General features: G+C 45.0%; 1 protein-coding gene across 3 annotated transcripts; it reads left to right on the forward strand.

The window, feature by feature from the left end:
• The first annotated feature begins 39,562 nt into the window (after positions 1-39,562).
• On the forward strand, positions 39,563-115,470 carry LOC121008186 (ras-related protein Rab-5B-like). 3 transcript variants are annotated; one of them, XM_040440587.1, is made up of 6 exons: positions 39,563-39,629; positions 57,552-57,810; positions 77,814-77,965; positions 103,912-104,034; positions 105,527-105,620; positions 114,460-115,470. In XM_040440587.1, exons 2-6 carry the CDS (start codon positions 57,651-57,653, stop codon positions 114,570-114,572), a joined length of 642 nt encoding a protein of 213 aa, XP_040296521.1. In that variant the 5' UTR covers positions 39,563-39,629; positions 57,552-57,650; the 3' UTR covers positions 114,573-115,470. The 3 variants fall into 3 exon arrangements, with proteins under 3 accessions (XP_040296521.1, XP_040296520.1, XP_040296522.1); XM_040440586.1 differs by having other exon boundaries at positions 39,623-39,747; XM_040440588.1 differs by lacking the exon at positions 39,563-39,629 and adding an exon at positions 56,139-56,251.
• Positions 115,471-127,916: the final 12,446 nt, after the last annotated feature.

Consider the following 127,916-nt stretch of genomic DNA (forward strand, 5'->3'; position numbering starts at 1 on the left):
ATTAGCCCTTGACAAGACTTGGCCATTCGTTGCATTTAAAAGGTAATTTTTTTTGGAATTGCACTATTCCACAAAAAGAGGACGGTCATTGTGTTCCGTCAAATATCTGATGTATGATGCTACTCTCTCTACATTATTCTAAGAACACGCCTGGTTACACCTAATATAAATTATGTACTTTAGAAATGTTGAAAGCAAATGATCTAATTATTACTTTTGGTTATTTAAAATACAGTACTGTGGACAGTCTGGATCCTACGGAAGATTCCGAAACAGGTGGGAGTGAAAGCCCAGCCGTCTTTTCACCTCAAACAAGTCCAGCACCTACGCCGGCGGAGGACCTGGACGACTCCACACTGGCCCAGGCCCCCCTACCACTAGCCAGTCCATCGCGGAATCCACAGCCGCAGCCAAGACGTCGCCGCCAAGTCCCTCCTGCCACCTCTGAGCAAGAGAGTCGTGCGGCAATTGATGCACGCCTCATTGAATTTCTTGCCCAGAGGCGGAGTGATGGTGTGGAGGACAAGATGCTTAGGGGACTTGGGCCCCTATTGAAGCTTGTTTCGCCAAATGACCAACACCAGTGCCTGGCTTCTTTGATCGTGGTCCTCAAAATGTTCACCCTTCCTAATCATGGTGACATTCTAGAGAAGTTAAATAACATGAGGAGGGAATTAGAGGATGCCGCACAGCCCCCACCTCCTGACCCCTTTCAATTTGCTCCACAACACACCCAGCCACCTTCTTTCCACCCACACCACCAGTATGGCCTACCCCAGGGCCAAAGGCAAGGTGTGGCTCAGCCCCTTTACCCGGGCAGTTTGCCACCTGGACCACCACAGCAGGCCCATGGAAGGCCACGGTCCTCTTATCCAGTGGGTTCCTTCACGCAGGACCTGCTGGATATGTGATTTGTTTTTTTTAGAATTTTGTTTATGTTTGTAAAATGTTTGGCCCTTAATTTGGGCAACTTAGTATATCATTCTTGAACGTGAAGGCCATTTTTTTTATAAATCAGTGTTTTTGGCCCAAAATTGTGTTCTGTTTTGTTTTATTGCACAATACACCAAACAGTTTCCATGAACAAATATATTATTTTGAAAAATTACACGCACAGGAGCTCCCAAAACAACACTTTATTTGTATTGACAAAAACTTTATTTAGGGCAACTTTGACGTTGAGGTATTAGAAGATTTTTCGGACAATATACTACACAAAAAATGATGTTTTAATCAATTTGACCAAAGCATCGTTTCCAAATAGTTATATGCAGAATTCAATATGATCTGTCCAAAAAATCTCAGCCCGCAAGCCCACGTCAAGGGTCCTCTTTATCTTGCGAGTCCCTACACTCAACTATCACAATATTTTTAAGTAATCTATCTATACAAAAAAAAAAAAACTAAAGAGCCCAGAAGATTTCAAATACTGCCACGAATAGCGTCCCTCTGCCATGGCACGGACCCCTCTGGGCTGAAAAAGTAGTCTGCATAGAGTTCCCGAACTGCAATGCCAGCAGTCCCAGGTCGTCTATGCAGGGTCCTTTCCAAACCCAAATCTGATGACGTAGGAAGATCTTCCATGTCAACAGAAGAGGAAGCCTCGTGAATCCTGGTGAAGTTGTGGAGAACAATACAAGCTTGAATCACCAGGGTAACATTCTCCGGATCCATCTGTATGGATGACAAAAACACCCTCCACTTGCTAGAGAGAATTCCAAAAGCGCACTCCACATACCGACGGGCACGAGTCAACCGGTAGTTGAATATACGCCTCCTGACATCCAAACCACGCTTTGGAAAGGGCCGCATAACATGGGGAGTCAATGCAAACCCTTCATCCGCCACGATGACAAATGGAGCCGGCGGACCTGCATATCCGGGCAGTCTTCTGGACTCGGGCAGGGCAAGCTGGTTGTCACGAAGCCGCTCACCCATTCTAGAAGCACTAAAGATGCGAGCATCCGCAGTGCTTCTATAGGCCCCGATATCAACCATTATAAACCGGTAATGACTGTCAGCAACAGCCATCAGCACTACCAAAAAATATTGCTTATAATTGAAGTAACGGCTCCCTGAGTGAGGCGGCTTCTTCACACGGATGTGCTTGCCATCCATTGCCCCGATGCAGTTTGGAAACTGCGCTGAAATTTGGAAGCCCTCAGCGATCCGAACCCAATCGTCCGCCTTGGGCTGCGGCATCACCGTCTCTCGGAGTTGCTGCCAGATGACATGGCAAGTGTGACGTACAATCCGCGAGATCGTCGAGGTTCCTAACAGAAACTCAAAAGGCAGTGATGCAAAAGAGTTTCCAGAGGCAAGGAATCTGTGGACAAAGGAAAAAGGCATTAGTAAATGCAAGGAAACCACAGATTCATGATTGTAGTCGAATGTTGTATACACTACATGATTGTAAACACCCTATGTGTAGAGAAGCGGAAACCTATGGGACAGGTTCCAGAGGCCCTCTGTGTGGGCACCCACAACCATTGGAAAGTCTAGGGTTTTCCCAAAAACTCCATAGACTTTCCAAAGCATTCATCAGCACAGGGCACACTATGAAAACGACAGGCAGCCTGGAATTTCACTAGGCATGTAGGGCACAATGCGAAAAGGCTTAATCGCTAAACTATATTGGACTACAGTATTCATGCAAATTGGCCGTGTGTACATTTTGCATTAAACTGGAAGGATCGGGATTGATATTTCGCATCCCGGTCTCAAAACGGCTCGCCATCACTGCCCCTTGACCATGGTTGCTTAAACTCCCGTTACGGTTTAAAATGCAAAGTGCAAACCCAAATCAGCAAATGGGGTGTGGCCAGGACTACCACAAGTAAGTTCCAACAACTGTGTTTAGCCCCTTTGAAATGCAGATAGTCATGCGCAAGTCCAAAAAGATGAAAACATTAGGCATAAAGAGTACAATAGCAGACAATCGCAGGTGTTGACAGCAGCACAATCCTCCAAAATATGGAACAGACTGGTATCTAGACTTCAAATAGGGTGGTGCACGCAGTTACAGATCCTGACCGAGGAACCCAATTCTTATAGACATTACAAAAATCCAAGGCACCCAACAGCATTTGCAAAAAAAAAAAAGCCAGGTTACAGCATGCTGGAACATGGCTGACTGACTGACTAAAGCAACCTTTTACAAAACCTACTGGCGAGTGCAGAGGATTCATGGAGTGTCTGGAGGCCGTTAGCTGAACACACGTTTTAAACTTGCACAAAATAAAATAAAAACTTCAATAATGGATTCTTATGTGGCAGGGAATAAAGGGGTAAAGCAAAAAACTGCTCGAAAAAGTTTGAAACAACAATTAGAAACGTTAAAAAAGCAGTAGCACATGTTTCACAGCAGCCATTTTCAAGCACATGTTACTCCTGACCCAAGCACTGCACATTACTGGGTAAAGTTAAAATGTTCAATATTGCTTACCTCAACGTGACAATGAGCCTTTCAGTAGGAGAAATGCTGCGCCTCATATTGGTGTCCATAAAGGTAAGGACAGTACGTAGAGACGACAGCAAGCGATCAAATGTACCCACTGACATCCGACAGAAGGAATAGAACTTCTCAGGATGCTGCCGCAGATCATTGTAGAGGGTATGGAAGTGTCCTTTCCGGTAGCGTTGGGAAACAATCGGATGGACCCAAAATCGTCGCCGTCTAACAGGTTGCTCATTCAACAAAGGAGTGCGCGGTCCCCATTGCCGACAAACAACCCAATGCAGTAAGAACTCTTCCTCTGAATCCGACATGGTGATACAGCAAAGAGAAGCAGCCAAAATAACCTCTGTACTCTGGAAAGACTACAGAAAATGGCCACAAAACCAAACTCAGGTGACCTTCATTTATACCAGTAGCCAGGGTGGAGCTATTAAAATCACATTCTTTAAACCATCCCATGTTTTATGACGGGCCGCAAAAAAAACGGGAACACGGACACACAGAAGCACAACGGTTGCAAAAACGGTCACGGATCACGGACCAACGGAACCCCGTTTTGCGGCCCGCAAAAAAATACTGTCGTGTGCATGAGGCCTTAAAGGGATTCTGTCACCTGGATTTTGCCTATAGAGCTGCGGACATGCGCTGCTAGATCGCCACTAGCACGTCCGAAATATACATTCCCCATAGCACTCAGTGCTTTTATTGTGTAAAAAAAACAACAACGATTTTATAGATATATATGTAAATGAGGCAAGTAAGGAGCCCAACGGGCTGTTACTAAGGCCCCTTTCACACGGGTGAGTTTTCTGCGCAGGTGCAATGCGTGAGATGAACGCATTGCACCCGCACTGAATCCGGACCCATTTACTCCAATAGGGCTGTGCATATGAGCGGTGATTTTCATGCATCACTTGTGCGTTGCGTGAAAATCGCAGCATGCTCTATGTTGTGCGTTTTTCATGCAACGCAGGCCCCATAGAAAAAATGGGGCTGCGTGAAAATCGCAAGCATCCGCAAACAAGTGCGGATGCGGTGCGATTTTCACGCATGGTTGCAAGGAGACAATCCGGATGGGGACCCGATCTTTATTATTTTCCCTTATAACATGGTTATAAGGGAAAATAATAGCATTCTTAATACAGAATGCTAAGTAAATTAGGGATGGAGGGGTTAAAAAATTTTTTTTAATAATTAAACTCACCTTATCCACTTGTACCATGGTGATGGATCATGTGATGGACCATGTGATGAGCGCAGTGACGTCACCAAAGGTCCTTTTCCTCCCAGGTCATCAAAGAAGAAGACAGAAGAGAAGCCGGTCAGTGCGAACAAGTGGATGAGGGGAGTTAAATTATTTTTTATTAACCCCTCCATCCCTATTTTACTAAGCATTCTGTATTAAGAATGCTTTTATTTTCCCTTATAACCATGTTATTCTTCTGTGAAGAAGTCCGGGTTTGGGCCTGGGTACTAAACATGCCGATTTTTCTCACACGCATGCAAAACGCATTAAAACATTTTGGCACGATTTTTCCCGCAACGCACCCGTATCCTATCCGGCCCTCACACGCGAAGTCCATGTGAAAGAGGGCTAACGTTTCTGGAGCACGACCACGCCCACTGTGAAGGAGCCCAGCACCGCGCGCATCCTCCGAATCTCCTCCTTGCTCCTTGACATCACAAAGTTATAGCACCGTAATCTCGCAGCTAGCGCATGTGCTGTTCGATCCCTGAGGCTGATGTCAGCACAGGGAAAGAACACTATGCCGACACTGACATGCAGCGTACTTGCACATGCGTGAGATTATGGCGCTCTAAGGCCCCTTTCACACGGGTGAGTATTCCGCGCGGATGTGATGTGTGAGTTGAACGCATTGCACCCGCACTGAATACCAACCCATTAATTTCTATGGGGCTGTTCAGATGAGCGGTGATTTTCACGCATCACTTGTGCGTTGCGTGAAAATCGCAGCATGCTCTATATTCTGCATTTTTCATGCAACGCAGGCCCTATAGAAGTGAATGGGGTTGCGTGAAAATCGCAAGCATCCGCAAGCAAGTGCGGATGCGGTGCGATTTTCACGCACGGTTGCTAGGAGATGATTGGGATGGAGACCCGATCATTATTATTATTTTCCCTTATAACATAGTTATAAGGGAAAATAATAGCATTCTGAATACAGAATGCATAGTAAACTAGCGCTGGAGGGGTTAAAAAAAATAAAAAATTATTTAACTCACCGTAGTCCACTTGATAGCGCACCCGGCATCTCCTTCTGTATTCTTTTTTTAGGACCTGGGTAAAGGACCTTTGATGACGTCACTCCGGTCATCACATGGTACGTCACATGATCTTTTACAATGGTGATGGATCATGTGATGACCGGAGTGACGTCATCAAAGGTCCTTTACCCAGGTCCTAAAGAAAGAATACAGAAGGAGATGCCGGCTGCGCTATCAAGTGGACTAAGGTGAGTTAAATTTATTTTTATTTTTTTAACCCCTCCAGCGCTATTTTACCTTGCATTCTGTATTCAGAATGCTATTATTTTCCCTTATAACCATGTTATAAGGGGAAATAATACAATCTACAGAACACCGATCCCAAGCCTGAACTTCTGTGAAGAAGTTCGGGTTTGGGTACCAAACATGCGCGATTTTTCTCACGCGCGTGCAAAACGCATTACAATGTTTTGCACTCGCGCGGAAAAATCGCGGGTGTTCCCGCAACGCTCGTGTGAAAGAGGCCTAACTTTGTGATGTCGGGGAGCAAGGAGGAGATTCGGAGGATGCGGGCGGTGCTGGGCTCCTTTACAGTGGGCGTGGCTGGGCTCCAGAAACATTATTAACAGCCCCTTGGGCTCCATATTTGCCTAATTTACATATACAGTGCTGCCCATAATTATTCATACCCCAGGCAAATTTTGACTTAAAGTTACTTTTATTCAAACAGCAAGTAATTTTTTGACGGGAAATGACATAGGTGTCTCTCAAAAGATAATAAGACCATGTACAAGAGGCATTATTGTGGGGGGAAAAAAACATTTCTCAGCTTTTATTTACATTTGAGCAAAAAGTGTCCAGTCCAAAATTATTCATACCCTTCACAAACTCTCACAGTCTGTGGGAAAATCAAAAGTTCTATACCATTCCAAATAGTCCAAGCTGTTCTAAAGCATCCTAATAACCCTGATTAATTGGGAACAGCTGTTTTAATCAACTCAACAGGTGAAAAACAGCAGCTCTCTGCAGTTGGTTTGTGGACAGTCATGGCTAAGACAAAGGAGCTCTGTGAGGAACTGCGGCTGCGCATTGTGGCTGCTCACAAATCAGGAAAGGGCTACAAGACCATTTCTAAATGTTTTCAAGTTCCAGTGGCTACAGTGCAAAGTATTATAAAAAAAATACAAGATGTTCCGCACTGTGGAAAATCTCAGAGGACGTGGTCGGAAGCCAAAAGTGACACCTGTGCTGGCCAGGATCACCACCAAGGCCATCCTGGTGAATCTGGGCTCTGCTGGTGGCAATGTCTCAAGGCAGACAATCCAACGGACACTGCACACTGCTGGGTTCCATGGATGCAGACCAAGGAGGACGCTACTTCTCCAGATAAGGCACACAAAAGCTCGTTTGGTCTTTGCAAAAGCTCATCTGGACAAAGAAGAAGACTTCTGGTCTTCTGTGTTATGGTCAGATGAAACAAAAATTGAATTGTTGGGTCACAATGATGTTTCCTTCATTTGGCATAAAAAAAGAGAAGCCTTCAACCCAAAGAACACCATCCCCACTGTCAAACATGGTGGTAGGAACCTAATGCTTTGGGGGGTTTTTCAGCCAATGGACCAGGGAACCTAATCACAGTAAACGGCACCATGAAAAAAGAGCAATACATGAGAATTCTCAACGACAACATCAGGCAGTCAGCAGAAAAACTTGGCCTTGACATTTCAGCATGACAATGACCCAAAACACACAGCAAAAGTGAAGAAATGGTTAGCAGACAACAACATTAACGTTTTGGAGTGGCCCAGCCAGAGTCCAGACTTGAATCCAATTGAGAATCTGTGGAGGGAGCTAAAGATCAGGGTGATGGCAAGAAGACCTTCCAACCTGAAAGATTTGGAGCTCATTGCTAAAGATGAATGTGCAAAAATACCTGTGGACACATGCAAAAAGCTGGTCTGTAATTATAGGAAGCGTTGTATTGCTGTAATAGCCAATAAAGGCTTTTCTATTGATTATTGAGAAGGGTATGAATAGTTTTGGACTGGACATTTTTTGCTCAAATGTAAATAAAAGCTGAGAAATGTTTATTTTTTTCCACAATAATGCCTCTTGTACATCGTCTTATTATCTTTTGCGAGACACCTATGTCATTTCCCGTCAAAAAATTACTTGCTGGTTGAATAAAAGTAACTTTAAGTCCAAATTTGCCAGGGGTATGAATAATTATGGGCAGCACTGCTTAAATAAAAGCACTGAGAGCTACGGGGAATGTACACTGCTCAAAAAAATAAAGGGAACACTTAAACAACACAATGTAACTCCAAGTCAATCACACTTCTGTGAAATCAAACTGTCCACTTAGGAAGCAACACTGAGTGACAATCAATTTCAGATGCTGTTGTGCAAATGGGATCGACAACAGGTGGAAATTATAGGCAATTAGCAAGACACCCCCAATAAAGGAGTCGTTCTGCAGGTGGTGACCTGACCACTTCTCAGTTCCTATGCTTCCTGGCTGATGTTTTGATCACTTTTGAATGCTGCCGGTGCTTTCACTCTAGTGGTAGCATGAGACAGAGTCTACAACCCACACAAGTGGCTCAGGTAGTGCAGCTTATCCAGGATGGCACATCAATGCGAGCTGTGGCAAGAAGGTTTGCTGTGTCTGTCAGCGTAGTGTCCAGAGCATGGAGGCGCTACCAGGAGACAGGCCAGTACATCAGGAGACGTGGAGGAGGCCGTAGGAGGGCAACAACCCAGCAGCAGGACCGCTACCTCCGCCTTTGTGCAAGGAGGAACAGGAGGAGCACTGCCAGAGCCCTGCAAAATGACCTCCAGCAGGCCACAAATGTGCATGTGTCTGCTCAAACGGTCAGAAACAGACTCCATGAGGGTGATATGAGGGCCCGACGTCCACAGGTGGGGGTTGTGCTTACAGCCCAACACCATGCAGGACGTTTGACATTTGCCAGAAAACACCAAGATTGGCAAATTCGCCACTGGCGCCCTGTGCTCTTCACAGATGAAAGCAGGTTCACACTGAGCACATGTGACAGACGTGACAGAGTCTTGAGACGCCGTGGAGAACGTTCTGCTAGCTGCAACATCCTCCAGCATGACCGGTTTGGCATTGGGTCAGTAATGGTGTGGGGTGGCATTTCTTTGGAAGGCCGCACAGCCCTCCATGTGCTCGCCAGAGGTAGCCTGACTGCCATTAGGTACCGAGATGAGATCCTCAGACCCCTTGTGAGACCATATGCTGGTGCGGTTGGCCCTGGGTTCCTCCTAATGCAAGACAATGCTAGACCTCATGTGGCTGGAGTGTGTCAGCAGTTCCTGCAAGACGAAGGCATTGATGCTATGGACTGGCCCACCCGTTCCCCAGACCTGAATCCAATTGAGCACATCTGGGACATCACGTCTCGCTCTATCCACCAACGTCACGTTGCACCACAGACTGTCCAGGAGTTGGCAGATGCTTTAGTCCAGGTCTGGGAGGAGATCCCTCAGGAGACCGTCCGCCACCTCATTAGGAGCATGCACAGGTGTTGTAGGGAGGTCATACAGGCACGTGGAGGCCACACACACTACTGAGCCTTATTTTGACTTGTTTTAAGGACATTACATCAAAGTTGGATCAGCCTGTAGTGTGTTTTTCCACTTTAATTTTGAGGGTGACTACAAATCCAGACCTCCATGGGTTAAAAAATTTGATTTCCATATTTTTTTGTTGTGTGATTTTGTTGTCAGCACATTCAACTATGTAAAGAACAAAGTATTTCCGAAGAATATTTAATTAATTCAGATCTAGGATGTGTTATTTTTGTGTTCCCTTTATTTTTTTGAGCAGTGTATATTGTGGACGTGCTAGCAGCGATCTAGCAGCGCATGTCTGCAGCTCTATAGGCAAAATCCAGGTAACAGAATCCCTTTAAGGCCCGCAATGCACGAACACCAACCATAGGGCAGCCGCAGCAGATTGCGGACCAATTCACTTTAATGGGTACGCGATCCACCCGTTCAGCAAAAAGATAGGATATGTTCTATCTTTTTGCGGAACAGAAGTACGGGACGAAACCCCATGGAAGCACTCCGTAGGGTTTCGTTCCGTGCTTCCGTTCCGCATCTCCGGAATGCCCACGGAACGGGGCCCGTGTATTGCGGATCCGCAAATGCGGTCCGCAATACGGCCACAGAGCACACACGTTTGTGTGAAAGAGGCCTAACTGACATGTTAGGTTTATTGCGCAGGACAGTGTAAGTATGGAGATAGCAAATTTGCATAATTTTATTATTAGTGTTGAGCGAATCAAAGTTTATAAAGTGGACTTGGATCCAAATTTCAGGAAAAATTTGATCAAGCAAGATGGCTGCGGTGGCCTCTTCGCGATCAAATGAATGAGGTAAGTACAATGTTTTTTTTTTCATTTGCAAAAACTAAAATACTTTAATATGGATCTCAGATGCCACGATCAGTGATGAACACAGCATCTGAGGGGTTAAATGATGGGGGGGAGGGGGTGCAATCGCCGTTCCCTGTCATTGCACTGGCTATTTACAAAGAAATGTGCTTCGTAGTGAAGTAATTTGCCCCAAAGCGATTGTTTTTGTAAAATTCGGAGAAGCAGCCGAATCAAATTTAAGAGAACTTTGCTCATCTATATTTTTTATATTTTATCGCTTGCATGAAAAAAACATATTCTAAGGCTACATGCACACGACCGTGCTGTTTTTGCGGTCCGCAAAATAACGGAAGCCGCCCGTGTTCCTTCCATAATTTGCAGAACGGAACGGGCAGCCCATTGTAGACATGCCTATTCTTGTCCGCAAAATGGACAAGAATAGGACATGCTATATTTTTTTTGCGGGGCCTCGGAACGGAGCAATGGATGCGGACAGCACATGGAGTGCTGTCCACATCTTTTGCGGCCCCATTGAAATTAATGGGTCTGCACCCGAGCCGTAAAAACTGCGGCTCGGATGCGGCCCCGAAAAACGGTCGTGAGCATGAGGCCTAAGAGTCATAATTGTGTAGGGATGATTTTTGTGGAACTGTAGCTTTTATCTGCATCATTTTGGGGTAAATCCAACTTTCTGATCGGTTTTTATTATCTTTCATGGGACATAGGAGGAATTATGGCACTTTTATATACATTTTTTATACCAATCCCTGAATAGGCCAAATGACATAACATTATAGGTCAGGCCATTACACATGTGGCAATAACAAATTGTGTAAAGTTTTTTTGTTTCATTTTCTACAAGAAAGACTTTAACCACCTCAGCCCCCAGTGCTTAAACACCCTGAAAGACCAGGCCACTTTTTACACTTCTGACCTACACTACTTTCACCGTTTATTGCTCGGTCATGCAACTTACCACCCAAATGAATTTTACCTCCTTTTCTTCTCACTAATAGAGCTTTCATTTGGTGGTATTTCATTGCTGCTGACATTTTTACTTTTTTTGTTATTAATCGAAATTTAACGATTTTTTTGCAAAAAAATGAAATTTTTCACTTTCAGTAGTAAAATTTTGCAAAAAAAACGACATCCATATAGAAATTTTGCTCTAAATTTATAGTTCTACATGTCTTTGATAAAAAAAAAATGTTTGGGTAAAAAAAAAATGGTTTGGGTAAAAGTTATAGCGTTTACAAACTATGGTACAAAAATGTGAATTTCCGCTTTTTGAAGCAGCTCTGACTTTCTGAGCACCTGTCATGTTTCCTGAGGTTCTACAATGCCCAGACAGTACAAACACCCCACAAATGACCCCATTTCTGAAAGTACACACCCTAAGGTATTCGCTGATGGGCATAGTGAGTTCATAGAACTTTTTATTTTTTGTCACAAGTTAGCGGAAAATTATGATTTTTTTTTTTTTTTTTTTTTTCTTACAAATTCTCATATTCCACTAACTTGTGACAAAAAATAAAAAGTTCTATGAACTCACTATGCCCATCAGCGAATACCTTGGGGTCTCTTCTTTCCAAAATGGGGTCACTTGTGGGGTAGTTATACTGCCCTGGCATTCTAGGGGCCCAAATGTGTGGTAAGGAGTTTGAAATCAAATTCTGTAAAAAATGACCTGTGAAATCCGAAAGGTGCTCTTTGGAATATGGGCCCCTTTGCCCACCTAGGCTGCAAAAAAGTGTCACACATCTGGTATCTCCGTACTCAGGAGAAGGTGGGGAATGTGTTTTGGGGTGTCATTTTATATATACCCATGCTGGGTGAGAGAAATATCTTGGCAAAAGACAACTTTTCCCATTTTTTTATACAAAGTTGTCATTTGACCAAGATATTTATCTCACCCAGCATGGGTATATGTAAAAAGACACCCCAAAACACATTCCTCAACTTCTCCTGAGTACGGGGATACCAGATGTGTGACACTTTTTTGCAGCCTAGGTGGGCAAAGGGGCCCATATTCCAAAGAGCACCTTTCGGATTTCACTCCTCATTTTTTCCTGAATTTGATTTCAAACTCCTTACCACACATTTGGGCCCCTAGAATACCAGGGCAGTATAACTACCCCACAAGTGACCCCATTTTGGAAAGAAGACACCCCAAGGTATTCCGTGAGGGGCATGGCGAGTTCCTAGAATTTTTTATTTTTTGTCACAAGTTAGTGGAAAATGATGATTTTTTTTTTTTTTTTTTTTTTTCATACAAAGTCTCATATTCCACAAACTTGTGACAAAAAATAAAAACTTCCATGAACTCACTATGCCCATCAGCGAATACCTTGGGGTCTCTTCTTTCCAAAATGGGGTCACTTGTGGGGTAGTTATACTGCCCTGGCATTCTAGGGGCCCAAATGTGTGGTAAGTAGGTAAATGACCTGTGAAATCCGAAAGGTGCTCTTTGGAATGTGGGCCCCTTTGCCCACCTAGGCTGCAAAAAAGTGTCACACATCTGGTATCTCTGTATTCAGGAGAAGTTGAGGAATGTGTTTTGGGGTGTCTTTTTACATATACCCATGCTGGGTGAGATAAATATCTTGGTCAAATGCCAACTTTGTATAGAAAAATGGGAAAAGTTGTCTTTTGCCAAGATATTTCTCTCACCCAGCATGGGTATATGTAAAATGACACCCCAAAACACATTCCCCAACTTCTCCCGATTACGGAGATACCAGATGTGTGACACTTTTTTGCAGCCTAGGTGGGCAAAGGGGCCCATATTCAAAAGAGCACCTTTCGGATTTCACAGGTCATTTTTTACAGAATTTGATTTCAAACTCCTTACCACACATTTGGGCCCCTAGAATGCCAGGGCAGTATAACTACCCCACAAGTGACCCCATTTTGGAAAGAAGAGACCCCAAGGTATTCGCTGATGGGCATAGTGAGTTCATGGAACTTTTTATTTTTTGTCACAAGTTAGTGGAATATGAGACTTTGTATGAAAAAAAAAATAAAAAAAAAAATAAGCATTTTCCACTAACTTGTGACAAAAAATAAAAAATTCTAGGAACTCGCCATGCCCCTCACGGAATACCTTGGGGTGTCTTCTTTCCAAAATGGGGTCACTTGTGGGGTAGTTATACTGCCCTGGCATTTTCCAGGGGCCCTAATGTGTGGTAAGTAGGTAAATGACCTGTGAAATCCTAAAGGTGCTCTTTGGAATATGGGCCCCTTTGCCCACCTAGGCTGCAAAAAAGTGTCACACATGTGGTATCGCCGTATTCAGGAGAAGTTGGGGAATGTGTTTTGGGGTGTCATTTTACATATACCCATGCTGGGTGAGAGAAATATCTTGGCAAAAGACAACTTTTCCCATTTTTTTATACAAAGTTGGCATTTGACCAAGATATTTCTCTCACCCAGCATGGGTATATGTAAAATGACACCCCAAAACACATTCCCCAACTTCTCCTGAGTACGGCGATACCAGATGTGTGACACTTTTTTGCAGCCTAGATGCGCAAAGGTGCCCAAATTCCTTTTAGGAGGGCATTTTTAGACATTTGGATACCAGACTTCTTCTCACGCTTTGGGGCCCCTAGAATGCCAGAGCAGTATAAATACCCCACATGTGACCCCATTTTGGAAAGAAGACACCCCAAGGTATTCAATGAGGGGCATGGCGAGTTCATAGAAATTTTTTTTTTTTGGCACAAGTTAGCGGAAATTGATATTTTTAATTTTTTTCTCACAAAGTCTCCCGTTCCGCTAACTTGGGACAAAAAATTCAATCTTTCATGGACTCAATATGCCCCTCACGGAATACCTGGGGGTGTCTTCTTTCCGAAATGGGGTCACATGTGGGGTATTTATACTGCCCTGGCATTCTAGGGGCCCTAAAGCGTGAGAAGAAGTCTGGAATATAAATGTCTAAAAAATTTTACGCATTTGGATTCCGTGAGGGGTATGGTGAGTTCATGTGAGATTTTATTTTTTGACACAAGTTAGTGGAATATGAGACTTTGTAAGAAAAAAAAAAAAAAAATTCTGCTAACTTGGGCCAAAAAAATATCTGAATGGAGCCTTACAGAGGGGTAATCAATGACAGGGGGGGTGATCAATGACAGGGGGGTTGATCAATGACAGGGGGGTTGATCAATGACAGGGGGGGTGATCAATGACAGGGGGGTTGATCAATGACAGGGGGGTTGATCAATGACAGGGGGGTTGATCAATGACAGGGGGGTTGATCAATGACAGGGGGGTTGATCAATGACAGGGGGGTTGATCAATGACAGGGGGGTGATCAGGGAGTCTATATGGGGTGATCACCACAGTCATTGATCACGCCCCTGTAAGGCTTCATTCAGACGTCCGGATGCGTTTTGCGGATCCGATCCATCTATCAGTGCATCCGTAAAAATCATGCGGACATCTGAATGGAGCTTTACAGGGGGGTAATCAATGACAGGGGGGTGATCAGGGAGTCTATATGGGGTGATCACCACAGTCATTGATCATGCCCCTGTAAGGCTTCATTCAGACGTCCGGATGCGTTTTGCGGATCGGATCCATCTATCAGTGCATCCGTAAAAATCATGCGGACATCTGAATGGAGCTTTACAGGGGGGTGATCAGGGAGTCTATATGGGGTGATCACCACAGTCATTGATCATGCCCCTGTAAGGCTTCATTCAGACGTCCGGATGCGTTTTGAGGATCGGATCCATCTATCAGTGCATCCGTAAAAATCATGAGGACATCTGAATGGAGCTTTACAGGGGGGTGATCAGGGAGTCTATATGGGGTGATCACCACAGTCATTGATCATGCCCCTGTAAGGCTTCATTCAGACGTCCGGATGCGTTTTGAGGATCGGATCCATCTATCAGTGCATCCGTAAAAATCATGCGGACGTCTGAATGGAGCTTTACAGGGGGTTGATCAATGACAGGGGTGTAATCAATGACAGGGGGGGTGATCAATGACAGGGGGGTTGATCAATGACAGGGGGGTTGATCAATGACAGGGGGGTGATCAGGGAGTCTATATGGGGTGATCACCACAGTCATTGATCACGCCCCTGTAAGGCTTCATTCAGACGTCCGGATGCGTTTTGCGGATCCGATCCATCTATCAGTGCATCCGTAAAAATCATGCGGACATCTGAATGGAGCTTTACAGGGGGGTGATCAGGGAGTCTATATGGGGTGATCACCACAGTCATTGATCATGCCCCTGTAAGGCTTCATTCAGACGTCCGGATGCGTTTTGAGGATCGGATCCATCTATCAGTGCATCCGTAAAAATCATGAGGACATCTGAATGGAGCTTTACAGGGGGGTGATCAGGGAGTCTATATGGGGTGATCACCACAGTCATTGATCATGCCCCTGTAAGGCTTCATTCAGACGTCCGGATGCGTTTTGAGGATCGGATCCATCTATCAGTGCATCCGTAAAAATCATGAGGACATCTGAATGGAGCTTTACAGGGGGGTGATCAGGGAGTCTATATGGGGTGATCACCACAGTCATTGATCATGCCCCTGTAAGGCTTCATTCAGACGTCCGGATGCGTTTTGAGGATCGGATCCATCTATCAGTGCATCCGTAAAAATCATGCGGACGTCTGAATGGAGCTTTACAGGGGGTTGATCAATGACAGGGGTGTAATCAATGACAGGGGGGGTGATCAGGGAGTCTATATGGGGTGATAACCACAGTCATTGATCACGCCCCTGTAAGGCTTCATTCAGACGTCCGGATGCGTTTTGCGGATCTGATCCATCTATCAGTGGATCCGTAAAAATCATGCGGACATCTGAATGGAACTTTACAGGGGGGTAATCAATGACAGGGGGGTGATCAATGACAGGGGGGTGATCAGGGAGTCTATATGGGGTGATCAGGGGTGATCAGGGGCTAATAAGGGGTTAATAAGTGACGGGGGGGGGGGGGTGTAGTGTAGTGTAGTGGTGCTTGGTGGGACTTTACTGAGCTACCTGTGTCCTCTGGTGGTCGATCCAAACAAATGGGACCACCAGAGGACCAGGTAGCAGGTATATTAGACGCTGTTATCAAAACAGCGTCTAATATACCTGTTAGGGGTTAAAAAAAACACATCTCCAGCCTGCCAGCGAACGATCGCCGCTGGCAGGCTGGAGATCAACTCTCTTACCTTCCGTTCCTGTGAGCGCGCGCGCCTGTGTGCGCGCGTTCACAGGAAATCTCGCCCATCGCGAGATGACGCATATATGCGTGACTCTGCGCAGGGCTGCCACCTCCGGAACGCGATCCTGCGTTAGGCGGTCCGGAGGTGGTTAAAGGGTTTCTGTCACCTGAGAAATAGGTATTAAGCTGGCTGACATTAGCTGCCTGAAGCCTTTATTGAGAAAAGCGAACTGCCGTGTCTGCAGAGTAAATCTCGCGCCGTTCAGTATTTGGCGCAGGCACAGTGAGGAAGCCAGCAGCCGCCGAGCGTCCTTTCCTAACTGCGCCTGTGCCGAATACTGAACGGCGCGAGATTTACACTGTAGACACAGCCGGCGGGAGGAGAACAGCGCTGCCTGGCCCTGTCAATCAAGAGAAGAAGGGCGTGAAAAGAGGTGGGCGAACGGAGCTCCTAGGAGCAGGTGCAACGCCCCCCCCCCCCAGGCTAATTAGCATATTATAAAAGTTTGTTTTTCTCAATAACGGCTTTAGGCAGTGAGATGGCACTAATATAGTTATGTCCAGCTGACATAAGCACATCGCTAATGTCATTTAGCCTAATACCCATTTTTCAGGTGACAGAAACCCTTTATGGCTGCGTTCATAAGTGACTGATAATTCAGCTGTGGTTTTTGCTGGGTTTGTGCTGCAGCAAAAAACGCACAAAAACCCATGTATTCCATTGGAAAGGGTGAAATCTTCAAGCGGAGAAGAGTATAAATTGACATGCCACAGTTTTTCTGTTGAGTTTTTTTTTTACTCCGCATGTAGATGAGAATTCAGAAATTCTCATCCACTTTGCTGGTACTGTACAACGCTGCGGATTTGCCGCACGAAAATATGTGACGGCAAATCTGCAGCTAATCAATCACGTGTGACCCCTGCCTTATGGTGCCTTCACAAATAGGTTGTTATTGGCGGTTTTCTGAACTTTCATGTTTTTTTTTTGCACCAGTGTTTTTCTGCAGTAAAGAACCTTTCTGTATAAGAACCTTTACCGATAAAGGTATTTTTTTTTACTATATCACAGGGCAGGGTATAATAGGCTTCTTTACTTGGCGGACCCAGAAGCCAAAGCCCGCTTCCTCTGTTCTAATCACTTATATGTTGTGGTCGCTATTGACCGCAGCATATAAGGGGTTTAAAAAAAAGTTTCAATATAGCCAGGTCTGCTGCCAATGGCGTGGGCTCAACTGTACGTCGAGTTGCAGGACGTTGGTCTTCATCTTGATGCACAGTTATGTTGTGGTGCGTGAAGGGGTTAAAAAGACAATATTCTTGTGAGGTATAATGGAAATCCATTCTCCATGCACAGACTGAGTGGACAGTGTAGTTGTCAATTTATTCACACTTTGCCAGGAGAAATAAAAGAGGAACAGCGCAGTGTAACGTTCTAAGGAAAGATGCTCAAAAATGGTCACATGGAAAATTTCCTAATACAGACAAGCAATAGAGCTGACAGGTCTCTTTAAGGGGAGTCTGTCAGGAGTTTTGGCAGTGCTATGTGGGGGCCAGGAAGCACATGACAAACATACCATTTGCAGAGCTTTTATTATCAGGAGTAGTGAGAATATAAACTTTAAGGGTCCATTCACACGTCCGTTTTTTCTTTCCTGATCTGTTCCGTTTTTTGCTGAACAGATCTGGACCAGATCTGGACCCATTCATTTTCAATGGGTCCTGAAAAAAAACGGACAGCTCAATGTCTGATTTTTTTTCAGGACCCATTGAAAATGAATGGATCCAGATCTGGTCCAGATCTGTTCAGCAAAAAACGGAACAGATCAGGAAAGAAACAACGGACGTGTGAATAAGGCCTTATTCTGCTAGGCACTGCTCCTTCAAGTGTCATGGAAGTGTTTCACAATGAAGTGCTCTCCTGAGGAGATGTAGTAGCTGCCACTCAGAACAGAGGGGAGGGGATGCAAAGAGCACAGCACAGTAAGCTCCGCCTCCTTGACTCTTTCAGGAGCAGTACTTGGCAGAATAAAAGTCATATTCACACTCCTGATTATAAAAGCTCCAGAAAAGATATCTGTTCTGCTTTCCCCAGCCTCTAGCAGGGTAGATAAAAATCAATGATTTTAAAAAATAAATAAATAAATAAAAAAATGGATTTATTTGATTTAAATCAGATTTTTTTTTATTTAAATCAGATTTTTTTATATAAAATGCTTTTTTTAATCAACTGTGTTTTTATTATTTTGGAATCCATAAAAACATCCATTATGAACATGTCCAATTACAATTAAACCCCTCCATGGGGCGCTAAACATCATTGAATGGAACATGACATGCCAGCAAGTAACATGAAACCAGCATTACGTCATACTGGTAGTTACAATCTTTTGACAATATATTCATCAGCATATTTAAATGGAATAAAAGGCTAATAATTCTGAAAACTTTGGTGCACATAAGTCATCTAGTGAGAGCAGTGGAAAAATAAGAAAAGAACAAAATAAGGTAGAAGAAGAGATAATGGAAAAGGGAAGGGGGGGGGGGGGATATTTCCAGGAGTGGCTCATGAGTCTAATCTACTCATAGTTCAGGTAGAGAGATTGGCTTGTGAGTTCTTACAATATGATGAGCCCAACCATGGAGTCCAAGTATTGAGAAACTTATGATGTGAGCGACATGATCTACTGGACATCTCCTCGAACCTACAGATTTGATGCAGTTTCTCAAACCATTCTACAGTAGTGGGGGGATCATTACTAAGCCACCTCAGGGGAATTAGTAACTTAGCTGCGGCTAGGAGGTGAGTGATCAAGGATGAGGAAGACTGATGTACATCCAACGGAGAACAGCCCAATAAAACCAAAGTCGGTGTTAAAGTAATCTGTGTGCTCAAGATATCTCTTGTTATCTTCTCTATTTCAGACCAATAGGGACGGATAACCGAGCAGTTCCACCAAATATGGGTATGCGTACCTATTTGCGAGTTGCATCTCCAGCACATGTTAGTAGTAGAGAGACCATGCGTGTAAAGAAACTCAGGGGTTTTATACCAACGAGCAAGAATTTTGTAGTGAGATTCTTGCAAACGTATACATCTTGAGTAGCCATGGGAATTTTGAAGGATTTGGTTAATTTCCAGGTTAGTGAAGGAAAGGTCCAACTCCTTTTCCCAGGAAGCAATGAACCCAGGGCTACTCAAATGTTTCACACTTCTCACTATAGCTAACACTTTAGAGAGTTTATTGGACCTGGGGGTCGGGGATGATAACTCTAGTTCAAACTCGGTGAGCTCTCTAAAGGGATATTTACCTCTTATAAAATCCATGCAGCATCTGTTGAAGTGCGAGATGTGTAGAAACGTGAGAGTGAAGTTCGGAAGCAGTGCTTGCAGTTCTGAACGGCTGGGAATCCCTCCGCCCGGGAATAGATTTGAAACTGAAATGTGTGATAATTGGTCCCATATGGGTTTAAAGGTCAATGATTCCCTACCAACAACCACAGGTATTAGGCTGGAGGGCAGTAATGGTGAAGTCTCAGGTGCCAAAAAAGATGACATTGAGGTCCAAATGTTAGCAGCACCTTTAAAAAGCAAGTTAATGTCAGACGGATTATATGTAATACGCGTTCTGGGGGGAATCCACAAATCCCGAATTAAATCACCTTTGTATGCCTTAGTCGACCATCTAGATATAATATGTGGATCAGAAAGGGCAGTTAAGTTGATCCATCTTCTCAGCTGGATCGCTTTGTATAATGTTTGTACATCTGGTAGACCAATACCTCCCTTACTCACAGGTCTGGTCAGTAGTTCATGCGCCAGTCGAGGACGCTTCTGCTTCCATAAGTAACGCAAGAAAATTGACCTTATCCTAGTAAAGAAGGTTTGTGGTAGAGCTATTGGTAGCATTTGTAACTTGTATAGGATGACATTTTTCCTACCAATCCATGAAATCAGAGGAATATCATAATCTTTGAGGATTTTTTGAGTCTCTAAAAGAAGTGGGCGGAAGTTCAAGTCATATATTTTATGTATGGAAGAGGGAATATGTACGCCTAGATATTTGAGGGAGGAATGGGCCCAGATAAAAGGCGAAGCTTTCTTAGCTCTCAATAGGCTTTGTTTTGTAAGGGAGATATTTAGTAATTCCGACTTTGTGACATTCACTTTGAAATTGGACACTTCCCCAAAACTTCCAAACAATTTTACCAGACAGGGCAGCCCCACCCCCGGATCAGATAATAGAAACAAGAGGTCATCTGCAAAAGCTAGCATTTTCAAATCTCCCTCTGGTGTAGAAAAACCTTTAATGTGCGGGTGCTGTCTTACTTTTTGTAATAAAGTTTCCATCACCAGGACAAAAATCGTCGGGGAGAGAGGGCAACCCTGTCTGGTGCCGTTCGTTATCCCAAAGGGGAGTGACAAGTAATCATTAACCAAGAGAGAGGCCGATGGCTGGGAATAGAGCGAAAAGATCGCTTCTATGAAAGCAGGTGGGACACCAAACTTTAAGAGGGTAGAATGCATGAAGAGCCAGTTAACTCTGTCAAAGGCCTTCTCAACGTCTACTCCGAGAAGGACCAGTGACCTAGCTTCAGCATGTGCCTGATGTATTGCTGTGAGTAGTTTGGTTGTATTGGTCCTCCCCTCCCTCCCCGGGACAAAACCCGATTGCTCCTCACCAACCAGGTGGGGTAGAAGCTTTTTTATTCTTAAGGACAAAAGCTTAGCCCATATTTTCAAATCTAGATTTAGAAGTGATATGGGTCTGTAGCTGCCACACTCTTCAGGATTTTTCCCTTCTTTAGCTATAAGGGTAATGTGTGCCTCTTGTGACTGCTTAGGTAGGGGATCTCCTCTAAAAAGCGAGGAACAGCATTCTAAGAGATGGGGTGTGAGCACGTCTTGGAACTTTTTTGTAGTAAAGCAAGGGAAGCCCATCTGGACCCAGACTTTTTCCTGGGGGGAAGGAGGCGAGGACCATAGACACTTCCTTCTGTGTGATAGGGGTAAGCAGGGAATTAATCATTGCTTGATCCAACTGTGGTAGGGATATATCTCTTAAGAAGCTATCAATTAAATCTTGTTTTTGATCTTTACCTTGCGTAGTATCTGTTTTGTCTATGTTGTATAGTGCTGAGTAAAACTTGTGAAACGCCTTAGCCATTTCTGGGATGGATGATGTTATTTTTCCTGTGTGATCTCTAATCCCATGAATATGTTGCTTGGCTCTTTCTTTTTTAAGCAGTGTGGACATGAGTTTCCCTCCCTTATTGCCATGGGCATATAACTTATGTCTAAAATGTAAGTAAGCTTTGGCGGATTTATTCTGTAAATAAGTGAGGAGTCTTTCTCTCAAAATTCTGAGTTTCCCTTGTGTTTCAAGTAAGCTAGAGCTTTTATGCTCTTTTTCTAAGATGGTGATTTGTTCTAACAAGTCATCTATAACTTTTTGCCTTTCCTTCTTTAGTTTGGATCCCCATGAGATGAAGAATCCCCTGACAAAAGCCTTGTGTGTTTCCCACACCACTGGAGGCTTTGGGCCTGAATGTTTGTTTTGATCAAAGAAGACGGAGATTTGCGCTTGTATGTCTGAAAATGCTTCAGTGTTTTCTAAGATCTGCTCATTAAGTCGCCGTCTCCATGTTGTGGGAGTGGCATTGGTTAGCGTAAGGGAAAAGTATACCGGCGCGTGGTCCGATATTGTGATAACCGAAATACCTGTGGTTGTTACACGTGATAGCAGAGAAGCATGAACCATTAGATAATCTAACTTTTTTTTTTTTTTTTTGTAAATTCTTTATTTTCAGAGTTTTTCAAAACAAACAATGACCATTTGGCCATATATAGTAGTATACAAAGTTGATATCACAGGTCATATACATTACTTATATTAACTATTTGACGTATCTTTATAGATCCATAAGTAATATCATGCGGTATAGCAATGATCTCAGTCCCCTATATGACTCCTAGAGGTGTTAAGTAAAGACCTAATAATTGCATAGCAAAGTATATCAAAGTATCAAGGGGGACCATGGTTGTCTGGACCATATGCCATTTATACATAAAAAAGATAAGATAGAAAAAGAAAGAAAGGGGGAGAGAGGAGATAGAAGGAGAAGAAAGATGAAGAAGAGGAGGGGGGGGTGGAGGGGGGGATAGATAGTAAGCGAGGTTTAAGCTATTTCAGTGCTCAGTAGAACTGTGTATGAGTTGAGGAACTAAGGAACTAAGCTCAAGATCTAGATCAGGGTGTCGGTTAGATAGCTCATCAGTGGTTTGTTATGATATGGGGTTATCAGCTAATTTCACATCACTGCCCATCATTCCATGACCTCCAAGGGTGCCAGGTTTTCAGAAATTTCTCGTGGTTTCTGTTGATCCAACTTGTCATTTCTTCGAAACTACAAATTTGATTTACCTTGGTAATCCATTCCTTTATTGAGGGGGCGTTTGCGTCTCTCCAGTGGAGAGGTATGATAGATTTGGCAGCCGCTATAAGGTGGGTTACTAAATTGCGTCTGGATGGTCTGTAAAGGTCAGTTGGAAGTGAGAAGAACACCATTTCAAGTGTGATCTTTAGTTCTATAGCCGAGACTGTATTTATTATCTTATTAACGCCTTCCCAGAATGGGGTGATTAGAGGGCATGACCACCATACAGGGAGTGCAGAATTATTAGGCAAGTTGTATTTTTGAGGATTAATTTTATTATTGAACAACAACCATGTTCTCAATGAACCCAAAAAACTCATTAATATCAAAGCTGAATATTTTTGGAAGTAGTTTTTAGTTTGTTTTTAGTTTTAGCTATTTTAGGGGGATATCTGTGTGTGCAGGTGACTATTACTGTGCATAATTATTAGGCAACTTAACAAAAAACAAATATATACCCATTTCAATTATTTATTTTTACCAGTGAAACCAATATAACATCTCAACATTCACAAATATACATTTCTGACATTCAAAAACAAAACAAAAACAAATCAGTGACCAATATAGCCACCTTTCTTTGCAAGGACACTCAAAAGCCTGCCATCCATGGATTCTGTCAGTGTTTTGATCTGTTCACCATCAACATTGCGTGCAGCAGCAACCACAGCCTCCCAGACACTGTTCAGAGAGGTGTACTGTTTTCCCTCCTTGTAAATCTCACATTTGATGATGGACCACAGGTTCTCAATGGGGTTCAGATCAGGTGAACAAGGAGGCCATGTCATTAGATTTTCTTCTTTTATACCCTTTCTTGCCAGCCACGCTGTGGAGTACTTGGACGCGTGTGATGGAGCATTGTCCTGCATGAAAATCATGTTTTTCTTGAAGGATGCAGACTTCTTCCTGTACCACTGCTTGAAGAAGGTGTCTTCCAGAAACTGGCAGTAGGACTGGGAGTTGAGCTTGACTCCATCCTCAACCCGAAAAGGCCCCACAAGCTCATCTTTGATGATACCAGCCCAAACCAGTACTCCACCTCCACCTTGCTGGCGTCTGAGTCGGACTGGAGCTCTCTGCCCTTTACCAATCCAGCCACGGGCCCATCCATCTGGCTCATCAAGACTCACTCTCATTTCATCAGTCCATAAAACCTTAGAAAAATCAGTCTTGAGATATTTCTTGGCCCAGTCTTGACGTTTCAGCTTGTGTGTCTTGTTCAGTGGTGGTCGTCTTTCAGCCTTTCTTACCTTGGCCATGTCTCTGAGTATTGCACACCTTGTGCTTTTGGGCACTCCAGTGATGTTGCAGCTCTGAAATATGGCCAAACTGGTGGCAAGTGGCATCTTGGCAGCTGCACGCTTGACTTTTCTCAGTTCATGGGCAGTTATTTTGCGCCTTGGTTTTTCCACACGCTTCTTGCGACCCTGTTGACTATTTTGAATGAAACGCTTGATTGTTCGATGATCACGCTTCAGAAGCTTTGCAATTTTAAGAGTGCTGAATCCCTCTGCAAGATATCTCACTATTTTTGACTTTTCTGAGCCTGTCAAGTCCTTCTTTTGACCCATTTTGCCAAAGGAAAGGAAGTTGCCTAATAATTATGCACACCTAATATAGGGTGTTGATGTCATTAGACCACACCCCTTCTCATTACAGAGATGCACATCACCTAATATGCTTAATTGGTAGTAGGCTTTCGAGCCTATACAGCTTGGAGTAAGACAACATGCATAAAGAGGATGATGTGGTCAAAATACTCATTTGCCTAATAATTCTGCACGCAGTGTATATGGGATAAAGATCCCTCTCCAATGCCGCATCTCCAGCAAATCCGGTCACCTGACAAACCACATTTGTGTAAGAACTCTGGAGTTCTGTACCATCTGGTAAGAAGCTTGAAATGATTTTCTTGTAGTCGTATACATGGCGATGATCCATGCAAGAAAGCTAGAAGCTTTTTGAGTTCCTGGTCTGAGAAATTGATGTCAAGCTCTCTCTCCCAGTCTCTAATATATAATGTTGTTTTTTTTTTCAATCTCTGTTCCTAATAAAGCGTATAATGCTGTAATTTTCCTCTGCTTGCGATGTGGGGACAAAAGAGTTTTTTCAAATTCTGTCAGTTGTCTCACTGAGTCAGATCTCTCCCTCAACCCTCCGCACACAGCTCCTATATATGCTCTAGTGAGAAAAAAACTAGCGGAGTTTTTTATTCGTTCTGGTAACTTGCTTATTATAGATGATTCTATGTCAGGCGTTAGCTCCCCCAGTCTGACTTGCTTTAATGACGACCAAACTTCCTGGTGGATATCTCTATTATTTCCTAGAAGGTCAGGTATGAGGTTTGCCGGTAATAAGGGCGACGGGTCGGGTGCTAACTTTTTGCTTAGTTCTTTCCATGTCTCTCTTATCCCTTTCAATAAGGGGTCTATATCTTTATTCTTAGTTTGACTTTTGTCAGTTAACCAGAGAAGTTGTTGTAGTGTGGGCCCTACACTATGTCACATTAGTTCTAATACGTCTGGTTGTCTTTGAGGGTCTACTAGCTCCAGCCATCTATTTAGTTGTGTTGCTTGATAATACCTCGAGACGTCTGGGAGTCCCAGACCACCGTCTTTTCTACTCCTTGTCAGAAGATCATGAGCTAACCTGGGTTTCTTCCCATTCCATAGGAATCTCAGAAAAAGTCTCCTAATCTCCAGGAAGAATGTTTTTGGTAGGTGTATCGGGACCTAAAAAGGAATAAAAGATCGTCTGCAAAAGCAGTGCATTTTAGTTCTCCCTTGTTATGTTTGACTCCTTCAATTTCTTGGGTCTGTCTGATCAGCTGGATTAATGTCTCTATCACTAGTATGAATAAAGAGGGTGACAATGGACACCCTTGTCTTGTTCCATTTGATATTTCGAAGACTGGGGATAGTGTTCCGTTGACTTTTAGTCTGGCATGCGGCTGTTGGTATAGTGTGAGAATTGAGTGTATGAAGGGCTCAGGAAAGGAAAATTTTTCTAAAGTTAGCTTCATGAAGTTCCAGTTGACCCTGTCAAACGCCTTCTCGGCATCTATGCTCAACAGGGCCAACGGGAACCTCTTTGTTTTGGCTGCTTGAATAGCATGGAAGATCCTGTGTGTGTTATCTTTTCCCTCTCTGCCCTTAATAAACCCTGATTGTTCCGGGCCTATCAGATAAGGGAGTATTTTATTTAATCTTGTTGCAAGTATTTTGGCCCAGATTTTCAAATCTAAGTTCAAGAGGGAAATTGGCCTATAACTTCCACAGTTCTGGGGGTCCTTGCCATCTTTATGGATAAGAGTTACGTACGATTCCTGTGTCTGTCTAGGCAATGACCCTCCCTGTAGCAGTGCGTTACAAACATCTGTAAGTCGTGGAATTAGGATGTCCTAAAAGTTTGTCCTGGAAGTTTGAGGTAGCTTAGAAATTCTCTAATATGTGTCTGTCTGGTATCAGATTGATTTGGGGACATTGATTTGTTAAGGTTATATAGACACTCATAAAATTGTTGAAAGGCTCTTGCTATCTCCGGCGTATCTTGAGTAACCCTATCGTCGGGTAGTTTTATCTTGGGTATATATGTTACATTTTTCGTCTTTTTTAACAAAGAGGTCATCAACTTGCCCCCCTTGTCTCCATGCGCGTATACTTTATGTTGAAAATTTAATATCTGTTTCTTTATTTTCTGAGCTAAGAGATTTTTGAGTTGGAGTCTAAGTTCTGCTAATTCCCCTTGTTTTTGTTTACATGCGGATAGTTTGTCTAATTTCTCTAACAACATTATCTGGGATAGTATGGAGTCTACCTTTTTCTGATATTCCTTTTTTACTAATAATATAATCTGACCTTTGATGCGAGTTATGCACTTGGGAGAAGTATGAATAGTCCCGAGCGGAGGGGTTCTGCAGCCGCCAGATGTCTGAAAGGGAAAGTTCAGAGAGTTTAGATCTCAATTTAGCTAAGGCACGTTGGGAAACACTGGATCTAGAGGTTGAGGAGTCAAGTGTAGGATTCAATGTGACGTTCAGATCACCTCCTAATATGATCGGACCATCAGCAAACAGCTTGAGTTTGTCTAAGGCTTCTAAAAGCCAGGGCACCTGAGCGTGATTGGGCGCATACAGATTCGCCAAGGTAATCTTGGTAGTATATATTTGAGCTCTCAAAAATAATATCCTCCCCTCTAGGTCTGTGTATTGTTGCAGTATCTTAATAGGGATAGATTTGTGTACTGCTATAGAGACTCCCTTAGAAGCTGAGGAAGCATGACATGAGTGGTACCAATTGGGGAATTGTTTAGAGGGTAATTTGGGAATTTTGTTCTCCTTAAAATGGGTCTCTTGTATGAAGAGAATAGAGGCTTTGAGTTTCCTGAGGATGTCCAATACATGATGTCTCTTGTTTGGGGTATTTAAGCCCCTCACATTGAAGGTTGCACATCTAATTTCGCACATACTCCTGGGGATCTCTTCTTGGACAGGAAGAGTAAGAACTTAGGATAAAGAAAAAGAAAGAAAAGAAAAGAAAGAAAAGAAAAAAGAAGAAAGAGAAAGTAAAGGTAATATAAGTAAAGAGAGAAAAAAAAAAGAGCTTTAAGGCTATGAAGCCAATTAAGTGATGAGTTGGTAACTCAAGGGCGGGGGGTGAGAAAAGTGTTCAATATATGAACAAGTCTTGACCTGTGGTGTACATACACATAACATTATGCATAACATAAGTAGCAGATCGCCAATGATTTTGAACCTTGACCAAATTATCAACTTTGCTACTGGGAGGGGGGGGGGGGGGGGTGAATATAGGGAATATAAAGGGGAGGGGGGGTAAAATGGTTACTTATTATAGTTATGGTTTAGGATGCTTTAACTTTCGCAATATTATCATCCTATTGAGTTGACCCTATATCTGTAAATCTTATACATTCTAGTCTACTCAAATCCTGTCAGATTGATGTTAAGTAAGACATCTTAGATGGAAAAGGGGAGAACAGGGAGAGGAGGAGGGGGGGAGGGGGGTGGGATGCAAGAAGCAAAAGTTGCCATGGTTTTCAATACGTGAGACAAAAAAAAGAAGATACCATATTATTCAACTAGAGATATGATGTTTCACCCTCTCCATCTGGAGCAGTAACCATCAGCTTAGTTCAAAGATCATTTCCAACCAGCCCATAATCTACTCCGATACTCTTCCACCCCAAAGCACACAATATAAGGACTAGGGGATGGGGAAAATGAAACATTGCATCACATGTATACTGTATATTCGACACAGATATAAGATCCCTTCACCAACACAGTTATATCGCTAAGTAAGTTACTCAGAACTTTTCTCTTGCAATCCTATGTGTGGGGAAGTCCAACATTGTTAGTAGACATCTTGAGGCTTTATATGACCTAAAAAGAAAAGAAAAGAAAAAAAAGAAAAAGGAAGAGAGGGAAAGGAGAGGAAAGGAGAGGAGGGAGGGAAAGGGGAGAGAAAAGGTCAAGATGAACAATGAGGAAGAAAACAAGCTAAAAGACAAAACTTAAGGCAAAAGAATGAGTTGAAAAAGGAGCTTCATCGTCGTCACTGGGCATGTGCCGAGCCCAGTGACGTCCGATGCTCGCTCTTCCCTCAGTCTCCAGCAAATCGCACTGGCGCAGCCCTCAGTGGGTACTGCGTCTGCGCGAGACTTCGCTCGGCCGTCAGGGAGGGGGAGGAGAGGGATGAGACGCTGTGGGCGGTTAGGGATTCTGGAGGAAGGCGTTTTGGGCACTGTAAGAGGGGCGTTACTGGGCACACAAAGGGGAACATAACGCCCCTCTGGGCACCTTCAGGGTTAATTTGCATAATTATAAAAGTCGTTTTTCTGCGAAACTGCTGGACGGATTACAATATAGAACAGCACAGCCGATTCAAGGTAAGCTGTGGAGCATGACTGCTTTAAAATCTGAATTTGTGTTATGAGAGGTGACAGAATCCCTTTAAGGCTACTTTCACACTAGCGTTCAGGTGTCCGCTCGTGCGCTCCGTTTGAAGGGGCTCACAAGCGGCCCCGAACGCATCCGTCTGGCCCTAATGCATTCTCAGTGGAGGCGGATCCACTGAGAATGCATCCGCCTGCCAGCGCTCAGCCTCCGCTCCGCTCAGTGAGCGGACACCTGAACGCTGCTTGCAGCGTTCGGGTGTCCGTCTGGCCGTGCGGAGGCGAGCGGATCCGTCCAGACTTATAATGGAAGTCAATGGGGACGGATCCGCTTGAAGATGACACTATATGGCTCAATCTTCAAGCGGATCCGTTCCCCATTGACTTTCAATGTAAAGTCTGGACGGATCCGCTCAGGCTACTTTCACACTTAGAAATTTTTCTAAGTTATAATGCAGACGGATCCGTTCTGAACGGATGCGAACGTCTGCATTATAGGAGCGGATCCGTCTGATGAAACATCAGACGGACCCGCTCCGAACGCTAGTGTGAAAGTAGCCTAAATCAAGCCTTACTGACTAGTGATTTAAATCCAATCCACCCTGCTACCTAGCGCTGTCCGCAGTTTTGCATTGGTTTCTGAGTCACTGAGCTCTATTCTTGCCATTTTTTTCATATTTTAAGCCCATGAAATAGTCTGTATTTTATCTGGACAAAAGATTTTGGTATAGCAGGTCTAACGCTCTTTAATTCAGCACTACTTCTGACAGGTTTCTAACCCACTAAAGGGACTACAAGTCTCATCATACCTCACTACCAGGACAAGTGCAGCTGCAGAGTCACGGTTACATAAGAACACATGATATAAGCAATCATCTCATGCTGAGTGCATTCAGCCAGTACATCGTGACAGAGTACTGGATCAGGAGAAGAAGGCAGCATCCATTAGAAACTTCTTAATCATTCATAAGAACAGTGTTTACCTCTCCCTCTGCCAGCAAAGTCCCTGTACTAGTATGGCAAGTCACACAGTCCACACCTATGTGCTACCACAGCGCCACCTTGTGTCAGCAAAGCAGATTTTTTTCACAGCCCATAAACCCATTGTATAAATAACTGAAAATGTCTTCCGTAGCTGTTATTCCTAAAAGTTTTGCAAAACTTTTGACATCATTAATTTTGATTCGGTGCTGAGAATTCCACTAGTTACTGTAGAGGCAGTCGTACCTTTGGTGCAGCTGTACAGTGGCACTGTAGGCAAAAGGGATCCATACCATTATAAAAAGGGTACCAAGGTTCTCTTTTCTCAAAATGACTAATGGATTCTGATCCATCAGATAGGGGATTGACTAAGAGAGATTTTTGAAGCGGAGACAAAAGTCCTGCATTCACAACTTTTGTCTCGGCTCCAAATCATCTTCTGAGCGGAAACCTAACGGACCCCATTATAGTCTATGGGTTCCGTAGGCTCCGTTATGTGCCATTCTCCTGTTCCTATAACAGAGCAGGAGAACGAATAGGCTGAACGCTGATGTGAACGAAGCCTAATCTTTAACATAGCCAAGACGGATCAGTCATTAACTCCTTTGAAAGTCAATGGGGGACGGATCAGTTTTCTATTGTGTCAGAGAAAACAGATCCGTCCCTATTGACTTGCATTGGGGGTAATGCCGGATCCGTCTTGCTCCGTATCCCAGGACGAAAAGCAAAATAGAACATGTTGCGGTTTGCTCTCCGGTCTGGGAACGCAACTAAACGGAACGGAATGAATTTTGGAGCACTCTGTTCAGTCCCTATTGACAATGAATGGAGACAAAACTGAAGCGTTTTTTTTCCGGTATTGAGCCCCTATGACGGAACTCAATACCGGAAAACTAAAACGCTAGTGTGAAAGTAGCCTTAGGCTGGGTTCACATGGGTGTGCGGGAAAAGATGCGGGTGCGTTGCAGGAAAATGCGCAATTTTTCTGCGTGAGTGCAAAGCGTTTTAATGCATTTTGCACGAGCATGAGAACAATCAGCATGTTTGACACCCAGACCCGAACCCGGACTTCTTCACAGAAGTTCGGGTTTGGGATCGGTGTTGTGTAGATTTTATTAATTTCCCCTATAACATGGTTATAAGGGAAAATAATAGCATTCTGAATACAGAATGCTAAGTAAATTAGGGATGGAGGGGTTAAAAAAATAAATTAATATAAACTCACCTCATCCACGCAGCCCGGCTTGTCTTCTTTCTTCTTCTTCTTTGATGACCTGGGAGGAAAAGGACCTTTGGTGACGTCACTGCGCTCATCACATGTTCCATCACATGATCCATCCCCATGGTGATGGATCATGTGATGGACCATGTGATATGCGCAGTGATGTCACCAAATGTCCTTTTCTCCCAGGTCATCAAAGAAGAAAGAGAAGCCGGGCAGCGCAAACAAGTGGATAAGGTGAGTTTAATTTATTTTATTTTTTTAACCCCTCCATCCCTAATTTACTAAGCATTCTGTATTAAGAATGCTATTATTCTCCCTTATAACCATGTTATAAGGGAAAATAATAATGATCAGGTCCCCATCCCGATCGTCTCCTAGCAACCTTGCGTGAAAATCGCACCGCATCCGCACTTGCTTGCAATTTTCACGCAGTCCCATTCACTTCTATGCGTTGCGTGAAAAACGCACAATATAGAGCATGCTGCGATTTTCACGCAACGCACAAGTGATGCGTGAAAATCACCGCTCATGTGCACAGCCCCATAGAAATGAATGGGTCCGGATTCAGTGCGGGTGCAATGCGTTCACCTTGCGCATTGCACCCGCGCAGAATTCTCACCCATGTGAAAGAGGCCTAAGAGTTGCTGAAAGTGGTTGTGGTGGAACAGGACTCCATTCCAAGTTTTGCTATTGGACCCATGGTTAATAGCTACTCCCCTGCCTGCACATAGATTAGCTGCTGTATCGGGGGCCCTCTACTGTCCGAGATAGTGAAGTGCAGCGGCAGTCAGCTGAGCGCTGTACCTCTTTGGCTTTCATTGGTACACCGGCTCCAAACTCTCCATTCTGCTGGGATCTCAGCTGGAAATGGCCCCTGTTCTCAGCATCTATACTCCCCCCCCCCCCCCCCCCCCCTCCCCCCCAAATTCAATCCAGTGATGTTTATGCAAATGTTTAGTCTCTTGGTCAAAGGTTACATTGAAAGGCAGGCACACCTAAGTGTCATGGTATATAACTTTAAAGACTTCTTAAAGGGGTATTCCAGTTATGGGTAGTTATTCCGCATCCACACAATAGGGTATAACTAACAGATCAGTTGGGGGGCCTGTCGTTGGGACACCCACCGATCACGAGAACAGGGACCTTGTACAGCTCCAGGAAATGATCGGAGCAGCTAGTCAAGCACATGTGCAGCCACTCCATTCATTTCAGGGGGCTCCACAGAGTACGGCATCCCCCTTCTCAGTTGAAGTCCCAGTAGTAGGACTCCCCCGATCTAATAATAAACCAATACTCAGCATTTCATCCCCTGCTGTTTCGGTCCTCACAGGCTGCAGTAGTGATGTAGCAGTAAGGGTCCATTCACATATCCGTAAGTGTTTTGCGGACACCGGCAATGTGCATTCCGCAATTTGTGGACCACACATTGCCAGCACTATAATAGAAAATGCCTAATCTTGTCTGCAATTGCGGACAAGAATAGGACATGTTCTATTTTTTGCGGAAACGGAAGCACGGATGCGGAAGTGCAGATCCGCAAATGCGGACAGCACATTCCGGCCCCATTGAAAATGAATGGGTCTGCACCCGTTCCGCAAAAAAATTGCGGAACGGATCCGGACCCATTTTGCGGACATGTGAATGGACCCTAAATGGCACAGGGCCACTGCAGCTTGGAAACAGAAATCAGGACCAGCGCTGGAAACGGTGGGCGACTAAGTGGCAATTATACATTCTTATATTATTACCTTTGGGGGCACGGTGGGAATTTTTTTTTGTTTTTATAACTCAGGCAACCCCTTTGACCTCCTGGTTACTTTGACAGGCAGCACGGTGGCTCGGTGGTTAGCACTCGTGCCTGGCAGCGCTGGGGTCTTAGTTTCAAGTCCAACCAAGAACAACTGCATGGAGTTTGTATGTTCGCCTCGTGTTCGGGACATACTGATGGGGAACACAGATTGTGAGCTCCGCGGCAGACAAGCAATGAGAATGTCTGTAAAGCGCTGCGGAATATGTCAGCGCTATATCAGCGAGTAGCATAAATACATATTACCATATGATGGTGCACTGAGTGTGTGTGTGTGTGAAAGAGGCCTCACAGTAGTAGTACAGCAGACCGCCACACCGTTCACCTGTACCATGGATTCCACAAGAAGGATGTTGTACTCTCCCCTTCAGTACAAGGCGGTATGTCCAATTTTGAAACAGACTTCAATTAAGGCCTCATGCACACGTCCGTTGTTTGGGTCCGCATCCGAGCCGCCGTTTTGGCGGCTCGGATGCGGACCCATTCACTTCAATGGGGCCGCAAAAGATGCGGACAGCACTCCGTGTGCTGTCCGCATCCATGGCTCCGTTAAAAAATATAACATCCTATTCTTGTCCGCGCTTTGCGGACAAGAATAGGCATTTATATTGCCGGCGCCCGTTCTGCAAATTGCGGAAGTCAACACGGGCGGCTTCCCTTTTTTGCTGACCGCAAAAAACAACACGGTCGTGTGCATGAGGCCTAAGGGGAACCTGTCACAATGAATATGGTGTCTGGTCTGCGGGCAGTAGCTGAGCTGATTGATATATAGTTTTGTAGAAAAAAGATGTAATGTTATACTGATTGAAATCTGAGCTCATTCTGGGCTCAGGAGTCCAGGGGGAGGTCTTACATACAGAGACAGGTGTCAATGACTCCTAAGCCCAGGACGCTCTTATCCATGTCAGATGTTGCAGCTCATTGTCAGCAGCAAGACCCTGAGAGGTAAATTGGAGCCCTATGAATGATGAGATGGACGCCTTATGTCCACCATCATCTTGGACATGGATACAGCAGAATGCTCCACTGCAGACATGAACCTAGCCCAGAGGTGGGCAAACTTTTTGACTCGTGGGCCACAATGGGTTCATATATTGGACCCGGGGGCCGGACCAAGAGTAGATGGATGGGGCGTTTGTGTGAATTAATATAAATTAAATTTAAATTTTGTAACATTAAAGGTTTAGTTTAATTCAAGGTAGAAAAGCATAAAAAGAGTTATTGTACAAAACTTTTCTGCATTGTATTTCTTTCATAACATAGTATGTATAACTCACCTTCAATTTTAGTGGGAACAGTGTTGTTGGTCTCCCTTTTTTGCTAAGGCATCAAAGTCTGGAGTTAGCTTTGTTGCAATTCGCAAAACAGATACTGTGCCAGTATATAGGACCCCCATAGTGCTTCCCTCTCTTTTCCACAGTGCCAATCCATACTGTGCTAGTATATAGGGCCCCCATATTGTGCCAGTATATAGGGCCCCCATAGTGCTTCCCTCTCTTTTCCACAGTGCCAATCCATACTGTGCTAGTATATAGGGCCCCCATATTGTGCCAGTATATAGGGCCCCCATAGTGCTTCCCTCTCTTTTCCACAGTGCCAATCCATCCTGTGCCAGTATATAGGGCCCCCATAGTGCCCCCCCCCATATTTTGGCAGTATATAGGGCCCCCATAGTGCTTCCCCTATTCTCCATAGTGGCCCCCATAGTGCTTCCCCTCTTATCCATAATGCCAATCCATATTGTGCCAGTATATAGGGCCCCCATAGTGCCCCCCCCCCCATATTTTGGCAGTATATAGGGCCCCCATAGTGCTTCCCCTATTCTCCATAGTGGCCCCCATAGTGCTTCCCCTCTTATCCATAGTGCCAATCCATATTGTGCCAGTATATAGGGCCCCCACCCCCTTCTTGCCACAGCATACTATAAATAATAAAAACAACAAACACATATACTTACCTTATGCTGCTGTCAGTGATGTGAAGCAGGCCTCTTCCGGCCTGTGTCCTGCTCTGTACGGCTCAGGCGGAGCGATGACGTCATTGTGCCGCCTGCACCGGCCTCTGATAGGCTACAGGCCTAGTGCCTGTAGCCTATCAGAGAAACGGGCAAGAGAGACACCTCTTCCCTGCTCCTCCGCACCATTCAGAGCCGGTTCAGACCTGAGCGTTTTACAGCGCGTTCTTACGCGCTGTAAAACGCTCAACAAGGAGAAACCAATACAAATGTGATCGCACTCTATATCCAGCATTCTGCCCTGCCTCCATGCTGGATGAGACATTGGTGTACATTTTGGCCAAAGCGTAATAAGCCACTCACCGCGTCAAGGTTGCCTCCATTTGAGTGGTCCCTAACACTAGTTCCTACCTGTTCATGCGCCATGACAGCCACACAAAATCCAGGGAATGCAGGTCAGCGTGCACGCTAAGTACACTCTGCTTTTAACCCCATCCGGTGCCATTACAGCTTTCATCGGATCCAGGGATGCAAGTACCAACATACACGCTGAGCCCACCATATACTTCTCCTGGAGCCAAATGGCCACTGGTAGGTTCTATATAAGCAGACTCAGTTTTATACTGACTTTAAAACCAGCCTCCAGGACAGATTGACTGGTCAGGTGTGCAATGACTCAAAGGAGATCGCCACGCCTCCAATACATACTACAAAGAAAATTTTTTGGGAATTGAGTCCGCACAACCCGCATGTAGGTGCATATCACTATGGCGAAATACATATACAAACGGAAAATACAAATGTGATCGCACTCTATATCCAGCATTCTGCCCTGCCTCCATGCTGGATGAGACATTGGTGTACATTTTGGCCAAAGCATAATAAGCCACTCACCGCGTCAAGGTCGCCTCTATGGAGTGGTCCCTAACACTAGTTCCTACCTGTTCATGGGCCATGACAGCCACACAAAATCCAGGGAATGCAGGTCAGCGTGCACGCCAAGCACACTCTGCTTTTAACCCCGTCCGGTGCCATTACAGCTTTCATCGGATCCAGGGATGCAAGTACCAACATGCACGCTGAGCCCACCATATACTTCTCCTGGAGCCAAATGGCCACTGGTAGGTTCTATATAAGATGAAAGCTGCAATGGCACCGGACGGGGTTAAAAGCAGAGTGTGCTTGGCGTGCACGCTGACCTGCATTCCCTGGATTTTGTGTGGCTGTCATGGCCCATGAACAGGTAGGAACTAGTGTTAGGGACCACTCAAATGGAGGCAACCTTGACGCGGTGAGTGGCTTATTACGCTTTGGCCAAAATGTACACCAATGTCTCATCGAGCATGGAGGCAGGGCAGAATGCTGGATATAGAGTGCGATCACATTTGTATTCTCCGTTTGTATATGTATTTCGCCATAGTGATCTGCACCTATATACAGGTTGTGCTGACTCAATTCCCAAAAATTTTTCTAAGGAGAAACCAATGCCTCCCTATCGGCATGGTTCTCACTTGGGCATTTTACAGCGCGTACGAACACGCTGTAAAACACCCGACGCCCCAAGAAGTTCAGGAGCTTTTTTGGGGCATAGTGTCGCGCATTCCCGTACATAGACTTCCGGGAACACGCGACAATGGGCATTCGCTTCTGTCTGACGCCCGATTGTAAACGCCCGTACGTTCAGGTCTGAACCCGCCATCATCTGTATCGCTGTCCTGAGGACGGCGATACAGATGAATATGGAGATGAGCTCTTCCACAATGGAAGCGCTCCTCTCCACTCCAAAAAGGTCCGCCAGGCCGTAGTTTGCGTATCACTGACCTAGCCTTATCCTTAGACACACGCCCGGCTGCCCCTCTGCACTTCTTTTTATTACAGTTTGTATAAACCACAAAAAAAGAAAAAGAAAACCAAACTGGACAATGAAGTTTAGTGAAAAATTTATTTAATCATTTTGCATGTAAATCGGAAGAAAACAATATAAACACATATTACAGTGCTCCAGACAAAAAAAAAATAATACCTTGTAGCCATTGGCTCCTGAACTGAAAAATTTAGGCGCCAAAACGAAACCGAATCAGATCGGCGTAGGGTTGCTTAGATACCAAAATTTTGATTCGCTTTCGTCACCATAAAAAAGTATTACGATAATACCACACGAGAAAAAGAAACAAAAAAAAACACACATACACCAAAAAAAGCCACGTGCATTTTATGAAACGTTCGGCCCATAATAGAACAGTCCTATCCAATTTTTTGGGGTGACAAGGTGACTAAAAAATGGTGAATCGCATGTTTTTTATTTATTTCTGTTACGGCGCTCACCGCATAGGAGATATTTTTTTATAATTTAATAGTTTGGACTTTTCGGACGCAGCACTATGTAATATGTTCATTTGTTTATATATTTTATATGTAAAATTGGGAAAGGGGGGATTTAAACGTAATATTTTAGGGTACTTTCACACTAGAGTTTTTCATTTCCGGCATAGAGTTCCGTCACAGGGGCTCTATACCGGAAAAGAACTGATCAGGCATATCCCCATGCATTCTGAATGGAGAGTAATCCGCTCATGATGCATCAGGATGTCTTCATTTCAGTCATTTTGACTGATCAGGCAAAAGATAAAACCGCAGCATGCTACGGTTTTATCTCCGGCGAAAAAAAACGGAAGACTTACCAGAATGCCGGATCCGGCATTTTTCCCCATAGGAATGTATTCGTGCCAGATACGGCATTCAAAATACCGAAATGCAGGATCCGTCCTTCCATGCGCAGACTGGTAAAAACGTGTAAAAAGATACAAGACGGATCCGTCTGTCCGCATGACAAGCGGAGAGACGTATCCGTTCTTGCAATGCATTTGTGAGATGGATCCGCATCTGGATGCGTCTCACAAATGCTTTCAGTCACATCCAGATTGATGGAACTGCTTGCCGGGTCACACTGCCGCAAGTGTGAAAGTAGCCTTAGGCCTCTTTCAGACGGGCGTCACGTTTTGGCTCCGGATGCGTCCCCGATGCATTGCGGCAAACCCACGCGGGTAGGTACGCAATTGCAGTCAGTTTTGACTACGATTACGTTCCGTTTTTATCACGCGGGTGCAATGTGTTTTGCATGCGCGTGCTAATAAACTGACTGTGGTACCCAGACCCGAACTTCTTCACTGAAGTTCACATTTGGGTTCAAGGTTGTGTAGATGTAATTATTTTCCCTTATAACATGGTTCTAAGGGAAAACAATAGCATTTTTAAAACAGAATGCTAAGTATAATAGGGGCTAAACAAAATAATTTAACTCACCTTAATCCACTTGTTCGCGCAGCCCGGCTTCTCTTCTGTCTTCATCTGTGAGGAAAAGGTCCTGTGGTGACGTCACTGCACTCATCACATGGTCCATCACCATGGTAATGGACCATGTGATGAGCTCAGTGACATCACCACAGGTACTTTGACAGGTCCTGAGGAAAGAACAGGAGACCGGCAGCTACGCGATCAATTGGAGGAGGCAAGTTAATTTTTTTTATTTATTTTTTTAACCCTCATTGGCACTGCGCCACCAAGGTTTATTATACTGGGGTGTTGGACGCACTGCGCCACCAATGAAGATAACTGACCTGTTAATACAAATCCATACATCCCCCCTCTCTACACAGACCGCTCTCCATACAGCCCCCTCCCTACACAGACCGCTCTCCATACATCCCCCGCCCTACACAGACCGCTCTTCATACATCCCCCTCCCTACACAGACCGCTCTCCATACATCCCCCTCCCTACACAGACCGCTCTCCATACATCCCCCCTCTCTACACAGACCGCTCTCCATACATCCCCCCTCTCTACACAGACCGCTCTCCATACCCCCCCCCCTCTCTACACAGACCGCTCTCCATACATCCCCCCTCCCTACACAGACCGCTCTCCATACATCCCCCTCCCTACACAGACCGCTCTCCATACATCCCCCTCCCTACACAGACCGCTCTCCATACATCCCCCTCCCTACACAGACCGCTCTCCATACATCCCCCTCCCTACACAGACCGCTCTCCATACATCCCCCTCCCTACACAGACCGCTCTCCATACATCCCCCTCCCTACACAGACCGCTCTCCATACATCCCCCTCCCTACACAGACCGCTCTCCATACATCCCCCCCTCTACACAGACCGCTCTCCATACATCCCCCCTCTCTACACAGACCGCTCTCCATACATCCCCCCTCTCTACACAGACCGCTCTCCATACATCCCCCCTCTCTACACAGACCGCTCTCCATACATCCCCCTCCCTACACAGACCGCTCTCCATACATCCCCCCCCTCTACACAGACCGCTCTCCATACATCCCCCCCCTCTACACAGACCGCTCTCCATACATCCCCCCCCTCTACACAGACCGCTCTCCATACATCCCCCCCTCTACACAGACCGCTCTCCATACATCCCCCTCCTCTACACAGACCGCTCTCCATACATCCCCCTCTCTACACAGACCGCTCTCCATACATCCCCCTCTCTACACAGACCGCTCTCCATACATCCCCCCTCTCCACACACACCGCTCTCCATACATCCCCCTCCCTACACAGACCGCTCTCCATACATCCCCCTCCCTACACAGACCGCTCTCCATACATCCCCCTCCCTACACAGACCGCTCTCCATACATCCCCCTCCCTACATCCCCCCTCTCCACACAGACCGCTCTCAGTCTCCATACATCCCCCCTCTCCACACAGACCGCTCTCAGTCTCCATACATCTCCCTCTCAGTCTCCATACATCTCCCTCTCAGTCTCCACACAGACCCCTCACAATCTGCTTCCTCTCCGGTGCACGGGATTTATACACCACCAGACCTGCAGCCGCAGATTTCTCCTTCCCCATTGGGCCACATCAGGAGTAAGCCCCTCCCAGGCCGGTCACGTGGCCTCTGCACTCTCTCCGACCATTTCCGGTGTCCGGAGGATGTTCTTCCCCCAGCAGAGGCAGACGTCCTGACAGCAGTAGGAGGAGCGCCGGCCATAGCGGGACCGGTAACTATCCGCCATGTCTGTCAGTGACCGGGGCGCCGGGTCTTATCGTTCTGGGAGAGGGCTGCTCTGTGCCCGGTAATGGTGCTGACACTGGGCGGGGAGAAGATGCCAGGTGCTGGTATGTTTACTGCTGTCAGTGGAGGAGCTGTGGGGCCACTGGGCGAGGTACCCACCGCTGCCACTTACTCAGGGAGTGGGTGCCCCTGTGCCCAGTCATCCCCACCACTGGGCAGGGTGTAGGTGCCCACTGCTGAATGCCAGGTATGGACTCCAGACCTAATGCCAGGGAGTAGAGTAGGGCATGGTGCTCTCTGGGTGGCTGGTTGTTTTCTTGGTGACGGGCAGTATTATATTTACCGCTGACAGCTTGGTACATATGGCTGTTTGTTGCTCCGTCAGTATCGGTGACAGTCCTGTCACCCGTCTGGAGGACTCCGGTGACACCTCTACGTTCTGGGCTCCAACTCCACCTCCGGTTGTCAGAGATCTATGCATTCTGTAGCTTCAGTAATACGGCGACACGTTGAGTGAATCCAAGTTGCAGAAAAGTCGTGCGACGCAAAAGTTTGTGCGATTTTTCTGTGATCTTGCTGTCACGCGACTATTTTAGAGCTGTGATCTGGCCGCGAAAACACAACCGACTTGGTTCGATCACAGCTCTAAAATAGTCGCAGGTGAGTCGGTGTCCCGCACAACTTACATCGAAGTCAATAGAGTAAAAGTTGCAGACGACAGTCTACCTGCGATAGGAAATCTGACATGACTGGATTTTCTGCGGGTGACACGTGTAGCCGCACAGAGTACAGGCTATCCCTGGCACTCCCATAGAAATGGATGGAGCAGCGACGTGCATTTCCGACCAGCCACTCCGTCCACGGGGTACAGGGCCCTCATGATCCGTGGGGTCCCGGCAGAAGAACTCCCACCAATCTTATAGTTATCCCCGATAGCTGTGATGGCTAACCTCTGGCACTCCAGCTGTGGTAAAACTACAACTCCCAAGATGTACACTTGCTTGGCTTTTCCCAAAACTCCATTGAAATGAATGGAGCATGCTGGGAGTCGTAGTTTCACCACAGCTGGAGTGCCGGAGGTTATCCATCACTGCATAACATTCTCTAACCAGAATAGCCCTTTAATGTTATGTACTATGGCCTCCTGCAAGTCATAAAATCTCACTTTTGTGTACACTTGTCATAAATTTTGGCGTGAAGGAGAATTCTTTTCAGTGACTGGTTGCTGGCACTGACGATACAGTACAGATACCCTCCTGTTTCTGGTGATAGGGATAATTGGGGTCACTGTGTAATACTAAGGCCGCCATAAACTTCCTTAGCTGTCTCAGCCGATCAGCTATCCCAATACACATGCATGCTGTGCTTGTCTGAGTGTGCATGTCCTCTAAGTGGTGAGAATTGAGGTACCTGCTGTCAAACACCTCTCCTGCGGGTTGGCCATGTTGCAATCCAACAGCCCAGTACGCCAGCTCCCCCCAGACATCTGCCGCAGAGTCAAGATTGTTTAAAACACATTTTTATGTTAGGGTACTTTCACACTAGCGTTTTTATTTTCCGCCATAGAGTTCCATCCTAGGGGCTCTATACCGGAAAACAACTGATCAGTTTTATCCTAATGCATTCTGAATGGAGAGAAATCCGTTCAGGATGCATCAGGATGTCTTCAGTTCAGTCTTTTTGACTTTGACTTTTCAGGACGGAGATAATACCGCAGCATGCTATGGTTTTATCTCCAGCCCAAAAAACTGAATACTTGGCGGAATGCCGGATCAGCAGTTTTTTCCATAGGAATGTATTAGTGCCGGATCCGCCATTCAAAATACCGGAAGACTGAAAAAATTAAATGCCCGATCTATTTTTCCGGATGACACCAGAAAGACGGATCCGGCATTTCAATACATTTGTAGGACGGGTCAGGATCCTGATCCGTCCTACAAATGCCATCAGTTGGCATACGTTTTGACGGATCCAGCAGGCTGTTCCCGCGACAGAACTGCTTGCCGGATCACTCTGCCGCAAGTGTGGAAGTAGCCTTATTAAAAAAGTTTTTAAACATTTTTTGGTGATGTTATTTTATATTTTAAATTTTCCATGTCAATATCTATATTTAAACAAAAACAATAAACCCTGCAGTTTTCAGACTGGCCACTATATCTAAAGATTTGCGCCACTTCTTGGTCTGTACAGATCACTGTACTACAGTTACCTCCTAATCCTGCCTGTAGTGATATCATCTCTGTGTACAGATAAGGATCCACCATCCACAATGGGTGATACCACGGCTTATCTATTCTTACCTCTGGACTGGGCTCAGCATGTCTAGGAGACTCTCCCATAGAAGTAAGGCTACTTTCACACTCGCGTTTTGGCTTTCCGTTTGTGAGATCCGTTCATAGCTCTCACAAGCGGTCCAAAACGGATCAGTTTTGCCATTAATGCATTCTGAATGGAAAAGGATCCGCTCAGAATACATCAGTTCAGTCTCCATTCCGCTTTGGAGACAGACACCAAAACGCTTTTGGTGTCCGTCTGACGAAACTGAGCCAAACGGATCCGTCCTGACACACAATGTAAGTCAATGGGGACGGATCCGTTTTCTCTGGCACAATAGAAAACTGATCCGTCCCCCATTGACTTTCAATGGTGTTCAAGACGGATCCGTCTTGGCTATGTTAAAGCTAATACAAACGGATCCGTTCATGACGGATGCATGCGGTTGTATTATCTGAACTGATGCGTTTGTGCAGATCCATGACGGATCCGCACTAAACGCGAGTGTGAAAGTCGCCTAAGTGAGGTCCCCTCCTGACCATTGTGTCTATGGCCCATGGGGCTGCTGTAAAACAATTTTTAAAAAATTTTCTTAATGCTTTCTAAATGTTAAGGGTCCATTCACACGTCCGCCACTGTTTTGTGGTCATCAAATTGTGGATCCGCAAAACACGGACACCGGCCATGTGCATTCCTCATTTTGCGGACCGCACATGGCCGGCACTATAATAGAAATGCCTTTTCTTGTCCGTGGATGCAGACAAGAATAGGACGTGTTCTATTTTTTTTGCAGAGCCGCGGAACGGAAGTGCGGATGCGGACAGCACACGGTATGAATGGGTCCGCACCCGTTCCGCAAAATTTGCGGAACAGATGTGGACCCATTTTGCAGACGTGTAAATGGATACTAAGATCTGCTCAGGCAAGATGGCCGCCCCCATAATAATGTTCAGGAAATAGAATAAAACCCTCTGCAATCAGAAAATGACAACAGATTAGTAAATGGATGTGTGTTACTGTCTGGTTTTAACTGGCAGAAAAACAAATTTGGTGACCCATTTCCTTTAACGAGCTGTGCGCCTGCGACAATTGGGTGCAATCAGAACCGGTTTATAGCCTCTGTGTGGTTCTATTCGTTGTCAGCAAGGAGAGATGTTGAAAATGGCGAGGAATGGCACGAGCTGTACCAGAAAGCTGCATAACACTCATCTCGTGTTGATTATAGTTTATTACATTAAACTAGGGAATCCCGCCCATATGCGGCTGTTTTCTCTGTAGTACTGTATAGTATGACAGCAAGCAGTGATCTTGAAAACAGTGACGAATTAATCCATAAAGTATGTTAGAAATTTGCCCAATTATGCAGTGAATGAGCTGAAAGTAGAATACCAGTTTAATCCTGTGCTGCGGAAGATCACAGCGTGGAGCTCTATAATCTAATCCTCACTGTGCAAAAAGGGCCCATCATAAAACCATTGCGACCAAACAGACAATCTGCAGTCCTCAGCAATAGTGGGGGTCCCAGAGGTCGGACCCCCACCCAACATACACCAATTTCACGCAGTCGGTGTTTGGTCAGTGATTTCTATCAGTGATTAGGAGTCAAAACCAGGAGTGGAGCCTCCACAGACATAAGGTATAAGGCCCCAATCACACGTCCGCAATTTCGTTCCCCATTTTGCGGAACAAAATTGCGGACCCATTAATTTCTATGGGGCCGCACGATGTTCGGCCCGGATACGGAATTGCGGACCCGCACTTCCGGGTCTGCAATTCCGTTCCCGAAAAAAATAGAACATGTCCTATTCTTGTCCGCAATTAGTGCCGGCGATGTGTGGTCCGCAAAATGCGGAACGCACATTGCCAGTGTCCGTGTTTTGCGGATACGCAAAACACGCTACGGACGTGTGAATAGACCCTAAGGGAAAGATCTGCACCTGTTCTGTGTTTTTGGCACACAATCACTGATGAAACACTGAACAAACACTGGGGGAGATTTATCAAAACTGGTGCATAGGAAAACGGGCTTAGTTTCCCCTAGCAACCAATCAGATTCCTTCTTTCATTTTTCAGAGCTCCTTTGGAAAATGAAAGGCTCACACTGATTGGTGGCTATGGGAAACTAGTCCACTTTTGATAAATCTCCCGCACTGACCGTGTGAAAGCGGCCTAAGGCCCCTTTCAGACGAGCGAGTGTCACACTCCGGACTCACAGCGCAAGTATGCAGCAGCTCCTGTCCTGACCTCCCAGCACTGCCTGGGTCGCATAGCATTATATTGATTTATGATGCTATGTAACCCTTAGAGGTCTGGAATGTATTGGATAACACTGACAGCAGAATCGCTGTTATACAATACATTCCAGAACTGTAAGGCCTATTGCACACGACCGTATGGCTTTTTCAGTGTTTTGCGATCCGTTTTAAACGGATCCGTTGTTCCGTTTTTTGTTTCCGTTTTGTTTCCGTTTCCGTTCCGTTTTTCCGTTCCGTTTTTCCGTATGGCAAATACAGTATACAGTTATTTCATAGAAAAAATTGGGCTGGGCATAACATTTTCAATAGATGGATCCGCAAAAAACGGAACGGATACGGAAGACATACGGATGCACTTCCGTATGCATTCCGTTTTTTTGCGGACCCATAGACTTTAATGGAGCCACGGAACGTGATTTGCGGCCAAATATAGGACATGTTCTATGTTAAAACGGAACGGAAAAACGGAATGCATACGGAGTACATTCCGTTTTTTTTGCGGACCCATTGAAATCAATGGCTCCGTATACGGACCGTATACGGACCGCAAAAAACGGCCAGTAAACGGGAAAAAAAAACGGCCGTGTGAAAGAGGCCTAAGGGTTACATAGCATCATAAGTCAATATAATGCTATGTGAGTCCGGAGCATGACACTCTCTTGTCTGAAAGGGGCCTAAATGAACACTGCAGCTGTACTGTCCGGGTGCCCCCTGCTTCTATTCATGTCCGATCATACGATGTATAAAAACATATTTAAAGCGAACCTTTCACCAGGATTTCACCTAATAAACTATTACCAGTACCTTATAGATTATGCTCATTCTGTTTAAATGCATTCTTGTCCCGCTTTCCTGGGATGTATATTGATGAAAAAAACGACTTATAAAGTCCTTGTCTCCAGCTCCTGCAGTCACGGTGGAAGTCAAGGGGGTAGCCCTTCCCTCACTCCGGGCTGTACCTCCCCTGCCCTAACCCCTCCTCTAACTAGTGTAACTGACACCCGGCTCAGTCGCCGGGACCGCGCTTGTACTGGCGGCGCATGCGCCGTTGGTCTCATTAGCAGCGCGATCCCGTCTATCGCGCGGACTGAAGCGCGATCCTGTAAGTGAATTGCGCATGCGCCGTCCGTCCCCGATGCCTCCCTGTCTTCTATTCTGCCTGAAGTGAGGGAAGGGCTACCCCCTTGACTTCCACAGTGACTGCAGGAGCTGGAGACAAGGACTTTATAAGTCGTTTTTTTCATCAATATACATCCCAGGAAAGCGGGACAAGAATGCATTTAAACAGAATGAGCATAATCTATAAGGTACTGGTAATAGTTTATTAGGTTAAATCCTGGTGAAAGGTTCGCTTTAAAAAGATGCTAAAGTCTATCATATGTGGTGCTGGCTAAGGAGAGGGTAGAGCTTTGTCCCTTCCTTCCCATGATCATTACTTTATCTCACATTTCTTCAGTTTTGAAAACTTGCTAAAACATTCACAGACGCACGTGTGAATAATATTAACTCCTTCCTGCAAAATGCTGTATGTATGCGTATTCCTGATCGTGCGGGATAAAAAAATAAAGTAATAAAAGATAAAAGTAATCATGCTGCAATGCAGAAAAACACATTTTTTTAATATAAAGAAATCACGTTTATTTAATCAAAGTTATAAAAACATAAAGTATGCTTTTTATATAACTCTGCAATTGTCTTGACCCAGTCAATAAAGTTATTCCTCTTAAAGGGGCTTTGCAGTCTGTAGATGTTGATGATTTATCCTCAGGACAGGTCATCACTATCAGATCGGTGGGGTCCAACACCTAGCATCCCCGCTGATCAGCTGTTGTTGGCTGACCTGATTGGTGTAGGTGCCTATTGTTGGACCCCACCATTCTGATATTAATGACCTCTCCTGAGGATATATCATCAATATCTACGGAATAAATGCCCCAAGAAATGACTGCAAAAAACAAGGGCTCAAATATCTATGAAGCCTTGAATGGAGCCTGTTCGTCTGCAGTTTTGGCCATGCTAAAATATTGACGGCACTAGGTAGGGGCTGGGGAGAGCAGAACAATATTTTGTACAGCTTTTCTCATCAGTAGCAGTGTGAATATTAAAGGGAACCTGTCACCTGGATTTGGGGCATAGAGCTGAGAACATGGGTTGCTAGATGGCCGCTAGCACATCCGCACTACCCAGTCCCCATAGCTCTGTGTGCTTTTAGGGTCCATTCACACATCCGTGTGTGTTTTGCGGATCCACGGATCTGCGGATCTGCAAAACACGGACAGCGACAATGTGCGTTCTGCAATTTGCGGACCGCACATTGCCGGCACTAAGAGAATATGCCTATTCTTGTCCGCTATTGCGGACAAGAATAGGACATGTTCTATTTTTTTTTTTCAGGATCGGAATTGTGGACCCATATCTTTTGTACAACTAGATGGAGGATGAGTGCAGTCAGAAACAGGTGATCAGACGGTTAAATAAAAAACGGAACCTAGAGAAGTTCAATGTGAGACAAGTATTTCCCTGGACAAATGGTATGGTTGTGGTGCAGCTGGCTGCGGGAGACAATGGGCGCACGAAAAATCTGTGGGTGTGGCCAACCACAGTGCAACGGGACTGTGTGTCCTCACCTCCGTAATGATATCCATGAGTAGTTCATTTGTGAAGATGTCCACGATACAGTCTTGTTTGATAGGGGGTTCTGTGATTTTTCAGTCCGTATTTCAGGGACACTGCTAGGCTGAAAATAAATTTCCAGAACATATTCTAGCAACAATCCGTGAAAACCACAGACCAGATATGGATGACATCTTTATTACGTCTGTGGTTTTCCAGGTCCCGTAAACTACAGTATATTGTGCGTGAGGGATACGTCATCACGGACTAAAATAGGGCTTGCTTATGTGGGAATACACACATTAAAGGCTATGTACACCTTCGGGGGGGGCATTTTTTTTTTTTTTATAATTACATTTTACTTATTTTGGCTTTACATTTTTTTTTTTTTTTTCAATTGGTCCCAAAGGGTTAAAGGGGTATTCCCATCTGAGACAATGGGGGCATATCTCTAGCCATCGCTCAGCTATTTTTGGTGACCTCATAGAAATGAATGGAGTGCCGCTGCGCATGAGCAGTGTATCCTCCACCACTTTCAGGGATCCGTTCTCGGTATAGTCTGGGACCCGCACCTATCAAACAATGGTGGCATATCCTAGTGATATGCCCCCATTGTCTGAGATGGGGAAAAAAACCTTTACCTGTCTAGCTGTGTGAATAGTACTTCAGTCATCCGATGAACACTTATTTAAGCCCCATTTTTATCAGTAAGAGAAGACTTGAGCTTTAATGAGTGTTTAGGAGGTCAGAGATAAGGAGCCATCAGCTGAGCTGCCTGATGGAACAGAGTGAAAATTCTGAGCCTGCTACTAGAGAAACTCAAGGCTAGACAGAGACAAGGGTTTAATTTTTTTTATAAAGACAATTGAAAAAATATGATATTTTTAGCTCAAAATGAGTACAATGCAATAATAAAAAATAAATGCCCCCAAAGGTGTACATAGCTTTTAAAGTCACTGATTCACTGATGTGTGAAAGAGGCCTTAGGATGGCCATACACGTAGAGGTTTCACCTCAGATTGCCATGGCGTGGCAAGCACTGGTAACACACATGGGGGGAAATTTATCAAAACTGGCTTAGTTGCCCATAGCAACCAATCAGATTCCACCATTAATTTTCCAAAGGAGCTCTGAAAAATGAAAGGTGGAATCTGAACTAAGGGGGAACTAAGCCAGTTTTTCTTTACACCAATTTTGATAAATCTCCCCCATGTTTTTTATGTGCTTCCTTTGTATTCTGGTCCAATCATTTTCAATAACTATGGGTGGGAGAGGTTAAAAATAAAAAAACGTGTACACTCATACAATAGCAAACTATTTACACTGAGTATGGGTGTAAAACAGTACTGGAGCAGAAGGTAATAAAGGTCAGAGTGACACTTTCCAGTACACAACTTACGGTAGTTAAATATTACCGCTCAACACTAGTGTTCTAACAATAAAAACAACAAATCACCTGTTTTCCGAACGCTTTTGAACAAGTTATTCAAAAGGGAACCTGTCACCGGGATTTTGGGTATAGAGCTGAGGACATGGGTTGCTAGATGGCCGCTAGCACATCAGCAATATCCAGTCCACATAGCTCTGTGTGCTTTTATTGTGTAAAAAACAACAACAATTTGATACATATGCAAATTAACCTGAGATGAGTCCTGTCCCTGAGATGAGTCCTGTCCTGTCCCTGAGATGAGTCCTGTCCTGTCCCTGAGATGAGTCCTGTCCTGTCCCTGAGATGAGTCCTGTCCTGTCCCTGAGATGAGTCCTGTCCTGTCCCTGAGATGAGTCCTGTCCTGTCCCTGAGATGAGTCCGGGACAGGACTCATCTCGGGTTAATTTACATATGTATCAAATCGTTTTTTTTTTTTTACACAATAAAAGCACACAGAGCTATGGGGACTGGGTATTGCAGATGTGCTAGCTGCCATCTAGCAACCCATGTCCTCAGCTCTATACACAAAATCCCAGTGACAGGTTCCCTTTAAAGGGGTTTTCCAGGATTTTAATATTGAGGACCTATCCTCAGTGGAGGATGGCTCTTTCCTATTCAAGTATATAGGAATAAGCCGTCCCATTATAGTGAAGGGGGGGGGCTTGGAATTACAATGAAGGGAAGGCTGCGCTGGCACAGAGCGTGGCCTTCTCTTGAACCAGCTGATCGGTGGGGGTGCCAGGAGTCAGCCCCTGCTGATCTGATATTGATGATCTATCTTGAGGATAGATCACCAATATTAAAATCCTGGAAAACCCCTTTAACCCCTTCAGGACTGGGCCATTTTCTGTTTTTTTTTTTTTTTTTACTCCCAGCCTTCCCAGAGCCATAACCTTTTTTTTAAATTTATTTATGTATTTTTACCATATTAGGGCTTGTTTTTTGCGAGACAAGTTGTACGTTCTAATGGCACCATTTACAGTTGCATACAATGTAATGGGAAGTTGGAAAAAATTTCAAATGGAGTGGAATTATACAATTCCGCCAGTTTTATGGGTTTTGTTTTTACAGAGTTTCCTGTGCAGTAAAACTGACCTGTTACCCTCATTCTCCAGGTCAGTATGATTGCAACGATTTCCACATTGATAAAGTTTTTCATGCGTTTTAATACTGTAAAAAAAATATTTTTTGGGGGGGAATTTTTTTTTTTTTTATAATAATTTTATTTTTTATTTTTTTTGCATCGCCATATTAAGACCCCCATTCATTTTTTATATTTATATCTACAGAGTTGTGTGAGGGCTAATTTTTTTTGTAAGACTATCTGTAGTTTTCATTGACATTTTGAATTATGACTTTTTGATCACTTTTTATTTCATTTTTGGGGAGTTGAAGTGACAAAATACTTTTATATTTTAGTAGTATGGGCAGGATCCTCATAGAAACCTATCTGCCGCAGCCTTGAATCATTCAGGACGACAAAGGCTGCCACACACACTATCCCACTCCCCTAGTCCCCGCTAGTAGGGAGCCATTGCACGCCAGGGAGCATGCGCTCACAGGTTTTTGAGTTCCGAGTTACTTTGCGAAGTCTTGCGAGACTTCGGGTAATTTCAAAAATTAATTTAAAAAAATTCTACTGTTAAAAACCTTTTACCGAACTCTGGTTCGGTTCCAAGGAACCACTTGGAACCGAACCCGAGTTCGGTAAAAGGTTTTTAACAGTAGAAATACATTTCTGAAGTTATTACCCAAAGTCTCGCAAGACTTCGCAAAGTAATTACTTCGGCTCATCTGAGCCAATACATTCTAATACTTTACGGAACGCTTGTTCCGTACAGTATTCTAACAAAGTTTTATGCAAATCGACTTTGGATATTTCACCCGAAGTCGATTCGCTCATCCCTAGTTGTGGTATGTCACACCAGAATTGGGGATTGTATTTGCTCATAAACATGATGCTTGTGCAAGGAACATCGATAGAAGCATAACAAAAGCGGAGCGACCGGTAAACTTTTCCACATCTGAACCATTTATTTTTCTCATTTCTTTTATCCACCCCATTTTATTTTAAATGATTGCACCAGAATACCCCTTTACATTTAGACAGTGTAAAAGCAGAGATAGAACAGGCACCAAATTGATCTTAGTGGTGCATGCTGTGTGATAGGCTTGACTAGAAGTTAGACTTTTCTCAGGTGACGGAGGTGTGCAGGGTAATGGCTGAGGTGTATAGGCGCTGTACAGGGGGCACTTTAGTGAGTAGGCAGAGGAGAATCACAGTCTGATGCAAAGACTCACTTGTCCTTGGAGACTTTAAATGAGTGGCAGGCCATGAGTCTGGAGAACTTGGTGGCATCCGTTTTAGTCAGTTCTGTCTGTGATCCATCATTTTTGACTAGGAAAAAAGTCCTTTCGTTTTCTGTTCTGATGGATCAGAAGAAAAAACAAACTAAATGGTGATGTGAACCTATCCCTAATATCATGGTGCTGTGCTATGCCCCTATAAACTTATTTTTACCTTCTCTTGGTTGCCTTACTTTAGAGTTTAGACCCTTATTTTGTGCAAAAAAAAAAAAAGGCCCATTTTCAAAACGGCCTTGTGAGGTGCAAAAAGTGTTTAAAGCATACTGTATATACATTTGGTGAATGTATGCATTTTCTTTAGAGATTGTTGGACAAGTGCTCATTCAATGAACATGTATCACTCCCGATCCCCTCATCGGCTGAGCAAGCATTGTGTTCTCAGTAGGAAGAGGAAGCTGCTGCCAGATGACTCCGGCAGATGCTTATCTTCTCGAGGACAGAAGAATCAGGCAGCTATAATCCAACATGTCCGATCCTTGTTTCCCCTGACTGCATTGGAGGTGATTCAGGAAGACTTTCTACACATTTGGTGGTCAGCAGCTTTGGCTGACGTACAGTGGAGTGCCGGTGCCTTCTTAAACAGCTGATCGGTGGAGGTCCCAAGTGTTGGACTCTCACCGATCAGATACTGATGACCTATCCAGAGGAATGAAATCTCGTAAAATCATTCTAAAGAGGACCTTTCACCGATTATTACACTATGAACTAACTATACAGACATGGAGAGCGGCGCCCGGGGATCTCACTGCACTTACTATTATCCCTGGGCGCCGCTCCGTTCTCCGGTATCTCCGTTCACTAGGTTATGGTAGGCGGAGTCTGCCCTTGTTCTTCTGTAGCGCTGGCCAATCGCATTGCAGAGCTCACAGCCTGGGAGAAAATAACCTCCCAGGCTGTGAGCTCTGCGCTGCGATTGGCCAGCGCTACAGCAGAACAAGGGCTGACTCCGCCTACCATAACTTAGTGACTGGAATCTTTGCCTACTATAACTTAGTGAGCGGAGATACCGGAGGGCATAGCGGGAGAACGGAGCGGCGCCCGGGGATAATAGTAAGTGCAGTGAGATCCCCGGGCGCCGCTCTCCATGTCTGTATAGTTAGTTCATAGTGTAATAATCCTCTTTAACTTTATGCCTTTTGGAGATCATTTCATCTTCAACTTGCTTAACTGTTCACAGTAACAGTAATTTTTACCAGGGGTGCCCAAACTTTTCCACGCCACTGTGTGAAGTCTGAGAGTATACCTACAAGTTATTTGTATATATTCACCTGTGCTACCTTACCAGTGCCATTAGATTTTTAACTGTGGAGAATAGGAAACGTCTGCTTTTATAAATGAGCAAACAAATCAATCAGTAATTGTTCTTACAGCACAAATCTAGATTTCTAAGCACATGATGGCTTTTTTTTCCGTGACGTCAGCCTGTTTATTCTCGATAGCAGACCTGACTATGGAAAGCCGTTCCTAGAAAAGTAACTTTCATGGTTCTCTGGGGTAGATTCTGCTAGAACAGCTAGAGAGACGGACTGTCTGCTGCAGGAGATGGGCCCCGTATAGAGTCTGTGAGCCCATCTTGAATCCATTGCTTGCAGCAAAGAGAGAGCTTTCTTCGTGAGCGCTTCTCGTTCTAGCCGTTGGCGGGATCTCAGCACTCAGACCCTCACTGATTAAAAACCTTTCATATATTCACAGGTCAACTTACTACTGTGCCGAGCTGTTTTTTCTCCCTATCCTTTACTACCTAACTAAGGGCTCTTTCACACTTGCGTTCTTGTCTTCCGGCATAGAGTTCCGTCGTCGGGGCTCTATGCCGGAAGAATCCTGATCAGGATTATCCTAATGCATTCTGAATGGAGTGAAATCCGTTCAGGATGCATCAGGATGTCTTCAGTTCCGGAACGGAACGTTTTTTGGCCGGAGAAAATACCGCAGCATGCTGCGCTTTTTGCTCCGGCCAAAAATCCGGAACACTTGCCGCAAGGCCGGATCCGGAATTAATGCCCATTGAAAGGCATTGATCCGGATCCGGCCTTAAGCTAAACGTCGTTTCGGCGCATTGCCGGAGCCGACATTTAGCTTTTTCTGAATGGTTACCATGGCTGCCGGGACGCTAAAGTCCTGGCTGCCATGGTAAAGTGTAGCGGGCAGCAGGGGAGCAGTGTACTTACTGTCCGTGCGGCTCCCGGGGCGCTCCAGAGTGACGTCAGGGCGCCCCAAGCGCATGGATCACGTGATCGCATTGGACACGTCATCCATGCGCATGGAGCGCTCTGACGTCACTCTGGAGCGCCCCGGGAGCCGCACGGACTGTAAGTATACCGCTCCCCCGCTCCCCGCTCCTACTATGGCAACCAGGACTTTAATAGCGTCCTGGGTGCCATAGTAACACTGAAAGCATTTTGAAGACGGTTCCGTCTTCAAATGCTTTCAGTACACTTGCGTTTTTCCGGATCCGGAGTGTAATTCCGGCAAGTGGAGTGCACGCCGGATCCGGACAACGCACGTGTGAAAGAGGCCTTAGTAGAAAGAGGTTAGATAATTGATGGACTTTTTTTTTTTTTTTTTTGTACACATAGCCAAGTTTGGTGTGTGTCATGAATGAGAAAAAGATATTAATGTATTTTTTATTGTATTTGTAAAAAAATTTCCATAAGTGTGTCTCAGCAAGACTGCCTGTACAATTAGCCACATAAGGCTGGGTTCACACGGACGAGATTTCCGCGCGGGTGCAATGCGTGAGGTGAACGCATTGCACCCGCACTGAATCCGGACCCATTCACTTCTATGGGGCTGTGCACATGAGCGGTGATTTTCACGCATCACTTGTGCGTTGCGTGAAAATCGCAGCATGCTTTATATTGTGCGTTTTACACGCAACGCAGGCCCCATAGAAGTGAATGGGGCTGCGTGAAAATCGCAAGCATTCGAAAGCAGGTGCGGATGTGGTGCGATTTTTCACGCACGGTTGCTAGGAGACGATCGGGATGGGGACCCGATCTTTATTATTTTCCCTTATAACATAGTTATAAGGGAAAATAATTCAATCTACACAACACCTAACCCAAACCTGAACTTCTGTGAAGAAGTTTGGGTCTGGGTACCACATTCATTTTTTTTATCACACGCGTGCAAAACACATTACACCCGCGCGATAAAAACAACGGAATGCAATCTCAGTCAAAACTGACTGCAATTGGGTACCTACTCGCGTGGGTTTGCCGCAATACACCCGGGACGCATCCTGAACAAATCCGTCACGCCCGTGTGAACCCAGCCTAAGATCTAATATGCCTGACAGTCATAGGTGTCCTATTTCATTCCTTAACTCGGGGATGCCCGGTGGTGAACTCCCTTGCCTTGGGGCCTCCATGTATGAGGTCCTCCTCTTTGATGCTGCTCTTCTGGGTTCTCTTCTGCCTCCGACCTGCATGTGCCTGCTGACTCTTTGTTTCTTAAAGGGCCAAGTGCTTTGATGCACCTTGTCAGCCAATGCCCAGTTATTGCGAGCTTCATAAAGGCCATCCCCACTCTGCCTCTGCAGTAACATCTTTTTGGTACCCATAAGCTACACATATCTTGGCTTTGACCTGGTTCATTCACTTCCCTCGTCTACCTGTTTGCTGCCAATCTAGACGTTCTGCCTGTCTACCGTATTGCCTGAACTCTGCCATTCCTGGCCTTGGTGTGTGTACTGTTATGAACTTACTATCCCTGCCCTTACTATTGCTCATCTGGCTACAACTTTTTACTGACACAATATGCTGTCTTGATACCACAAATCTGCCTTCTGTCCATCCACACATCAGCCATTGCTAAATGAAACTACTCCGTGATTGGAGATATTAAGATTCCATGTACGAAGGTAAATACCTCCTTTTGCGGGCTTTAGGGTGAAGAACTCACAATCCCTTAGGCTACTTTCACACTCACGTTTGGTGCGGATCCGTCATGGATCTGCACAGACGGATCCGCACCGATAATGCAACCGCATGCATCCATTCATAACTCATCCATTTGTATTATCTTTAACATTGTCAAAACTGATCCGTCTTGAACACCGTTGAAAGTCAATGGCGGCTGATCTGTTTTCTATTGTGCCATATTGTGTCAGTGAAAACTGATTCGCCCCCATTGACTTACATTGTGTGTCAGGACGAATCCGTTTGCCTCCGCATCGTCAGGCGGACACCAAAACGCTGCAAGTAGCATTTTGGTGTCCGCCTCCAGAGCAGAATGGAGACGGAACGGAGGCAAACTAATGCATTCTGAGCGGATCCTTTTCCATTCAGAATGCATTAGGGCAAAACTGATCCGTTTTGGACCGCTTGTGAAAGCCCTGAACGGATCTCACAAACGGAAACCTTAGTCCAGTGTAAAATCCAAAGCAACACAGTGAATCCTCTTCAGTCCGTCTTTGTACAGTAGCTGTCCAGATAATTGACAGCAGTGTAAAAGTCAAGACAAGTGTTGAGTCGGGGGTTTGATACTGAAAACAGTAAAGATCAAGATTCAGCAAGGGTTGCAGAGTACGTTGCAGGGTAGTGGAAGCAGATCAAATTGGTGGAGACTGAGCTCCGGCCTCTTATTTCCAATACTTGAGAGCACCTCTTGGTAACACTTGGAAATTTTCTAGCACATTAGATACCACATTCATCACACTGCCATTCAGGTCGGTGGAGCTCTGGCACTGTGAGTAGGGGGGAGTCATTTCTATTCTTGCAGAATGAGATTTCTTAGGCCCCTTTCACACGAGCGAGTTTTCCGCGCGGATGCAATGCGTGACGTGAACGCATAGCACCCGCACTGAATCCTGACCCATTCATTTAAATGGGTCTGTGTACATGAGCGTTTTTTTTTCACGCATCAGTTCTGCGTTGCGTGAAAAACGCAGCATGTTCTATATTCTGCGTTTTTCACGCAGCCCTGGCCCCATAGAAGTGAATGGGGCTTCAGTGAAAAATGCATTGCATCCGGAAGCAGGTGCGGATGCAATGCGTTTTTCACTGATGGTTGCTAAGAGATGTTGTTTGTAAACCTTCAGTTTTTTTATCACGCGTGTGAAAAACGCATCATAACGGATTGCACTTATGTGAAAAAAACGGAATGCAATCGCAGACAAAACTGACTGAACTTACTTGCAAAATGGTGCGAGTTTCCCTGAAGGCATCCGGACGTAATCCGTCATGCTCGTGTGAAAGAGGCCTTACTCAGTAACACATACATCTGTTTCCTCTGTGGAAGACTCTTCGGACAGGTCTTTAGTAGATACATTAGATAAACCTCTGACTGTAGGACATCTGTGGTCAGCCATGTCTGTCTTCAACCAGCCACGTGTTATTACAGTAAGTCAAATGTCTTTAGGTGGTTCCCAGATCTCGTATATCTGACGAGATAAACCTAAGAGATGCAGCAGTAAAAGATGGAATAGAGGTTGTGTTAACCCCTTACATACAAGCCCTTCTTATGAACAGTCATAAACATACAAGTATTTATTATGTCTGTATGAGCGTTTTTTTTTTTCTTCGGTCTCTTTAGCTTCAGCTCATTCTTTTAGTTACCGGTATGTCTCTTTCTAAATGAGCTGGATGACCACATCTGTGACCACCAGTATGGATCTCATGGGGGTTGTCAGACGCCTTTTCTAGACTTCTGACTGTCAGATCTGTTTAGGTATGCATTGGTATATCAGGTTAGATCACTGTCATAAAGGGCTGGGCAATTCTGTAAAAAAAAAAAATAATAATTGACCACAGCGTCAAAGGGTTTAAAGCGTCAAGATTGGACTTAGTGTATTTCTGATCCAGATGTTACTGTGTTAGCCTGGCTTTAGTCAGTGGTGGGCTCCCGGCATGTTTGTGCCGCCCAATATTAGCTCCACCTGTACGGGGAGGCCTAATAACAGTGTGACGATTTTGATAAAATCAAAAATGATATTCACTCAAAGGGTGATTAATTGACTCAATTCAATTATTTGCCCAGGTTTACTTTCACATGGCGGCTTGACTGTAATGGCGGGCCATGTGGGTTGTCGCACAGATTTCATGATAGCTGAGTACAACGATGAATAGGGTAGGATATGCTGTCTCTTTATGCTGTGCCCCCTTCTGAGTTTTCCCTGAGCAGCGGCGCACCCACCATCCATTGGCACAGGGAACTGCAGCAGGCCCACTTGAGTTGATTGGGGCCATGCTACAATTTCCTGCACAGTGGGGGGCTGAATCCACAATGTGTAGGTAATACAGTGAAAGGGGCACCGCCCTAGATCAGTGCCCTTTATTCACAGGATCAGTGGAGGTCCCTGAGGTCAGATCCCCCACATGATCATACACGGATGGCATATCCTAGCGATATTCCAATACTTTACAATATGGGAAAACCCATTTTACGACTTTATAAATTACTACCATTTAAAGACTCATGACAAAAATCTGTTCCATGCGTGCCGGCGCATTATGTGCGGCTTTGCCTGGTTCTACAGCTCAGCCTAAGCTCGGCCGTATTAATCTGGATGGGACTGATCTGCAATACCAGGCACAGCTACATGAATGGGAGCACCATTGTGTTTAGAAGAACATTGACGGAGCCACAGCCACCCAGCATGACCCCACCCATCACACATTGGTGGCTTAATGATAGACCACCAGTGGAAATTCCTCTGCACTGGGTCACCATTGTGGAAATGTACTTTTCTGGTCTAAAGGTCAGGACAGTAATTGCCATGAGTTGTTACCAGTCCAGATTAAACTATGTCTGGATTTCAGGTCTGTAGATTGTGCCTGGCTGAATGCCTTTCGTTTGTGTTGGCCCCCGTCCACTGTAACATTAAGAAATTCTGTTCATATTTATTTGTTAACCAAACATAGTTGTCAGAAGCACGGGGCCCGGGCGCTCGGAGGTGCTTGCATATTTGGACAATCTAATTGGTAAGGTGATCAGAAAACTCAAGCTTGTTTCTTTTTCTTTCTGGCAGAGTGTTTCCTGAAGGTTACTTTGGATTTCACCTAACTGAGAAGCAAATATTAGCCTTCAGAGGACTGGGGAGGACACATTACTGGAGACTGAGGACACCATGGCTAGCAGGGGAAGTACAAGGGCTAATGGAGTCAGCCAGACGAAAATCTGCCAGTTCAAACTGGTGTTGCTTGGAGACATGGCTGTAGGAAAATCCAGTCTTGTGCTGAGGTTTGTCAAGGGTCAGTTCGATGAGTTTCAGGAAACCACCATTGGAGGTAAGTAGAAACGATGCAGCCTATCATTTGGTAGGTTAAAGGGGTATTCCGGTTGTTTGAAGTTATCCCCTATCCACAGCATAGGGAATAACTATTAGATCAGTTGGGGGTCCTACTGCCTGGACCCCACTGATCACGAGACCAGGGGCCCCGTAACCCCTACAGCCCCTCTGAAATGAATGGAGTGGCTGGTCGCATATTCGCGTGGCTGCTCCATTGATTTCTATGGGAGTTCCAGAGATAGCATGAATGTAGTGGGCGCACGCATGACCGACCGACCGAGGATAGCATAAAACAAACCCTATAAGGCTCTCTACACACACAAATTTGTACTGCCATTTTTTGGGCTATAAAACTTCCATAATAGCCACATGTGGTTTTTGGACTTTTTTGGCAACATGTATTATGACTGGCGTTTTTTTTTATTGGTGTTTTTCCCTATAGCGAAGGTGGCGTAAAAACACGCTCCAGCATGCTGCAGTTTGAAAAGAATCCGGGAAAACAAAAAAATGCCCCTTAAATAACAAAACCGTCAGAAACAAAAATACAAACCTTGTGTGCTGCGTTTCACATTTCCTGTACACCTTCTCCTAACATCTGGAGCTTGCGTTTCTACTAAAAACACCACTAAAAATGCAAGTGCAGGAAAGCGTCACCCTTATAGGTGTGCCCAGGCTGGTGGACCTTTTGACTTCAAGAATGATGGGTGGTGTCAAGCTATAAAGTCTAGCATCTGGGGTGTCACTCTCCAACTAATAACTGGTTTGGCTATAGAAGTAGGTGGAGTGTAGAGGCGTTCAGCACCACTGCTGGAAGCACACTGACACACGGTTGTTTCATAGGCATTTGTATCTGTTAGTTATACATGATTTTCAATCAGCGCTCCCCTGCAGACGCCAAGAGCCCTTGAGTTATAGATGAGCACAGTACTGAGGATGCGCTCTGCTTGATCCTAAAGGGAATTGTTCCTTTACATCTGCATTGCCCTCTCTATCCCTTCCATGCACTGGCACCAAACAATCAACTAGATATGAGGTATGAATTCTGAACATGACCACAAGAGATACTTGCATAAACCTTTTGACTGCCCTAGAATAGCATGGATGCTGCCGTTGACCTCATCATTGTTCTTAGTAACCATGGAAGTTACCCACTCGCTCTTCTTCTAAACTATTATGGATATTGACAGTTACCCCGTCTATGCCCTAGATTACTGATAGGCAAACTGCGGCTCTCCAGCTGTTGCAGAACTACAACTCCCAGCATGCAAAGACTGCCTACAGCTTTCAGCCTACAGCAGGGCATGGTGGGAGTTGTAGTTTTGCAACAGCTGGAGAGCCGCAGTTTGCCTATCACTGATCTAGATCAACAGGAATGCTGACATAGAAACATAGAAACATAGAATGTGTCGGCAGATAAGAACCATTTGGCCCATCTAGTCTGCCCAATATACTGAATACTATGGATAGCCCCTGGCCCTATCTTATATGAAGGATGGCCTTATGCCTATCCCATGCATGCTTAAACCCCTTCACTGTATTTGCAGCTACCACTTCTGCAGGAAGGCTATTCCATGCATCCACTACTCTCTCAGTAAAGTAATACTTCCTGATATTACTTTTAAACCTTTGCCCCTCTAATTTAAAACTGTGTCCTCTTGTGGTAGTTTTTCTTCTTTTAAATATGCTCTCCTCCTTTACCGAGTTGATTCCCTTTATGTATTTAAAAGTTTCTATCATATCCCCTCTGTCTCTTCTTTCTTCCAAGCGATACATGTTAAGGTCCTTTAACCTTTCCTGGTAAGTTTTATCCTGCAATCCATGTACTAGTTTAGTAGCTCTTCTCTGAACTCTCTCTAGAGTATCTATATCCTTCTGGAGATATGGCCTCCAGTACTGCGCACAATACTCCAAGTGAGGTCTCACCAGTGTTCTGTACAGCGGCATAAGCACTTCACTCTTTCTACTGCTTATACCTCTCCCTATACATCCAAGCATTATGCTGGCATTTCGTGCTGCCCTATTACATTGTCTTCCCACCTTTAAGTCTTCTGAAATAATTACTCCTAAATCCCTTTCCTCAGATACTGAGGTCAGGACTGTGTCAAATATTCTATATTCTGCCCTTGGGTTTTTACGCCCCAGGTGCATTATCTTGCACTTATCCACATTAAATTTCAGTTGCCAGAGTTCTGACCATTCTTCTAGTTTTCCTAAATCCTTTTCCATTTGGCGTTTCCCTCCAGGAACATCAACCCTGTTACATATCTTTGTGTCATCAGCAAAAAGACAAACTTTACCAGCGAGGCCTTTTGCAATATCACTTATGAAGATATTAAACAAAATTGGTCCCAGTACAGATCCCTGTGGAACCCCACTGGTAACATGACCTTGTTTTGAATGTTCTCCATTGACTACAACCCTCTGCTGTCTGTCACTCAGCCACTGCCTAATCCACTCAACAATATGGGAGTCCATGCTCAATGACTGCAGTTTATTGATAAGTCTTCTATGTGGGACAGTGTCAAAAGCCTTACTAAAATCTAGATATGCGATGTCTACTGCACCTCCACCGTCTATTATTTTATTCACCCAGTCAAAAAAATCTATAAGATTTGTTTGACATGATCTCCCTGAAGTAAACCCATGTTGTTTTTCATCTTGCAATCCATGGGATTTTAGATGTTCCACAATCCTATCCTTTAATAGGGTTTCCATTAATTTGCCTACTATTGATGTCAGACTCACTGGTCTATAGTTGCTCGATTCCTCCCTACTACCTTTCTTGTGAATGGGCACGACATTTGCCAATTTCCAATCTTCCGGGACGACTCCTGTTACTAATGATTGGTTAAATAAATCTGTTAACGGTTTTGCCAGCTCACCACTAAGCTCTTTTAATAATTTTGGGTGTATCTCATCAGGCCCCCGTGACTTATTTGTCTTCACCTTAGACAGCAAACTTAGAACATCTTCCTCTGTAAAGATACATGCATCAAACGATTTATTAGTCATCCTCACAGGGAATATACTTACTCCGCATCACCGCTGCTGCTCTCCCCGTGCACCGATGAAAGTAGCCAGTGGGGGGCGGGGATGAGCTTCCCTAGCGTCCCCGTCCCTGCCTGCCATTGGCTGCTCCCCCGACACCGGATGTTTTTATGGGTGCACGGGGAGAAGCGGCAGCGGCGATGCGGAGTAAGTATATTCCCTGTGAGGGGCCCGGCGTATGGGGGGACAGTTTATAGTATTGGATAACCCCTTTAAGGATTATCCTTTATACATATTAGCACATATCAGCCAAACCAGAGACTGCACAGTTTGGGGGTTCTTACCCTCATCAGTACAGAACAGGATATTAGTTGGCTGAATTATATGCCTTAGGGCTCATGCCCACAAACTTGCCCATATTGCGGACCACAAACGACTGGTCTGTAATATACGGGCACTGGCCGTTTGCACTCCGTGGTGTGGATGCGGACCCATTGACTTGAACGGGTCAGTGATCCACAAGATATGGCCAAAGATAGGACATGTCCCATCTTTTGCGGAACAGAGGCATGGATCGGAAGCACTATGAAGCGCTATGTGTGCTTTTGGGTCCGTGCCACCGCACCAAAATAGATAAGACATGTCCTATCTTTTTACTGTATTTTGTGGATCGCAGACTCATTCAAATCAGTGGGTCCACCTCCGCACCATGGAGTGCACACGGCCAGTTCCGTGCATTGCTTAGACTTTTCCTGCCGTTCATCAGCGTAGTGAGCACCGTGAATGGCACAGGCAGCGCAGCGATGCTACTGCTGCCTGAAACAACCAATAACAAAGCTCCTTACAGGCGCTGCTTCTCCTCGCTGCTTCTCCTCACTGCTGAGCGCGATGCTGCAGATGGCCTCAATAGAAAGTCTATGGGACCGTCTTCAGTACTGCACTCAGCAGTGAGGAGAAGCGGCTGAACGCTTCAGACTCCTGGTTATAGAGGGAGGGGGGCCCATGCTGTGGCAGCAGAGCACCAAAAATAATACAACTACAGTCAGGTCCATAAATATTGGGACATCGACACAATTCTAACATTTTTGGCTCTATACACCACCACAATGGATTTGAAATGAAACGAACAAGATGTGCTTTAACTGCAGACTGTCAGCTTTAATTTGAGGGTATTTACATCCAAATCAGGTGAACGGTGTAGGAATTACAACAGTTTGCATATGTGCCTCCCACTTGTTAAGGGACCAAAAGTAATGGGACAGAATAATAATCATAAATCAAACTTTCACTTTTTAATACTTGGTTGCAAACAGTGTTCCCTCTAAGCCTTCGCAGCTGCTGAGCGGGGTCGGCTCAGAGCTGGGCACAGCGCCATCAAATGTGGGCGATAGGAAAACCTAAGATAATTGTCACTTCAAAGAGCATACAAACCTCTGCGCCATCCCATACAATACAGTATAACCCCTGCACCATCCCGTACAATATACAGTATAGTCCTCTCTGTTATCACTGGACATTGCTCTCCATATATAAACCATACAGGGAAAAAAAATCTTTGTTCCAGAGAACTTACATAGAAAAACTAATAACCAAGAGGATAAACAAAACCCAGTTTCTGACCCTTATGTTAAAACATAACTTTCATTTGATTGCTTTAATACCTAAAGGAAAAAATAATTAAAAAAAGCTGCTGTTTCTCTAGATGACCTTATGTTAATAGTAGTGGTAATAGAGTCTCAAAGGTCTATAAAAGCAGCTACACTATTTTTACAAAGCATTGAAACTCTATTAACACTACTATCAACATAAGGTCATCTAGAGAAACCGTAGGTTTTTTTTTTTTTTTTTTTTTTCTCTTTAGGTGTTAAAACATAACTTTAATTAGATTGCTCTAACACCTAAATGGGAAAAATAAGAATTTTAAAAACCTGCTTTTTCTAGTCTAGATGACCTTATGTTAATAGTTAATAGTAGTGTTAATAGAGTCTCAAAGGTCTGTAAAAATAGTGTAGCTGCTTTTATAGACCATTGAGACTCTATTACCACTACCATAAACATAAGGTCATCTAGAGAAACAGCAGGTTTTTAAAATAATTTGGGGGATCTGTGGATGACACATTGTTATGGGAGATCTGTGGATGACACATTGTTATGGGGGACCTGTGGATAACACACACTGTTATGGGGGACATTATACAGGGGTAATATAACTGAGGGGTATCAGGTAAATTATACAGGGGGTAATATAACTAAGGGGTATCAGGGTACACTATACAGGGGTAATATAAGTTATATTACCCCTGTATAATAATGTCCCCTGATACCCCTTAGTTATATTACCCCTGTATAATAATGTACACTGATACCCCTTAGTTATGTTACCCCGCCCTGTATATTTTAACCTGATACCCCTCAGTTTTATTATATAACTGAGGGGTATCAGGGTACATTATACAGGGGGTAATATAACTAAGGGGTATCAGGGTACACTATACAGGGGTAATATAACTGAGGAGGGCTATCAAGGACATTATACAGGGGTAATATAAGTTATATTACCTCTGTATAATGTCCCCTGATAGCCCTCCTAAGTTATATTACCCCTGTATAATAATGTCCCCTGATACCCCTTAGTTATATTACCCCTGTATAATAATGTACACTGATACCCCTTAGTTATATTACCCCGCCCTGTATATTTTAACCTGATACCCCTCAGTTATATTATATAACTGAGGGGTATCAGGGTACATTATACAGGGGTAATATAAGTGAGGAGGGCTATCAGGGACATAATACAGGGGTGAGGGGTAAGATAAGTTATATTACCCCTGTATAATGTCTGATAGTAGCCTAGCCCTCCTCAGTTATATTACCCCTCATGTACCCTGATACCCCTAGTTATATTACCCCCTGTATAATTTACCCTGATACCCCTCAGATATATTATATAACTGAGGGGTATCAAGGTAATACAGGGGACAACAGAGGATTCGTAGCACTGTGGGACAGGGGGGGGTACATACATCTTTTTTTATATGCCCTCACCTCACCAGCTAGCAGGCGGCCAGGCGCGCAGGGTACTCAGATGTAGCGTGACGTGACGTGACCTCAGCCTGCGCCGCATAGCACGCACTCCCTCTCTGCCTCCGGCGGGTCCAAAACTCCGCCCCCCTATTTGAATACTAGCCACCGCCCACCGGCAGCCCACAGCCAGGTATTGTAAATGAACTGACCGTGCGGTGGGCGGCGTCAGCCAGCAAAACAGACAGGGGAATCAGCTGTGGCCCGGCACAGCTGAGTGAGCGGGCATTATAAAATTGTGAGCGGGGCCACAATAATTGCTGCGCGGCCGCCCACCCGCGCAGCTTAGAGGGAACACTGGTTGCAAATCCTTTGCAGTCAATTACAGCCTGAAGTCTGGAACGCATAGACATCACCAGACACTGGGTTTCATCCCTGGTGATGCTCTGCCAGGTCTCTACTGCAACTGTCTTCAGTTCCTGCTTGTTCTTGGGGCATTTTCCCTTCAGTTTTGTCTTCAGCAAGTGAAATGCATGCTCAATCGGATTCAGGTCAGGTGATTGACTTGGCCATTGCATAACATTCCACTTCTTTCCCTTAAAAAACTCTTTGGTTGCTTTTGCAGTATGCTCTGGGTCATTGTCCATCTGCACTGTGAAGCGCCGTCCAATGAGTTCTGAAGCGTTTTGCTGAATATGAGCAGAAAATATTGCCCGAAACACTTCAGAATTCATCCTGCTGTTTTTGTCAGCAGTCACATCATCAATAAATAAAAGAGAAGCAGTTCCATTGGCAGCCATACATGCCCACGCCATGACACTACCACCACCATGCTTCACTGATGCGGTGCTATGCTTAGGATCATGAGCAGTTCCTTTCCTTCTCCATACTCCTCTCTTCCCATTACTCTGGTACAAGTTGATCTTGGTCTCATCTGTCCATAGGATGTTGTTCCAGAACTGTGAAGGCTTTTTTAGATGTCATTTGGCAAACTCTAATCTGGCCTTCCTGTTTTTGAGGCTCACCAATGGTTTACATTTTGTGGTGAACCCTCTGTATTCACTCTGGTGAAGTCTTCTCTTGATTGTTGACTTTGACACACATACACCTACCTCCTGGAGAGTGTTCTTGATCTGGCCAACTGTTGTGAAGGGTGTTTTCTTCACCAGGAAAATAATTCTTCCACCACAGTTGTTTTCCATGGTCTTCTGGGTCTTTTGGTGTTGCTGAGCTCACCGATGCGTTCCTTCTTTTTAAGAATGTTCCAAACAGTTGTTTTGGCCACGCCTAATGTTTTTTTATCTCTCTGATGGGTTTGTTTTGTTTTTTCAGCCTAATAATGGCTTGCTTCACTGATAGTGACAGCTCTTTGGATCTCATCTTGAGAGTTGACAGCAACAGATTCCAAATGCAAATAGCACACTTGAAATGAACTCTAGACCTTTTATCTGCTCATTGTAATTGGGATAATGAGGTAATAACACACACCTGACCATCGAACAGCTGAGAAGCCAATTGTCCCATTACTTTTGGTCCCTTAACAAGTGGGAGGCACATATGCAAACTGTTGTAATTTCTACACCGTTCAACTGATTTGGATGTAAATACCCTCAAATTAAAGCTGACAGTCTGCAGTTAAAGCACATCTTGTTCGTTTCATTTCAAATCCATTGTGGTGGTGTATAGAGCCAAAAATGTTAGGATTCTGTCGATGTCCCAATATTTATGGACCTGACTGTGTATGGGTGGCTTATTACAGCACCATGCAACCCTCCAGGTGTACAGAGTGGTATGAGGGTACGACCACATGGAGCGGCCATGATACGGTTGGGCTGCGGCTTTGCTGTTGTCAAATACTGCATGGCCTTTAACAATGAAGACCGCCTATGCAGTGAGGTCTTCATTAGTTAACTGTAACAAAGCTTGGGGGCTTATTGACCGCAGCCCAACTGTATCACGGCTGCTCCGTGTGGCTGTACACTTAAAGCACCCACAAACTTCCAATAAGTCCTTCAGCATGAGGCCTCATGCTGCCAGCTAAACTCCCTGATGGATAGCCAGTCGGGAGTCCGTCTGATGACTCGTTTCCATCTCATGTCTGTGGCCAGCTGTACATATGACAATTCACATAATGAGATTTCTTGTGCTGCACTTTTTTCCACCAAAAAAAATAAATAAATATATATATATATATATATATATATATATATATATATATATATATATAAATTTTTTTTTTTTTTTACCAACACTTCAGCACAGTCTCCTTACCAAACTCAACACACAATCTTCCAGCTCTTCCCCATACTTTATCACTTAGCAATAGTATCCTGCTGTGCATTCGCTTTCCCCACAGGAGCTTACTGACGGGAGGGCACGTTCACACCGCCACTACTTATTTCTGTTGTTGTGCTCTGTTAGATGAGCAGAACAAAACAATAACGGACGTGCTGGATCGGGCACCTGTCAGGAACGGAGCTGGGCAGACTCCATTGGCTGTAATGAACTCCGTTCAGGATCTTGTCTTTTTAACAGGCAAACGTATTATGTATTTGTATAACTGAAACTTTCGTACTCCTCCTCGGGTAAAAAATAATTCTCAAGAATGGTAAGGCTACTTTCACACTAGCGTTCGGGGCTCCGCTTGTGAGTTCCGTTTGAAGGCTCTCACAAGTGGCCCCGAACGGATCCGTCCAGCCCTAATGCATTCTGAGTGGATGCGGATCCGCTCAGAATGCATCAGTCTGGCACCGTTTGTCCTCCGCTCCGCTCAGCAAGCGGACACCTGAACGCAGCTTGCAGCGTTCAGGTGTCCGCCTGGCCGTGCGGAGGCAAACGGATCCGTCCAGACTTACAATGTAAGTCAATGGGGACGGATCCGTTTGAAGTTGACACAGTATGGCTCAATTTTCAAACGGATCCGTCCCCCATTGACTTTCAATGTAAAGTCAAAACGGATCCGTTTGGATTATCATGAACAAAAAAAAAAAAAAAAATTTTTTTTTTTTTTTTTTTTTTTTGTTCATGCTAATGCAAACGGATTCGTTCTGAACGGATGCAAGCGTTTGCATTATAGGAGCGGATCCGTCTGTGCAGACACCAGACGGATCCGCTCCTAACGCAAGTGTGAAAGTAGCCTAAGAGGAGTATTTTTACTCTAGCGGAAAAAATTAGTTCAACCTCTGTTTACATGCAATGCTTCATGGGGAAAAAAGTATGCATATTGCCTCATGCTCATCTGTAGATGGCATCAGTAGCTTATATACGTTTGGAAGCTTTTATTTTTGTCACTCCTGTGCCTGGAGCTGCCCTTCTGAAGCCTATTTCACCTTCTCATCAGCAAAGGATCGTGGGAAACTTTAGCTGAGATGTCACCTCTGTTGCAAAACATCACATGCTCAGAGTCAGGAATAAGCTTGGCAGATGTCCCGATTGCAGACAAGGGCGGCTGTGTTCACCGCCCCATTGAAGCTTTGTACTTTGCAGTCCTCACTCTCCTTCTACAGAGTATGTTATTTGCCAATCTCTTGCAATATAACTGAAAAGTACTCGCCAGCAGAATTGCAAAATCTCAGACGATACATGGTGTGCTTTGTTTTATTATAACTAAAATGACTAAAAATGCACAACTCTTATATTCTGGGAGACATGCGGCTAGTGTAGTGACCATATGGGCTGTCACATCAGCTTTTGAGGACCCTAAAAGTCACTTAAGGCTACATTGTTCTACAAGGTGACAAGTCTGTAATGTATGCTATTATCTGTTGTCCTACCTGTGTGTAGGACTGCCAGTTCTTTGGTTCTGGACTAGGAAGCTCAGGATGAACAAACTCCGATAAGACTAATGCTGGTGTACTTGGCAGATGATGAATTTATGACATGGGGAGTTCCTTTAGGTGTACTTAAACACAGGACAGTATTCGTGCGGCAGAGAGACTATTGTGGTCCGTGGCTAATCCACTTGTAAATGTGTAGGAGCTTAGATTTATCTTAAAGGGTTTCTACAACCAGAATTACTGTTATGTAGCTGACTGATATAGCTATGCGCTAATGTCAGCACTACAGAACAGTATGTTTGTTACATTTCTCCCTGCAGCTGTTTTTGTAAAAAAAAGCACTTTTGTTACATGCTAATGAGCCTCTAGGTGCTATGTGGGCGTAAAATCAGCACCTAGAGGCTCCATCTACTTACCCTTTATCCCGCCCAGGTCCCCTGTTCTGCCCACCCCGCTCCTCTTGATTGATGTGATGGTTTGCAGCAGTGTTGACGAAATCCTGCGCCTGCGCCGTTCACTTCTGTCTTCGGCGCAGTGAGTGAAGGCCGCTCTCCTGGTGCCGGCTTCCTCACTGTGACGTAGTCGGCGCAGGCGCAGTGAGGAATCCAGCACCAGGAGCGCATCATTCACTCACTGCGCCTGCGCCGAATACAGAAGTGAACGGCGCGGGATTTTGTCAACGCTGCTGCGAACCGTCACATCAATTAAGAGGAGCGGGCACAACAGGGGACCTGGGCGGTATAAAGGGTGAGTAGACGGAGCCTCTAGTTGCTCATTAGCATAGGTAAAAAACATACTGTTATGTAGTGCTGACATTAGAGCATCACTCAGCTACATAACAGTATTCCTGGTGGTAGAAACCGTTTAACCCCTTAAGGACACAGCCTTTTTACACCTTAGGACCAGGCCATTTTTTGAAAATCTGACCAGAGTCCCTTTAAGTGCTGATAACTTTAAAACGCTTTGACTTATCCAGGCCGTTCTGAGATTGTTTTTTCGTCACATATTGTACTTCATGACACTGGTAAAATGAAGTCAAAAAAATTATTTTTTTTGCACCAAAAAATACCTAATTTAACAAAAAATTTGGAAAAATTTGCAAATTTCAAAGTTTCAGTTTCTCTACTTCTGTAATACATAGTAATACCCCCAAAAATTGTGATGACTTTACATTCCCCATATGTCTACTTCATGTTAGAATTGATTTGGGAATGATATTTTATTTTTTGGGGATGTTATAAGGCTTAGAAGTTTAGAAGCAAATCTTGAAATTTTTCAGAAATTTACAAAAACTCAATTTTTAGGGACCCGTTCAGGTCTCAAGTCACTTTGCGAGGCTTACATTATAGAAACCACCCAAAAATGACCCCATCTAAGAAACTACACCCCTCAAGGTATTCAAAACTGATTTTGCATACGTTGTTAACCCTTTAGGTGTTGCACAAGAGTTATTGGCAAATGGGGAGGAAATTTGAGAATTTCATTTTTTTGTCTAATTTTTCATTTTAACCCATTTTTTCCACTAACAAATCAAGGGTTAACAGCCAAACAAGACTGTATCTTTATTGCCCTGACTCTGCCGTTTACAGAAACACCCAATATGTGGCCGTAAACTACTGTACGGCCACACAGCGGGGCGTAGAGTGAAAGGTGCGCCGTATGGTTTTTGGAGGGCTGATTTTTATGGACTGGTTTATTTACACCATGTCCCATTTGAAGCCCCCTGATGCACCCCTAGAGGAGAAACTCCCTAAAAGTGACCCCATCTAAGAAACTACACCCCTCAAGCTATTCAAAACTGATTTTACATACATCGTTAACCCTTTAGGTGTTGCACAGGAGTTATTGGCAAATGGCGATGAAATTTGAGAATTTCATTTTTTTGCCTAATTTTCCATTTTAACCCATTTTTTCCACTAACAAAGCAAGGGTTAACAGCCAAACAAGACTGTATCTTTATTGCCCTGACTCTGCTGTTTACAGAAACACCCCATATGTGGCCGTAAACTACTGTACGGGCACACAGCGGGGCGTAGAGTGAAAGGTGCGCCGTTTGGTTTTTGGAGGGCTGATTTTGCTGGACTGTTTTTTTGGCACCATGTCCCATTTGAAGCCCCCCTGATGCACCCCTGGAGTAGAAACTCCATAAAAGTGACCCCATCTAAGAAACTACACCCCTCAAGGTATTCAAAACTGATTTTACAAACTTTGTTAACCCTTTAGGTGTTGCACAAGATTTAATGGAAAATAGAGATACAATTTCAAAATTTCACTTTTTTGGCAGATTTTCCATTTTAATATTTTTTTTCCAGTTACAAAGCAAGGGTTAACAGCCAAACAAAACTCATTATTTATGGCCCTGATTCTGTAGTTTACAGAAACACCCCATATGTGGTCGTAAACTGCTGTACGGGCACACGGCAGGGCGCAGAAGGAAAGGAACGCCATACGGTTTTTGGAAGGCAGATTTTGCTGGACAGTTTTTTTTTACACCATGTCCCATTTGAAGCCCCCCTGATGCACCCCTAGAGTAGAAACTCCAAAAAAGTGACCCCATTTTAGAGACTACGGGATAGGGTGGCAGTTTTGTTGGTACTAGTTTAGGGTACATATGATTTTTGGTTGCTCTATATTACACTTTTTGTGCGGCAAGGTAACAAGAAATAGATTTTTTGGCACGTTTTTATTTTTTGTTATTGACAACATTCATCTGACAGGTTAGATCATGTGGTAATTTTATAGAGCAGGTTGTCACGGACGTGGCGATACCTAATATGTATACTATTTTTTTTTATTTATGTAAGTTTTACACAATGATTTCATTTTTAAAACAAAAAAAATGTTTTAGTGTCTCCATAGTCTAAGAGCCATAGTTTTTTCAGTTTTTGGGCGATTATCTTAAGTAGGGTCTCATTTTTTGCGGGATGAAATGACGGTTTGATTGGCATCTATTTTGGGGTGCATATGACTTTTTGATTGCTTGCTATTACACTTTTTGTGACGTAAGATGACAAAAAATGGCTTTTTTTACACCGTTTTTATTTTAATTTTTTTACGGTGGTCATCTGAGGGGTTAGATCATGTGATATTTTTATAGAGCCGGTCGATACGGACGCGGCGATACCTAATATGTATACTTTTTTTTTTATTTATGTTTTACACAATGATTTCATTTTTGAAACAAAAAAAATCATGTTTTAGTGTTTCCATAGTCTAAGAGCCATAGTTTTTTCAGTTTTTGGGCGATTATCTTGGGTAGGGTATGATTTTTGCGGGATGAGATGACGGTTTGATTGGTACTATTTTGGCGTACATGCGACTTTTTTGATCACTTTTATTACCTTTTTTGGGAAGTAAGGTGGGCAAAATTTCAATTTCATCATAGTTTTTTATTTTTTATTTTTATGGCGTTCACCGTTCGGGTAAAGTAACATAACCGTTTTATAGATCAGGTCGTTACGGACGCGGCGATACCAAACATGTGTAGGGAATTTTATTTTTTTCATTTTTAATCAGTGATAAATGTGTTTTTTGATTTTTTCCTTTTTTTTTACTTTTTTTAACTTTTTTTTTGACCCAGACCCACTTGGTTCTTGAAGATCCAGTGGGTCTGATGTCTGTATAATACAGTACAGTACAATATATTTTGTTCTGTACTGTATTTTACTTACACTGAACAGATCTATGCTTTCAGCACAGATCTGTTCAGCACCATGGACAGCAGGACGCCTGAGAGGCGTCCTGTTGCCATGGGAACCTTCCCCGTCTGCTCAGAACTGCGCAGACGGGGAAGGGTAAGCACAGGGCTGAGGGGGGCTCTCTGGGGGCTCTCTCCCTCTCCCATCGGGGGGCTGCAAAGGCACAGCAGCCCCCCGATGGGAGAGGGAGGGAGCTCCCTGCGCTGTTAACCTTTTCCATACAGCGGTCCGTACGGACCGCTGTATGGAAAGGGTTAACGGCTGACATCGCATCGCAGATGTCAGCCGTTTATACCAGGGTGCCAGCAATGTGCTGGCACCCTGGTATACCCACTAGAAACCAACGATTATACAAGGGGAGGCGGGCGGGGGATCGCGATCCCGCCTGCCGCACCGCCCGCCTCCCGCACCGCCCGCACTGCCCGCAACCCTCCCCCTGCACCTCCCACCGGGCTAAAATCACTCGGGGGGTGCAGGGGGAGGGATACAGATCTATTTTAGGAATACTAAAGTTTCTGATCCCCGCGGTCAGGGACCGCAGGGATCAGAAACTGCAGAAATCGCAGCAAACCGCAGGTCTGAATTGATCGCCGACATGGGGGGGTCACGGGACCCCCCCGCGCATTTAGCCTAGGTGCCTGCTCGATGATTTGAGCAGGCACCGGGTTCCGATCACTGCCGGCCGGGCGGCAGTGATCGGAACAACACATGACGTACCGGTACGTCATGTGTCCTTAAGTACCAGGACATCATGACGTACCGGTACGTCATGTGTCCTTAAGAGGTTAAAGGCTATGTACACCTTTTTGGAGGTAATTTTTTCCTATTGCATTGTACTCTTTTTGAGCTAAATATCATTTTTTAAATTGGTCTTTATAACAGATATGGAGCCTTTTTTTTCTGTACAGCGCTGAGATTCTTTAACGGAGGAATCTGAATTATCTCTCTGGTCCGTCACCCAGCTAATCTGATGGCTCCTTATCTCTGCTCTGACATTATAAACACTTATTATAGTTCAGTGCTTATCTTACTGATACGAATGTGGATTAAATAAGTATTTATGACCTTTTTAGTAATTTTAGAGGTGAGGTTTATTAGATGATCTCACAAAGTGAAAAGTACACACAGCTAGACAAACAGTTCACTCTTTGTGACAGAACTGGTCAATATTTTTAATAAAGACCAATTGGAAAAACTATTTTTAGCCCAAAATGCGTGAAATGCAATGATAAAAAAAAAGGTATGCTTAGCCTTTAAAACCAGTCTTGTTACAGGTGCCATTAAAAACAGGCAGTGGGGGGAGTTTATCAGAGACCAAATTTCAGAATTCAAATAGAAATAATAGGACTTTGTGACTTTTCTTGGATTTATTGGTGCAAAAGTTTAGCTTTTTTCACACCACTCCATTTTTGGGAAGTGGGTGTGGTTAGCCTCTCACACTGATTTAAAGGGACATTCCATTTATTTCAAGTTATCCCCTAACCACAGGATAGAGAAAAACCATTAGATCGCTAAGGTCTGGCCACTGGGAGTCTGGGACCCCCACCAATCATGAAAGCAGAGACATGTATGCACACTGCCACTCTGTTAATCTCTGTGGGACCACCAGACATAGTCAAGCACGGGGGCATTGCCATTACACTTAGAGGCTCAGATGTCTCTGCAACTATTGCACCCTCTCCACTTTGACAGGACCAGGCAATGAAAACGTGATTACACCTGACCCTGTCAATCAAAGTGCAGGGGTTACAGCAGTTGCAGAGAGAGCAGAACCTCTAGGTGTAACAGCAACGCCCCCGTTGCTCCTAAAGTCTCATTTGCATATATTAAAACACCATTTTTCTTAGCAATATGGGCACATATGAACATGGGACCAACACAGATGCCTTCAGCTGCCAAGAGTTTACAGATAAACTGGTGTACAAGCTTAGTAACACATTTATTATGTGTAAGACACTTTTTGGTTCACACTCGTGAATAGGACATAGCTTACAATGTTCCAGTATGTACCAAAATTGAGGACATAAAGTAAGCCGACCTATAGATGATGTAAAGTAAGACAAGTGTTTAAAAGTTCCTATTGAAATTTGAAGTCTGTATTAGACAGTTCGTAGTAACACTCATTAGCGATGATCTGGCAGTGTAATACTGCCGCCGATTACCCGATGAACGAGCATCGTGCAATCCCAATCTTTCAACAGATTTAAAAATCATTGTTTGCCAGAGGCAGATGGTGGTGTCTTCCTTCCCGACTATCGCCTGCATAATCTGGAGGTCTTATACAGCCTTAAAGGGTTTCTGTCACCAGATTTAACCCTATTAAACTAGCTGATATTAGCGATGTGCTAATGTCAGCTAAATCTAACTAACATATTCCTACTTTTATCTATGCCCCCGTTATGCCAGAAATCTAACCTTTTCCCCTCCCCACGACAGCACCACAGAGAGAGGGATCCACCCCCAGGGACAGGAAACCTACAGAATAAAAAGGTGGAGCCTCTCTACCCTACAGTGGTTTCCTGTCCCTGGAGTGGGAGACCTACAGTTTTTCCCTTTTAGGTTTGTCTTACCGTCGGTCTATGATTCCTAGGGGGAATAACGCGGGTAGAAGACCAGTCAGAGATAAAGACCAGAGATTCGGATCCAAGAATTTGGGAGGGAGAGGATTCCTATTTGGAAACTCTTCCTCTACAAATAAGAAACTACCTCAACAATGACGCCAGGCCAAAAATGGGAGGAAGGCTAAAATTCTTCCTGTCAGCCTGGGAAAAAAATTGAGGGGCCTTGGGTCTTAGATGTCATTCGTTCAGGTCTAAAACCAGAATTCCTTTCCTTGCCGCCGCAAAGATTCGTTACTACAAAAAACATTTGTGTAAAAGGCTGTTTCCCCATAATAAAGGAAGTATTAGACCTTATAGAGAAAGATGTCCTGATTCCTGTTCCCCTAGAAGAGCAATTCGAAGGCTATTTTTCCCATCTTTTTCTAGTTCCAAAGCCAGACGGTTCTCACAGGACAATCGTCAATCTGAGGGATTTGAACAAATTTCTGGTGTACAAAAAGTTCAAAATAGAGACAATGAGAAATACAGTCCAGCTTCTTTTCCCTCATTAATTCATAGCAGTAATTAGATTTAAAAGATGCCTATTTTCATATTCCTATGCACCAGGAATTTCAGAAATGCCTCAGGGTGGCGATTCCGATGGAGGGTCACATTCGACAATATCAGTTCCAGGCATTGCCCTTTGGCCTGTCCATGGCCCCAAGGATATTCACAAAGGTGGTAGCAGAGATGGTTTCATTCATAAGGATCAAGAACGTGTTGATATCGCCTGCATAATCTGGAACATACCTGGACGATTTTTTGATCATAGCTGATTCCCGGCTCAACTGAAAGAGGGACGTTCAGATGGTCGTGCAGACCAAATCCAAATTAAAACCGGTAAAAAAAACTGAGGTTTCTGGGCCTGGTTTTGAATTCAGAAACACAGAAGGTATATCTTCCAGAAAAGAAAATTTCTCAAATTTGGAGTCAAATCAAGTCACTTTCCTCCACCTCTCTGACTCTTCGGAAGGCAATGTCTGTTCTGGGGTCTCTAGTTTCTTGCATCCCTGCGGTGGAGTGGGCACAACTTCACTCCCGCCAGTTGCAGTCAGAGATTTTAACAGCCTTCAAAAAATACAAGGGGGCATTGGATGTCAGAATAAAAATTTCAAATACAACAGTTAATACTCTATCCTGGTGACTGGACAAGGACAATCTAATTCAGGGAATCCCTTGGTCCTATACAGATCCTATTGTCCTGACCACGGATGCAAGCCTGGGTCTATGGTCTCTAAGTCGGAGATTGTTCTCTTCCAATCGGAAAGAATTAGTGGCGGTAAGACTGGCCGTGAAGGCTTCTCAGTCCCTTCTAGGCTCGGGTCACGTGAGGATTCTCTCAGACAATCAGGTGACCGTGGCATATTTGAATCATCAGGGGGGAACAAGATCGATAACCCTGGGGTGGGAAGCAAGAAGATTGCTCGGAATGTTAGAAAAACAAGTTAGTCATGTATCAGCTTTAGATATAAAAGGGAAGCAGAATGTTCACGCAGACTTCCTAAGCAGGTACCCCTGAACAGTTCAATATTTACCATGATCACAAAGTCTTGGGGCATGCCGGTGATAGATCTGTTTGGTTCAAGCCAGAACAAGAAAGTAAACCTATTTTGCTCGCTAAATCCCAGGGAGTTCCCCTATGGGGTGGACGCCTTTCTTCTGAAGTGGAACTTCCCCCTAGCCTATGCCTTTCCCCCCATCCAGTTGCTCCCAGCAGTCCTGAAAAAGATCAAGAAGGACAAAGCAAGGGTTATCCTCATTGCCCCCTTCTGGCCCAAGAGGGAATGTTTTACTCTGCTCCAGACCATGTCGGTATCAGACCCCTGGATTCTACCAGACATCCTGGATCTGCTGTCCCAGGGTCCGTTTTTTCTTCCAGCAGTAAGTGGTCTCCATCTGACTGCTTGGAATTTGAGCGGAACTTATTGATCAGGAAGGGGTTCTCTCAGGAACTCATTGCGACTTTGCTTAAAAGCAGAAAGCCTGTGACTATTCCAATCTATGCTAGAACCTGGAAGAAGTTTATAGATTTTGGTAATCTTAACCCCAAAAATTTACCTTTTCTGTCCCTATTTCCCAGGTCATGGAATTTTTACAGAACGGTCTTTCATTAGGACTGGCAAAAAGTACTCTTAAAGTACAGATCTCTGCCCTGTCGGTACTATTTGAACAAAACTTTGCCTCAAATCCATGGATGATTAGATTTTTTTAAAGCAGTTGATAGGATGACGCCAGTCTCGTCCCCCCGTGGGATCTTAATCTTGTGCTTAATTCCTTAACCAAGGCACCCATTGATTCTTCTAGCATAAAACATCTTACTTATAAAATAGTTTTATTGGTAGCCCTCACCACTGCTAGAATAATAAGCGAGTTGCAGGCCATTTCCATTAATCCTCCCTTCACTAGGGTTCTGGATGACAGTCGTTATTCAACCTGATCCGGCCTTTTTACCCAAAGTGTCCTCTAAATTTCATAGGTCCCAAGAAATAATTCTTCCTTCCTTTTGTGACCATCCTAAAAATTCTAGGGAAATGGAATTTCATACTCTAGATGTCCGGAGATGCTTGTTACAGTATCTCAAAGTTACGGAAGGATGGAGAAAGTCTTGTTTTGTTCTCTCTTTGGGATCAAATAAAGGGCAGAAGGCTACCAAGAGTACCTTGTCTAGGTGGCTTAGACTGGGTATTATACAATCCCCAAGGAGGGTCTGAAGCGTGAATCTGACGCCGTTCAGTGCGGTGAGGAAGCTGGCAGCCTGCAAACATCTTTCCCTCCCCGCACCTGCGCCGAATGCTAAACGGCGCAAGTTTTCACCTGAGCACAGGGCTGGCAGACAAATGCGAGCGCATGAGAAAAATCGGCATGTTTGGTACCCAGTTTGGGTTAGGTGTTCTGTAGATTGTATTATTTTCCCTTATAACATGGTTATAAGGGAAAATAATAGCATTCTGAATACAGAATGCATAGTACAATAGCGCTTGAGGGGTAAAAAAAAATAATAATAATTTAACTCAATCAACTTGATCGCGCAGCCCGGCTTCTCTTCTGTCTTCTTTGCTGTGCACAGGAATAGGACCTTTGATGACGTCACTGTGCTCATCACATGGTCCAATCACATGGTTCATCACCATGGTGAAGGACCATGTGATTGGATCATGTGATGTGACATCACCACAGGTCCTTAGCCGGCAGCTCAACATTACAGAAGAAGACAGAGATCCGCAACTACAAGTCTCGTCAAGTGGACTCGTGAGTTAATTTTTTTTAAATTTTTAACCCCTCCATTACTATTTTACTTTGCATTCTGTATTCAGAATGCTATTATTTTCCCTTATAACCATGTTATAAGGGAAAATAATACAGATCGGGTCCCCAGCCCGATCGTCATCTATCAACCATGTGTGAAAAACGCGGTTGCGTTGCGTGAAAAACACTGCTCGTGTGCACAGCCCCATAGCAATGAATGGGTCAGGATTCAGTGCGGGTGCAATGCGTTCAACTCACGCATTGCACCTGCGCGGAATACTCGCCCGTGTGAAAGGGGCCTAAGGGTACTCGCATTGCCGGCACTATGATAGAAATGCTTTTACTTGTCCGTGGTTGCGGACAAGAATAGGACATGCTCTATCTTTTTGCAGGGCTGCAGAACGGAAGTGCGGATGCGGACAGCACATGGTTGTGCTGTCCGCATCTTTTGTGGCCCCATTAAAATGAATGGGTCCGCACCCGTTCCACAAAATTGTGGAACGGATGCGAACCCATTCATGTGGACGTGTGAATAGACCCTTAGTCTGTGTTCAGACAAGGTATCCATTTATGTGCAAAGTGTTTTTTGTTGCTTATAATTTTAGTAAATTCTGTGATGTATGTCTCCTGCCATGGAACTAACCCAGTTCCCTTCTCCCATGTCACCAGCTGCTTTCTTGGCTCAGTCTGTATGTCTCGATGACACAACGGTGAAATTTGAAATCTGGGACACTGCTGGACAGGAAAGATACCACAGTCTCGCCCCCATGTACTACAGAGGAGCACAGGCAGCCATTGTGGTGTTTGATATCACTAAACCGGTAAGGATCTGCCGCTTTCTAGGCTAGTGATTGCATCTAATTTACGTCCTCGGTTTTCTTCTCAGATCGTCTGTATTGATTTTGGACACCATTCCATGGTTAATATGTAATAATATACTTCATAAAAAGTTGGGTAGTTTTTTTAAATAAATAAATAAATTACATTACTTAGTGTAGATTTTACAGATCTCAAATTTTATTCCAGAGCTGCATTCCCAATTCTGCTGGCTGTTATTGGAAATGGTTAACAACCTTGGGGTCCATTCACACGTCCGCAATTCTGTTCCGCATTCTGCGGAACGGAATTGCGGACCCATTTATTTCTATGGGGCCGCACAATGTGCTGCCCGGATCCAGAAATGCAGACCCGCACTTCCGGGTCCGCAATTCCGTTCCCGAAAAAAAAAAAATAGAACATGTCCTATTCTTGTCCACAATTGTGGACAAGATTGGGCATTTTCTATTAAGTGTCGGCAATGTGCGGTCCGCAAAATGTGAAACGCACATTGCTGGTGTCCGTGTATTGTCGATCCGCAAAACACACACGGACATGTGAATGGACCCTTATTGTCATGCCACCACCCTGGCTTCCTAGCTGAGGTTCTGTAATATGGCGAGGTTTAAGTTTCCCACAGATTGATTACAGTACCTGGCATAAAGACTGTGTGAATTTTTGTCAAGATATTAGGTATTGGGGAAAATTTATCAAACTGGTGTCAAGGAGAACTAGCTTAGTTGCCTATAGCAACCAATCAAATTCCACCTTTTTATTTTTCAAAGGAGCTGTCAAAAATGAAGAGTGGAATCTGATTGGTTGCTATGGTCAACTAAGCCAATTCTGCTTTACCCTAGTTTGATAAATCCCCCCCCCCCCCCCCCCCCATTGAGTTACAAGGAATACTTACAGATTTCAGATCATATGCATTGTGAATGCAGTTCTGGATTATAATGCAGGCTGGCACTTAGGAACAGTACAAAGTAAGTAAATTAAAGGGATATTTCATTATACAAAGCATTTTAAGTTCTAATCAAAATGCATAGGCCCACTCGTCACGTCAAGGTGGCCTCTTTTGCGTGGTTCCCTGCTCTAATTTGGCGCAGTGCCACATGGCGACCACTGCAACACTACACCTGAAGGGAGTACAGCCCAACAACACTCCTGCTATCAGGCTAAGCTCTTTTGGCACTGGGCTAAGTTATTGGATAACAGTTGGACTACTTTCACACTGGCGTTTTGGCTTTCCGTTTGAGATCCGTTCAGGGCTCTCACAAGCGGTCCAAAACGGATCAGTTTTGCCATTAATGCATTCTGAATGGAAAAGGATCCGCTCAGAATGCATCAGTTCAGTCTCCGTTCCGTCTCCATTCTGCTTTGGAGAGGACACCAAAACACTGCTTGCAGCGTTCTGGTGTCCGTCTAATGAAACTGAGCCAAACGTCCCGGCACACAGTGTAAGTCAATGGGGACGGATCCGCTTTCTCTGACATAATCTGGCACAATAGAAAACTGATCCGTCATCCATTGACTTTCAATGGTGATCAAGACGGATCCGTCTTGGCTATGTTAAAGATAATACAGACGGATCCATTCTGAATGGATGCAGACGGTTGTATTATCTGAACAGATCTGTCCATGACGGATCTGCACAAAACGCGAGTCTGAAAGTAGCCTTAGGGTCCATTCACACGTCCGTTTTTTCTTTCCTGATCTGTTCCGTTTTTTGCGGAACAGATCAGGACCAGTTCTGGACCCATTCATTTTCAATGGGTCCTGGAAAAAAATCGGACAGCACAATGTGTGCTGTCCGTTTCCGTTGTTCCGTTCCGCATGTCCGATTAAATATAAAACTTGTCCTATTCTTTTCTGCAAAAATCGGATCCTGGTACAATACAAAGTCAATGGATCCGCAAAAAACGGAAGACATTCGGATGTCATTACGTATGTCATCCGTTTTATGCGGATTCCGTTCCTGGAAATTACATTTTTAATTTTTATTTTTTTTCAAAGAAATCCAAACAACTTTTATTTGCTTTGAGATTTATACATGTTTACGTTTTTTGCGGATCCGCAAAAAACGGATGACATACGGAAACATTTTCAGGAACAACGGATCCGCAAAAAACGGACCGAAAATCGGGATATAGAAAAATACTGACATGTGAATGTAGCCTTAGATTGGTGGGTGTCCTGACGACTCAGATCCCCACCAATCATGAGAACAGAGCCCTGTCCAATTGCCCCTTACCCTGGTTTTTAGCATTATATAGAGCTTGAAGGAATCAACAGGACACATGCTTAAAGAGGTTGGCCACCCTAAGTATATAAAAACCCAAAGTGCCCCAGACAATGGCCACAACCATGAAGTATTTATATCATGTGACATATCGGCTATATATCCTCTTTCTAACCTGTTCACCATGACCCACTTCCCTGGAGGAGCTCCTCAGACCGGCTGTGTGGGAGGAGCAGCGGCACAGTGAAAGTAAAAACCCCAGCATGCATTGCATCAAGCATGTTCAGAGGAGCAGTCACATGACATCCCGGCCGACTTGTTTCCATAGAGACAAGAGCCCCTCAGATAATATCAATAACTGCTGTACAGACATAGCAATAGAAGGAAGGCCCCAGTCCCAGCAGCACACAGGAATATGATGCTAATGGATCATACATATGTTGCTGGGGGTTCATAAACTTGCTGTGGGGCCTAGTCATTTCTAGTTGCACCATTGGATTTAAGCCATGAACAGAATGAATAGAGTGGGGGAGTTATCATTTCCCTTGTTTCTGAAAAGTGGCGTTAAAAAACTGTAAACTATGTGTTTGCGACTTTTTAATTGTGCCTTTAAAAAAAAAAAAAGGTGTGCCAATGGCCAGGAGGGGGCGTGACCAGTCGCCTCAACAAACTTATGTTAATTTTTGCCAGTTTTCTGACTCAAATGAAGCCAGAAATCCACGGCAGCTCTGAGCTATGATAGATTTCTGTTTAGGTGCATGGACTGCCATAGGAGGGAGCTGTTGACCGGGGGGACAGACCCTTGGTGCACAAGAACTCTGATGAATACATTTGTACAAATCGATCTGCTCACATAGAGAGGAGCCTCCTGTCTGTCATCACACGACTAAGGCTACTTTCACACTGGCGTTAGCAGGGTCTGGGAGGCTGTTCCCCTGCCGGATCCGTGCCAACGCTAGCCCACGAGTGCCGCCGGAAGTCCGCTCCGGCCCCATTCACATTCACTGATGCCCAGCACGCTACGTTTTTTTTTTCGGCCACCTCTCAGCATGTCTGTTGTGCTGTGGCCGCATCTCCAATCTGTCCCCATTAAAGTGAATGGGGCCGGGGGAAACAGAGGGGGCAGAGCCTACAGTCTGATCAGCCATCACAGCTTCTCCTCAGTCTCCCTTCCTCCTGCAAAAGTTAATTTCAGCTTTTTTTTTAATTTATTTTTTTAACTCTTTTTATTAACAGAAGAGAAATAGCATACATTCCTGTTACATATCATAATACAAACAGATATAAAGATTTTTTTCCCCCCCCAATTACTTTGATCACCCACTGCACTGTTGTGAACCCCTCGCCTCTTGGTTAGCTTTATAGTGTATATTACATTCAGGGGACCCCATCAAACCGACTGTGCCATGGATCCTCGAGCTGTTGATAGAGCTTGTCGCAGTCTCAAGGCTGAGTACTTTATTTCAGCTTTTAACTAGTGTCCCTGCTAAGCCCCTGCCAGCCCTGCACAGCCAGGAGTGCCAGTCACAGAAGGAAGGCACCTCTGATACAAGCAGGGTGCTTTAGGACCCAGACAGCAGCCCACTGCTTCAGGCATGGACGAGGTAGCTCCTCCACGGCATGTGCAGGCATTGAAGAGACGGACAGGAGGGGGGCTGCCAATAGCAAGGAAACCAGGCTAACAGAGTGGCCAACCCCTTTAACATGCTGCCCCATTTGAACAGTGGACACAGGACCCTCTGTTCTTGTGGTCAGTGGGAGTCCCATCAGTCCACTGATCAAACAGTTATTCTCTAGCTACTGAATAGGGGATAACTTATAAATGGCGTACCCCTTTAAATGGGTTTTCTGAGACTTTAGTATTGATGGCTTGTTCTCAGGATAGCTCATCAATATCTGATTAGTGAGTGACATCACGTTCATCAGTCTCATGGCCTATGTGCAGCTCAGTCCTATTTAAGTGAATACAGTATCTTACAAAAGTGAGTACACCCCTAAGGGAAAATGGCCAAATTGTGTCCGATTAGCCATTTTCCCTCCCCGGTGTCATGTGACTCGTTAGTGTTACAAAGTCTCAGGTGGGAATGAGGAGCAGGTGTGGTAAATTTGGTGTTATCGCTCTCACACTCTCTCATACTGGTCACTGGAAGTTCAACATGGCACCTCATGGCAAAGAACTCCCTGAGGATCTGAAAAAAAGAATTGTTGCTCTACTCTACATAAAGATGGCCTAGGATTCTCACTGACCACTAGAACAGTAGTCCCAATTCCTCTGTTCCTCCTCATTGAATGGATGTCAGTTAAGCATGTTCCTTGCTTTTCCATCCAGTGTCTATGGAGCTGACCAAAACAGCGGAAAGGGAAGGATGTGCCTGACTGATGCCCCAGGAACTATCACAGAAACTAGGACTGGAAACTAGGGTAAAGGAGAAGGTCATTCCTAGAACAGCCCTAATCCAAGTCCTGACTACCTATCACTATGAACTGACCTCGATGGTAGGAAAGTTTATACACTAGAACCTAGAGCCCTAACACACCCTGTAGGGCCCTGGTATAGAGACAGGACTTGAGACAACCTATTCCTCTACCAGAAGGATGAACAGGAGTCTCTCTCAGGCCTAGATACAAAAGACAGGGAAATACAACAAACAAAATACATATAGGAAAGATGACACTTAACTTCACGTGGAACAAAGGCAGCGCCAGGAGCTCAACCGAGATCGAACAACCAGCTAGCCCAGAGTCCAAAACTGAAGCTATAATCCGCACCCCCAGAAGGGGTAAGCAGTAATAAATAGGGGACGTTAAATGACTAAACCAACAACACCTGCAAGAGGTGTGGTCATTACCAAAACACAGACACAAATGATCAGATTAACCCATGTGTTGCCAGTCTCTGATCTCCTGGCACCTGTCACAGGAGTGTCCATGACAGATATGCCCCAATTGTCTGATAGGTGCGGGTCTGCACCTACAACGAGAACAGAGCGAGGAAATTAATGGAGGGCGCACTGCGCATGCGCAACCGCCCTCCATTTATTTCAATGGGGCCGATGAAAATAGCCGAGCTGGTTCGGCTATTTCCGTCGGCCCCATAGAAATGAATGGGAGCAGGGGCCGCACGGTGCGCTCCCATTCACTTGTATTGGTGCAGCACTTGGTGGTGGACGGACCCCGGGAAATCCTATCCTGTGGATAGTTGACTAATGTCAGTTGTGGAAAATCCGCTTTAAAGTGTTTTATAATCTTCTCTGGATTTTCCTGCCAGACCCCGCACATGGCCGGATCTGTGGAGGAAAGAACACTTACCTGCTCCCCTCTACTGCATTCCAGCTCCTTTGTTCCCCTTTCGCCCTTGCTTCGCTTTGATCTCCGCATTTGAACATCCTGTGTGACACGCTGCAGCCAATGACTGGCCATATTGGTGACGTGTCCACGTGTGTCATGTCACTGCACCACTGCAGCCACGTGTTCTGCAGGCAGAAAGGCTTCCCGAGGATAAACAACTTTAACAACATACTTTATTTCACCTATTTCCATGACTGAAGTCTGAGACCTTGTCAGGTCCAGGGAAGAATCGGCGCCCGCCCCCTCGTCTGTTCAGGCTGCTTTTGCTTTAATTCAGAATAATCCTGGTTATTTAGTGAACTCTGAGGGTATTTCTGAGCCAGGCGTGGCGGTGAGCTGGAGCATACATACACTCAGTATTTGGGGAGTCACCCAGCAAATATAATTGTCTTCATAGAAACCTGCTTTTTAATGACAGTATAGGTTAACCGTTTAGGGACTGGAAATATCACTATACATATTTCTGTTAGATCGTAAATGCACCATTAATAGTGTTGGTTTTGACACACTAATCAGACAGGGGTTTTCTGGGATTTAAATATTGATGACCTGTCCTCCGGATTGGATATCAATATCTGATTGTGGGAGTCCAACTCCCACCTGATCCGTGGGATCCACCCACGCTGATCAGCTTTTCGAGGGGGCTGTGCTCGGTATTACAGCTCGGTGTCATTCACTAGAGTGGGACTGAGCTGCACAAAGGATGTGTGACCAGTGGACATGATGTCACAGGCCTAGGAAGAGAGCCACGGACTCTTCACACAGCTGAAGAGTCAACCCCCACTGATTCTGTAGTCAACCCCCACTGATTCTGTAGTCAACCCCTACTGATAAGGTAATGATGACCTATCCTGAAGATGGGGGTATGTAGAGGAGATTACAGACCACCCAGCCGCATGTTCACCTCTCTGTGTGGGCCCGTTCGGTCTGTATCTTCCGCTGGCAGCTGCTTCATTAACTGAACTGCACATGCGCCAGCAGCCTGCGCAGGATTTTAGCCGACAGCACGATGACGTCGCTGCTGCTAGGAGGAGGAAAGAAGAAGAGTGGTGAGGAGCGGGCTCATTGCTGATGGGCATGGCTTGGCTCCACAACAGGAACATGTTTTGGGGGTTAGAGAACATAGATTTGGACAGCAAGGCATATTTACATATGGCTATGGCAGGGCTATGCAAACTGTTACAAAGAGTCTACGGTGGAGACAGATTTCCTTGAAGATCCCAGATCAGACCCCTATCTTAATGTCAGACCTTAGACCCCTATCTTAATGTCAGACCCCTGCCCTTCCCCCTAAAATAATATTAAAACTTAATTCAGACCCCAGATGTGCAATCACTTATCAGTGTGGCAATCACTTAAGCACTGTGCATTCTGCGTCAATGACCTGATGCAGCAACACCATCCAGTGTCAGGATATTGCATTTGCACCACCACATACTACGCCTTCTTGATGGCGGACCCAGTACAAAGGCAGACTGCCATGGATTGGATCCAGTAGATGTTGGCTGTTTTTTGGAGGGGTCTGTGCGATACCGCCTCCGCAACTGGGTAAAAAGTATCACCAGGTAAGGAAGGCAAAAAAAATAGAGCGACTCTTAGTAAAACCAGGTTAGTCGACATGTCTGGATTTGCTATGGGCAACAAGGCCAACAATTAGATTTCCTACCCAATCACTCTACCCATGGCAGGACAACAAGTCCCAGCAAGCACCTGCATAGAATAATTATACAGATATCAAACATATAGGGGGGATTTATTAAAGACCTGTATTTTACACCAGTCTTTAAAATCTCCTGTGCTGCCAGAGGATGTGGCTAATTTATGATGAGCGCCTTCTCATCGGCACGGTCACTTGCACTCTCAGCTCATTCTCCACTAGGTATTTACATGTTGCCATCAACCAATCCAAGAAGTGATGACTTTGGTCTTCATCATCACCTTCAATGTCCTCATGCTTGTTTACAGCATGCTGTTTACCTGGTTTATGCTGCATCCTTGAATACAATGGGCTCGTCACCTTTTTGCCCTGTAGGAGCATCATCTTGACTTGTAGATATCCAGGATAGAATTTACCACTAGAAGTAAAAAAATAAAAAAAATGGAAAATAAGTAATGCTCTATTAATGACAAGATGTGGGACATGGGAGTCCATGTAAGACTTCTGAACTTTTATATAAAGTAACATTCTCATCTTCCTGTGATCCTCTAACCCCATATCGTCCTGCTTACCTTATGAATCTGAACCCATCCTCGCTACTGATAGTGTTGAGCCCCACAAATCCGGCTTCGAATTCATAATGTAATACATCAATGCATGCACGAGACTACAGAAGCCTCGTGTTAATCGTTGCCATCTTGAAAGAGCCTCATCGGAGGCAATATATTTTAAGGCATGTACGGAGTTAGGGATCGGGATGAATATGAGTTATATAGATGAACGAACCGGGTCCGTCCAAAGCAGAACAAATTGTTTCACACATCATTGGTTCAGAGCATGTTACACTCCTCATGGGGCTCAGACACCAGTGATGGTTGGTACACCACAATGCATATCGTCAGTATAGTATAGTTCTCCCCATAAGTCTCCCAAATATATAATTGTGTAAACTTGACAATAAATGATGTTTCTCGTACTTTTTTCCATTGGGGGACACAGACCATGGGGTATAGCTTAGAGATATTAGTAGGAGGGACACTATGCAAATGAAAGAGCTCCTCCTCCTCGGGCTATACCCCCCGACTCCACCAGGAGAAGCTCAGTCTTTGCTTAGTGTCTGGTGAGGGAGGTTGACACTCTCTGATTCTACTCCTTTTTGTTATTTTTATTCTAGATGGGGACACAGGTCGGCATTGCGCCTTTCTGGTCCCCCATGGAGTGCCCGCCGCCGTTTGTTGGACGTTGCCAGGCTGCCTCCATTATCCCCCCAAGAAGGCAAGTGGATCCGGGCTCGACCTGTCAGCTCCAGCATCCCACCAGCTCCTGGGTCACCTGCTGCCACCCTCCTCCAGAGCACTGCACTCCTGAGCAAGGAGTCAGATGTCTGAAGAGGTGCATCCCTGCTGGTCCTGGAGTCGAGGGAGAAGATCTGCAGGAGCAGATAAGTATGAAGCTGCAAGGCAGCCATGTCCTCTGTGTCTCCCCCCTCCCTCTCGGCTCTGAGACCTATGGGCCTCCTGGGTGAATGGGGATCTAGGTGGCATAGTTGTTCTGTTCGGGGCGCAAGGGTCATGGAGGCACTTAACTGGGCAGGCGTCTCTGGATGTCCCTGCTCCTTCTCTGCCGGCATATCATGTCTCTGAGCACTTCCCCCTCCGGTCTCTGCTTCTCTGGGCTTGCCATCCCCCTTGCTGGGGACGCCTTACTTTAGTTTTTTCCACGCTGAGCGGCGCCGGGGGCCATTTTCTGTCCCTTCTTTACACAGTGAGCTCTTTTCCCGCTCCTATGATGCGATCGGGGGGCGGAGCCTAATCGCGGCCGGGGGCGGAGCCTAATCGGAACTCCAGCTCCTTCCTGCTGCTGCTGAGAAGGTTCTCACACTGAACGGCTGCTCCCCCGCTCCTCTATGGATGCCTGAGCGGTAGGATTTTTTCTCTCTGTACTGATTCCAGTCATTTTTGTGAAGAGACCATCATGCCTAAGACTAAGTCCGGTAAGACCTCTTCTCAGACCCCAATGGGGTCCTGTTGGAGTGTCTGCTCCCACTTTCGGTCACTGGTGCCTGTGCCTCCTGCCCTGCCTCTGGACAGAATCACCTTTCTCCCCCTTCTCTTGCCCAGTCCAGTCCCCCCCCCCCCCCCCGGTCACTGCGGAGCCTGCGGCCCCCACTTGGCCATCTGCCATGTCCAGCGCGGCTGCTGATTTGGCCCTGTTCGCCAAGGCAGCCATGTCTTTCATAGAACGTATGTCAGTTTCCAATCCTGCGGCGCCAACCACTCCGTCCCCTCACAGTGGTTCCTGCAGAGGACGCCTGACTACTAAGAGGCAGCGTGAGCGACAGCATGCCTCCTCGGATGACTCCGCTTCTTCCCCTCGGCTAGAAGCTTGCTCAGACTCCTCTCCCCCCCCCCCCCCCCCCCCCCCTCCTTAGGGAGCGCAGGTCTGAAAGGGAATTGTCCGGCTCGGACAAGGTCACGGAGCGGGACCTTCCGCCAAAGCTCTCCACCATGGTGGCTGATCTAGTAGCGGCTGCCCGTGACACCTTTTAATCTCCAAGGGGATTCTCCTCCTTCCACTAGGAGGGAGTTCGCCCTTTTTCTTCCCAAAAAACCGGAGGCTGCTGTCTTTCCGGTCCATGAGGAATTTTCCGCTGTCATAGCCAGGGCATGGACCCGTCCTAATCAGCAGTTTTCCGCCACAAAACGCATGGATACTCTCTATCCTTTCCCGGCGGACAGCGTGGAGAAGTGGTCTTCTCCCCCTAGGGTGGACCCCCCGGTAGCCAGGTTGGCCAAAAACATGGCCCTCCCTGTCCTGGACGGCTCCTCTCTGCAGGACGCTGTGGACAGGCGCCTAGATTCTCTGGCAAAATCCATATTCTCACTGGCGGGCACGTCCCTGCGACCTGCCTTTGCCTCGGCATGGGTGGCCAGAGCTCTCTCAATGTGGCTGCAGCGCCATCACCAGGACCTGGCGGACCAAGGTGCGTCGGCGGACACGCTGGATTTGATTCTCCAGATGTCTCAGGCCTCCAAATTCCTCTGTGAGGCTTCCATGGACATTGGTCCCTTTTTTGCCCGCGTTTCGGCCCTCTCGGTCATTCAACGCAGGGAGGTCTGGTTGAAGGTATGGGATGCTGACGCTTCCTCCAAGCGTTCCCTTGCGTACCTCCCCTTTGAGGGTTCCAGACTTTTTGGGGCTCAACGGGATGAGTTCATCTCTGCCGCTACTAGGGGCAAAGCACTCACCTTCCCCAGGCTAGGGCTAAGCACCCTTTCGGGCGAGGACTTCCGGTTCTCGGTACCAGTCCTTTCGCCGCTTCTCTGCGAACAAGTCGTCGCCTGCTTCCTCTGCAGGAGGGTCACAGGACTCCCGCAAGCAGCCCTCTTTCAAACCCCAGCCTACCTGGCGCCCGAGGACACAGTCGACCCGCCCTTCCGCTCCCAAGCAATCTTCTGCATGAAGTGGCGCCTCCACCCCTCGTGGTGGGGGGCCGCCTGCTTTCTTATCAGCAGATTTGGACTCATGTTCAGGACGCATGGGCTCTAGAGATTGTAACGTCTGGTTACAAGATAGAGTTCGCGTCCAGACCACCGGAACGTTTTTTCTCCCTCCGCTTCGTTATTATTTCTTTTCTTCCAGGGGAGTTCCTCGCGTCCGTGGACATCCATGGCACTTATCTGCATGTTCCGATCGCAGAATCTCACCAACGATTCCTGCGCTTCGCCATTGAGGCTCGTCACTATCAGTTTTGTCGCCCTTCCTTTCGGGTTGGCAACTGCCCCTCGGGTCTTTACCAAGATCCTGGCACCGATCATGGCGCTTCTTCGTACCAGGGGCATTCCTTTGCTGCCCTATCTGGACGATATCCTGATAAAAGCCCCCTCGCTTCCGCAGGCCGAGGACAGCGTCCGGATCACTGTTAAGACTCTGGAACAGTTCGGCTGGATAATCAATTTTCCAAAGTCCTCTCTGCTCCCATCCCAGAAGCTCCCCTTCCTGGGAATGGTTTTTGGACACCTTGTCCGCCAGAGTGTTCCTGCCACCCTCCAAGTCCTCCCAGATCCAGGGGGCAGTGTCGAATCTACTGCGATCCCAGTTCCTCTCCATACGGGAATGCATGCGGGTCCTGGATCTTATGGTGGCCTCTTTCGAAGCCGTTCCATATGCCCAGTTTCACACTCGCTTGTTACAACAGGAGATCCTTTCCCTCTGGGACAAAAACCTCTCGGGGTCTAGACGATCGCATCCGCTTGTCTCAGCGGGTTCGGGCAGCTCTCCGTTGGTGGCTATCCCCATTGAACCTGAGGTCGGGGAGATCCTTTCTCCTTTTCTCCTGGACGGTCGTCACCACCGATGCCGGCCTCCTGGGTTGGGGCGGCGTTCTCCAGTCTCGCACGGTTCAAGGGATTTGGTCGGCAGCAGAGTCTCGCCTTCCAATCAACATTCTGGAACTGAATTCTCTCTCTCTCTCTCTCTCTCTCTCTCTCTCTCTCTCTCTCTCTCTCTCTCTCTCTCTCTCTCTCTCTCTCTCTCTCTCTCTCTCTCTCTCTCTCTCTCTCTCTCTCTCTCTCTCTCTCTCTCTCTCTCTCTTTCTCTCTCTCTCTCTCTCTCTCTCTCTCTTTCTCTCTCTCGTCCTTTTGTGAGAGTTCGGGGTTCCCTCCCCTTCGCTTTTCCATCCCGATGGTACGGTCTTTTCTTCAGTCTGGGCTTGAGCAGGGACTGTCGCTTAGTTCCCTGTAAGGTCAGGTTTTGGCGCTGGCTGTCTTTTTTTGCAGAGGTCCCTTGCTCTTATGGGTCCTGTGAAGACCTTTCTTCAGGGGGTGGCACATTCGGTTTCCCCGTATGTTCCCCCTTTGTCTCCTTGGGATCTCAATTTGGTCCTGCGCGCTCTGCAGTCGGCCCCCTTCGAGCCTTTGAGGGAGGTCTCTCTGACTGTTCTCACCTGGAAAGTGGTCTTCCTTGTGGCCATAACTTCTAATACAGCTACATAGCGTAGTAATTAAAGTTCTGGGCTATTATGCAGAAGCTGTGAGTTCAAATCCAATCACAAGCTTTTAAATCAGACTGGTGTCGGAGCTGGCCGCTTTTTCCTGTCAGGAGCCTTTTCTGGTTTTCCACCAGGATAAGGTTGTGCTCCGTCCGGTCCCCTCCTTTTTGCCCAAGGTGGTCTCTCCCTTCCACCTTAATGAGGATCTTGTCCTGCCTTCCTTTTGCCCTTCTCCGGCTAACCCAAGGAACTGCATTCCCTGGATGTCGTACGGGCCCTGAAGGTGTATCTCGCGGCTACTGCTTCCGTCCGCCGTTCATGACGCTCTGGATCTGCTCAGCTATTTCCGCGGGTTATCGCGCTTGTGGTAGAGTTCCCCCGGCTAGGATTACCGCTCACTCCACTAGGGCGGTGGGGGGCTTCCTGGGCAAGACGCAATCGTGCCTCTGCGTCTCAGCTGTGTAAGGCGGCCACCTGGTCGTCCTTACATACCTTTCCGAAGTTTATCAGTTGCATCACTGGCTTCGGCTGATGCGGTCTTTGGCCGCAGGGTTTTGCAGGCTGTGGTTCCTGTTTGACCGTTGGACGTTCCTCCTGGCGGTGCTGAGATTTTTTCCCACCCCATGGACTGCTTTAGGACGTCCCATGGTCTGTGTCCCCCAATGGAAAAAAGTACGAGAAAAGGAGATTTTTGTGAAACTCACCTGTAAAATCTTTTTCTCGTCTTTTCCATTGGGGGACACAGCTCCCACCCTTCTGCCTGTTGCAGGAGGGGTCTTCAGTTCAGTTTCTGTTTATGGTTGGACCTTGTGGCTTGGTTCGATGGTTTCCATAATTTTTTCTTGCTCCTTCTCCTACTGCTTGTGCAACGCCTGAGTTCCTCCTGGTGGAGTCGGGGGGTATAGCCCGAGGAGGAGGAGCTCTTTCATTTGCATAGTGTCCCTCCTACTAATATCTCTAAGCTATACCCCATGGTCTGTGTCCCCCAATGGAAAAGAGGAGAAAAAGATTTTACAGGTGAGTTTCACAAAAATCTCCTTTCCGGCCACGACCACTCTGGCCAGTATTGGCCTTCCTGGAATCACTGCGGTAAAAGATTAAATTAAATAAATGATTTCATTTTACAAAACGTTTAACTTTAAAAAATAAAGTGCAAGAATTCCATAACCTGATTTCCAGATGTATCGGTAAGTCCTGATCTTGCAAAGGAAAAGAAAAAGGTATAAAATGAGAAGTAATCGTATAGATTGAACTGCAAATTGGGGGGTAGGCTATCTGGCAGAAAAAAGTTACACATTTTGGCACTCAAAATCATTGTGCAAAGTTTTGTGATTTTGCACATGACTTGAACTGACATGCTTAAAAGTTTATGTGCACATGGGCTAAAATATATGTTAGAAAAATCAGCCTATAGTCGTCGTGGAATCTGTGGCAGACCCATGGATTTTTGCTGCGGTTTTGCAGTTTGTGTTAAATGGTGCTACACTTTTGCCTACGGACACTTGTAGCGGTTACCGAGCAGAAACTGCGCCATTAATGGACGTGACCTTTCTTTATTTTTTAACTGCAATGTGGATTTCAAATCGGCATGAGAAAAAATGTGCACCGTATAAATTTATATCGTGGATTGCTATTGAAAACAACTGGAGTGCTGTCAGAATGTTTATACTGATCTGATGAACCGTTTTCTATTTATGAAAACAAGCAAGGATCTGTAATGGAGGAGATTCCAACTTATTTCCACTAATCAAAATTTAACAAGAATTTGTTATCTGCGCTGAGTTGAAGACCAGAGGGAAACCATTGTATACAAAATATATATATATTTATTTATAATCAGTGCAAAATAATAAAATATATAATTGGTGACAAACAAAGAATAATGATTAAGTTCAATCAATTTGAGAACATAGGTAATATACAGTATAAGGTATAAAGGCAACCAATAAAATAACTTTTCAAATGCAGTGGGTAGCTTATCAGTGGTTCACAGGATAAGGCCTCATGCACACGACCGTTGTTTGGGTCCGCATCCGAGCCGCCGTTTTGGAGGCTCAGATGTGGACCCATTCACTTCAATGGGGCCGCAAAAGATGCGGACAGCACTCCGTGTGCTGTCTGCATCCGTGGCTCCGTTCCGCGGCCCCGCTAAAAAAATATAACATGTCCTATTCGGACAAAAATATAACATGTCCTATTCTTGTCCGCGCTTTGCGGACAAGAATAGGCATTTATATTGCCAGCGCCCGTTCCATTCCGCAAATTGCGGAAGGAAACACAGGCGGCTTTAGTTTTTTGCGGATCCGCGGTTTGCGGACCGCAAAAAACAGCACGGCTGTGTGCATGAGGCCTAAGGAAACAAAAGGGTCAGAATTGACACGTGACTTCTCCCAGCCAACAGATCTCAATTAACTTCCATTAATCTCAATTAATATACACTGCTCAAAAAAATAAAGGGAACACTTAAACAACACAATGTAACTCCAAGTCAATCACACTTCTGTGAAATCAAACTGTCCACTTAGGAAGCAGCACTGAGTGACAATCAATTTCACATGCTGTTGTGCAAATGGGATAGACAACAGGTGGAAATTATAGGCAATTAGCTAGACGCCCCCAATAAAGGAGTGGTTCTGCAGGTGGTCACCACAGACCACTTCTCAGTTCCTATGCTTCCTGGCTGATGTTTTGGTCACTTTTGAATGCTGGCGGTGCTTTCACTCTAGTGGTAGCATGAGACTGAGTCTACAACCCACACAAGTGGCTCAGGTAGTGCAGCTTATCCAGGATGGCACATCAATGCGAGCTGTGGCAAGAAGGTTTGCTGTGTCTGTCAGCGTAGTGTCCAGAGCATGGAGGCGCTACCAGGAGACAGGCCAGTACATCAGGAGACGTGGAGGAGGCCGTAGGAGGGCAACAACCCAGCAGCAGGACCGCTACCTCCGCCTTTGTGCAAGGAGGAACAGGAGGAGCACTGCCAGAGCCCTTCAAAATGACCTCCAGCAGGCCACAAATGTGCATATGTCTGCTCAAACGGTCAAACAGACTCCATGAGGGTGATATGAGGGCCCGACGTCCACAGGTGGGGGTTGTGCTTACAGCCCAACACCGTGCAGGACGTTTGGCATTTGCCAGAGAACACCAAGATTGGCAAATTCGCCACTGGCGCCCTGTGCTCTTCACAGATGAAAGCAGGTTCACACTGAGCACATGTGACAGACGTGACGAGTCTGGAGACGCCGTGGAGAAAGTTCTGCTGCCTGCAACATCCTCCAGCATGACCGGTTTGGCATTGGGTCAGTAATGGTGTGGGGTGGCATTTCTTTGGAGGGCCACACAGCCCTCCATGTGCTCGCCAGAGGTAGCCTGACTGCCATTAGGTACCGAGATGAGATCCTCAGACCCCTTGTGAGACCATATGCTGGTGCGGTTGGCCCTTGGTTCCTCCTAATGCAAGACAATGCTAGACCTCATGTGGCTGGAGTGTGTCAGCAGTTCCTGCAAGATGAAGGCATTGATGCTATTGACTGGCCCGCCCGTTCTCCAGACCTGAATCCAATTGAGCACATCTGGGACATCATGTCTCGCTCTATCCACCAACGTCACGTTGCACCACAGACTGTCCAGGAGTTGGCAGATGCTTTAGTCCAGGTCTGGGAGGAGATCCCTCAGGAGACCGTCCGCCACCTCATCAGGAGCATGCACAGGCGTTGTAGGGAGGTCATACAGGCACGTGGAGGCCACACACACTACTGAGCCTCATTTTCACTTGTTTTAAGGACATTACATCAAAGTTGGATCAGCCTGTAGTGTGTTTTTCCACTTTAATTTTGAGTGGGACTCCAAATCCAGACCTCCATGGGTTGAAAAATTTGATTTACATTTTATTTTTGTGTGATTTTGTTGTCAGCACATTCAACTATGTAAAGAACAAAGTATTTCAGAAGAATATTAAATTAATTCGGATCTAGGATGTGTTTATTTTTGTGTTCCCTTTATTTTTTTGAGCAGTGTAGTTAGCAGGCAGCAATGCGGTGCAGTACATTCTGGACAGAATCGGGCCGGAACGCACTGCCTGGTGTGAACGAGGCCTTAATGTGATCACGGCAATTAGTTTAGTGCACACTCTTGCTCTTAGCACATTACTACCCGTACCTCTAGGTGGTTTAGACAAATTAGCTGCTGATGTGGCATGGAAAGGACCCCCCCTCACCTTCCCAGTTTGACAACACCTGCAGAAAGGGTGTCCTCTGAGGGATGCTGGCAGAGTTGAGAGTTCTATCAATGCCCCTGGCTCTGTAACGGCTCTGTCACTGCTCCTCCCCCTGAGCCGGAGACAGAACCTTTTAATTGCTCCACCCCTCCAGCTTTGTCATTTCTTCTTCCCCACGCTGTCACTACAACACGCCCCCTCCCACTCTGTCACCGCGGCTGCGTCACTGCTCTACTCCCACTGCTCGGTCACCCACGCCCCCAGCTCGTCGCCATCTCGGCCCTGCTACTTGCCCGCAGCAGGGCTAAGCTACTGAACAAACTACCTGCCCGGCGCCCTGTCAATCTAGATCCTAAGAACAGCACTGTCTAATATATATGTGTGGTGCCCGCGGTGGTCCCTCGATACAGGACGGGTAAACAACAAAGAAAGTCTGCAGCACTACTTGAAGTAAAAAATGTGCAGTTTATTCACACATGTCAGAAAATTGACAACGTTTCGGTTCTCTCACAGAACCTTTCTCAAGTCAAGTGACTTGAGAAAGGCTCTGTGAGAGAACAGAAACGTTGTCAATTTTCTGACGTGTGAATAAACTGCACATTTTTTACTTCGAGTGCTGCGGACTTTCTTTGTGTGATATATATATATATATTATATTAATTTTACCCGAAATTTTTAATTTAGTTGTCTGAAAGAAGTCTGCTGTCACAGTTCAGAAGCAAAGGATGGTCAAGTTCTCTTTAGTTCAGTCTTCTTCCTGCCTTGTCGTTGATGGATTGAATCCCCCTTGCTGGCCCCTGCTATCTTTTATCCCCCCCCTGCAATGTGGGCTTGGTTTGGTCTTCCATGTGACTAGAGGTCAGAGTGCATCAATTTGCTACGTTTCTCATCCTGACCATACTCGCCGCCACCACCACAAGGGGACACTAGTGTTCTATGTAAAGGTTTGGGTAATTACATTTATTTATAATATTTCCAAAGATTTATTAGAAAGATTACCTTTGACATGAGCTCTGGACAAAGCCCTAAATATGGGGAAAAGGGACATTAATGGATACCAAATGTTAGACATATAGTCTGCTTATAGATGGTCTTAAAGTAAGTATATCTACCAAAGTACTTAACCCCTTAAGGACCTAGGACGTACCGGTACGCCCTATTTCCCGAGTCCTTAAGGACCCAGGACGTACCGGTACGTCCTGACTTAAAATCTGTATTCCGGCGCCCCAGGGGTTAATTGGAACGGGATTTCGGCTGAAATCATTCAGCCGGCATCCCGTAACAATGCAGGGGGGGGTCATTTGACCCCCCCGTATCGGCGATCGCAGCAAACCGCAGGTCAATTCAGACCTGCGGTTTGCTGCGCTTTTTGCAGTTTCTGATCGCCGCGGTCCCTGACCGCGGGGATCAGAAACTTTAGAGTGGCTAAAATAAATATTTTTCACCCCCCCCTGCACCCCTGCACGATTTTATGCCGGAGGGTGGTGCGGGGGGGGTGTCGCAGGCGGTGGGGGCGTTGCGGGAGGCGGGCGGTGCGGCAGGCGGGATCGCGATCCCCCGCCCGCCTCCCCATGAACGATCGTTGGCTTCTAGTGGTTGTACCAGGGTGCCAGCACATTGCTGGCACCCTGGTATAAACGGCTGACATCTGTGAAGATGTCAGCCGTTTAACCCTTTCCATACCGCGGTCCGTACGGACCGCTGTATGGAAAAAGTTAACTGTCATCGGTCAGGGAGCTCCCTCCCTCTCCATCGGGGGGCTGCTGTGGCTTTGCAGCCCCCCGATTGAGAGGGAGAGAGCCCCCAGAGAGCTCCCCTCAGCCCCGTGCTTACCCTTCCCCGTCTGCGAAGTTCTGAGCAGACGGGGAGGGTTCCCATGGCAACAGGACGCCTGCTCAGGCGTCCTGCTGTCCATGGTGCTGAACAGATCTATGCTAAAAGCACAGATCTGTTCAGTGTAAGTAAAATACAGTACAGAACAATATATATTGTTCTGTACTGTATTATACAGACACCAGACCCACTGGATCTTCAAGAACCAAGTGGGTCTGGGTCACAAAAATGTAAAAAAAAGTGAAAAAAGTTAAGATAAAAAAAAAATATTTATCACTGAATAAAAATTAAAAAAAATTAAATAAACTACACATATTAGGTATCGCCGCGTCCGTAACGACCTGATCTATAAAATGGTCATGTTACTTTCCCCGCACGGTGAACGCCATAAAAATAAAAAAATAAAAACTATGAGAAAATTGAAATTTTGCCCACCTTACTTCCCAAAAAAGGTAATAAAAGTGATCAAAAAAGTCGCATGTACGCCAAAATAGTACCAATCAAACCGTCATCTCATCCCGCAAAAAATGAGACCCTACTCAAGATAATCGCCCAAAAGCTGAAAAAACTATGGCTCTTAGACTATGGAGACACTAAAACATGATTTTTTTTTTTCAAAAATGAACTCATTCTGTAAAACTTACATAAATAAAAAAAAAGTATACATATTAGGTATCGCCGCGTCCGTATCGACCGGCTCTATAAAAATATCACATGACCTAACCCCTCAGATGACCACCGTAAAAAAAATAAAAATAAAAACAGTGTAAAAAAAGCCATTTTTTGCCATCTTACGTCACAAAAAGTGTAATAGCAAGCGATCAAAAAGTCATATGCACCCCAAAATAGTGCCAATCAAACCGTCATCTCATCCCGCAAAAAATGAGACCCTACTCAAGATAATCGCCCAAAAACTGAAAAAACTATGGCTCTTAGAATATGGAGACACTAAAACATTTTTTTGGTTTTAAAAATGAAGTTATTGTATAAAACTTACATAAATAAAAAAAAATGTATACATATTAGGTATCGCCGCGTCCGCGACAACCTGCTCTATAAAAATACCACATGATCTAACCTGTCAGATGAATGTTGTAAATAACAAAAAAAAAAACGTGCCAAAAAAGCTATTTCTTGTTACCTTGCTGCACAAAAAGTGTAATATAGAGCAACCAAAAATCATATGTACCCTAAACTAGTACCAACAAAACTGCCACCATATCCCGTAGTTTCTAAAATGGAGTCACTTTTTTGGAGTTTTTACTCTAGGGTTGCATCAGGGGGGCCTCAAATGGGACATGGTGTAAAAAAAAAACAGTCCAGCAAAATCTGCCTTCCAAAAACCGTATGGCATTCCTTTCCTTCTGCGCCCTGCCGTGTGCCCATACAGCAGTTTACGACCACATATGGGGTGTTTCTGTAAACTACAGAATAAGGGCCATAAATATTGAGTTTTGTTTGGCTGTTAACCCTTGCTTTGTAACTGGAAAAAAAATATTAAAATGGAAAATCTGCCAAAAATGTGAAATTTTGAAATTGTGTCTCTATTTTCCATTAAATCTTGTGCAACACCTAAAGGGTTAACGACGTATGTAAAATCAGTTTTGAATACCTTGAGGGGTGTAGTTTCTTAGATGGGGTCACTTTTAGGGAGTTTCTCCTCTAGGGGTGCATCAGGGGGGCTTCAAATGGGACATGGTGTCAAAAAACCAGTCCATAAAAATCAGCCTTCCAAAAACCAAACGGCGCACCTTTCCCTCTACGCCCCGCTGTGTGGCCGTACAGTAGTTTACGGTCACATATTGGGTGTTTCTGTAAACGGCAGTCAGGGCAATAAAGATACAATCTTGTTTGGCTGTTAACCCTTGCTTTGTTAGTGGAAAAAATGGGTTAAAATGAAAAATTTGACAAAAATATTAAATTCTCAAATTTCCTCCCCATTTGCCAATAACTCTTGTGCAACACCTAAAGGGTTAACAATGTATGCAAAATCAGTTTTGAATACCTTGAGGGGTGTAGTTTCTTAGATGGGGTCATTTTTGGGTGGTTTCTATTATGTAAGCCTCGCAAAGTGACTTCAGACCTGAACTGGTCGCTAAAAATTGAGTTTTTGTAAATTTCTGAAAAATTTCAAGATTTGCTTCTAAACTTCTAAGCCTTATAACATCCCCAAAAAATAAAATATCATTCCCAAAACAATTCAAACATGAAGTAGACATATGGGGAATGTAAAGTCATCACAATTTTTTGGGGTATTACTATGTATTACAGAAGTAGAGAAACTGAAACTTTGAAATTTGCTAATTTTTTTCGAATTTTTGGTAAATTAGGTATTTTTTTGTGCAAAAAAAATAATTTTTTTGACTTCATTTTACCAGTGTCATGAAGTACAATATGTGACGAAAAAACAATCTCAGAATGGCCTGGATAAGTCAAAGCGTTTTAAGGTTATGAGCACTTAAAGTGACACTGGTCAGATTTGCAAAAAATGGCCTGGTCCTTAAGGTGAAAATGAGCCCGGTCCTTAAGGGGTTAATCTTCTTATTCCACATACTTTAAAAATGAAGTAATTAGACTAGCTTTTTACACTTAACAAAAAAATACATTGTATACACCACCTTATTCTATGTATTTCAAAAATATAAAACCCCTGTGGTAAAATACATACTAATATGTTTCCTTGGGTACACGCAATATAGAATGAATATATTGGCAGAATGGGGTGGCTCTACTAGTCAATGGGGATGGGATGGTGCTCAATATCTCAGTGTGAACTCCACACACCAAAAGGTTATTACAAGGAGATAGTTATGGAAGATATGGCACTCATATATCCGGAAGACTGCTCATATATCCGGAACATTTGATTTTATTATATTCAGATATTATAATGTTCCACAGGTTACAAATATTAAAAAGTCATAAATCTAAAATGGTCATACAAGATACATAAATTGTACAGAAAATAAAAAACACGATAATTAAACCATCAATAAATGTCACTAAAATGACGATTGGATATGTGAATAACTGAGGTATAAGGTAACTAATTGTACCTATATGCCTAGCAGCAAGTGTAATCTGGTCATCGAATATTATGATCGTTCGAGCAGGATTTCGATCAAATTATCACCATATATTCGATAACGACAATATGTCTGTCCACCACAATATACTCTGGTTAACAAATGCAATGATCCTTCAGGTCGGATTTTCGATCAGGTGATCACCAGATATTCGACATTAGCGATCGCCGTTTAACATGTTGAAATATATTTGAGTAATTTTCACAGAAAAAAACACGTGGTTTCAGTTTGATTATTGGCTGTGAGTTGCAGGTGTTGTATTGATCCACCACCATATATTCGAGCGGCTCACAAAGTCAATATTTCGTAATAAAAACTCTGTGTAGTATTTCACAAGTTATCACAGCTTGAATAATTCAGGATTCCAGCTCTCTGGTGGCGTCCCACCTTTTTATGAGCTGTACTACTCCCTTACCTCCAAAGCGAAATATGGCTTTTTCCTCTGATCTCCGCTGTTTCAGCGTCTCTCGTACTCAGATCCTGGGTTGCTCCGATCAAGGTGGAAAGGAACAGTATGGTTCCAGGAAGTTCTTAAGCAGGCACGGGACAAATCTGTTCTCACCCAGCAGATGGAAAAGAGGTACAAGTCCTGGTTGTCTGTAGCGTACGCAAAAATGGTGGTATTGGAGGGTCCAGATTACTTCCAGACGCGTTTCAAAGTCTTATGGGTTCTGACTTCTTCCTCAGTGGTGACCTGGCACCCACTACACCACCTTTTTATATCCCATTTCCTGATTAGAATCCAGTAGGAACAAAATCCTGTCTTGGACCATGATGACGGTCAGGTAGAAAATCTGGCCCGGATTCTGATATATAGAGCCATTTGTGATGTCATTAGTGTTGTTAATCAGAGTTGCTGCATCTGTCCATAGTTTATAAGTATCACTCAGATGTAATATGTCTAAATATTGCTTTTGAACAAAAAAACGCATGGTGCGGTAATGGTGCGGTTCTCATGCGTTTTATTACGTTTTATTACGTTTTATTATGAGTGCCATATCTTCCATAACTATCTCCATATAATAAATATAGTTTGGATATGATAAAAGTACAGATTTATATTTTACTTCCAATTAGTCAATAAAATAAGCATATAATCATAATACAATTACCTTATTGCCATTATGATCACTACAATGAATATTAAAGTCACATCAGGCAACCTTTAAATTAGGGGTGCACCGAAATGAAAATTCTGGTCCGAAACCGAAAATTCAGGATGCCCTTGACCGAAAACCGAAACTGCCTTTTTGCCCAAATACTTTTAAAATACTTTTTTTTTAATGATTGGCGCTGTTATGGAGAGGGGGATCTGTGGGTGGCGCTGTTATGGAGAGAGGGATCTGTGGGTGGCTCTGTTATGGAGAGGGGGATCTGTGGGTGGCGCTGTTATGGAGAGGGGGATCTGTGGGTGGCGCTGTTATGGAGAGGGGGATCTGTGGGTGGCTCTGTTATGGAGAGGGGGATCTGTGGGTGGCTCTGTTATGGAGAGGGGGATCTGTGGGTGGCTCTGTTATGGAGAGGGGGATCTGTGGGTGGCGCTGTTATGGAGAGGGGGATCTGTGGGTGGCGCTGTTATGGAGAGGGGGATCTGTGGGTGGCGCTGTTATGGAGAGGGGGATCTGTGGGTGGCGCTGTTATGGAGAGGGGGATCTGTGGGTGGCGCTGTTATGGAGAGGGGGATCTGTGGGTGGCTCTGTTATGGAGAGGGGGATCTGTGGGTGGCTCTGTTATGGAGAGGGGGATCTGTGGGTGGCGCTGTTATGGAGAGGGGGATCTGTGGGTGGCGCTGTTATGGAGAGGGGGATCTGTGGGTGGCGCTGTTATGGAGAGGGGGATCTGTGGGTGGCTCTGTTATGGAGAGGGGGATCTGTGGGTGGCGCTGTTATGGAGAGGGGGATCTGTGGGTGGCTCTGTTATGGAGAGGGGGATCTGTGGGTGGCGCTGTTATGGAGAGGGGGATCTGTGGGTGGCGCTGTTATGGAGAGGGGGATCTGTGGGTGGCGCTGTTATGGAGAGGGGGATCTGTGGGTGGCGCTGTTATGGAGAGGGGGATCTGTGGGTGGCGCTGTTATGGAGGGGGGGATCTGTGGGTGGCGCTGTTATGGAGGGGGGGATCTGTGGGTGGCGCTGTTAGGGAGGGGGGGGGGATATGTGCACTGTTATGGGCATAACAGTGCACAGATCCCTTTCCCCATAACAGTGCACAGATCCCTTTCCCCATAACAGTGCACAGATCCCCCCTCCCCATAGCAGCCCCGGCCCTGCTGCTCACAGCATCACTCACTGCATCTTTATTTTACCTTACAATCGCGACGCTCCAGTAAGAACTCTGCAGGCAGAGCGGAGGGTGGCGTAACGTCACTTACTCACGTGACGCACCTGCTCCACCCACTTTATGAATGAAGGAGGCGGAGCAGGTGCGTCACGTGAGTAAGTGACGTTACGCCGCCCTCCGCTCTGCCTGCAGAGTTGTTACTAGAGCGTCACGATTGTAAGGTAAAATAAAGATGCAGTAAACCGCCCGCCCGCAGATGGTGGGTGACAAATCCCACACCCCATATTTTCGGCCGATATGTAACAATATCGGCCGAAATGGATTAGGTACATTTTCGGCCGATATTTTCGGCTGCCGGAATTTCGGTGCACCCCTACTTTAAATAAACCCTTTTTCTATTCATTGGTGGGAAAAAAATCTTTAGAACTGTCTTTTGTCCATTGTCTTTTTAGAGGCCTGAAGGATCTTTATGGTACCTGTCTGAGACCCCCGACAATTTACGACATGAGAATATTTGTTAAGATTCTTGACTCTTTGTAAGTCTTTGTCCAGAAAGAATAAACTCGCATTGAGCTTCTCTCAAGCAGATATATACCATTTACCAATGTATAAGCCTTTAAAAACTTGATTCCTTTCTGCCCAATATTTCTGACAGTGCCTTTCTAAAGATACCAGTAGTAAAAATGGCAAGTGGGAGGGGGGCCTATTACAGATATTGAACTGGGGCCCAGTAGTTTCACATTGTGGCTCTAGTGACCACAGTATTAAGGAATATTAGCATCCCTGGGGTTCTTGAGCCATAAGGGCTTGCTCACATGGCTGTTTTTCTGTGCAGATTACTCTACTGTAAACTGTGGAATCTGCCTCCAATTGTTGAGAATTCAATCAATCATTTAAAAAAAAAAAAGCTTTTGAAAGCTAGCTGGAATCTGACTGCTTGCTGAGGTACATTGCTCCACTTTCCCTTTGCCGCTGTTTTGATAAATTCCCCTAGGATTACAGTGATACAGCAGGTGAGTCCCTGTAGAGTCCCACATTTCCTGTCTATACTATGTGAGTGCTGGATCTCCAGTGTATTCCTACAAGATGCTACTTCATACCCTACTTGGTCTGTGGAGCAATCATCAGGAGAAATAAAATTGCCGCCGTCCTATTGGCAAAAAAAACAACCTGTCTTAATCACACAATAGGACAAGTTACTTGACAACACTGAGGTAAAGAGCTGCCTCATCCTCCTTTCTGCTCTGCATCATGGAGTGTGATTCTGAATACAGCTGATAAGATCTTCAGCTGAATCTCTGGGAATGGAGTTCATAAGGAGACATGAAGAACAAAGAGGACAGACTGATGCGCATGCGCACTTCGCTCAACGAAGCCGCTGCCAGGAGTCCGCGGCGCATCAGGCTGAGCCTAGTGCGCAGGCGCGGGATCTGGCAGAGGGACGGGTAGGATTGCGGAGGCGGCGCTGAGCTAGGAAGGCGGCGCTGGGCACCGGACAGCGAGGGGTGCGGCCTGGCACCCTGTATTAGCGGACCTCCCCTTGGGCACCTTAAGTGAGTGGCAGGTTATAAAAACCTGTATTTTGTGCAAATAGAGCCACAGTGAAGTTTAATAAGGCCAGCTTAGGATTCTTATTATTACTCCGGACATGAGCATATGTTTAGGTTATAGGGGTAAAATCTCATGACAGAATCCCTTTAATAGTGAATGTTATTATTAGAGATGAGCAACGTTCTAAAAAATTTGATTTTGTTGCTTCGCCGAATTTCACAAAAATTTTATTTGTGACGAAGCGCATTTATTTGTATGTAGCGGGCGCAATGACTGGGAACAGCGATTGTGCCACCCCCTGTCATTGAACCCCTTCAGATGCCACATTCATCACTGATCTCGGCATCTGAGGCTATCCATTTGCTCGCATAGAGGCCGTCAAGGCCATCTTAATTGAAGACACCATGCGAAATCTCGTCATACGTCACCCCGCTCGAGATTTTGTGCGGTATCTTTAATCAAGATGGGCCGCGACGGCCTCTTCGCATGAAAATAGATGAGGTGAGTATGTTGGGGTTTTTTACCGCTATTTCAGGTCAAATTGGTTAGTTACCACAAAGCACAAGGAAATTCGGCTTTGCGGCAAGTTGAATTTTTCCAGATATTTGGATCGAAGTCAATTCGTTTGACTTTAATTTGCTCAAAACTAGTTTGTGTGTGTATATATTATAGCAGAGTAAATCAGGGGTGAAATGTGCTACCAAATATCTAAAATCTTGCATCTCTTCTGAAATCTGTCTTTATTTCCTGATGTAGGAAACCTTTGACCGGGCAAAAGCATGGGTTAAAGAATTACAGCGGCAAGCCAGTCCGAACATTGTGATTGCCTTGGCTGGTAATAAGTCAGACTTATCAGAGAAGAGGATGGTGGAATTGGAGGTAGGTGGCTTTGCTAGTTGTGTCTGTGAATAACTGAGAAGCCGGTGCAGGCATTTTAAAGGGACACGTCATGCATAGATAAGGCCCTCTTGTTATGCATAGTGCAGGTCACCCCCTCAGGCTCTGCCCTTGACTTAGCGGGTCTTAGTTCGTCATGAATAAGGACCCAGCTATGGAGGTCCAAGACGCGTGGATGCTTCATAGAGAGTATGGATTTATTTGCACATTTGTTATTCAATAAAATCAATTTTGGATAAGCTGGATAAGTTTATACCAAAATGAACCCAGATAAAAGCCTTAGGGCATAATCTGTCTAGGTAATCTGACCTTTCCTAGCTGTGGATTTTACCTCCATAGTGCACAGGATAGGGGATAAGTATCTGACAGGCGGTCTGATCACTAGAGTGTTTGAATGGTTTTATATACAATTGACGGCTGGCACTCTACTTGAATATATTTTTCTTCGGTGCTCAGTGATGGAGATTCTCTCCGCAATAATATTATAAATTAATTCACGGCACTCAAATTGATGCAAAAGCCTCACTACTCTGAGGCCATGAACAAGGTCCGGGAGGACCGAAACGTTGGCCAAATTAAACTGATAACCACTGGTGGCATTTCAAATAAAAACCTTCAACTTTATTTGCATCAATTTGAGTGCCCTGTTTGAATGGAACGGCAGACACGCACTCTTGTCTGACGCTCCATTTAATTCTATGGCAGTGCTGGAGATATGAGTACAAGTGCTCTGCTATCTCTGGCAGTCCCATAGAGCTGATTGGAGCAGCAACACGCATGTGTGACAACTGCTCCAATCAAACGGCACACTGCCGCTCCATGGAACTGACAGAGATAGTTAAAGGGGTTCTCCGGGTTCAGGGCTGAATCTTGATATAAGCTCTTCTTTATTCATTGACTACATATGATTGGAGCATTTCCTTGCTCTGATGCCCCCCCCTTGTCATGCTGCAGCGCAAGGCTCTGTTTATTGTTGGTGACGTACCGAGCTTTGCATCACAGTGCTAAGCGGAGACTTTTGCCTAGCAGTGTGCCGGCACAAATGAGTGGTCTATAGCGCTGCTGGGTGCTGTTTTGGAGGTGGGTACTATGCTACTTTGCATAGTATAAAGAAGAGCTTATATCCAGGTTCAGCCCTGAACCCGGAGAACCTCTTTAAGTAAAAGTGCTCGGCTACCTTCAGCGTTCTGAAGAGTGAATTCGAGTGGGTACTACATGCTTCACCTGCCACTCCATTCATATGGGCTATGGGACCCCCGTTCTCATCATTGTTGGGGGTCCCAGCAGTCAGACCACCCATCCTATGGATGTGGGATATGTTTAAGTTGTAGGGAAAAAAACTATTTTATTTCAGTATTATAATGAGGTTTAATCAGTTATTCTAATACTAGAATGTAATGCTGAATTGTCGCTGTACTTCAGTACCCTGCAGTGTCCCCCACAGTAAAAACTCCTGTCATTTATTGTCCCGCAGGAAGCTCAGGCGTATGCCGAAGACACTGGACTGTTATTCATGGAAACCTCAGCAAAAACTGCAATGAATGTAAACGAGTTGTTTCTAGCAATTGGTATGTCTTGCGTGTTCATATAGAAAGTGAAAGGTCATCACATAATTTTACATATTTTTATTCCATTTTTAAATGGCAAACTAAGAAATTCCATTTGCTCTGTGTTATATTGAATAAGACGATGACCTTCATCCTACAAGGCTATGGAAATCCGTGAAATACTACATGACCTAACAAGTTGTTTGCAACCATTTTTGAAGTTCAGTACTTCACATCTAATTCCTGGCTGCTGGCATGAATTAAAGTGGCTGTACACAATAGACAAGTATTGGGGCGAACCTGCTGATTTTGGCAGGACCGAACAACCATATCATGTGTATAGGGATACCCTGACTCTCTTCGAATGAACAAGGGTTTTTGGGGGCAGTACGGGTTGGACATGTTGAACTGTGACATACCCAATCCCTTTGTTTTCAGGGGAGATAAGCCACCAAGGTTTTGAGGCTTAAAGGGGTTATCCAATCCCTATAATGACCCCCAGAATGCCGGGGCCCGTCCTCTAGAGCATACGTCCCTGCTCCCTGACACCTGCGATGCTAGGGAGGTTGGTCACCGCTGCAGCCTGTATTTGGCTGCCCATCCCCCCCAATAAACAATGGCAGCATTGCTTTTTTTTTTTCAGTTTCTCTTACAAAGAATTGTTATTCCTGTTTTTAGAATAAAGATATTGTAAATTTAAATGATGCATTTAAAAATACAACTCGTCCTGCAAAAAACACTAGCCCAAAAGATATGGTTCTCAGATGGATGGGAAGAGAAAAATTAAAAACTCTAAAATGAAAGTTGGATGGGTCCTATGGAGTTAAAGGGGTTATTTAGGCTATACTCACTGTGCAGCCAATCGCTGGTCTCAGCTGTTCAGAGGATGCCAAATCTGAGGCCAGTGATTGGCTGCAGCAGAGATATGATTGCTAGAAACGCCACCACTGCAGCCAGGAAAACATACAGTGGCAGGTAGGACCTGGAGCCCATTGTTGGAAGCGGCAGAGGGAAAAAAAGGGCGGTAAGTATCGCATTTTTTATTATTTCAAAACATTTACAGCAGCTGGCCACATTTTTATTCCACTTTGACAGCCATTTGAAAGGATCTGCTGTGAGTGTCTTGGTGCCAGATACCACAGCAAACGTTCTGAAGACTCGAAGATGCCTCAACGGGCCAAAGTTGTTTTGCACTGTTGTTGCCACTAGGGTGAGCCACACAATATTAGGCAGGTGGTTTCAATGTTATGTTTGATGGGGATATACAGTTGCAAGAAAAAGTATGTGAACCCTTTGGAATGATATGGATTTCTGCACAAATTGGTCATAAAATGTGATCTGATCTTCATCTAAGTCACAACAATAGACAATCACAGTCTGCTTAAACTAATAACACACAAAGAATTAAACGTTACCATGTTTTTATTGAACACACAATGTAAATATTCACAGTGCAGGTAGAAAAAGTATGTGAACCCCTAGACTAATGACATCTCCAAGAGCTAATTGGATTGAGGTATCAGCCAACTGGAGTCCAATCAATAAGATGAGATTGGAGGTGTTGGTTACAGCTGCCCTGCCCTATAAAAAACACACACCAGTTCTGGGTTTGCTTTTCAGAAGAAGCCTTGCCTGATGTGAATGATGCCTTGCACAAAAGAGCTCTCAGAAGACCTACGATTAAGAATTGTTGACTTGCATAAAGCTGGAAAGGGTTATAAAAGTATCTCCAAAAGCCTTGCTGTTAATCAGTGCACAGTAAGACAAATTGTCTATAAATGGAGAAAGTTCAGCACTGCTGCTACTCTCCCTAGGAGTGGCCGTCCTGTAAAGATGACTGCAAGAGCACAGCGCAGACTGCTCAATGAGGTGAAGAAGAATCCTAGAGTGTCAGCTAAAGACTTACAAAAGTCTCTGGCATATGCTAACATCCCTGTTAGCGAATCTACGATACATAAAACACTAAACAAGAATGGATTTCATGGGAGGATACCACAGAGGAAGCCACTGCTGTCCAAAAAAAACATTGCTGCACGTTTACAGTTTGCACAAGAGCACCTGGATGTTCCACAGCAGTACTGGCAAAATATTCTGTGGACAGAGGAAACCAAAGTTGTGTTGTTTGGAAGAAACACAAAACACTGTGTGGAGAAAGAGGCACAGCACACCAACATCAAAACCTCCTCCCAACTGTGAAGTATGGTGGTGGGGGCATCATGGTTTGGGGGCTGCTTTGCTGCGTCAGGGCCTGGACGGATTGCTATCATCGAAGTAAAAATGAATTCCCAAGTTTATCAAGACATTTTTCAGGAGAACTTAAGGCCATCTGTCCACCAGCTGAAGCTCAACAGAAGATGGGTGTTGCAAGAGGACAACGACCCAAAGAATAGAAGTAAATCAACAACAGAATGGCTTAAACAGAAGAAAATACGCCTTCTGGAGTGGCCCAGTCAGTCCTGACCTCAGCCTGATTGAGATGCTGTGGCATGACCTCAAGAAAGCGATTCACACCAGACATCCCAAGAATATTGCTGAACTGAAACAGTTCTGTAAAGAGGAATGGTCAAGAATTACTCCTGACCGTTGTGCACGTCTGATCTGCAACTACAGGAAACGTTTGGTTGAAGTAATTGCTGCCAAAGGAGGTTCAACCAGCTATTAAATCCAAGGGTTCACAAACTTTTTCCACCTGCACTGTGAATGTTTACATGGTGTGTTCAATAAAAACATGGTAACATTTAATTCTTTGTGTGTTATTAGTTTAAGCAGACTGTGATTGTTTATTGTTGTGACTTAGATGAAGATCAGATCACATTTTATGATCAATTTGTGCAGAAATCCATATAATTCCAAAGGGTTCACATACTTTTACCTTGGTAAACAAAGGCAGCACTCCAGTTCAAAGTGACCAAAAGGGTTTATTGGCCCATGTGACAGCAACGTTTCAGCTCACTCCTTGGAGCCTTTGTCAAGCTAAAGTGACATGTGCATGGTGCAGCAACTTATACAAGTCGCGATCAAAGTGACATAATTACATCATTGATCAAATAATTACCAAAATTCATAAAAAGTCAATAAAAAACATGATGGTGCTTGATTTGCTAGTGTCTATACTGTGATTCCTTCATTAACCACCTCCGGACCGCTGTACGCACAGACGCGTCCTGGAGGTGGTTGATTCATTCCGCCTGGACGCATATACGCGTCATCTCGCGAGACACGAGATTTCCTGTGAACGCGCGCACACAGGCGCGCGCGCGCTCACAGGAACGGAAGGTAAGTGAGTTGATCTCCAGCCTGCCAGCGGCGATCGTTCGCTGGCAGGCTGGAGATGTGTTTTTTTTAACCCCTAACAGGTATATTAGACGCTGTTTTGATAACAGCGTCTAATATACCTGCTACCTGGTCCTCTGGTGGTCCCCTTTGTTTGGATCGACCACCAGAGGACACAGGTAGCTCAGTAAAGTAGCACCAAGCACCACTACACTACACTACCCCCCCCCCCACCCCGTCACTTATTAACCCCTTATTAGCCCCTGATCACCCCTGTTCACCCCATATAGACTCCCTGATCACCCCCCTGTCATTGATTTCCCCCCTGTCATTGATTTCCCCCCTGTCATTGATTTCCCCCCTGTCATTGATCACCCCCCTGTAAAGCTCCATTCAGATGTCCGCATGATTTTTACGGATGCACTGATAGATGGATCGGATCCGCAAAACGCATCCGGACGTCTGAATGAAGCCTTACAGGGGCATGATCAATGACTGTGGTGATCACTCCATATAGACTCCCTGATCACCCCCCTGTCATTGATCACCCCCCTGTAAAGCTCCATTCAGATGTCCGCATGATTTTTACGGATGCACTGATAGATGGATCGGATCCGCAAAACGCATCCGGACGTCTGAATGAAGCCTTGCAGGGGCGTGATCAATGACTGTGGTGATCACCCCATATAGACTCCCTGATCACCCCCCTGTCATTGATCACCCCCCTGTCATTGATTACCCCCCTGTAAAGCTCCATTCAGATGTCCGCATGATTTTTACGGATGCACTGATAGATGGATCGGATCCGCAAAACGCATCCGGACGTCTGAATGAAGCCTTACAGGGGCGTGATCAATGACTGTGGTGATCACCCCATATAGACTCCCTGATCACCCCCCTGTCATTGATTACCCCCCTGTCATTGATCACCCCCCTGTAAAGCTCCATTCAGACGTCCGCATGATTTTTACGGATCCACTGATAGATGGATCGGATCCGCAAAACGCATCCGGACGTCTGAATGAAGCCTTACAGGGGCATGATCAATGACTGTGGTGATCACCCCATATAGACTCCCTGATCACCCCCCTGTCATTGATCACCCCCCTGTCATTGATCACCCCCCCTGTCATTGATCACCCCTCTGTAAGGCTCCATTCAGACATTTTTTTGGCCCAAGTTAGCGGAATTATTATTTTTTTTTCTTACAAAGTCTCATATTCCACTAACTTGTGTCAAAAAATAAAATCTCACATGAACTCCCCATACCCCTCACGGAATCCAAATGCGTAAAATTTTTTAGACATTTATATTCCAGACTTCTTCGCACGCTTTAGGGCCCCTAGAATGCCAGGGCAGTATAAATACCCCACATGTGACCCCATTTCGGAAAGAAGACACCCCCAGGTATTCCGTGAGGGGCATATTGAGTCCATGAAAGATTGAAATTTTTGTCCCAAGTTAGCGGAACGGGAGACTTTGTGAGAAACAAATTAAAAATATCAATTTCCGCTAACTTGTGCCAAAAAAAAAAAATTCTATGAACTCGCCATGCCCCTCATTGAATACCTTGGGGTGTCTTCTTTCCAAAATGGGGTCACATGTGGGGTATTTATACTGCCCTGGCATTCTAGGGGCCCCAAAGCGTGAGAAGAAGTCTGGTATCCAAATGTCTAAAAATGCCCTCCTAAAAGGAATTTGGGCACCTTTGCACATCTAGGCTGCAAAAAAGTGTCACACATCTGGTATCGCCGTACTCAGGAGAAGTTGGGGAATGTGTTTTGGGGTGTCATTTTACATATACCCATGCTGGGTGAGAGAAATATCTTGGTCAAATGCCAACTTTGTATAAAAAAAATGGCAAAAGTTGTCTTTTGCCAAGATATTTCTCTCACCCAGAAAGGGTATATGTAAAATGACACCCCAAAACACATTCCCCAACTTCTCCTGAGTACGGAGATACCAGATGTGTGACACTTTTTTGCAGCCTAAGTGGGCAAAGGGGCCCATATTCCAAAGAGCACCTTTCGGATTTCACAGGTCATTTTTTACAGAATTTGATTTCAAACTCCTTACCACACATTTGGGCCCCTAGAATGCCAGGGCAGTATAACTACCCCACAAGTGACCCCATTTTGGAAAGAGACCCCAAGGTATTCGCTGATGGGCATAGTGAGTTCATGGAAGTTTTTATTTTTTGTCACAAGTTAGTGGAATATGAGACTTTGTATGAAAAAAAAAAAAAAAAAATCATCATTTTCCACTAACTTGTGACAAAAAATAAAAAATTCTAGGAACTTGCCATGCCCCTCACGGAATACCTTGGGGTGTCTTCTTTCCAAAATGGGGTCACTTGTGGGGTAGTTATACTGCCCTGGCATTCTAGGGGCCCAAATGTGTGGTAAGGAGTTTGAAATCAAATTCTGTAAAAAATGACCTGTGAAATCCGAAAGGTGCTCTTTGGAATATGGGCCCCTTTGCCCACCTAGGCTGCAAAAAAGTGTCACACATCTGGTATCTCCGTACTCAGGAGAAGTTGGGGAATGTGTTTTAGGGTGTCATTTTACATATACCCATGCTGGGTGAGAGAAATATCTTGGCAAAAGACAACTTTTCCCATTTTTTTTATACAAAGTTGGCATTTGACCAAGATATTTCTCTCACCCAGCATGGGTATATGTAAAATGACACCCCAAAACACATTCCCCACCTTCTCCTGAGTACGGAGATACCAGATGTGTGACACTTTTTTGCAGCCTAGGTGGGCAAAGGGGCCCATATTCCAAAGAGCACCTTTTGGATTTCACAGGTCATTTTTTACAGAATTTGATTTCAAACTCCTTACCACACATTTGGGCCCCTAGAATGCCAGGGCAGTATAACCACCCCACAAGTGACCCCATTTTGGAAAGAAGAGACCCCAAGGTATTTCGTGATGGGCATAGTGAGTTCATAGACGTTTTTATTTTTTGTCACAAGTTAGTGGAATATGAGACTTTGTAAGAAAAAAAAAAAAAAAAAATCATTTTCCGCTAACTTGTGACAAAAAATAAAAAGTTCTATGAACTCACTATGCCCATCAGCGAATACCTTAGGGTGTGTACTTTCCGAAATGGGGTCATTTGTGGGGTGTTTGTACTGTCTGGGCATTGTAGAACCTCAGGAAACATGACAGGTGCTAAGAAAGTCAGAGCTGCTTCAAAAAGCGGAAATTCACATTTTTGTACCATAGTTTGTAAACGCTATAACTTTTACCCAAACCATTTTTTTTTTTTTTTATCAAAGACATGTAGAACAATAAATTTAGAGCAAAATTTATATATGGATGTTGTTTTTTTTGCAAAATTTTACAACTGAAAGTGAAAAATGTCATTTTTCTGCAAAAAAATCGTTAAATTTCGATTAATACCAAAAAAAGTAAAAATGTCAGCAGCAATGAAATACCACCAAATGAAAGCTCTATTAGTGAGAAGAAAAGGAGGTAAAATTCATTTGGGTGGTAAGTTGCATGACCGAGCAATAAACGGTGAAAGTAGTGTAGGTCAGAAGTGTAAAAAGTGGCCTGGTCTTTCAGGGTGTTTAAGCACTGGGGGCTGAGGTGGTTAAGTGACATGATGATCAATAAGTCCATCCAGTAAAAAAAAATAATCTGTATAGTCTGATTATTATAAAATTAATAATGCATAACATAATTATATCCAATGAAGAAATCGGGTGAAGTGGAATCAAATCGGAATACATGATTGAACAATCTCACTTGTAGCCGGGGATATGCAGGGCCAAATCAGCGTCCAGAAGTGCGCACTGCTGTCACATGGGCCAATAAACCCTTTTGTTCACTGTGAACTGGAGTGCTGCCTTCGTTTACTAAGGTTGTATTAAGTGGACCTGAGTCTCTGGTTCTTGGAAGGGATTGCACCTGTTTATAGTGTGCTGCTTTATTGATGTGTGTGTATGTACAGTCGTGGCCAAAAGTTTTGAGAATGACAAATATTAGTTTTCACAAAGTTTGCTGCTAAACTGCTTTTAGATCTTTGTTTCAGTTGTTTCTGTGATGCAGTGAAATATAATTACACGCACTTCATACGTTTCAAAGGCTTTTTATCGACAATTACATGACATTTATGCAAAGAGTCAGTATTTGCAGTGTTGGCCCTTCTTTTTCAGGACCTCTGCAATTCGACTGGGCATGCTCTCAATCAACTTCTGGGCCAATTCCTGACTGATAGCAACCCATTCTTTCCTAATCACTTCTTGGAGTTTGTCAGAATTAGTGGTTTTTTGTTTGTCCACCCGCCTCTTGAGGATTGACCACAAGTTCTCAATGGGATTAAGATCTGGGGAGTTTCCAGGCCATGGACCCAAAATGTCAACGTTTTGGTCCCCGAGCCACTTAGTTATCACTTTTGCCTTATGGCACGGTGCTCCATCGTGCTGGAAAATGCATTGTTCTTCACCAAACTGTTGTTGGATTGTTGGAAGAAGTTGCTGTTGGAGGGTGTTTTGGTACCATTCTTTAATCATGGCTGTGTTTTGGGGCAAAATTGTGAGTGAGCCCACTCCCTTGGATGAGAAGCAACCCCACACATGAATGGTCTCAGGATGCTTTACTGTTGGCATGACACAGGACTGATGGTAGCGCTCACCTTTTCTTCTCCGGACAAGCCTTTTTCCAGATGCCCCAAACAATCGGAAAGAGGCTTTAACGGAGAATATGACTTTGCCCCAGTCCTCAGCAGTCCATTCACCAAACTTTCTGCAGAAGATCAATCTGTCCCTGATGTTGTTTTTTTTGGAGAGAAGTGGCTTCTTTGCTGCCTGTCATGACAGGGCAGCAATCTTCCAAAAGTCTTCTCCTCACTGTGCGTGCAGATGCGCTCACACCTGCCTGCTGCCATTCCTGAGCAAGCTCTGCACTGGTGGCACTCCGATCCCGCAGCTGAATCCTCTTTAGGAGACGATCCTGGCGCTTGCTGGACTTTCTTGGACGCCCTGAAGCCTTCTTAACAAGAATTGAACCTCTTTCCTTGAAGTTCTTGATGATCCTATAAATTGTTGATTGAGGTGCAATCTTAGTAGCCACAATATCCTTGCCTGTGAAGCCATTTTTATGCAACGCAATGATGGCTGCACGCGTTTCTTTGCAGGTCACCATGGTTAACAATGGAAGAACAATGATTTCAAGCATCACCCTCCTTTTAACATGTCAAGTCTGCCATTTTAACCCAATCAGCCTGACATAATGATCTCCAGCCTTGTGCTCGTCAACATTCTCACCTGAGTTAACAAGACGATTATTGAAATGATCTCAGCAGGTCCTTTAATGACAGCAATGAAATGCAGTGGAAAGGTTTTTTTGGGATTAAGTTAATTTTCATGGCAAAGGACTATTCAATTCATCTAATCACTCTTCATAACATTCTGGAGTATATGCAAATTGCTATTATAAAAACTTAAGCAGCAACTTTTCCAATTTCCAATATTTATGTAATTCTCAAAACTTTTGGCCACGACTGTATGTATTTTACAATGGGTAAAATATTAGAGAAATTTCCTAACTTATCTTCTTTGTTTTCTTCCTATACAGCAAAGAAAATGCCCAAATCAGATGCCCAAAACCCAAGTCATGCTGCCCGCAACAGAGGTGTAAATCTCCAGGGATCAGACCAGCAGCCTAGGAGTGGGTGCTGCAGCAATTGATCCCCAGAAAAGCCAGAACAAGCCTCTTCAGTATGCATTTTCTACGCAGATTATTGTGAACGCAGTCTAGGAAGCCGCCTCTGTATCTCTACAGCTGGTGGGAATTTGTTTGGCTTATGTTTATATTTTTTTTCTTTTTATCATAGTGTTAAAAGTAAAAAAAAAAGTAAAAAAACAACACAAAACGGTAAAAATAGAAATCGACTCCATTGTTGAAACACACAACTCTACAAGGAAACTGTTGTAGTCCCTTCCCTTGCTGGACGGTTGACAGTATGATGTGTTCTATGCTTTTCTCGAAGCATGTCCAGTTGACTGTTAATAACCTGCTGTCACCATAGTAAGTCTTTAAAATACACGGACCTCTGTTGTCTGCACCAAGAATACATCTGAAGCAATATTATACAAGCCTTTAAGGAAATCATCTGCGATCTGCATGTAGCTGAACCTGGACAGTTGTGAAGCTGATAGACTATATTCAGCGCTAATGACCTGTAAAATGAAATGTACAGTTTTACAAAGAAAAAATCCTTGAAGCTGTGTGTATGATTGGCCTCTGCCGATTAGAAGACTTACTGTATCTCGGCACCACCCCCCCCCCTTTAATATGGCTGTTCTGTTACTTTGTGTGATTGGCCTCCCCTCCTCGGCAGAAGAACAAAACACTGTGGACCTCTTGCACTTTACCTTCCATCCATTTATATTTATCCTGAAAAAACAACACAGATTTTTCAGCCCCCTCGTCCCCCTCCCCCCGCAACACCCGTGTATATTATTCTCCACAAAGTGATAGAACATGCTCTGAGCATAACTTTTGTATTTGCACCTTCAGATAATGTTTTACTTGAATCCTAAAATATTGATTTTTAATGTAACATTAAAGCAAAGTAAATCTGAAGTGTGGTCTGTGACTTTTGGCACTACTACCTCCATATTTTAAAGAAGATTTAAAGGGGTTGTTGCATCTGAGACATTAGTGGCATATCACTAGGATATTCCTACCTCTGATAAGTGAATGAAGCAAAGGCTGCACTTGCATGGTGCTCTCTCCATTAAGTTTCTGTGGGACCTCCGAAAATAGCTGGGCGCGCTCCTTCACTTCTGTGGGCCGGTTCTTCAGATAGGTGTGGGTCCCACAGGTTGGGCCCACACCTATCTGACATTGGTGGCTTTTCCTAGCAATATACCACCAATGTCTTAGATGATACAACCCCTTTAACCAAAGAAATTTGTGAAAGGTGCACTGAAAACAGTTTATTATTACCCTGGTTGTAGCTTGGATATGATTACTTGAAATTACTAGAGCGTCAAGCTTTGGCCCTGTAGCAGATTTTTTTACACAGTGGCACATGTCCGCACGTTGCACATCATAGTTTTTTTTTGTTGGGGGGGGGGTGTTTATCTACACAGTGTCAAAATGGCAGCACTGATTGGATACAGTGAGACTGCAGGTACACACCCCCCAAATAGTAACCACCCCTCTGTATCCTTACTGCAGACTGCTAGCAATCCATTCATAAGGGCTCATTTCATTTAGACGGCCGTATGCTGTCAGCAAAAATGCGGATCTGTTTTTTTTGCAGATTAGATGCGGTCCCATTCACTTCTATAGGGCCCTTTACTTCCATTGCACGGCTCAGCAAAAAAAATGCTAAATGTCCTGTTGAGTCTATGAATCAGCAAAAAAACGGAATGCAATCAGTTTTTTTGCAGATATGCTGACCTGTCTGCAAAAAAACGGATCCGCATTTTTGCGGACAGCATACGGCTGTCTGAATGAGCCCTAACTTCTAGTAGAAATAATAAAGGAATGGAATAACATAGAGCCATAAGAATAGAGGCTCCAGAGTTGTTATTACATGGGGAATGCATGAAGCTATTAAAACAGACCTGTCAGGAGCGGTGAACACAGATCGCTAATTTTCTTATTTTCCTACTGCTTCCCGTTCCCCCATTATTAGCGCTCAAAGCTATGCCGAAATACAATCAGGACTTGCACACTATAAGAAAAAAATGCTAGCCTATATTACAGATATTTTATTAATGTATTTTTTCCTTTTGATCTTGCCTATCTGGAGAATGACGGTCCGGTGACCCATGTTTCATGATGCTGATCCACTGCATTCACCATATACTATGATCTGTTTGGCAGACTTTAAAGGAGAGTAAGTGTGGCCACCTCTCCATTGAATTCTGTGGAGTCCGATGAGGGTAGTCATTGGGAGTGGGGGTCCTCTGTTCCAATAAATGAGGGTCCCAGAGGGCAGATCAAGTATTTACGAGGCATCCTGTGGCTATACTATTCATGGTTAAAGGGCTTTTCCAACTTCTAGATGTAGATGACCTCGTCTCAGGATAGGTCATCAGTATCAGATCGGTAGGGGGTCTGACTCCCAGCACTTGACTGGGAGCTGAGCTGCAGCACCCTGGTACACAGTGGACGGAACCTTCTGCATCTCGCTCTGTCAGCACTCTGAAAGAGGCGATTGGTGGGGGTGCCGATCCAATACTGGTGACTTAGCCTGGGGCTAGGGAAAAAAGAGACATTCTGGTGCGAATGCTACGCTTATTTTGATTTTGCTAATTTGAGATTCTTGGCAAATACATTTTGTACATCTCTGTACGATGGGAACCTAACACTAAATCCTACCTGTTATGTGCCATAATGGCTACCAAAAAAATTCAGGGAGTGCAGGTTCCACATGCATGCTGGGTCCACTCTGCTTTTTACTATTTTTGGTGCCATAACGGCCTCCATTAAATCCAGTGATGCAGGTACCAACATGCATGCTGAGCCCACTCTATACTTCTCCTGGTGCCAAATAGCTTCCAATAAATACAATGAGAGCAGGCTGCAGCTTTATACTCTAATTAAAATCAGCCTACGGGGCAGACAGGCTAATCAGGAGTGCAAGACCAACAGGAGTCAGCCACAGCTCCAGCTTTAACTCCAGTACAACTGCAAAAAAAGGTGTGGCTGACTCCAGTTAGCACTAACTGTTTTATTAGGCTACATGCACACGAACATTGTGTGTCCGTTCCGTTTTTTTTTGCAGATAGGATGTGGACCCATTCATTTCAATGGGTCCGCAAAAAATGCGGCTGTCCGCATCAGTATGTCCGTTCCGTAGCACCTCAAAAAAAATAGAACATGTCTTATTCTTGTCTGTTTTAGGGATTGTTACAATAGATCCGCAAAAAAAAAAAACGGCATACGGATGTCATCCATTTTCTTTTTTGCGATCCTCAATTTGCAGACCGCAAAACGCATATGGTCGTGTGCATGTAACCTTAGCCCGGGGGGCATGGCCTGATCGGGCATGTAAGCGGACGCATGGTGTGGAGCATCTGGCTAAGGCTACTTTCACACTAGCGTTTTGGCTTTCCGTTTGTGAGATCCATCATGAGAAGGGGGTCACTTAGTTATTGACGTGAGTTAGTCGGTCAACCCCTTCACACAGACGGCACTGACCCTTCGGCCACTCAAGAAACTTTCTCCACAGGAGAACACAAGCCGGAAGTGGAGCTGCCAGGATCGGGGCTTACAGCAGGAGATTGGGGCAGTTCTACTAATTCAAGTTCAGTACTAAGTGGTAATATCCATTCTTTTATAAACATATTTACACCTATTTTTTCCAGACTGGCAACCCCTTTAAACGTACCCTAGGTATACAAATCCAACACTATAATAATGTTCTATGAGCTTTGCCTTTTTTTTATCCAACGTATTCCCTCTTGGGAAACGGCGGAAAAAAATAAATCTTCTACCTGCTCCAGAAGCAATCCATATGATCTGTTCCCTGCACTGAGGGTGTTCCTGCTGCCCTTGGTGCTTGACAGATCCCCTCCTTCACCCTCCTAGCTGCTCCCATTGGAGTCTGATTGAATGGAAGCGAAAGAGAGGTGCTCATAGGGTAAGTATGTTTGACCTTTCCCCAAGCTGGGTATATAGTGCACTGAATGATGTTAAAATTTTGTTCATTCAGTATGGGATGGTCGGTGCTGTTCTGATCCTTCGGATGACAGCCACCACCCAGCTGGGGGAGTATCACATGAACAGGAGAAGATGATTAGAGAAGGACCCGTGTTGGTCCTATTACATTTAGTTTGGCTCAGAGGCGCAAAGACACGATCAATAGGAACAGATGAGTACTTTATTAGACAACGCATTTTTGGGTTCCAGGACATCTTTCTCAAGTCGTTGAGAGTGGAAGGTGTGGGACACCTGGGCTTTCTGCCAGCATGACTACCAGCTAGGATATGAGTAAATTGGAGTTGAGCTGCAAAGCCTGTGTCACATGTCTGCTAAGCCATTTTTGTTCAGGGGAATCAAGAATGACCAGTGCAGTGCCCAATTTTTCTTCTGAGCTGTGCTGCGGAGAATCCCGCCCCCCCCCCCCCTCCCCCCGTATCACTAAAACGCATTATCTCATTTAAGCTACCTCATCAAATAAAGTACTCCACTTTTCCTATTGGTTGTGTCCTTGCGCCCCTGAGCTCGGGTCTATCTCTTCTCATCTTCTGTTCAGCTAAAGGCTGATTGACAGGGCCAGACATTAGCTGCACAATCTTGCCATGTGATTAGACATCCGCACACATGACTTATTCTTGTCCCAGCACAGACTTTTGGCTCTACTGTGCATGCGCCGATTGCTAATCACATGGCGCTTGCATAAGAAGACAGGGGCAGCCAAGATTGTGTTGTGTAGTTAATGCCCAGCCCTGTCAATCAAATTTGGAAGGGAGTGGCTATGGAGTGAAGGAGGAGATTTTTCAAGCAGCAGGAACTCCCTCAGAACAGGGAACAGCTAATATGCATATTTTAAAATGTGAAAATGCAGCACAACAGAGGCATGGGGTTTTAAAACGTATAAAGGGTTAGATTCGGGTGAGCAAAGACTATTTGAACATGTCCTTGGTTTATTACAGCTGTTGCTGCTTAAGGACTCCCTTTAAGGGCTCATGCACACAACCGTATGTATTTTGTGGTCCGCAAAAAATACGGATGACGCCTGTGTGCATTCTGTATTTTGTGGAACGGAACAGCTGGTGTCACTACCAGAGCTTTGGGACGTTCTCACAGCTCTGTTTCTCCACCCCTGTGATGATGTCACTACTAGAGCTGGGAGGAGTTCTCACTACTCTGTTTACTTTTGGTTTCTTTCACCACAGCTGTCCTTCATGTGTTTGATTTTCCTCTCTTTATATCACCCCTCCTCCTATGATAGGATGTGGATTATAGTTCTCACTTCAGTTGTAGCTCTGGCTTTAGTTTCTTCACTTGTAGCTATCAGTTCACTGGACCTGTGTTCTGCTGCAGCTAGCACTCCGGATATTGCCAGCCTGTCCTTGGATCCATCTTCTCTGCGGCTGCAACACCGTCAGCTAAGTGTGCAGACATTGTTGTGTTCCTGTTTATTTTCTGACTGGATCTGAGGTGGCCACGGTTCCCTCCATATACTGAGTAGGGCACTGGTGGCCGTGCCCCTTCCACTATTGTAGGGGTTACAGTGGTCATTAGTCTTAGGCACGTGGGCATGCCTCTTTCCGCCATTTGGATCCGGGCATGTGCTTTAGCAGAATAGGGAGAGCGTTGAGGGTCGGACAGGGGTCACCCGTTATCCTCCCTAGTTCTGGGTCCAGTCAGTAGCTCTGTACTGTGTATTACTATTGTTGCCCACATACAGCCGTGACAGCTGGCCCCTAATAGACCAGTCTTATCCTTGTCTGTAATGCGGACAATTATAGGAAGGACATGTTCTATTTCTAGTCTGGTCCCTTATTCCCTGCCATAGCTCTGCGGCGGTGTGCTGTTTGTCACCTATGCAAGTAATTTTCAGCACGGCCGTTGCCGCTTCCCCACTGCAGTGCTAAGTGCAGTTTCTAGGTAAAATTTCTCTCAGGGCGAGTGTCAAAAAAAACTCTTCCCCCCCCCCCCCCCCCCCCCAAAAAAAAAAATGCTCGATAAAATCATATCAGAAGAGTACTTGCAACCGTCTCACCATATATATACACTGCTCAAAAAAATAAAGGGAACACTTAAACAACACAATGTAACTCCAAGTCAATCACACTTCTGTGAAATCAAACTGTCCACTTAGGAAGCAACACTGAGTGACAATCAATTTCACATGCTGTTGTGCAAATGGAATAGACAACAGGTGGAAATTATAGGCAATTAGCAAGACAACATGTCCAAACGTGTACTTTCCACCACAGAGATGAGTCTGTTGAAGAAGGGACTCTCTTTTGTACCCCTACAGAAATTTAACCTATTTAATTGGGTTAAAGACTTGCAACTTTTTGCACGTAGATTAAAATGGAAAAAGTTTTTTAAAATGCACGACAGGAGAAGATGTCATGAACTTGGTATAGAGGCGGAGGAGTTGCAGGACGTTCTGCTACTAGCAGGTCTATCGGAAGAGGGTGACAGAATGATAGGGGATGGTCCATTTACGGAGTTAAGGAATCCGTCAAAAATATTTCCCCCGGTTAGTGATACCACTCCGATTGATACTTTCCTGTATGTTGTTACACAGGACCTCCAAAGATTAGAGGGCATACCTCTGGGAAGGGACAACCTTACATCGGCCGAAAGACGGTCTTTGGAAGCATTAGAGACGGATACATCTATTGTCATTAAGCCCTCCGACAAAGGAGGCAATATTGTCGTGATGGAGCAGGAGGATTATCGCTTAATGTGTCTCCGTTTGCTGGAGGATCCTGAAACATACAGACGTCTCTCAACAAATCCTACCCCTGTATTCAGGCAAGAACTCGCGTATTTGCTGAATAATGCTTTTGAAAATAAGCTGATCAGCAAAAGCGAATTGGATTTCTTGCTTCCCAAATCCCCGGTTGTGGCAACATTTTATAGTCTGCCTAAACTGCATAAAGCAGGACCAGTACTGAAAGGCAGGCCCATTGTCTCGGGCATAGGTGGCCTTACTGCCAATGTAAGCACGTATTTGGACATCATTTTACGTCCATTTGTGGCATCTTTGCCATCCTATGCCCGAGATACGATGGATGTGCTACAACGTCTTGATGGGATTCAGTGTGAGGAAGGCGTCCTCCTCACTAGTTTGGATGTTGAGGCCTTGTACAGCTCTATACCCCATAAATCTGGGTGTAGAGCTGTCGAGGCCTTCATCCAACAGAGAGGTGAACAATGTCGCCGGCATAACATCTTCCTGTTGCAGTTACTGGATTTTGTCCTCACCCACAACGTCTTCCTGTTTGACCAACACTTCTACCACCAGCTCAGGGGCGTCGCGATGGGCAGTCCCTGTGCCCCGACGTTTGCCAACTTGTACCTGGGCTGGTAGGAGAAGGAGGTTGTGTTCAGTGATGAGATGGAACAGCACACGTCGAATGTACAATTATGGATTAGGTACATCGACGACGTGCTGATATTGTGGAAGGGGACGAAAGAACAATTTACGTCATTTGTGGCGGCATTGAATGTAAATCAGATGGGGCTATTTTTTACCTCTGAAGTACAAGAGCAACAGATAGCGTTTTTGGATTTGATGATCACCATAGGTACTGACAGAAAAATCACCACTAACCTGTTTAGGAAAAAGACCTCGACTAACAATTTGCTGCATTGGCAAAGTGGTCATCCCCTGGCCCTGAAAAGAGGTATCCCAAAGGGACAGTACCTCAGGGCCAGGAGGAATTGTTCAGGCCTAGGTGATTTCAGAGCTGCGGCATCTGACCTTAGAGACCGATTTTTTAATCGGGGATATCCAGAAGATACTTTGAAACAAGCGTTCCATCACTCTATGAGTACAGATCGCACGCAGCTCTTGATTCCGAAACCCAGAAGCACTGCGGACTCCACGCCCAGAATTGTCGTAACCTTTGATAAGGCTCATAAAAATGTTCGCAACATTTTACTTAATCACTGGTCCATTTTGAAATCTGACCCAGATATTGGGGAGCTTATTCCGGATATTCCCTCAATCACGTACCGCCGCAGTCTGAATTTACGTGACCACCTGGTGCATAGTCTATATACGCAACCCAAATCCGAGACCTGGTTGAGAAATACCCTTAAAGGTACCTTTCCCTGTGGCTCATGCATCATCTGCAGAAACATCCTGAGAGGGGAATTTTTTATTAGCCATACAACGGGCAAGAGGTATATGATACGTTCTTTTATCAGATGTACTTCTGTGGGTATTGTAAATTTAATCAGCTGCCGTTGTGGGTCTCAATACGTCGGAAAAACAAGACGTGAATTGAGACGCAGATTTGGGGAACATTTATCTGACATCCGCAATAAGCGTGACACATCAGTGGCACGTCATGTATGCGACATGCATGACGGAAACCCTGATGTGTTAAAGGTACAGGGGATTGACCAAGTGAAAATGTCAATTCGTGGAGGGGATATTGATATACCCCTACTACGAAAAGAAGCGATGTGGACATATAAGCTGCAGACAGTTCAACCACTTGGGCTTAATGAGTCCATATCCTTTGCCAGCTTTATTTAAACACGGCCTTTTATATATATGGAAGGGCAAGTGTTATTTCATATTAGAACAGCAAGTCTGGTATTATAGTGGTGCATATATTTCTATTCTTCATACCGCCTTTTATTACAAACATGGAAATGCAATTGTTCCTTTTTCCATTTTTCTATTTGCTGCATCCAGCATATATGCTAATCTAGATCTATGCATGATGTGGATAGAGTCTGTATACTGCATCTGTGCTGTGATGTGCAGTAAGCAAGATATTTCTAGTCTGGTAGTGTTTTGACTGATATAATCCCTCCCTTTGGATGTCACATGACATGGATGGTGAGCGGTACCTGATGGTTCGGTTTATGTATCCTTATGGTACCCCGTCCAGCTGATCTGCTCTGGATCTAATGGCATTGTGCGGGCCGCGATCTTCATTCCCCCTGTTACTGTAATAAGCGCTATATGCGCTAGAAGGTGCCAGTTTCACTTTCGGTATCGGCCGGTCGGAGGGCGGAGCCATTGTGCCCGCCCATACTTCTGATTGGAGGTGCTACCTGCACACCTTCTCTGATGGGCGGGGCCTCGTCCATATGAACTCGGCGTTCTGTCGGCCGCATGCGGCCATTACAGCGCCATGAGCCATAGCACACTACAGTGCGGCTCCAACTGTCTTGCCATATACATTTAAAATAAGCTCCTGAAGAAGCGTGACAAAGTGTAGATCACGTGGAAACGCGTAGAGCTGCTGTAAATGAACTAGGACACAGCTCTCTAGGCAGGACTGCACTAGATGCAAACTTTTTAGTCAGCCTGAGAGTATGTATGTGATGTATGGATGAGCCAAAATATACTGGCTGTTGTGTGTATGGAGCTAAAACATACTAGCTCTGAGTGACTGTATGCCAGGATTGGCTGTGGGCATAGAGTTGCGACGTTAGGTCCTGACCATAGGCCATATATATATCTAAACTCTATATTTAGTGGTCTCAAATCCAACTACACGTCTATTTAGTTAGAGGTAGTGAGACTTAGTGTATTGAGAATTAGACCAGTGGGTATTTACCCGAAATTGCCCTTAGATACAGTCCACCAATTTATGGGTATACACACACTCTGTATCCGCTCACACTGATACTGGTGTCCGTTTCCCTGACTTGCATACCCTAGCAAATCTAGTTAGCAAGTCAGGCTCTAGCCTGGTCTTTCCAAACATACAGAGGGGTTATTTATTCTCCCCCCTTTGTGTGTTATGTGAAGACTAGTTGCCTGATGGTCACAGACTGTGACATATGGGTTTCCCTACCCTATTTTTAAACAGATTCTAATAAAGGTTTTGTTTTTTATTTTTAAACGTTCATCAGCCTGTTATCTTTCAAATATTATAGGAACGTCTACCGATTTAATTCTCCCAAGTGTGTTATTAATTAGCAAGACACCCCCAATAAAGGAGTGGTTCTGCAGGTGGTGACCACTTCTCAGTTCCTATGCTTCCTGGCTGATGTTTTGGTCACTTTTGAATGCTGGCGGTGCTTTCACTCTAGTGGTAGCATGAGACGGAGTCTACAACCCACACAAGTGGCTCAGGTAGTGCAGCTTATCCAGGATGGCACATCAATGCGAGCTGTGGCAAGAAGGTTTGCTGTGTCTGTCAGCGTAGTGTCCAGAGCATGGAGGCGCTACCAGGAGACAGGCCAGTACATCAGGAGACGTGGAGGAGGCCGTAGGAGGGCAACAACCCATCAGCAGGACCGCTACCTCCGCCTTTGTGCAAGGAGGAACAGGAGGAGCACTGCCAGAGCCCTGCAAAATGACCTCCAGCAGGCCACAAATGTGCATGTGTCTGTTCAAACGGTCAGAAACAGACTCCATGAGGGTGATATGAGGGCCCGACGTCCACAGGTGGGGGTTGTGCTTACAGCCCAACACCGTGCAGGACGTTTGGCATTTGCCAGAAAACACCAAGATTGGCAAATTCTCCACTGGCGCCCTGTGCTCTTCACAGATGAAAGCAGGTTCACACTGAGCACATGTGACAGACGTGACAGAGTCTGGAGACGCCGTGGAGAACGTTCTGCTGCCTACAACATCCTCCAGCATGACCGGTTTGGCATTAGGTCAGTAATGGTGTGGGGTGGCATTTCTTTGGAGGGCCGCACAGCCCTCCATGTGCTCGCCAGAGGTAGCCTGACTGCCATTAGGTACCGAGATGAGATCCTCAGACCCCTTGTGAGACCATATGCTGGTGCGGTTGGCCCTGGGTTCCTCCTAATGCAAGACAATGCTAGACCTCATGTGGCTGGAGTGTGTCAGCAGTTCCTGCAAGACGAAGGCATTGATGCTATGGACTGGCCCGCCCGTTCCCCAGACCTGAATCCAATTGAGCACATCTGGGACATCACGTCTCGCTCTATCCACCAACGTCACGTTGCACCACAGACTGTCCAGGAGTTGGCAGATGCTTTAGTCCAGGTCTGGGAGGAGATCCCTCAGGAGACCGTCCGCCACCTCATCAGGAGCATGCACAGGCGTTGTAGGGAGGTCATACAGGCACGTGGAGGCCACACACACTACTGAGCCTCATTTTGACTTGTTTTAAGGACATTACATCAAAGTTGGATCAGCCTGTAGTGTGTTTTTCCACTTTACTTTTGAGGGTGACTCCAAATCCAGACCTCCATGGGTTAAAAAATTTGATTTCCATTTTTTTCTTTTGTGTGATTTTGTTGTCAGCACATTCACCTATGTAAAGAACAAAGTATTTCAGAAGAATATTTCATTAATTCAGATCTAGGATGTGTTATTTTTGTGTTTCCTTTATTTTTTTGAGCAGTGTATATATATTTTTTTAATGCAAGAATAGGACATGTTCTATCTTTTGCGGAGCTGCGGACCCGAAGCAATTGCGGATGCAGACAGCATTCCGCATCCATTTCGTCCCCATAGAGAATGAATGGGTCCGCACCCGTTCCGCAAAATTGCGGAACAGATGCGGACCCATTTTGCGGACGTGTGAATGGAGCCTAACCCCTACACAGTGTAGAGGTATACTGTATATTGTGTGGCACAGTGTATGTTATGTAGGCTATGTGTGTATAACATAAACATATTTCACATGAAAACTTACAATTACTTGGCTTGGCCCTTGGGGATCTCGGACACCACTTCAACACTTTGGCCGGGGGCTCGGCGGAGCTGATGTTGTGTTTTATCCTAATGAGAAAGATTTCATAATAAGGATTAAGGGGCAGAGGGATAGCAGAGCAGGGAGAGGCTGGTGCTGCTACTAGGGGGTCATACCATGGGGGAGTAATAAAGCCCACCATAATGCCCCCCCAGTAGTAATAATTCTCCTTATAATGTGCAAAACATACCCCCTTGTAATGCCCCCAGTTGAGCTAATGTTCCCATAATGTGCCAATATAAAATACCCCTTCTCAGTGCCCCCGTAGACCCCATAGTGCTCCTCTCCCCCCTTCCCCATAGTACCCACCATAATGTGTCCCAGTATAAAATGCCCCTATACAGAGCCCCTATATAAAATACCCCTTCTTTTTAGCCTCTGTAGATGTCCCTATAGTGCCACCCAATAATGTGCCAGTAATAAGTGCCCCAATAGATGCCCCCCAATCATGTACCAGTAAGATGTGCCCCCATATCATGTGCCAGTAAGATGTGCCCCCATAGATGCCCCCCACCATCATGTGCCAGTAGCCTGAGTGCCCCCCTATCATGTGCCAGTAGCCCCCCTTATGTGCCAGTAGCCCCCCTTATCCCATATGTGCCAGTAGCCCCCCTTATGTGCCAGTAGCCCCCCTTATGTGCCAGTAGCCCCCCTTATGTGCCAGTAGCCCCCCTTATGTCTGTTCCAGCCCAGCAGCCCCCCTTATGTCTGTGCCAGCAGCCCCCCTTATGTCTGTGCCAGAAGCCCCCCTTATGTGCCAGTAGCCCCCCTTATGTGCCAGCAGCCCCCCTTATGTGCCAGTAGCCAGTATGCCCCCTTATGTGCCAGCAGCCCCCCTTATGTCTGTGACAGCCCAGCAGCCCCCCTTATGTGCCAGGATTTTCATTTTTACATATAAAAAAATAAAATAAACTTATACTTACTTACCTCCTCCAGGATGCGATGCAGGCCTCTTCCGTGAGGGGGCACATATCAGGGCATAACTACTGTGAGGGGGCACATATCTGGTCATAACTTCTATAAGTGAGCACATATCCAGGCATAAGTACCATGAAGGGAGCTCATCTGGGCATAGGTACTGTAAAAGAGGCACATCTAGACACAATTACTGTGAAGGGGGCACATATTGGCATGACTGGTGAAGTTGTCACAATGTGGGCATAAGTACTGTGAGGGGGCACATATCTGGGAATAACCTGTGAAGGAGGCATAAAGGGGAAATAATTACTATGTGGAAGCATTTATGTGACTGGGTGGGAATAGGTGTGTGTAGTTATGTTTTGAGTTAGAGGCATGGCCTATTATACAAATGTGCATAGTGTCCCTCTTCCTTCTTTTCAAAAGTTGGGAGGTATGTGAAATATAGATGAGGTTGCATGCATGAGGCCTAAGACAAATCTCTGGCAGTTGGCTTCCTCATGAGCCCCCACATTGCTCTGATTGCAGATAAGCTAAGCCCTGAGGGAATATTCCCTGTGATCGTTTTCTAGCATAATATGCCTTCAAAGTGTACTTTTTGTTTAAAGAAGTTGGCCCAAGATTTAAACGTATCCCCTATCCACAGAATAATAAGTGTCTGACCAGTGGGGTTCCAAACACTGGCATCAGGAAAATGGTGGACCGTATTTTCTTTCCGCAAAAAAAAAAAACAACAAAAAAAAAAACATGTCCTATTGTTGTCCGCAT

The sequence above is a fragment of the Bufo bufo genome, chromosome 7 (assembly GCF_905171765.1).
Source record: "Bufo bufo chromosome 7, aBufBuf1.1, whole genome shotgun sequence".
Taxonomy (NCBI): domain Eukaryota; kingdom Metazoa; phylum Chordata; class Amphibia; order Anura; family Bufonidae; genus Bufo; species Bufo bufo.

Coding starts and splice junctions, on each gene's coding strand:
- LOC121008186 (XM_040440587.1), top strand. CDS start 57,651: ATGGCTAGCAGGGGAAGTACAAGGGCTAATGGAGTCAGCCAGACGAAA. Junction 77,966..103,911: donor TGTTTGATATCACTAAACCG/GTAAGGATCTGC, acceptor TTCCTGATGTAG/GAAACCTTTGACCGGGCAAA. Junction 104,035..105,526: donor AGAGGATGGTGGAATTGGAG/GTAGGTGGCTTT, acceptor ATTGTCCCGCAG/GAAGCTCAGGCGTATGCCGA.